This window comes from Ornithodoros turicata, chromosome 5, assembly GCF_037126465.1.
Source record: "Ornithodoros turicata isolate Travis chromosome 5, ASM3712646v1, whole genome shotgun sequence".
Classification (NCBI taxonomy): domain Eukaryota; kingdom Metazoa; phylum Arthropoda; class Arachnida; order Ixodida; family Argasidae; genus Ornithodoros; species Ornithodoros turicata.
Window position 1 is genome coordinate 21474665 of NC_088205.1, and position 144179 is coordinate 21618843.

The 144179-nt window shown below is 44.9% G+C and overlaps 4 protein-coding genes and 2 long non-coding RNA genes across 9 annotated transcripts; 4 read left to right on the forward strand and 2 right to left on the reverse strand.

Moving 5' to 3' along the window:
* Positions 1-15244: 15244 nt before the first annotated feature.
* Positions 15245-25995, forward strand: LOC135394199 (uncharacterized). Of its 2 annotated transcripts, none has more exons than XM_064624808.1 (4): positions 15245-15467; positions 19352-19729; positions 22796-22960; positions 25452-25995. In XM_064624808.1, the coding sequence occupies exons 1-4, from the start codon at positions 15375-15377 to the stop codon at positions 25845-25847; spliced, it is 1032 nt and encodes a 343-aa protein (XP_064480878.1). In that variant the 5' UTR covers positions 15245-15374; the 3' UTR covers positions 25848-25995. The 2 variants fall into 2 exon arrangements, with proteins under 2 accessions (XP_064480878.1, XP_064480879.1); XM_064624809.1 differs by lacking the exon at positions 15245-15467 and adding an exon at positions 15777-16003.
* Positions 25996-26105: 110 nt separating this feature from the next.
* On the forward strand, positions 26106-90759 carry LOC135394198 (protein ELYS-like). 3 transcript variants are annotated; one of them, XM_064624805.1, is made up of 37 exons: positions 26106-26469; positions 26540-27350; positions 42439-42556; positions 44281-44537; positions 44622-44853; positions 46734-46775; positions 47104-47212; positions 47270-47386; positions 49720-49804; positions 52892-53060; positions 53116-53245; positions 55015-55093; positions 55164-55254; positions 55432-55493; positions 55659-55781; positions 58791-58881; positions 58941-59024; positions 62887-63021; positions 63073-63220; positions 66806-67016; positions 67075-67176; positions 67243-67445; positions 67508-67602; positions 67662-67873; positions 71295-71403; positions 72651-72768; positions 74246-74353; positions 76776-76999; positions 77325-77382; positions 78267-78304; positions 80409-80446; positions 80580-80850; positions 82539-82594; positions 84402-86586; positions 86685-86732; positions 87740-87863; positions 90342-90759. In XM_064624805.1, exons 2-37 carry the CDS (start codon positions 27321-27323, stop codon positions 90559-90561), a joined length of 6522 nt encoding a protein of 2173 aa, XP_064480875.1. In that variant the 5' UTR covers positions 26106-26469; positions 26540-27320; the 3' UTR covers positions 90562-90759. The 3 variants fall into 3 exon arrangements, with proteins under 3 accessions (XP_064480875.1, XP_064480876.1, XP_064480877.1); XM_064624806.1 differs by lacking the exons at positions 26106-26469; positions 26540-27350 and adding an exon at positions 38477-38705; XM_064624807.1 differs by lacking the exons at positions 26106-26469; positions 26540-27350 and adding an exon at positions 38477-38608.
* Positions 60797-61681, reverse strand: LOC135395150 (uncharacterized). Its single transcript, XM_064626396.1, has one exon. The coding sequence runs from the start codon at positions 61679-61681 to the stop codon at positions 60797-60799; it is 885 nt and encodes a 294-aa protein (XP_064482466.1).
* An 11181-nt stretch (positions 90760-101940) lies between the features above and the next one.
* Positions 101941-103175, reverse strand: LOC135395376 (uncharacterized). The gene is made up of 3 exons (XR_010423047.1): positions 103086-103175; positions 102520-102610; positions 101941-102102 (listed from the first exon to the last, which is right to left on the reverse strand). It is a non-coding gene; the product is annotated as an uncharacterized LOC135395376 (long non-coding RNA).
* A 358-nt stretch (positions 103176-103533) lies between these two features.
* On the forward strand, positions 103534-104908 carry LOC135395377 (uncharacterized). Its single transcript, XR_010423048.1, has 3 exons — positions 103534-103620; positions 103915-104030; positions 104572-104908. It is a non-coding gene; the product is annotated as an uncharacterized LOC135395377 (long non-coding RNA).
* A 6195-nt stretch (positions 104909-111103) lies between these two features.
* Positions 111104-132972, forward strand: LOC135394200 (protein fuzzy homolog). The gene is made up of 9 exons (XM_064624810.1): positions 111104-111579; positions 126287-126408; positions 126487-126640; positions 126698-126814; positions 127085-127282; positions 127377-127606; positions 128859-129040; positions 132459-132579; positions 132630-132972. The coding sequence occupies exons 1-9, from the start codon at positions 111436-111438 to the stop codon at positions 132685-132687; spliced, it is 1326 nt and encodes a 441-aa protein (XP_064480880.1). The 5' UTR covers positions 111104-111435; the 3' UTR covers positions 132688-132972.
* Positions 132973-144179: the final 11207 nt, after the last annotated feature.

The following is a 144179-nucleotide window of genomic DNA, read 5'->3' on the forward strand; positions in this document are numbered from 1 at the left end:
CTTGTTTCGATTTCTGTTTCAGTTGGTAGTGATGGTTGCGGCATTGCTGCGTTGTTGGTAGCTTCTTTTCGGTAGCCTCTGAGTTTTCTTTCGCGTTTCTTTCTCTCAGGTCAATAAGATCCTTTTTGCGTTGGGGAAGCCGAATCCGAAGATGGGTTCAATTGGCATGGATGATGGGGTTGTGTAGAGTGCTGGGCAAATTAATAGTATATGACATGATGTCCTCGATTTCTCCAGATTCGCATAATAGAGAGTCTTAGTGCATCGTACGCTGTCGCCCTTGCGTACGTAAGGGATAGCGTTGGCGGTTCTGCGCACAGCGCGAAGCTCTCTTTCTGTTAAGGGCGTGCGCAGAACCATCAACGCTATATTTCTTACGCAAAAGCGATAGTGTACGATACACTAAAACTCACTATTATACAGGTGGCATCGTTTTGTCCAAACAGCTCGGCGAGGCGTTTGCTTGTCAGGAGTGAGCCTATGCGCGCTTGGAATAGGAGACCACTAACTACTCCCCCATCGTAGAATGGTTCGGGAGCTGGTGCCAGCTTGGTTTTGCTGTACATTAACATACTGGATTTTTTCATGGTTGAGGCATACCAGATGTCCTCTTCAATCATTATCAATTATTTTTTAATGCGTTAGCATTAGGAGTGTCAAACTGGAAAACGCTGTACGCAAGTATGCGTGTGTCCGTGTATGAGATGGTGAAGCCTCAGCGAGGCAGAGGTATGAGGGGACATGTAAAGGGGATATTAGAGGGTAAATCTGAATGGAGGCAAATGATTTGAAATTGAAGTAGTCGAAGGTAATTAAGAGTAAGAGGTAAGAGTAATTATTAGAGGTAATTAAAGGCAATTAAAGCAAGAAAGTTGAGTTTAAAGGTAATGAATGTAAGATATATGTAATTAAGAAAAATATTAAAGGAAATAAAGATTACCGAGGGTAACTACAGGTTGCTGGGGGTAGTTAAATGTAATTAAAGGTAATTAACATCTATTAGAGTGAAATTGAGAGTGCAAGTAAACGTAATTAAAGGAAATTAAATGAAATTCAAGGTTACCTGATGTAACCTGCGGTTCCCTTCGGTAATTACGGGTAATCACTGGGTTATGAAACTGGGTTATCACTTACATATAGTAATTGAAAGTGTCGAACCGGAAGTCAAGTATAGACTGTAGGTGGACAACCGGAAGTCAAGTACAGACGGGAAGTGGACAATCTGAAATCTAGTTTAGACCGGAAAGGGACAAAACGAAGTTGGGTTTAGACCGGAAGTGGATACCCGGAAGTGAAGTATGGACCGGAAAAGGCGCTTAATGCTAACACATTTCTCTCGCATTTACCGCTAAATCGCCACTGAATTTTGATGTAACTTGTGCCACAAGCAGTAACACTATTCAGTGCTTTTCTACGCACTGTTTTCTTTCTTTTTTGTGGTGAAATTCCGCTGATGTTCGTGTTTTTTTTTTTTTTTTTTTTTTGCGGTATGTTGTTTGGTCCCTTTGCTGCATGTTCGGTCTATTTGGTTGATATTTTGTATACAGTTTGTACGGATGCCTGAGTATCGGAGGTATCGGAAGACTTTGATCGGGCTTCTCGGAAGGCACATACGTCGACCAATCCATCTCTTCCTTGATGGCTGGGTTGGGGGTTGCAAATGAGCCTCGCAGAATCCATGTCCCCATTTCGCGCTGTTGGCGTTCAAGCTGTTTGACTGTTTCTGTGCTGAGGCATTGTGCTGCATTGTGCTGAGACATTGTGAGGCGCTGTGCTGAGATCACACTAAAATTTTATACACCTGTGTTAGTGTAAGAGGGATGTATTTTGCAATATACGCAGAGATCACACCCATATTAATCTCCTTCGAGGCTGATCCTCTCGTAGATGGGTGTGGATTAAGTGCACATCTACATTGGTCTATTAAGGGCGTAGTAAGGGTGTAATAAGGATGCAGTGGTCTAAGGGTGTTTTGCCTCATTGTAAAATGTTTAACATTGTCGTGGAATATGAATGGCGTGTACACTGAGTCTTAATTTTCCCTTATACCAAAACCAGTAAGAAACACAAACGTTATCTTGAGGGTGAGTTGATACATCAAGCAATTCCTCACTTCAGCGTTTTCTTTTGTGTATATAATCAAATGAAACTTGACACCTCAACCTTCGTTTTGACTGGAATGCGAGCAGGGTTATCGAATTTGCAGGCGCTCGCAAGACAGGCAATGTACATACTACCTGTTTTCTCAAAAAAAAAAAAAAAAAAAAGAAATGCCTTTCTAAGCGAGCTTTTGCTTCGTCATCTCATTTATGTAATGTTTCAAATATATCTCTTAATTTAAGCGCATAGATATCTTATCCGTATATCAGATCGTATATTGGTGCAATATGGCAAGTTCGGATTTGCTGGAGTGGGAGAGCACAATGCATTGCAGGTTCGTGTTTTTCGTTTACTTTGGCTGATACACCAAGGGGGGCTGGGGGTAATGGCAGGATCGACTCGCCGTGATTTACTCCAAAAATAGTCCCAGCGAGAGTATCGTCCAATTACCACTGTAGACCAACAAGCCGCACACCCGCTAAGTAGATATTACACACTTTCAGAGGTAATGTGGGTGTACCATAACTCACACCCTTTTAAGTGTAAAAGTTTGAAGGTGTTGTGAAATACACCCTGAGAGGTGGGCGTATTTCATTACACCCACCTTGTTGGGTGTAGCTGCTACACTCAAAAGGGTGTGCGATATGACGCACCCAACTGACATCAAAAAGGGGATAAAAAAATTTAGTGTGTAGGGATATTTAAGTTAGTTGCTGTGACTAGTGATTGTAGTAGCGTTGAACCCCCTGTAACGGTCCTATACTTGGCAATAACAATATTGGAAATAAATAAATAAATAAATAAACTCACTGGAAGCCTGTGGAAGGCATCTCTACAGCCCGCAGATTACCTATCTACAACAGATCCAAGTGTGACAACACGTATCCCTGTCAGCTAGCCTAGAAAGCAGGGCCGAAACCGTAACTGAACTGTAACCGAAAACAAAAAAAAAAAAAAAAAAAAAAAAAAGAAAGAAAGAAAGGAAGAAACGTTATTCTTCGCCGAACCGAACCCAAATCGATCCCTAAACATTTTTTGTCTCCCCTTGAACGAACCGGAACTGAACCGAAAAATATGATGCAGTCACCGGTTTGCCAGACGGTAAAAGCGCCTATACCTTCCCAGTCGACTGCCGCGCACCAGCTCCCTGCATCGCTCGGAACCTTGCCGAATTCGTAGAGGGAACAAACTGATGAACTAAGAAGTGGTGAGTCCATGCACCTCCTACAACCTCACCTCCCACGACATCCCTGTACATTTTTTTCTGATTCGAGGTGTAAAAAAAAAAAGATGTGCTACACGACAGCTACACTTTGCATTGCTGCCTCGGCTGCTTCTTTCATTCAGCGTCGCAGCGTGAAGACGACATAAATTTTAATAGTTCACTGTGATATCCACAAGCAACGAAGACCTCTAGCGACCACGGGAAAGAGGTTGGCGGTCCTGAGCATGGAGGAAGGAAACACAGGAGCGGCATCTCTCACCCTCTCTTCAACGGGGAGCAGCGTGCCATTGGATACTCCTATCTACCACGTGGCACGTGAACGTTTTCTTCTCTTTTTTCTTTAGAAATGAGCCATAGCCTTTTGCAATGGAGTTCAATGGAATGCTGCACGCCATTTTCCAGCACTTTTCGGTACAGTAAACGTTGATCTGCTGTGAACTGCATTGTTCTTCCTACCTATGAAGTGTTGAGGCGAGGGAGTAAGAGGAAGCAAGGAGGAGCAAGCCATCGCCGGAACCTGATATAACCACTCTTATGTGGTACACTGATTAGCGCAGTACACGTAACCGATTTGAACAGATTAATATCGGTTCAAACCGTTATTTTGGTTGCTCTGAACTCGAACCCGAACCGATAACCTTGAACCGGAACTTGAACCGAACCCCCCAAAATAACGGTTCTGAGCCCTGCTAGAAAGAACTATCCAAACAGCTATTCACAAGACCCGACTGGGACAACCATAAGACAAACACTTCAAAGAATGAAGCAAGCAAACTCCCCAATCTACAAACCACGCAACGTCCCTGAAGATACGCATTACGCCATACATATAGACAGCGTGCGACAGCGTTTTAATGACATTCCTTGTGGATATTGCAGCGCCTCTAACTGTGTCGCGTATGGTAGTCACTGCCATATTGGCGAACCTCACAAGAAATTGAGCTGTAGGCGCCCTTTTGGGCAGCCACCAAGTTCCAGCTCCCGGGAGGTACCCGTGTTCGAATCTCAGTGCCGGCTGTCTGTCTGGGATTTTTCCTGGGTTTTCCTGGACAATAGTACTGAAGCCCGATGCATGATGCGCCACTCTCGGGTGAAAAGACTACGAATTTTTAATTTCAAGTTTGCTTCATGTTGTGCGTGTTAAAAAAAGGCTGTCAGCATACGATCTTTGGTATTTGTATCACTCGTGGCACGGAAGCTGTTCGATATCATCATGGTTCGATCGCTTATGTATTGATTTGTTTGATGATGGTGCTTGACTTTTTGTTATTCTTACTGCCTCAGCTGGAAGCAAATAGATCTCACGCAGTCGCCGGCGCATTGGCACCGACGAACAGGTTGTGCTATTTCAGGGCGGTTTGCTTCCGGCTTGTTGCTCTGTTCTTCCCAGACAGCACAGCTTGCGCCAGGTTTCGAACCCGGGAGAGCCAAGACATTTGCGCAGCTCTCCAATAACTTTTGCCCTCTCCAATAACTTTTGCCATCACATATTTCCGTTGTTTCTATGCAAATATATATATAGATCTCACGCAGTCGCCAGCGCATTGGCACCGACGAACAGGTTGTGCTATTTCAGGGCGGTTTGCTTCCGGCTTGTTGCTCTGTTCTTCCCAGACAGCACAGCTTGCGCCAGGTTTCGAACCCGGGAGAGCCAAGACATTTGCGCAGCTCTCCAATAACTTTTGCCCTCTCCAATAACTTTTGCCATCACATATTTCCGTTGTTTCTATGCAAATATATATATAGATCTCACGCAGTCGCCAGCGCATTGGCACCGACGAACAGGTTGTGCTATTTCAGGGCGGTTTGCTTCCGGCTTGTTGCTCTGTTCTTCCCAGACAGCACAGCTTGCGCCAGGTTTCGAACCCGGGAGAGCCAAGACATTTGCGCAGCTCTCCAATAACTTTTGCCCTCTCCAATAACTTTTGCCATCACATATTTCCGTTGTTTCTATGCAAATATATATATAGATCTCACGCAGTCGCCAGCGCATTGGCACCGACGAACAGGTTGTGCTATTTCAGGGCGGTTTGCTTCCGGCTTGTTGCTCTGTTCTTCCCAGACAGCACAGCTTGCGCCAGGTTTCGAACCCGGGAGAGCCAAGACATTTGCGCAGCTCTCCAATAACTTTTGCCATCACATATTTCCGTTGTTTCTATGCAAACATATATATAGATCTCACGCAGTCGCCAGCGCATTGGCACCGACGAACAGGTTGTGCTATTTCAGGGCGGTTTGCTTCCGGCTTGTTGCTCTGTTCTTTCCAGACAGCACAGCTTGCGCCAGGTTTCGAACCCGGGAGAGCCAAGACATTTGCGCAGCTCTCCAATAAGTTTTGCCATCACATATTTCCGTTGTTTCTATGCAAACATATATATAGATCTCACGCAGTCGCCAGCGCATTGGCACCGACGAACAGGTTGTGCTATTTCAGGGCGGTTTGCTTCCGGCTTGTTGCTCTGTTCTTTCCAGACAGCACAGCTTGCGCCAGGTTTCGAACCCGGGAGAGCCAAGACATTTGCGCAGCTCTCCAATAACTTTTGCCATCACATATTTCCGTTGTTTCTATGCAAACATATATATAGATCTCACGCAGTCGCCAGCGCATTGGCACCGACGAACAGGTTGTGCTATTTCAGGGCGGTTTGCTTCCGGCTTGTTGCTCTGTTCTTCCCAGACAGCACATTGCGCCAGGTTTCGAACCCGGGAGAGCCAAGACATTTGCGCAGCTCTCCAATAACTTTTGCCATCACATATTTCCGTTGTTTCTATGCAAACATATATATAGATCTCACGCAGTCGCCAGCGCATTGGCACCGACGAACAGGTTGTGCTATTTCAGGGCGGTTTGCTTCCGGCTTGTTGCTCTGTTCTTTCCAGACAGCACAGCGTGCGCCAGGTTTCGAACCCGGGAGAGCCAAGACATTTGCGCAGCTCTCCAATAACTTTTGCCATCACATATTTCCGTTGTTTCTATGCAAACATATATATAGATCTCACGCAGTCGCCAGCGCATTGGCACCGACGAACAGGTTGTGCTATTTCAGGGCGGTTTGCTTCCGGCTTGTTGCTCTGTTCTTCCCAGACAGCACAGCTTGCGCCAGGTTTCGAACCCGGGAGAGCCAAGACATTTGCGCAGCTCTCCAATAACTTTTGCCATCACATATTTCCGTTGTTTCTATGCAAACATATATATAGATCTCACGCAGTCGCCAGCGCATTGGCACCGACGAACAGGTTGTGCTATTTCAGGGCGGTTTGCTTCCGGCTTGTTGCTCTGTTCTTCCCAGACAGCACAGCTTGCGCCAGGTTTCGAACCCGGGAGAGCCAAGACATTTGCGCAGCTCTCCAATAACTTTTGCCCTCTCCAATAACTTTTGCCATCACATATTTCCGTTGTTTCTATGCAAATATATATATAGATCTCACGCAGTCGCCAGCGCATTGGCACCGACGAACAGGTTGTGCTATTTCAGGGCGGTTTGCTTCCGGCTTGTTGCTCTGTTCTTCCCAGACAGCACAGCTTGCGCCAGGTTTCGAACCCGGGAGAGCCAAGACATTTGCGCAGCTCTCCAATAACTTTTGCCCTCTCCAATAACTTTTGCCATCACATACTTCCGTTGTTTCTATGCAAATATATATATAGATCTCACGCAGTCGCCAGCGCATTGGCACCGACGAACAGGTTGTGCTATTTCAGGGCGGTTTGCTTCCGGCTTGTTGCTCTGTTCTTCCCAGACAGCACAGCTTGCGCCAGGTTTCGAACCCGGGAGAGCCAAGACATTTGCGCAGCTCTCCAATAACTTTTGCCCTCTCCAATAACTTTTGCCATCACATATTTCCGTTGTTTCTATGCAAATATATATATAGATCTCACGCAGTCGCCAGCGCATTGGCACCGACGAACAGGTTGTGCTATTTCAGGGCGGTTTGCTTCCGGCTTGTTGCTCTGTTCTTCCCAGACAGCACAGCTTGCGCCAGGTTTCGAACCCGGGAGAGCCAAGACATTTGCGCAGCTCTCCAATAACTTTTGCCCTCTCCAATAACTTTTGCCATCACATATTTCCGTTGTTTCTATGCAAATATATATATAGATCTCACGCAGTCGCCAGCGCATTGGCACCGACGAACAGGTTGTGCTATTTCAGGGCGGTTTGCTTCCGGCTTGTTGCTCTGTTCTTCCCAGACAGCACAGCTTGCGCCAGGTTTCGAACCCGGGAGAGCCAAGACATTTGCGCAGCTCTCCAATAACTTTTGCCCTCTCCAATAACTTTTGCCATCACATATTTCCGTTGTTTCTATGCAAATATATATATAGATCTCACGCAGTCGCCAGCGCATTGGCACCGACGAACAGGTTGTGCTATTTCAGGGCGGTTTGCTTCCGGCTTGTTGCTCTGTTCTTCCCAGACAGCACAGCTTGCGCCAGGTTTCGAACCCGGGAGAGCCAAGACATTTGCGCAGCTCTCCAATAACTTTTGCCATCACATATTTCCGTTGTTTCTATGCAAACATATATATAGATCTCACGCAGTCGCCAGCGCATTGGCACCGACGAACAGGTTGTGCTATTTCAGGGCGGTTTGCTTCCGGCTTGTTGCTCTGTTCTTTCCAGACAGCACAGCTTGCGCCAGGTTTCGAACCCGGGAGAGCCAAGACATTTGCGCAGCTCTCCAATAACTTTTGCCATCACATATTTCCGTTGTTTCTATGCAAACATATATATAGATCTCACGCAGTCGCCAGCGCATTGGCACCGACGAACAGGTTGTGCTATTTCAGGGCGGTTTGCTTCCGGCTTGTTGCTCTGTTCTTCCCAGACAGCACAGCTTGCGCCAGGTTTCGAACCCGGGAGAGCCAAGACATTTGCGCAGCTCTCCAATAACTTTTGCCATCACATATTTCCGTTGTTTCTATGCAAACATATATATAGATCTCACGCAGTCGCCAGCGCATTGGCACCGACGAACAGGTTGTGCTATTTCAGGGCGGTTTGCTTCCGGCTTGTTGCTCTGTTCTTCCCAGACAGCACATTGCGCCAGGTTTCGAACCCGGGAGAGCCAAGACATTTGCGCAGCTCTCCAATAACTTTTGCCATCACATATTTCCGTTGTTTCTATGCAAACATATATATAGATCTCACGCAGTCGCCAGCGCATTGGCACCGACGAACAGGTTGTGCTATTTCAGGGCGGTTTGCTTCCGGCTTGTTGCTCTGTTCTTTCCAGACAGCACAGCTTGCGCCAGGTTTCGAACCCGGGAGAGCCAAGACATTTGCGCAGCTCTCCAATAACTTTTGCCATCACATATTTCCGTTGTTTCTATGCAAACATATATATAGATCTCACGCAGTCGCCAGCGCATTGGCACTGACGAACAGGTTGTGCTATTTCAGGGCGGTTTGCTTCCGGCTTGTTGCTCTGTTCTTCCCAGACAGCACATTGCGCCAGGTTTCGAACCCGGGAGAGCCAAGACATTTGCGCAGCTCTCCAATAACTTTTGCCATCACATATTTCCGTTGTTTCTATGCAAACATATATATAGATCTCACGCAGTCGCCAGCGCATTGGCACCGACGAACAGGTTGTGCTATTTCAGGGCGGTTTGCTTCCGGCTTGTTGCTCTGTTCTTTCCAGACAGCACAGCTTGCGCCAGGTTTCGAACCCGGGAGAGCCAAGACATTTGCGCAGCTCTCCAATAACTTTTGCCATCACATATTTCCGTTGTTTCTATGCAAACATATATATAGATCTCACGCAGTCGCCAGCGCATTGGCACCGACGAACAGGTTGTGCTATTTCAGGGCGGTTTGCTTCCGGCTTGTTGCTCTGTTCTTCCCAGACAGCACAGCTTGCGCCAGGTTTCGAACCCGGTAGAGCCAAGACATTTGCGCAGCTCTCCAATAACTTTTGCCATCACATATTTCCGTTGTTTCTATGCAAACATATATATAGATCTCACGCAGTCGCCAGCGCATTGGCACCGACGAACAGGTTGTGCTATTTCAGGGCGGTTTGCTTCCGGCTTGTTGCTCTGTTCTTCCCAGACAGCACATTGCGCCAGGTTTCGAACCCGGGAGAGCCAAGACATTTGCGCAGCTCTCCAATAACTTTTGCCATCACATATTTCCGTTGTTTCTATGCAAACATATATATAGATCTCACGCAGTCGCCAGCGCATTGGCACCGACGAACAGGTTGTGCTATTTCAGGGCGGTTTGCTTCCGGCTTGTTGCTCTGTTCTTTCCAGACAGCACAGCTTGCGCCAGGTTTCGAACCCGGGAGAGCCAAGACATTTGCGCAGCTCTCCAATAACTTTTGCCATCACATATTTCCGTTGTTTCTATGCAAACATATATATAGATCTCACGCAGTCGCCAGCGCATTGGCACTGACGAACAGGTTGTGCTATTTCAGGGCGGTTTGCTTCCGGCTTGTTGCTCTGTTCTTCCCAGACAGCACATTGCGCCAGGTTTCGAACCCGGGAGAGCCAAGACATTTGCGCAGCTCTCCAATAACTTTTGCCATCACATATTTCCGTTGTTTCTATGCAAACATATATATAGATCTCACGCAGTCGCCAGCGCATTGGCACCGACGAACAGGTTGTGCTATTTCAGGGCGGTTTGCTTCCGGCTTGTTGCTCTGTTCTTTCCAGACAGCACAGCTTGCGCCAGGTTTCGAACCCGGGAGAGCCAAGACATTTGCGCAGCTCTCCAATAACTTTTGCCATCACATATTTCCGTTGTTTCTATGCAAACATATATATAGATCTCACGCAGTCGCCAGCGCATTGGCACCGACGAACAGGTTGTGCTATTTCAGGGCGGTTTGCTTCCGGCTTGTTGCTCTGTTCTTCCCAGACAGCACAGCTTGCGCCAGGTTTCGAACCCGGTAGAGCCAAGACATTTGCGCAGCTCTCCAATAACTTTTGCCATCACATATTTCCGTTGTTTCTATGCAAACATATATATAGATCTCACGCAGTCGCCAGCGCATTGGCACCGACGAACAGGTTGTGCTATTTCAGGGCGGTTTGCTTCCGGCTTGTTGCTCTGTTCTTCCCAGACAGCACAGCTTGCGCCAGGTTTCGAACCCGGGAGAGCCAAGACATTTGCGCAGCTCTCCAATAACTTTTGCCATCACATATTTCCGTTGTTTCTATGCAAATATATATATAGATGTCACGCAGTCGCCAGCGCATTGGCACCGACGAACAGGTTGTGCTATTTCAGGGCGGTTTGCTTCCGGCTTGTTGCTCTGTTCTTCCCAGACAGCACAGCTTGCGCCAGGTTTCGAACCCGGGAGAGCCAAGACATTTGCGCAGCTCTCCAATAACTTTTGCCATCACATATTTCCGTTGTTTCTATGCAAATATATATATAGATGTCACGCAGTCGCCAGCGCATTGGCACCGACGAACAGGTTGTGCTATTTCAGGGCGGTTTGCTTCCGGCTTGTTGCTCTGTTCTTCCCAGACAGCACAGCTTGCGCCAGGTTTCGAACCCGGGAGAGCCAAGACATTTGCGCAGCTCTCCAATAACTTTTGCCATCACATATTTCCGTTGTTTCTATGCAAATATATATATAGATGTCACGCAGTCGCCAGCGCATTGGCACCGACGAACAGGTTGTGCTATTTCAGGGCGGTTTGCTTCCGGCTTGTTGCTCTGTTCTTCCCAGACAGCACAGCTTGCGCCAGGTTTCGAACCCGGGAGAGCCAAGACATTTGCGCAGCTCTCCAATAACTTTTGCCATCACATATTTCCGTTGTTTCTATGCAAACATATATATAGATCTCACGCAGTCGCCAGCGCATTGGCACCGACGAACAGGTTGTGCTATTTCAGGGCGGTTTGCTTCCGGCTTGTTGCTCTGTTCTTCCCAGACAGCACAGCTTGCGCCAGGTTTCGAACCCGGTAGAGCCAAGACATTTGCGCAGCTCTCCAATAACTTTTGCCATCACATATTTCCGTTGTTTCTATGCAAACATATATATAGATCTCACGCAGTCGCCAGCGCATTGGCACCGACGAACAGGTTGTGCTATTTCAGGGCGGTTTGCTTCCGGCTTGTTGCTCTGTTCTTCCCAGACAGCACAGCTTGCGCCAGGTTTCGAACCCGGGAGAGCCAAGACATTTGCGCAGCTCTCCAATAACTTTTGCCATCACATATTTCCGTTGTTTCTATGCAAACATATATATAGATCTCACGCAGTCGCCAGCGCATTGGCACCGACGAACAGGTTGTGCTATTTCAGGGCGGTTTGCTTCCGGCTTGTTGCTCTGTTCTTCCCAGACAGCACAGCTTGCGCCAGGTTTCGAACCCGGTAGAGCCAAGACATTTGCGCAGCTCTCCAATAACTTTTGCCATCACATATTTCCGTTGTTTCTATGCAAACATATATATAGATCTCACGCAGTCGCCAGCGCATTGGCACCGACGAACAGGTTGTGCTATTTCAGGGCGGTTTGCTTCCGGCTTGTTGCTCTGTTCTTCCCAGACAGCACAGCTTGCGCCAGGTTTCGAACCCGGGAGAGCCAAGACATTTGCGCAGCTCTCCAATAACTTTTGCCATCACATATTTCCGTTGTTTCTATGCAAATATATATATAGATGTCACGCAGTCGCCAGCGCATTGGCACCGACGAACAGGTTGTGCTATTTCAGGGCGGTTTGCATGCCGGCTTGTTGCTAGGTGCTTCCCAGACAGTACAGCCGGTGCCAGGATTTGAGTCCGGGAGAGCCAATCCTTTCTGCGTGGCAACAAGCGAAACATAAAATTTCGGACGAGGAAACGCACAAAATCCTGGCCTAAAAACGATGTTTGTTAAACAAATTATATGTTTTACTGGCATCTACAGATTTTTACGGAAATCTCCATACTTCTTAATAAGTGATCTCCATATACTTTTCCTCCGATGGGTGTGGCAACACTGAGCAAGTTTCCGTTGTCGTTGGTCGCGTCGATTGTTCAGCTCCGTTAGCTCCGTCAACGAAGTGTTTCGTCTGTTTTTTTTTTTTTTTCAAACCGTGTAAAAACGCAAACATAATTGTATCTGTGTGGTGAACTGCAGTGTTATGCGTAGTATCTTCTCTTCGCACCCGTGCATCAGCTGAGTTACGAGAAAGCACAATCGTCCGTGTAGGAAACTGAAACTTTATTGGAAATTTGCCAAACATTTCCTGAACTCTCAAATTCGAAGTAAGGTGGCTAGTAACTCGATTGATATGTACGATAATCTGAACCCCTTCCTTATGAAGTGTTATCGCCTTGCGCCGATAGCTCATCGCTTTTTAATAAAAACCTGTTGTGTTGTATTCGTTCAGAAATGACCACTGTAATTGTTCTGAACAATTCTAGTCAACAAGACCTCTGAACGTGCAATAAATAACAAGTTGTTACCTTCTGCGTACGTTCGTGTGTGATATTCTCTGTTGACGACACCGCAGCTGTAATCCTCAGACCCGACTCGGCAGGACTCCATCGGACCATTTGGTATAACCATTTGGGTTGTGTTAGTTAGCTAGTATGGGACCAATTGGTATGCCTGAGCTTGCCAGTTATTTGTAATGGGGGATCGAATGGTTCTAAACGGTTTCAGTCCAGTGGGTGACACACACAAAAAAAGCCCAATTGGACCTTTTTTTTGCACATTAAAATATGTAAAGAAGCCAAGGTCCAGTGTTGCTACCGAGACCTGTAGCTCAAATAAGCTGGGTGGACTGATCCAATGCACGTAAATAATTTACGCAAAATCGATCTAATGTATCCTGTTACACAAAGCTGTTACCTGCCTCGAGGGGATATCAAGCCGCAGTGCCCAGAACCCCCCTCCCCCTAAAAAAAGAAAAAAAATCCGGAGGAGACTTCCCTAAAATTTTGTGAGATTGCACAATATATCGTCAAAAGCACACGCTTGCAGAGCCCAAGACCCCCAGGACGAAATTCTGGGTAAACCACTGTCGAGCCGTCGTAGCGGCAGTGGCATGAGCTCGATGAACTTGCGTTGGGGCTATATCACCGTATTGCAGCTCGATGCGAGGCTTGTATACAGCGTGAGGCTACTGAGGTCGCTGTGGATTTGAAAGGCCAGGTTCATCATGCATGTCTATGTGTATATGCATTGGTAGTCGACCTGTATTGCGCATTCTCAGAAATTATACGTTTCACAGTCATTGAGCGCCACAGACAAGCAATACTTGCACCTGAAAACAAAATAAGCAACCGCAGAGAAGCACTGCAGAGAAGATATCGCGCGAGCGCTCGCGACTTTTGGCGCAGATGGGCTGTACGCACGCGACACGGTGCGAATCGAATCTAGTAGAAGCCGGAAGAGCACGTGGTCGGCTCGACACAAAGGAGCGTTTGTGGAGCCGCACAGAAATGTGCCTTTCCGCTTGGCGCACTGCGAGCGACAGCGCAAACGCACACACTCAAACAAAAGAGAAAGAGAGAGAGAGAAAATGAGAGAGAAAAAAAAACATGCATTAAGTGAGACATTTATAAATAAATTTGCAAAGTATTTTAACTCAACAAATTAGAGTGCAATGACTCATTCTGTTTACTACAAAATACGTAACAGTATGCTAACCCGGCCGTTATGCCGCCGTCGTGCAACCACAAGCTAGGCTCATCGGCTAGACCTTCTTGCATTATTCATTAAAATTAGCTGGTATAAAATTGAGGTTCCCTCACATGGAGAAACCTCATCCAAGAATAATAACTTTCACGATTAAATGAAGGAAATAATCGCGCAGAACAGAATAATAATAAAAAGGAAATGATAACACAGTGTAAATTTTGAGTAGACATGTTCTTGAAGGGGAAATCTAAGTTGTCTCATCCTTCAAAAGTTCGTTTCTTTCGAAACAAATATTCGTGAAGAAACACCTGGTTTTCTGTTCGGTCAAACAATACCCCGGGAGAAATTTGCTTATCATATATCTTGTGCACGTGATAAGTCTGGATTAGTCGCATGGGGTCCACGTGACAAGCCGCATGAGGTCCACGTGCCATCTGTTGTCAAGTGGACTAGGGACTTGTGGAGTGGCTGTAATATGTACTAGTGGCTGGCTCACAGGGGTGACGTACATAAGCCCGCCATCTTTGTAACTACCCTCAAGCGGGTGCTTTTCGCAAAACTGCCATCCTGTCGTGGTCACGCGCTTGCTTGCACCGGCCCTCCAGAAAGAGGGAAAAGAAGCACGCATATAGGCGGGGTGCGCCGGACCACCAGAAAGAGGGAAAAAGCATTGGTAAAGCTATGGTGTGACGGCATAAAGCCAATAGATGAACGTAGTTTGTCAGTGTAAACTACACAGTGCTTTTTCTACGACGTAGTAGCCCATTTCTCCGAAGTTTAAGTACAGGGTGTGAGCAGAAAAACGTGACCCGCATTTTTACATGTAACTCGTTGTCTACTTACCCGAGGAACTTCCGGTGGCGTACGATGGCGTATTTATGTATTTATGCGTGCAAAAGCTACAAAAAAATCCTGGAAGCCATACTCAGCGTAAAAAAAAATAAACAGAGCGCGAAAACATGAGTTTCCATACATTAGAATAGGGCGGTCATCACTGAGCATGGTAGTGCATTTCGTTCTGAGGAGAGTTATGTGCAGGCACCGCTAGGGGTTCTGCCGATGAGCATCCATGTGGTGCATAATGTAAAAACCCCGAGACTAGGGAACACGAAGGCACAGACACAACACGAAGACTTCGTGTTGTGTCTGTCCCTTCGTGTTCCCTAGTCTCGGGGTTTTTACATTATGCATCATCTTCACCAGCTCGCTTGCTTCCTAGCCATTTTTTCATCCATGTGGGACATCGTTTCGATTTATGCACCGATAGCTCCCCTAGCGGTACTTGAACACAACTCTCCTACGTCCACCATGTTGCCCTATTCCGATGCACGGAGGCCGACGTTTCCGTTGCTCCGTTTATTTTTTAAGCTGAGTATGGCTTCCACAATTTTTCTGAAGATTTCGCACGCATAAATGCGCCATCGTGCGCCACCGGAAGTTCGTTAGTTAGGTAGACAACAAGTTATGTGCCTAAAATGCGGGTCATGTTTTTCTGCACACACCCTGTACATCGCATCGACTCAGTCCGTCTTAACGCGGGGTCGTCATCACACCTTTGTAAGTGGTCAACAGTTCGGGTATTCATGTACAAAACTGCGAGTTTTACTGCGAGATTGTCGGATAAAAATAATTCAATAATTGCTTAAGGCGTCCAAAACGGCACACAGAAACAGCAATCGCGTTGTTTACAAGGGTTTGGTCGCTGACCATGGGCGCGGCCATCTTTAAGGTCACGTGGGTGCTGACTTTTGCTGTGACGTGTGACCACGTGCGTGTGACCAGGACCTATCCAGAATGCATTGCGTTCGCATTCTTTCGGCTCTGGCTGCTGTCGGCTCGGTTGGTGGCTAAGAGCTGAGACGCTGAGACTAGCCAGCTGTTGCCACTGTAGCTGTAGACAAACATATCATACCGCTCTGTCTGAGACCCATGACAGCTGGGTCTGGTACGCTCCTAGTTGTGCATTGTGTGCCTCTTGAAATTGAAGTTCTTCCGAAAAGTGGAGTATGGCACTAGTTTTCAGATGCATTCGTCACATAACGGTTGTCTTCTCAAGGCCACAAAATCAGAAAAATTTGGGATCGATCTGCAAGGTAAGACAGCTAGGCAACGGATATCATTGCAATCTGCGTGTAGAAATGTAATTTCTGAAGCCGCGGAAGGAAGTATGCATTCATAACGAAACACCCGACAAGCAAAACTAACCTTGTTCGTGCTTTTCGTTATGAATCCACAGCTCGCTCGCGTGCTTTTTAACTATTCTGTCAGGGCTTCGATATGGTGTTACCTGCAAGCAGGTGAACAATCGCGAGGCCGTAACTTTGCTCTTCCTAGTTCGCTCTGTGTTTCCGACGTAGTAGGACAGTCGTCTCTTTTTGTCAGACAAAACCATTCCTATAAGTGTCTTCTGCATGGTAATATTAGCAATAATGAATAATCTTAGTGCTCACAAAACTTATGCAGTGAGAATTGTTTTCTGTGGGAACCTTACGTGAGGAAGAGAAGATTTTACCCCCGTTGTCCTTTCGGGTATGATTGTGTAGGAAAGCGACATTTCTTGTGAAATTTACCGAGGAGCATTTGTTTCTTCAAGTTGAGACTGACAGATATGACATTATTAACACGAGTTATCATTTTAATTTTCAATTGAGGACCATAGGTTTTTGTCAGATGTGTCTGTGACGTCCAGTGATAAATATTACGTGAAGTACCAAGCACTCAAGTATCCCTTATCCTGAGTACTTGTACTTTACTTTAAGTACATTTTAAAGGGTGAACTTTGCACTGTACATCAAGTACTTTTGGTGCTTTCCCATGAAGTGCTCAAAATACCTATTAGTAAAGTAAAAAAACTGACAGATCGGTAAATAACTTTTGTGTTTCTGAAAAAAAAAAAAAAAGAAAAAAACACTTGAAGGGCTGTGAAAGCAGCAGCTGTCCCTGTCGATTCTAGAGGACGCCATAAAACTTTTGAAGAGACCGTCGAATATTGTACGAAGCGAGGAATGACTACGCAGGTGGAGCTATACTGAGAAAACGGTTGAAGGTTAGTAACGGTTAGGTTATTTTGACTCACTTGAAATGTTGCCAAGCCAGAGAGACTACTACTTTTACATCCTCCAAAAGTTCAAAGTCAGAAACACGAAAATACGCATGCATGTTAGGCACTCCAAGAGGCATTTACATTTGAATGTGTGCCATGTTCACTAGGCCTCATCTTATTGCTCTGTTCCATTGTTCCCTTCAGTTTTCACTACAATATCCGGCTATTTCACAATGTATGATTGAGAATTCCATGCCGTGGCAGATCCGGGGAGATCGCCCCCCAAAAAGCATATTTTTTTTACATTGGATTTCCATCTCTCCCCTCCCCGACTACGTGGCCTAACAAAAAAAACTGCCCCCCCACACACACACAAATCTCTGGATCTCCGCCTCTGGTTAAATGGTTTCTCTATGTTTTACCTCTTTATATGTCACCATCAACAATTTTGTTGCAAATAGCAAAACACAGGTAATATTGCGTTGTGCTTCCTACTCTTTTATGGCCCTCTTAGAGTCTTTTGCTGAAAAGCCTGTGAAATACGTGCAGGGAAATGACAGTCTGTTTTCTATGAAGGGTCCTGTCTTCTTGGTTCATATTATACCTAGGGATTAGCACACTGTGATGTACATAGGTAGCTCTATAAATAATACTTTGTGCATTTAAATACAAGTTATCCCACATGTTTTATTTCATAATCTTAAGTAAGCGATGAGTTTGCCATGACAAGCATTTCCTGAAAGCATTTCCTATGCCCATGAAAAACATTTCTCACTGTTTATCACCACACAACAGTGTATGTATTTGCAATATAGTACATTGTTCTGTACTTCAAGTGCCAATCATCTTTTAGGTACATTTCATTTCATTTATTTACTTTAAAGACCTTGGAAAGACTTGGAAATAAATGATATATTTTTTTCTGATGCTATGGGGACAGGAAAGTCATTCCAGTTGGACACCATCAGCTGGTGTCGAGAGTAGAGGAAAATTTTTGTCCATGTAGGTGGAGCAAGTACTTTATGCGGGCGATCAAGTCTTGGAAATAACTTGTGAGGGGGGTCAACAGTAAGTGGGGTGGGGCGGAAGAGGGTGACTGTAATACAACTTATGAAAAAATGCCAGGCCTGATACCTTTCGTCTGGTAATCAAAGGAGTAAGAGAAAGTTAGGCCTTAATGGCTGAGATGCTGGAAAAAGGATGATAATCATGAGTAATGAAACTGCGCTGCTCTGTTCTGTACAGATTCTACTTTGTTGATTAAGGGATGTTGGGATGGGTTCCAGATTGTAGAGGCTGTGGTCGGACTAAGGTTGTGTAGGCGAGAGACTTCGTTTCAGGTGAGACCAGGTGCAGGTGAAGCTTAAAGCCTAATGATTTATTTGCTTGAGTCACGTTAGAGTTGATGTGTGAGGTCCAGGTGAGGTCGCTTGTTATAGTGATACAGAGATATTTATACGCAGAGGTTCTTTGCAGTGAAGAGTGCGGAGTTGTGTATGTGTTCAAATATGGGGCTGTCAGAGAAGTGACTGTCATGCATTTAGATTTATCGTAATTGATTTGCATAAGCCATTTAGAACACCAGGAGTAAAGACTATCCAGGTCAGATTGAAGAATCTCTCAATCCCTTACAGTCGTCTGCATACAGCCTGATTAGTTGATTGAACAGAGTCAGGTAAATTGTTGATGTACATCAAAAACAGGATAGGGCCTTGAGGGACTCCGGATTTCACCAAGCTGTGTGGCGACCTTTTACCATCCATGATAACTGATTGATATCTATTTTGAAGGAAAGCGTGCAACCAATTTAGAACTTGAGGATGTAGCGTGTAGTTAGCAGTCTTGAAGAGGAGTCATTAATGCAGGACCTTATCGAAAGCCTTTTTAAAATCAATAAATAAGGCATCAGTTTGATCATTTGAATGCAGGCAATTGTGAAGATCGGTCACTAATTCAAATAGTGGTTAATCGCACGAGAAATGCTTTTGAAAGCCATTTTCAGGTACCTTGCCCGTCCAACTCAAACCAGGGTCCTCACAGAGCCTGGCGAGACGCATTAGATTTAGGGCCCGGAATTTTAGGCATTTGCCTAAAAATGCCTATAAACACCTAAATGTGACTTTTTTTTTACTTTATTCATTTCTTCCAAAAAAGGGAGGCACAGAAAAAAAGCTACACAATGCAGCTTGAGGGAGTCTGTAACCCCCTCAATACAAAGGTGACAGCAACAAGAAAAGAGAAAAATACACATCCTGATTGGTACACATAGAAACAAAAAAAAGACCATATTGCATACAAATCTGGGTTCTTGCTATCACACAAATGAGTATTTTGATCAGTGTGACTCTGTCTGACAAGCAGCGGACATAGAATAGAGCTGTTTGGTTATCTTCTCTAGGTCTTAGTGCCATGCCTTTCATTCCAAAACATCTCCACCTCTGTGGAGACCATAAACACCAACCTTCAACTGAGACGAACAGAAAAACCATCTCCGTTCTTTGGAGAGCATGAAGTGTCGACAGTGAGCAGCGTCAAGGCTGGCTGCAATCCGGCGGCAGGAATACCAGTGGGGAGTCCCATACTGAACCACGGAGGAAACCCCCAGAAGGACGTCGGCACGGGGCGTCAGCACCCACTGGCCGTCATCCTTGCCTGGATGTCTGCCAAGGAGGCACATCTCAACCACTACCATGACTTTTACCTCGACCTGGGCTTTGACGTGTTGACCGTTCGCACTCACCCCACTCAGTTGATGCTGCCAAAGTCAGGGGCCCAGGTATGCCTCTAGATTGTTCTCTAACACATGGTGTTACAAGGAATTTTCCCAAGGAAGGGGGGAGGGGGGGGCAAGTATGCAACACCCCACCCCGCCGCCTCTTCTTCTGGAGGCGGATGTTACGGACTGTGTGGGTGTTCAGAGGTTCCTATCATGACATCTGAGAATAATCATTATGACCTATGACTAAAGAGCGCACTATTTTCACCTTGGAGCTCTAGGTTGGGTGTACTGCCCCCCTTTGTACCCACTCTCGGTACGCCCATACTCTAAAAGAAACATAATTGAAAATGGAGTTACACTGTCCCAGTTTCCCCGCAAGTATTTGTGAATTGGACAAAGAATGTATCTTAGTGTAGCTGAAGGAGGTATTGGAAGGATGAAAACTTCGAGCATCTGAGTGAAGAGCTCTTGTGCACTTGATCAGGTGATAAAAGTTGAACATGTGTCAAGATAGTAGGTGCGTTTTTTTTTGTCATAAAAGGCACTGCTCCATTTTACTTTTTTCATCAAGGGTGCAATGGAAATGACGGAAAGGTTTCTGACCGCTGCAGCCACCCCTCGACCTGAAAAGAATGCAAGAGTGCAAGCTGGTGCCATCTTCTGTGTCATCTGCCATTGAGCGCAGTTGTTTGTATGTTGTTCGCAGTCGCTATGGTAGCAGGCATACTGCAGTTGGGGTGCTTCAGCTCCTTAAAGGGGCACTGAAATGCCACCACGAGTTCACTTCAAACAACGTTCCACGCTATGTTAATTTACGCATCTTCATTTAGAATCGTACCGGACTCTTCCTTGCCTTGGCGCTACGCAGTGAACAACCCTTTAGTCCGTGCGTTGGACACCTGGGTATAACTCGGGTGCTTTAGTGACACGCCATGCAGCAGTTCTGGTGAAAAGCATCGCGCGACTTACAAAGCACGCTGGTGTTGCCGTCCGAATGACATGAAGAGTGTTGTTGTCACCAGGACATTTTGGATTACGGTTATGTGATCCAATTCACTAAATTCGTATTGAAAAATGTAGGATTGCACATCATGCCGCGTACATACACAATGCCTACGACAGGACCCGTTTCAAATCCACACGCGCACGATAGGCATTCGCACGCTTTTCCTGCTGTCCGATTGAATGCCGCCAATCTTTGCTTCCTGAGGATCCCATTCGTTGCTGCTAAAGAGGGTTCTGTTTTCATTGTGCTTTTTTTTTAAAAAATGGTAACGCTGTCTGAACAAATTTTACATGCATTATATTAATTAAAACATGGACTTTCATTTGAGAAAAAGTTGTTTTTGAATTTTAGTGCCCCTTTAATATGTACATATTCAGAAGGGGCAGCCGCATTTGTATCGCCTAGCAAACGGATGCAGGTTCCGCTACCTACTACGAAAGCACCGCTCTGCACTACTCTAACCGAATGCAAACGCTTGTTTCTTTTGCCAACTTGCCTCTGTAAATCAACCTCAACAATGTTTGAATATCTAATGTTTTATCCAACGATGAAGCGAGTGGTGTGACACTAAAATTGCTGCAAAAAGCTGTATGCAAGAAAGAAACTAACAACATGCAGGGATCACACCGAAAAGATCAATGCCGCTCAAAAGATACATTTTCGGGGTTTTGTGATCCACGGTACATATACTCTTAACAGCTTTGGGTCATCGTCGGCAACGGCTCTCCCACATTCATCCAGACATTGAGCATATGTGCGTTTTCCAACACACTGTTGTGTGTGACGTCTGCTCGTCTTGCTCACTGCACCCTTGCACCTATTCTACCGAAGGTGCCGAGGTTTTAGGGTCTGGTACAGAAATAGTACCATCGTGAAACTAATGCGAAAGTGTGAGTTGCGCTCTCTAAAAAGGATGCAAAATTGCTGCCCCCTTGCACTAGCTGCAAGGAGTGTAGGTGAAAAGAATGCACCTAGTATCTATCAAAGAAGAGGGAGGGGAGCATAGTTCCTCTACACCTGTTAAAACTAACTTTGTAAAGATCTCAGTACAGGCCATTTTCATGTCAGATCAGGCAGGCAGGTCCCATCGACCTCCTGAATTTTCATTATTTTTTTTTAATGCTTAGAAGCTCATCGTATATGATGATAAGAGTGGCAAAATGAATGATTTCTCCCAAATAGTTTTTGTGCAACAAAATCAAGAAAATTCCGCAAGAAAATCAAGAGTGTTTCAGTTTTGCTCTTTTTGCGTGCACGTATCTCCCAAGCTTTAAAAGATATTGTTGTTAAATTTTTTTACGCTTTTGTATACACCCGGGCCAGTAGGCCAAGTGCAAATTTGAGCGCGCAGGCGCAATGCTGTGTGATGCAAAAACTGGAGAACAAGTTCCAGCGTGCAGTCTTGTTCGAACTTCATAGCGTTAGTTCTCTGGCTGTACATGTCTCTCGTTGTTATACTTGGCATCAATTTACTCCGAATTTAAACTCGAATGTGCTGACTGTAGCTTCGAAACGGAATCAACGTTTTGAATTATCGTAACATGTACGAAGTTAACGCAGCATGTAATGTAGCTTGAAGTGAACTTGCTTCTGCATTTCAGTGCCCCTTTAATGCACCCATTCAGTACATGCTATATCATGTTTTGTGAGAAATGTGGTGTGCAATAAATTGGCAATGTTCGGAATTGCAAGCGTGAAAGGTCTTATGGAAGCTATGGAAATGTAATTGATAAACGGCCTGTATCTTGATGCGGGCCTCCATCCTGGTGATCATTGTTTTGGAGTATATCTGACGAATGTCTAGAAACTTAAAAACCCTTGTTAGCTGGCATCCATTATTCCATGCTGAAAACGGTCTTGCTCATTTGTACATTACGGTTTTGTTTTCTTTGCTTCTTAATCACCTCGTCCTCTCCTTTTATTTTCTTTTTCCTGATCGAGTGCACAGAAGTTGGTCACTCATTACAAAATTGTCTGAAGGTATCTCATACCTTGTAGCATTTAGTTGTGCCAAGCATCTCAATTCTAATTTATTAGGTCACATTTTACTTCTTATGTTTGGCATCTATTGAGGAAATTTCTGACACAAGGATAAAGAAAGGAATTTGTTTGCTCAGGTAGTGGCACAGATGGTGCTCGACTTCCTGGTGGACAACCCAGACTACAAGAAACTAGCGTTGCACGCTTTCTCCGTGGGTGGTTATCAGATGGGAGAAATCTTGGTCCGTGTCCAACGTACTGGAAAGCGCTACGCGGACGTTCTACCACGAATACGCGCACAGGTACCTCATTTTACATCACATAACACTTCCTCCATCGCACTTCCTCCAACACTTCCTTCGTTGCCCATTCTTTGAATTGCGTTTTTGTGCACAGGACAAAAACGCGATTCAAGGAATGCGAGACACCATTAGTGCTGCCACCACGTGGTAGTCACAGGAACTGCGGCGCACGTGTGGACCACGACCTACTAGATTATAACAACCATGTCATAGGCACCCCTTCGTAGCGCCGCATTTGGAAGCTAGCGGTGGCGCTACTCATCAGCCCGGTTATTGCTTCCTCATCTTCTACAATACTTTGTGCTTCACCTTTCCTTAGTGTTTTTGTAAAAGCAGTGGATATACCATGGAAGATGTTTCATTCTAAAGTTGATTACCATCATCATTCTACGCGTTTTCATGGGAGCTGTTGTTGTCGTCTGCTACGATCGTCGTACGTCCGCTTCTGCGCGTTCAAAATTCAAATTTCTATTGTCCAATCATGATGTAGATCTCACGGACCGATGCGCCCCTAGCGGATCGTGCGGACGGGCTCCTCATAGGGGTTGCCGATTATGATATGGTCGTTATAATCTAGTAGGTCGTGGTGTGGACTGCCGTTTGCCGAGTTCCTTCATTTTCTCGTGTGTGTTTTCGTTTGTTTTCGTGTCTGTTAGTGCTCATTTCGTGCCCATGTATTTTCTCCCCTTTGGAAACCGGTGTAGAAAGGATGTCGTATCAGCCAGCACTCCTCACGTGAACAACTGTGCATATCGCACGCGGAAGAAAGCAGTCTTCTTTTCCGTTTATCTTTTCGAACGTTGATACGCTGCTCAGATGTTTACCGGATGACTAGTTATATGGAATGTTACGTTATTATCAGTCATACTCATTAGACGGCGGCCACAACTATCCATCCCAATGGGAAGAGCGATTTTGGCAGTCCACCCCTGTTGTGTCATCGCTGGGAACGAGGTTGAGGAGCTTACAGAGACCAGTGGTTTGAGAGTATTGTGACAAGGTCTATAAGGAAATAACCTAGCTTTTCTTTCTTTACTCCTAACCTAATTTTTCTTAAAAGGGCATTATACAAAATTAACTTTTTTGTTGTTGTTGTTGTTGCACTGTGCTGCGTTGGCTATGACTGTGAACGTTTCCCAAAAAGTACAAACAAAGTAGAAAGTGCCTCCAAACCAACACTCTTTCATTCGCATGCCTCGCCATGTGAAGCCAACAGTGACCCCTTTTCTTAACTTATTACAGTACCGGGAAGTGAGCTTGGAAACGTGTTTTCACTTAAAACCAAATTCCACAATATTCCATTTCATGTTCACTCTATGTTTTCCGCGATGTATCGTTCTGCGATGTCACTGTGATGCTCCTAAAGCTGGTCCACCTCGCACTCCATCATTGGCACTCAATATGCCACTGATCTGCGGTGCAGCTTTGCTACGCATCAGAGCGAGATTTTTTGGCTACTCATCGCGAGATGCTCTCCGAGGAGGAGGGATTATGCGCTTTGAATAACATTGCTTCTTGGTAAATCCGCTTGCTACAACTAAAGAAATGACATATTTGGATATTGTGAGCCACATTCTTCTATGGAGCATGATAATTGAGATCTGAGTTGAGATGGTAATTGATCTGTTTAGTGGCCATTTAAGGTAATGGAGATGGAAAAACAATAAATTACCACTTTGAAGCCTCTTTTCATAGTACAACTTATTGAATAATACCCCTACCAAAGTGCTTAGTGAGGTAAGTTGTGATGTCTTTCGTGTGGTGCCACATGGACAGTTTTAATGGCATTAGCTTTAATGCAATTTTCTGCCTACGGGTTAGCCACAACTCATTAGCTCCCATTCTTAGTGCAGCAGAGTAACAATTTAAATACATTTTTATAAAACCACTCTCTACTGTACAACACAATGTGATTTTGAAATTTTGAAGTTTGTGATTTTGAAATTTGAGCTTTTTCAAACATCTTTTCGCGAAAGCAAGTCCAGTTTGTTGGAAATTTTCATCGACAACAGCAAAAGGGCACCGCTATATTGCTTGTTTTGGATTCATTGGCTTGGCTCATTCATTCGTTCATGTGGATTGATTGGCAAATATGTCACCTGACCATATTATTCAAATATGTTACAACTGCCCCACATCAAGACCCACTTGATATTATTATGTCTCAGAATATTATGTGCACTTTCAACATGTTTAACTAGGTTAAATTTTTTTCAAGTAGCATAACTTATATTTTACTTAGTGAGCGAGCCGCATCAACATCATGGAGCATATCTCATCAACAGACGTCGCATCAACATCAACAGACATACAATTTTTAAGGTGGAGTAGTCGAGTCAAGTTTCAGCCATCATGTTAAGGCCAGTAAAAAAAATTGTTGCAAAGACAGATTTTTTTTTTTTTTTATTAAAAGGGTTTTGACACTTGCCAAATTATTGAGGTGTTGCATTTTTCGTGGGGCTAGTACATCATTAAACCTTAATCTTGACAGGTATATGATAGCCTCGTAGACTATGGTGGCATTCCAGCTGGCTTCCCTACGGCCCTCACCAAGAGCCGGTTCCTGCGTAAAGTGCTTGAAATCTTGCTGCATGTCCACGGAGTGGTCATGTACCCATGGGCCACCATACACTACAAGGCGTCCTCTAAGGCATTCCATAACAATTCAGTCATGTGCCCTGCACTGATGATTAACTCCAAGACGGACTCGGTAAGTTGTCTCCAGACTTGTCTCCAGGTGGCAGACAGGTGGAGGGAGAAGGGCATCGACGTCACCTTCTGTACCTTCGACGACTCAAAGCATGTCCAGCACATGGGCACGTACCCCGAAGAGTACGCCAACGAAGTATTGCGTCTACTCCAGAAGGCAAAGCTGCTGCCTGCCTAGGAAAGCCATTTTGAAGCTTTCAGGTCTACAAGGACGTGATTGGATTGAAACAGAGTTTGCATTCGCGTGTGTTGTGACATAAAAACTGTATCCAAGTGTTGACTTTTTTTTTTTTTTCTCAAGCCATAAAGTTTGTCATGAAAGCCAACTTTGTTGAACGCGCATCTGGGCATTTGAATCATGTCTCAGAATGTTGACAGGATTGACGGAGGCATGACTTTCTGAAGCATACTGCCACAGAACGTCAAGCTTCTGATAGTCTGCGTCTGTCACATAAAATTTCCACTGAATATAGTTTGTTCCAGAGGAAATGTCTCAAACCATGTTTATGATCTGCACACAAGGCTATGGCTGCAGTCACATTCCATATTCACTTTTTAGAGCACCATAACATGTGAACCCGGAGATTAAATAAGTTATTCCCACATGATGCTAGTTTTTCTCATTAAGCTGATTTGCTAACAGACAGGCCCCTACATCGGATTTTCCTCTCACACTATGCACTTGGACAAAGAAACCCTGTCTAGAAGAATATATTCTATTGAGCCACGAGTCCATCTGTCAGCTACGGGTAACCTACAAGACTTGCTGAAAGTTGGACTTGGAGCTAAGTAGTAATCAGGTAACACAATCCCTAAGCAAAATGTAATAATTTTGGATCAAGTTCATTTCTCACAATTTTGTGATTCCAGTTGGCTAACAACATGAAGTGAGGCTCTTCCCCCCAGTCTAATGAACAAAGTATCAGTTGGATGAGAGTCCTATATGTGAGGACATTTTTCTCTTGCTTTTTAAATTGACATTTCTGTTTGTTACATTTTAGAACTGAAGGATGCACGACGTACCCCATGAAAGTACCAGACAAGAAACTTTATTTGATACACCCTTCAAGCCTTTTATACAAAGAATATGTGGCCACTGTACACCTGGCAGTTATCACTTCAACGTACCAAACGTATCATGTTTACAATCTATGTACGGATAAAGAAAGCAGAACCCTTGCATGCAACATTTATTCCCCCCCACGACAAGCTTTTTCTTTTTATCAATGATCAAACAGAGTGCATCAACAACTTGTTAGTGAACTGCAACTAGGCAACAGGGTTTTTAACTTGGTAATCCTAACTTCCCGTACATGAGCATCAGCGGAGCCTCTCGCGTTGACTGCTTCGGCATAAACACCCTGGTTGTTCCTGGCAAGTATCATAGCCCTCTGATCCATTCTGGCTAATCTCGGGTAACTCAAAACCTTGCTCTTCTTCATCAGTGCTTTCGCTATCAGAGTCCGAACTGTCCAACCAGACGTTTGCCACTGGACGAGAGTCCGTTCTTCTCTGTACCTCTCCCGCCGTACTACGCTCGTGTGAGGAAAGCTCTGGTGCTCCCGTCTTTGAGCCATGTTGAAGCCTTACGTGGTCTGCATGAACAACACGAACTTGCCCTTGTACACGTACCAAGTATGTTAGAGGGCTAATGACACAAATGATCCTCCCTTCGGACCGAGTAAGTTTTTTCCGATAAAATGGTTAAAAAGCAAGCAAGCTGGTGGCTAAGATCCATGACGAAAACCCGAGACTGGCTAAAAGACGAAAACAGACGACACAACGTGTGTCGTCTGTTTTCGTCTGGTTGGTTAAAATGTTTGAAAAGCAAGGGAGCTGGTGGCTAAGATCCATGACGAAAACCCGAGACTGGGAAAAAGACGAAAACAGACGACACAACGTGTGTTGTCTGTTTTCGTCTTTTTCCCAGTCTCGGGTTTTCGTCACGGATAAGTTTTTTCGCCATGCACATTTTTCACCCACACCAAATCGCCTACTTTGAACGTTCTTCCGGCTCGCAGCTTATCTGACCTGGTCTTCATCTTCCGCATTCCTTCCCGTTGAGCAGGCTGTGGGTTGTGGTTGACCTTCTGTTGGGGTTGCAGCTGCCGTAACAGTGCTGTTCATGGCTTCCTTCCCAAGAATAATTTAGCAGGCTGTTCCCCTGTAAAACTGTGAGGCGTAGTTCTATAATGAAACAGAAGGTCTGATATCCGCTGTTGCAGGGACTTCCCAGTTCTTCGTCTTTGATTTTCTTGGGCACTTTTGAGGAGGGCTTGTTTATAGTTTGCACATTTCTTTTCGGCAAGCCCATTAGAGGCAGCGTGATACGGGGGTATGAATTTATTATTTAGAGAAACATCCGAAACCCTGTGCTCGTAAATTGTGGACAGCTATCTGAGACAACAGTCTCTCAAAGACCAAACTGCGCGAAGAGTATGCTCAACTGCTCAATCACGTTGATGGTGGTAGTGCTCTTCATGGCCTTTTCTTCTAGCCATTTTGTGTAACTGTCTACGAGAATCAGTACATTGACACCGTCCTTCATTGCAAAATCGAGATGTACCCGTTGAAATGGTCTGGAACACAGTGTCCAAGGCTGCAGCGGAACAGTTTCAACCGCATTTCGAATGGTTTGGCAGACACCACGAACATTCTCTGACAATATTCTCAATATCTGCGTCGATGTTGGGCCACCAGACATCTTGTGTGGCCAACATTTTCATTCTACAAATCCCTGGGTGCTCATCATGTAATACTAACTTCAATACTTTGAAAGATGGAAGTCACTGAAAAGGTTAGCCAGCTGTAGGACTCGAACCCACATCTTCTAGATTACCGTATGTATTTGTCCTTTCTATGTTGTTCCAGCCTCAATGTTGTTCAATACTTTGGTCTTCAAAGTTCTCTGAATCACAAGTCTTGTTCCCCAAACAGGGCAGTTGCAGTCTACGGTCAGTGCTTCTTTGCATGTCCACCACGGTTCCAATTCTTCAGGAACTTTCTGTGGCCAGCCATGGTTTGTCATGAATATAATTTTTTGTAGCTTTCCGTCTTTTTGCATTTTTTATCATCTTGATTGTTAAGCGGAGATTCTTCAACTGGTGAAAAGTAAAATAAATTACTTTCTTCACCGGTCGTACTTTCCAGAGGATGACGTGAGAGCGCGTCAGCGTCCTGGATGACAGCACCCTTGCGATAATCAATTTTAGAGTTGTATTCAGCTAGAATCAGTCTCCAACGCTGGATTTTTGCTGTTGCCACCCCAGTTGAAGAGTGTTTGGGGCAATAAAGGGTAGCGAAGTGTGAAAATTCTCTTCCGTACAAATACTTGTGAAATTTTTTTCACTCAGAAGATCAGTGCCAGCCCTTCTTTTTCAAACTGTGAATAATGTTGCTTCGCTATTGAGAGGCTTCGGGATGCATACGCAACCGGCCTGAATATCTTGGGCTCGACTTCTTGTGAAAGCACTGACGCCAGTCCATATCCTGATGCGTCGCATGTTAATCGCAGAGGCTTATGCACATTGTACAAAGTCAATACCTGAGCACTACAAAACAACTGTTTCGCCCTGTTTTAACGCTTCATCACATTGGTTTTTCCATTTCCAAACGACATTCTTTTTTAACGACTGATGTGAGGGATACAATACCCTAGACAGGTTAGGGAGGAACTTTCCATAAAAGTGTATCAAACCCAAGAAGCTCTTAAGCTCGGACACATTTCTTGGCTCTCGAACCTTTACAACCGCTTCAATCTGATCACTGCATGGTTGTAGTCCTATTTCTGAAATCACGTGACCCAAGTACTTGACAGAAGGCACAAAAAACTGGCATTTATCTTTCTTAATAGTCAAGTGGAACTTATCAGGTACTTCCAGTATGCTCTTGACCCTTTCAATGCACTCCTCACATCCTCCCCTATCAATACATCGTCCAGATAACATGAGACTCCTTCAAGCCCTTTAGGTACCTTTTCCATGACTGATTGGAAAATGGCAGGAGTGTTACACATGTGAATTGAAAAAGCCCGAGATGTGTGTTGATCGTCAGAATATGACGAGATTCTTTTTCCAATAATAACTGCAAATATATGCAGCTTTTAAGTCCAACACTGTAGACACCTTGCAACCTGCCATATTTGCAAACAGGCCATCTGGTACTGGCAAAGGGTAATGCTCTGTCATGAGATTTGGGTTTACAGTTACTCTTAATTATCCCCCGGATTTAGGCGCGATAGCCAGCGGGGTAGCCCACTCACTTGTGGCTACTGGTTTCAAAACGCCATCCATTCTTACTCAACCTTCCCTCTAAGTGCATAGAGAATTGCACAATGTCTGCAGAACACAGGTTCTACATTTTGCTTCGGAACCAGTTTAGCCTGGACTACGTTAAATGGTCTGCCGTTTTGACCTCTCCGAAAACATTCGGATACTCGTTCCGTAATTTCTCTACGGCTGTTCGTTGACACCTTATTTGTGCAATGATGCACCCAGCCGATTCTCAGGGCTAACAGCCAACCTCTGCTTAGCAGTGTTGATAGTTGAGACTGATCCCTTCCTTCCACCACCTGTAGTGGTAAAACTTTACTTTGTCCGTCGTGAACAACCTGCACGTAACTTAACCCTTTTACGTTTACTTTCTGACCTGTGTATGTCACTAACTTCACAGTGCTTTCTATGCACTTTTTTCCGGGAACAACTTCCGATAGTTGTTTTTTCCGATATCAGGCTTACCCCAGCACCCATATCTATCACCATAGTTGTCAGTTTGCCATCAATTTGTAGCTCAACCTTCCAGGGCTCCGACAGTTGTCCCGATACGTTTGATTTGATACCCCTATCCTTGATCCGTGATCCTTGTTTGATAGCCCTAATCTGTTTCGAGTAGACACACCAATGTGCGACTTACACATACGTTTGGTGTGTCCTATTTTCCCGCAGCGGTAACACTTTTCTGTTCGAAATCCACCACACCTTGAACAATGACGCTGTTCAAACCTTGGGACCGTTGTGGTGCCTCGTAGAGCGTTGTCCCTCTGTTGAGGCTTGTGTTGAGCACGATGCAATCGTGTTGTCAAAGGTGACACCCTAGGCCGAACCTGATGTAGGTCTGTCGGAGATGCTGTTTCCTTCTGTAGCACTTCGTCATCTGTAGCATCGTAGCATGTAGCACCTGTAGCACTTCTGTAGCATCGGACTTCGTCATAGCCAATTCCTTTGCCTCTGCGACCATGAGGCATGCTTCTATGTTTTTGTCGTCTAACTCAAGCAGAGCTCTTTTTTATTTCTTTGTCACCACCAGCCTATCCCGTAATGCCTGGTCCAAGAGGGCTTCGAGCTTGCAAGTTCTGACCAAGTCCTTCAAGACTACTGCAAAGGTGGCAGTCGATTCGCCTTCATGTTGGGAGCAGTCATAGAATTTTGCATTCTCAGCGATTAATAAGCGCTTTGGCAAATAATGTTCCTGAAGTTTAGTTTTGAGCTCTTCGAAAGTCTTAGTTGTTGGTAAATCTGGTAGGACGATATTCTTGATGACATGGTAGGCATTTCGTCTGACGTAGTTCAGTAACGAAATGGCTTTGCTCTCCGTCTTGATGTTGTTCGCAGTTAAGAAGATTTCGAACCTTTCGAGGTAGTCCTCAGTAGTTTCTTCCTCGGGAACGAACTCGGCGAGCTTCAGCATTGCGGTTGATATACCCTCATCGCCAATATGTTACAGTTTAGAACTGATGCACGATGTACCTCATGCAAGTATCAGACACGAAGGCTTTATTTGGTATGCCCTTCAAGCCTTTTATACAAAGAATGTTTCGCCACTGCGCACCTGACAGTTATCACATCAACGTACCAAATGTATCATATTTACAATCTACGTACAGTCAAACTCCTTTACAACGAAACTCAGGGGACAGCAAAAAAAATTTGCAGTAAAGGTATTTTCGTTAAAAAGGATGTCCATTATTGGACCTATAGGGCTCCAGCGGGACCGCAAAATATTTGCTGTAGTGGTATTTTCGTTAAAAAGGAGTTCGCTATAAAGGAGTTTGACTGTATACACTGATAAAGAAGGCAGAACCCTTGCATGCAACACTATTGAGCAATAAATATCGTTTTTGAATCTGGACATTTTGACACAAATGTGTCTGGTTGGGAGGAAGATGCAGTAGAAAGAGCCAACCAATTGGGCGTTCTCCTGACCATACCTGCCACTCTGAAGGAGGAGCCAAGCGGGCTCCGAAGCGTCTGGATACTGCGAATATTTTTCGTCCGATTGGTTGGCGCTTTCTACTGCTATTTGCACTATACATCTTCTTGTATCTTCTGTACATTAGCATATTTTCTCACTCTCTCAAAAATAAACTCCAGTGTGGAATGCATTGATGAAAGATTAATGAAACAGTTTCCACCTATGAGTTAGTAGGATGATACTGTATGTAGTATCCAAGACATGAGTTAAAACCTTCAGTTTTGTAAAGGTAGAGTTTCTCAGCCTTAGTACTCTTAGGGAGCGTGTTGTAAGCCCCACTGGTCCAGAACAACTCTTTCTGCAGCACAGCTGAGCTGTAGCGTTAGGATATGCACGGTGGAACAGTTGTTGCTTGCATTCCTACTTATACTGTAAGTGTATTTATATCCGCTACGCTATGTATTCTTCGCAGAGTTTTGCAATGAGGGTAAATCACGAAAAATTGCCAATAAAGTGACACTGATCGCTAGGAGGACACACATCTTTAAATCTCATGGGGCATGTTAAGTAACGGCTCTACGCAATGCACACTGTGTACTCCCTCTCTTGTACTCTGGGTCACCACTACTAAACGGTCTTTGAGAGCCTTGAGCACAACACGTGCCCCGGCCAAGTTTCCAAGGCTGATTTTTTGGCCTCCTGCTCTTCCGTACGTCAGGGGTCCAGATCTGCAAGCTGGAGCGTGGGTTCACCAAGAGTGCCACACTGCGAAACAGGAGTGTCATTTAGTAAAATAGAGTGCGCTCCCTGCGCTGTTAGCCGGTGCCAGCTGTGTTGCAGAACTCTTAGAGGGCAGCACAAGAACTTCTTCTGGAAAACATGTAATGTTCATCGTCATTGAAAATAAATGGAAGACGGTTGTTCGGGAAACTAACATGCTGTGACGACGTGGCCAGGGAAAGGCATCGCTGCAACAAGGCCAGGACATAAGAATTGGTACCAAAACCCGGAAAACGCTAGACGGACAGACAGTGCCCCTGCAGTGATCTATGCCCCCTGCAGTTTATCTGCGTGATCTAGTTGTGGTTGGATATACAGAACTGCTAGATGGACTGTGGAACAACGGACAAAAATTCCTGTCTTCAGAATCCTGCCACAGTTGAAATCTTCCTGTCTCACTTTACATTATTGCAAAATATTTTATCCCTATGTAGCTCGAAAGTCTGAGAAAATGTATTTTAATTTTTGAGAACTGCGACTGGTATGTTATGCTGCAACTGAACGCCTGGCTGCGCATATCTGTAACCTAGCCAGCAATACGCATGTAGCGCCTAGGCGTGCTCTGATTGGCTGGGCCACAGGCGACCCATCAAAACGTGTTGCCTGTTGCACGGCAAAGTAGCGGACAGGAAAAAATACTCTCTTCCCCAAAGGGCACTTCTGGTTCTGTTAAAATTCAATTGAGATAAATTGGTTTAAAAGTGTCATGTGGGAGAAAATACACTGATACAGTTAGATAGTTCAAAAAATGCACTCAGTTGTTTTACAGTTACTTTTTCCATTAAAGTAGCACAGAAGTCATTTTTAACACCCTGTTTTCTTCCTATAAGACTGTTAAGTAGGCCAGTAAGATGCATCATACGATGTAATTCACACCGCAGTCATAATTATCGCAGAAATTGAATTTAAAATACACCACAAAAAGCGACCGTGCGCAACGGTGGTATAGAGGAGTACCAGCCTGTGATTTGCCTGGAACCTCGCGCTGACTCTACAAGGAAAACGCTCGCTGATTGGCCTAGAGAAATGCTGTCTGCTACTCGGCTGTTCGGGGTTCTGAAAAAGCCTTTCTCCTGGCTCGGTAATGATTCGGCCGCTCCTTCTATTCCCAATTCTCCGGGAGAACTGGCAGAACTGGTTTACGGCGGCAAAGGGACAAGGCACTGACCGGCGAACCAGAACGAGTTCTCCTTATAACGTCATCGGTGACGTGGCATCATACCTCCTCATCTTCGTTATACCTGGAGTGGCGAGTTAAGGGTGAATGTGCGGAGCCATGTTTATGTGAGTTTTTTTCTGGGAAACAAATTGTACACATAAAAACCTTTCGCGCTATTCGGTATAATGACGTTTACACTTTCATCAGACGTCTTAATCTGAATTTTTCTTTGATGGTCCTCTGTACTCCTTTAAATTGTTCGGGTTGATCTAGCGAGCTGTTATTAGTTGCATAACTATTAATACTGTGTGTGTAAATAATTAACTATTAATACCTTGGGTCACATGATCTGTTCGTTCTTTTCTTTCGGATTCCCCCAGATATCATACCCCCAAATATGAGCCATTAAATATCTTTATTCCAAGAAAATCAACTGGACACTGACTCGATAGCACACATTAACAAACCAGCAACTTTCCTTCTTAATATTTCTCTTCATTTGCATATCTTCTGTTTGCACGAAGGAGCATAGTCAATACAAAATTGTTCTCTGTCATGCGGGATCAAAGATCCATACTGACAAGACTTCCAAGCTAAATGACTGCTCCACCGCTGTACAGCTTGGCAACACAGTGTTATATATTTGAGAAATATAGGCTTCAGTACTGGGAATTGGGGATGATTGCAAAACACTCAAATCAGGTTGCCTAGCCACATGTTGATCACTGTTGTTGCTGAAGGCTCTTTTTAATGATAAAAAAAATACACTCTGAAAAAGAGTAAAATTCACTGAAATAAATAACTGAGTTACAGATAAAGGTAGCTCTATGAAAATGTATCTGATATTTTACTCTGGATACACAAATAGTGTCTGAATACACGTAGCAACCCTGTTTATGTGTCATGCCCATATCTGTTTGTATTGTCCCTTGGGTGGCATTTTATTGACAAGATAACGCGATACTTTTCAATTTGTTCTACTGCAGGCCAAGCGTTGTATATTAGAGTATAAGTTACATTGGCTATTGCTACTTACACTGCTTTAGACAGAGTTACATTGACCTTACTTTTATTTGTCAATATACTATGATCAGGGTAGGTGCAGATAAAGTAGCCGTACACTCATGCATGTATGACGTGGTGGGACTACTTTATCTGCACCCACCCAGTACATAGGTTTAGGTTTGCCTATTCCCTTTCACGGCAGGTATCTCAGGATACCACAGGCTGGGTCAGGACCACGGTCCAGACAGGAGTCAGGGCTGCCTCTGTGGTGTTTCAGGAGTCCCCGGGGATTGGGATCCGTTAGGGTCTGCTTCTGCATCCGGTCTTCCAGCCGAGTGGGAAGCTTGCTGCCTTGGGTCGTCTGTATTTGGTCGATTCGATTGCTGCTTTCGCAGGGCATCCTTGTTTGCTTTTCCCAGTTTGCTAGGTGGCGCTTGCATCCTTCAGCGATGTCACGGTTTCGTCTGCATTTGGTGGGGCTTTTAGTCGCAAGTGCTGTTGGCGTATCTACGTAGGCTTAGGCAGGTTGGCCGTGTAGCTGGGCATCGTTGCATTACGTGTTCGAGGTTCTCACGCTCTTCCCCACATGGGATACACGTGTCTTCTTTGTGGTAAATAATTTCGATAGCCATGAACGGGTTAGGAGGGCGCCTATTCGAGCCTGAAACAGGAGGCCACTTTGATGATCACTTCTATACTGGCTATATGGGGTTGGCTCTTCCTTGTACTTGTTGTATATGCATACTTTTTCTTTCTCTGGGTTTGTCTTTCCCAGTGTTAATTTCTCGTTTTCCGCATTTCTTCATTTACTTGTCTATGCCATGTTATGATGGTATTGGATTTATGCTGATTGGTGCCCTGGCTATATTTTGAGTTGATACGGCACATTCTTTTAATCCATTCCCTTTTCGAGACTGGAGTGAGAAGGATTCGCGGATGTCACTCTTTCTTCCAACCTTCATCCATTGAGTCTTTGCTTGACTAAATTTAATTCCGGTGGGCCGTGCTTCTTTGGCACAGATGTCTAGAAGGTGTTGACATCCTACTTGCCCATGTAGGGTTGGGGCACAACGGGATAACACACACCATAACATTGTGCTGTACTAATTTAACACTATAATACATTTCATCGAACATTCTATAAAATTGTTTTGAAAATGCATCAACCGAGATTGCTGTGGCTATGTTATCGGTCAAGGCTTTCCATTCGGATATGGTGCGAGCAGTGGCGTCGGAACTGTTTCCCACTGGGGGGAGCAGAAAAAAAAAAAATGTTACCATAAAGATCATCATCATCACAATTTTTTTTTCCTTGAAGGCTCGTGCAGGCGCTCTACAGCGGTGGTACGCAAATTGTAAACATGCTGCAGGCCAGTTACCACATGTGCATATTTGTACAGTAGACCTAAACTAACATTGAAGAAGTAATGCATATGAAAATGTCAGTGAGAAAATCTTGTTACAAACACAATTTACATATACTTTATAAACAAGAAAAGATAAACGAACGCTATTAGCCGCGAGAACTTGGGCTTTTTCCCAGTCACGGGCCTGGTAAGCTTGTGGCCGATGCGGCAGCTCCATCTATGGAAGACTTAACAGAAGGCACATGAAATGCCTGTCTGCATGGGAGCTGCGGCACGGAACGAAGATTCCCCCCTACGATTACCAATTGTCTCGCAGCACAACTATAGCGCCAACTCCAACGAAAATCTGGAACTATATTCCCCGGGACTGGAAGCGAATATCATCTGATCTTCAATCCTTTTGCCTTCTGCGAATAACGCAGACTTTCGGGGCACAATCTGGGGCTCAGCAAGAGCCTACAGGTGCCCTTTGACTGTGAGTTTCGTGCTACCCCATTTGTAAGTGGTGGGGAGCGATGAGTAATTTGCGAGTAATGAGCGATTTGAGTAACAGGGGTAGCGATGGCTCCCCCTGTTCTGGTGCGAGGGAGAGACAATTACTCAAAATCATCTGTTCTGGGATTATACCACTTTGGTTGCTTCGAAGTGGTATAATATAGACGAAAATGGTGCCCTTTTCTTCACACCGCCAGACACCAATTTCTACCACTGTATACGGATCAAAGTGTGTTCTATTCCTAATATTCTGAGTGTTATAAGGATCCCACACTGCATATACATATTCAAGCACAGTGCACGTAGGATCCATAAGCTTGCAGTTTAGTAGCGGTGTTACATATGGTTGAGATTCTGCTTCAGAGAACACAACTTCTTCCATGGTGAAAGTGACAGCAAAAATGAGGTACTCCACGAGCAGGTAAGTACGTGGTAAGTACGAGACACTCACAAAGGATATACAGGGTGTCCGGTGAGAAAGTGTGATTAAATTTCTTAAAAAAGAAAAAAACTACACGTGGTAAAAATTTGAGACTTCTTGTGTGACACTCCTGAAGGTTTTTGCCACCCAAACAAGCAGTTTGCATGAGTGTACGTCATTAATTAGGCAAATTATCTTAATTGAACTCAAAATTTTGCAAAGGAAAGGCAATTTTCTTTGTTACTTATAAAGTCCGTGGCCACAACATGCTATCCCAATAGTAATTTAAAGTTGCTTCAACTATTCCCCAATAGACCTCTACCTGAGAAACGTCGTATGACATTGGTAGACCTACTGTAACCAAAACAAATCGGAATGGGAGGGCTGGGTTCCACGAATGGACACTTGTTCGCTACCTCCTATTGAAAGAAAAATAGCACCGAGGGTCGCGTCTCTTTCAGGGACCATCATAATCCCCTCAAAACCGTGGCTTTAGGGCGCGACCTTGTTCGCCCCTAGCTTCGAACGTAGTTGAGCTCTACAAAATTGGTGGCGCTGCATCATTTACTGATAATCGCCCACATCGGATGTTCTGTGCTGTTTTCTGTGATGTCCTTTCCTCCTCCCCATGCTTTAGGCGGGGCAACTTGAACCAGCGCGCCTTGATGAGTGACGATTTTTTGGTGGTGGTTATGTCAAATTTTTGTGGAAACTGAAGGGTCCTGTATTTGTGATTGAAATGGTGTGTTGTGGCCATGGGCTCTCTCATTAACGGGAAAAAAAAAGTAACCTTTCATTGGCAAATTCTTGAGTCCAATTAAGCTAATTAGACAATTACACGAACAGACGATTTTAAAGGGAGAGTTCGGAAACAAAGTTGATGGCAGGTATACTGTGTGCACAAACTATGATGTGCAGCAATTTTTTCACCAATCGTTCCGAAGTACCCACGGAGTAGGAGTACGGCCCGCCATAGTAGGAGATCGGACTCGACTGAAAACGTGTGGCTGTGGCGGCGCTGGCGCGCCCTGGTAGGCTGGATACCGAAACCCGAAACCACGAAAGATGCGCGCGCCACCAAGCGTGCGGCGCAAAGCAGCATGGGAACCTTGAGGGACACTGCTCTGTTGTCGTCTGCTACGGTTATGGTTTCCCCTGGTTGACGATGTTGCTGCGCACACCGGGAATATTGTTGTTGTTCTTCCTCTACCTCCGCCTCTACCCGTCTCGTAATGTCGCGTCGGCCGAATACGCGGAATACCTTTGCATGAGTCCTCGTTCATAGTTCGTAACTTCGTAATACAACAACACACAGTACCTCTGGCGGTTGAGTGGCGTCCTCTACCAAGGAAAAAGAAAAAAACTGCTTTTGGAGATGCTAGAAATCTAGAAATGCTAGCCTCGTCCTCGTCGCCTCGTTTCCGCTGGCTACTAGTGATTATGTGCTGTTGTGGGTTATCCTATGAAATGCAAACGTGATTTTTCTTACGCTATTTAACGTTCCGTGCATTGTGAGCAGAAAGGTGAGCATGAAGTTGAGCATGAGGCGAACAGCGTAAATGCGGCAGCTATTTATCTTCAAAGCAGAGAAGGACACTATTGATGTTGAAATTTGCCGCCGTGAGTACCCTTCGAATGAAATATCTCCGACGCACAATCATTTGGTTAATCACGTGTACTGGTGCAACGTTTGGGATATTACCATTCTCGTCACTATTAAACCATATTAAATTCTCGTTACTTATACTAACAGTTCCATTTCAAACGTGCCTTTAATACATGTACGGTTGTTCCGCTCCTGAGTATCTATTAAAAAACGAAAGAAAAAAAAAGCTACATCCCAAATGACATACGTTTGTCGGCCACAAAGTCTCGTCCATTAGTTTGTTTCTTCCCATAATCAAGGACATGTTGCATACAAACCCACATGGAATGCAGGCTCATCTCTCCGCGCAAGGAAGAGCAGCTAGAATTGCTGCATATGAAGAAATGCTTGGGAGCTGTATTTGGCAGCAGTTGACAGTGATTTATCCAGACCCCAACATCCCCAAATTTCTCGCAGCACACGCTAGCTTTTCTTCCTTACATAGGGGCATTGTCCAGCTTTAGGAACTTGTCACACACTTACTTGTCAGCAATGATATATACACCCGTTACAACTTATCTAATAAATTACCCCCATGTTTACGATTCTGGGCAAAACACTGTCTGTTGAACTTGCCGTCTGAAGAAATTAACACCTCTTGTTCGGATGACATTCTGCCTCTTGAAAATTTCAATGAATATAAGTTCCCTGGAAAGACTATCCTGGATTCAGCAGTCAGTTCTCAAAGCACATCCATCAGTAGATGTGACCTCAGGCAAGAGCCTCCACTGCTATGTAAAAACCTGGACATAAGATATTTGGGCTAGGTAATGCAGGAACAGTTGATAAGCAGCATTCTTGTTGGACAACTGTGCATTGGTTCATCTTGGGCATCCAAAGCATGTAACAATACCGGACTATGCTTTTGCAACTGGTTTGTGTTCTTTACTTTACTGTATGGGACTGCAAGGAAGGGGGTTTCTCTTGCAGGGTGTCTACCAACCTGGAAAACCTGGAAAACAGGGAATAGTCAGGGAATTTTGATGTGACTGGAAAAGTCAGGGAATTGTCAGGGAATTTGGCTAAAAAGCAGCTGAAGTCAGGGAAAATCACAGACAAGTGCCGTGATGATGCGCGGCAAATCGCGATTGCCGACCGGTGGTTGAGAGGCGATGCCGCAGCAACGTTACTGCGAGTAGCAGTTCACCAGTATGACAAGCTCTGATGCAGAAAAGTAGGGTAGCCTCACTAATACTTAATAAATGGTCTGTTTTAAATTGGATCTGGTATCAAAACGTATGAGCAGGCACGAAGTTCCCTTTTGTTTTTGTCAGGGAATTCGCTTGAAATAGTCAGGGAAAATCTGGAAAAGTCAGGGAATTTGAAGGCTGCAGTTTGGTAGACACCCTGTCTTGGCTTCACTACATTCAAATACAGGGTGGGTGCTATAAAAGGTCAGTCACATTTTTGCGCGTGACGCTACACCTACTTGACAGGCAGACTTCTGCTGGCACACAGTGAATAATTTATGCCAGAGAAACCTACAAAAAAATCGTGGTCACCAGCTACTGCGTAACAAACTAAATACGGCCACACAAACTTTCGTCTTCATGTGTTTCTTATGCGCTATACCGATGGATGGAGGCAAAAGTTTGTGTGGTCGTATTTATTGTATTACACTGTGCTCGGTAACCACAATTCTTGTGTAGGTTTCTCTGGCATAAATTCTTTACTCTGAGGCAGACGAAGTCTGTGCATCAAGGAGGTATCGCACAAGGAGGTATCACGTCTTGCACGAAAATGTGACTGACCTTTTAGAGCACCCACCCTGCTGCTCTAACGTGTCCAGAAATTATATTTAAAGCGAACGATAAAAGAAAAGCAACTGGTACTTGAGTAGGAAACAGGTACAGCTTCACTAGTAGCACCTGTTCCTTAGTCAAGTAGCTGAAAAGTAGCACTTGTTTCTCCTTTATCGCTCGCTCTAAATAAAACTTCTGGACACGTTAGAGCAAACACCCTGTATAATGAGCTCAACGAGGCTCAGAAGAGACTAAGAATATTGGGCCCAGATAAGGACAAGACATGATCCTAACACTCCATTGAGCTTCGTAATGTACAGTCCCCTCTTACTACTAACCGTGATGGTTGTGTAAACTTGCACGGGTCCACGCTGGGTTGAAACACACGAGGAACTGAGGTGCATTTGCAAAAGATACCTTTAATCTATCTATACAACTGTGGCCCCAACAGATATAACAAAAATGTCTAGTCACACATGTGGTGGCATCACGCCCTAGTTCCTCGGAGTCAAGGCGTCCAGTTGTCCCCGGGTAGGATCCTTTTGTTGACTGGCACGCTGGCTGATTCAATGGGAGGCTTTTGGGTCGGCAGGCTTTTCCATGTCAGCCGCCGGCTGACTCTCCCAGGCAGATATCCGGGTATTACGTTGTTGACTCGACGGGCAGCAGTTCACCCCGTACTCCCCAGTTCATTCTTGATGAAAAGACATTAGGAACAGATGTTACGAATCTGTGATAGAGCAAGATGACTTGGACGGGTTTGTCTCTTAATTTTTTTTTTTCAATACATACATTTCTGCATTGTTTTCTCCCTTGGCAATTAGTGATGGTTTGCTTTTAAATATTACATGAGACTAGAGTAAGAGAATGACATTTTTAGATGGTCACACGGATTACATTTCTGCCGATAACAACCCCACTTAAATTGCATTGCGCTTTTCGTATATTTGCATAGAAACTAATTTGGCATTGTAGTTGATGAGCACTTAAAAGTACCTTGCCTACTACTTGTACATTACTTAAAGCAGGGAAGGGTAACTGTAGTGGTAACTGAAACAGAAACAGTATATTACAGAAATTGGAGATGGTAACGATAACAGAAACGGAAACACATACCACGGTCCTTCATTACCGGAAACAGAAACGGAAACGAATTTACCCTCTGGTATTGAATTCGGGTAATGGCTATTCCTGTTGTACGATGACATTTGAGTGACTTTTCATTTTTTGTTTTTGTATTTTGATGACACCATTCCCTGTAATGCTCTAAATGCTACACGAGAGCATGGAAAGAAAGCGCAAATTGGATCTCGAGGATGCATCCCTCACTTACCTCGCCCCAGTCCTCATAACCCCATGACATCAACACATGACTATACTCCACCATAGCACGAGGATGCCAGCCTATGATTTTTAGTTACTTATTTTGTACTTTTTTTTCTTTTCACTGTGGCCATGGCAGTATTATTTACTATTGAGAGCGTCCGCTTATGAATGCGACATTGGATGAAAGTTACGCCCATCTTGAATTGCTGGAGTCCGAGTGACTGAAGACTGAAAACATGTTCCTGCATATATACTTTTTTTAAAATCTTGCAAGATGTGCGCATCCCAGTGACGTAAAATTACTTGTGTAGTATGTTCGCGTGGCACCGAAGCAGCACTTGGGCAAAGCAGAGTGCTGATAGAGCCGGACAGGCTGTCTTCCCGCAGCTCTGTAACAACCGTTCCATTACCGGAAACAGTAACGGAAACGAAACGGAAACGAAATTGAAAGGCCGGTATCAGAAACGGATAACGAAAACGAAAATATAGCAGTAATGAAAATGAAAACGGTAACCAAAATACGTCCGTTATCCTTCCCTGACTGAAAGTACATTTGCAGCACTGCACTTTGTACTATTTATGCCAGGAACTTGGTACTTTTGTGGTTCTTTTGAGAAAGATGTGGTTCTCTCTCTGATAGATGGGAGACTGTGTGGTGCCAGCAGGGGAAGTGTCCGACCTGCTTCCTTTTAAACCCCACCCACTGAGACTCTCCGAGGTGGATCAAGAAGAGGTCAATCATTGTCATGTCACACAAGGTGTGTTTCTACCTCCAAGAATTGGTTACATTCATATCTCTTGACAGTTTATTTTTTAACTAGATTGCAAATTTATGTCAGACATTTTTTTTTTTCTTGCATAGAAAATTTGATCTTGCAGTGGTCAGCCTTGCTCATGATTCTAGTAACCTTGCATAAATAAGAATGCTGAGTGAATTCTCTCGAACCATTGAAAGAGCAATGTGATTCACGTTCCTCTATGCTTGTGACATCAGCAGAACAGCAATCAAGTAAAGGTTGTGCTTACTGTGTTGCACATGCCAGGAAAGGCATAAATTTTGACCTTGCATGATTCCATAAAGGGGACGCCATTGGGAATACCGACAGATATAAAATTGCATATCTAAATTGCACATCCAAACTATGCAGTTGAGTTAAAAATCTTTTTGATGTTAGTATTCTGAGGAAAAAAACTTAGTTTCATATCAAGTGCATAAAACTACGTTATTTAAAGCCAAGAAAGGACCTAAAGAAGGACATGACTGGAAGTTTGAAGCATCTTCTGTCGGAAGCTCAGTTGGTCCTGTATCAGAGTTACGTTCCAGCAACTTGCTCAGACATGTCCTTTGTGAAAGACGTTAAATATGGTGTGATTTCAGCACACATTACAGAATCCTCAGGTGGGCAAAATTAATCTCCAGACTAGAGAATTGCATTCTTAGGCTCAGGCTTGACCCCAGCCTGGTCTTCCTTTTATTTACCCTCTCTGGCCTGAGAAATTTATGGGCCCAGCAGGCGGTAACAAACAGCGGGGTAATACAGGCCTATAATGTCAAACCCGAGCCCAGCCCAGGCCTGCTCATGATCATAGTTGTCTTGCAATGTAAAGCCACCAGTTATCGTAAGCTTCTCTCGGACGATATTGGGTACAAGATACACCACTACAGTAAAACCCGCGAATAACAATATCTCATACAACGATGGTGTATGATTTTACCGTCATTGTTTGTATTGGGAAACAACCAGTGTACAGCGATAGAGACCGCTGTTCCGAGTACTCGTGTAACGATGGTGGACGCTGTCCTGTGCGGGTAACCTCGCGGCGAAAATTGCCATGATAAGATGTAGTATCTCGATACGAATCTCACGGGGTAGAGGAAAAAATTCTTATTATCCGAAATTCGTATCAAAAGAATTAAACCCAAATAAAAAGTGAGGCAAGAAAATAGACAGCGACAGTTCATTTTTCAATACTGTCAGTGAAAGAGGTCGGTGGTAACGCTTTTGTGTCTCCCTATTGGGCCAATGCTGCTCAAATTCGCGACATGATTCAAAAGGCCCAGCACGTGCTTTCCACCCACGAGTTGCGCGACAGTGTTCTAAAGCGAGCTTCTTCTAAAGCATGCAGGCGTTAGGTGAAGCCGACTTGCAGAATGGTGACACGTAATGTTGCGAGAAGTTGTCCTGATTTGTTCCCTAGTTCCCTCCACGAGTTGTGGTCGCTGTTTTCCCAAGCCAGTGCAATGTTATACAGCTTCGAGGTGTTTTTTAGCACCTGTTTCTTTTTCTTTTGCTACACGCGGGGCGGCACACGACCTTTCGGGATGTCCTATTTAGGTCAACCCTCATTTAACAATGCACCCCGTATAACAATGGAATTTGCGATTACCGTCAATATTGTTACACGCGGGTTTCACTGTACTTGATATTTACAGTAATTGTTGAAAAGGAGGTTGTGACGTGCACATTTTCTTTTCTTTTAGAAGGTGCAGTTCTGCTGATGAGCTGTGGCCCACGACACCACTCGTACACAGTGAGGACGGGATGTCTCAACACGACATGGCGGTTTGGCCGCAAATCTCCCAGCGACCCTGTCGCGGGGCCCTGGGTTTACATGAAACATGGTGGCCGCTACTACACGGTAGTTGCCGTTGATGGCAACGATGCAGCTCCCCACCTTCTGTGCGTGTGCCACATGGAAAGTGGGAAGACCCTTAAGGCTATTCGGATTCCTGCCCCTGTGAGCTGCTTCTGTAGAAATCTAGAGATGTTCTCTCTTTGAAATTGTCTGCAGCTCTTGGTTATTGAATGGTTTTATTTCCAGGCAAGCCACATCTGCCTGGTGGACGATGGTGAAAATGAGGACACGCTGCCCGATTGTCCCGCAGGTTTCATGCGTGGCTGCATCGCGGTATCTACGAAAGATGGCCAGGTGTTCCTTGTTGATCTATGCCTGGGACAGGAGAAGTATTCCAGCGAAGAATACCCTGTGCCCCTGAAATTTTTTCATGGAGCTCCTTCGTCTGGCTCTGCTCACGGTGCCATCTTTGTCTTTGGTGAGTGTGGCCAATTTTTTGGACAAAACTGCCTGCACCTTTGACTCCATAGAGCCATTTCTCTTGCAGTATTTTGTTTATTAAAAGAATGTCTGAAATTTTCGTAAGGGCTTGAGCCTTCTTCATGCTATCTCTTGTAAGCACCGTAGAAACAAGCCCAATATTCTGCACCGTTTTTTCAATGGTTGATCTGACTCGTCTGCGGAGGTTATGCCCACCTGTTTTCGTACTCAACTACTGTGCTTGAAACATTTTCAACGGTTTATTCCAATAAAAGTAGTTAGAGGTTGTCCTGCATACATTAACATATCGGAAATTTAGGCCGTGTGGCACTAATGGTCATTTCCTAGAAGCTTTCTTTGCCAGATCCTGAGCATTCTCTCGTTCAAGACGTGGCAATTGTATGTGTTCTTGTGGCACACACGAGGAATTCTTCAGCTAACACTTTTTTCGCCCGGCCTTGAAACAGTGTGTTGCCCAACTACAGTAAACTATAGTCAAACCTGCGCATAACGATCCCTCGCGCAACGATATGCTCCGTAGAGCGATCATTTTTACTTTTACCGTCAAAATATACGTTGTCTCTGTGGAGAATGATCCCGTGCATAACGATAAAGTTCACCAGTCTAAGTACTTGTACTGCTATATCTGACGCCCTCACGCTCGCCGATCAACTTTGACAGAGAGCTGTCCACCGTTGCACCCTTCCGCGTGATATCCCTCGCATAATGATTAAAATAGCGATAACCGTCGATATCGCTATACGCGGGTTTCACTGTATACCTTTTGTCATCACATCCACATCGTGGGGATCCACACACCTAAGTTAACATGGGTTAGCAGACGACAGAATGATGTCCTGACCGTGTGACTGTGATGTACTTCGTGTGATCCAAGTGACTCAAAAAGTCAGCTTCTGGGCACCCATCTTCAGGTGTCAACTGTTACATGACCTGGCATGGGCTAGCAATTTCCAAGTGCTAGGGTTTGTTTGACCATATTTTTACTTATTTTGAGCACACAAATTCCAAGTTAGCTCTCAAAGCATGGATTCGTTGGTTTCATGGTACAGTTTATTGTCGGCATCTGACAACAATGACATCCATGCAAGTAGATTTTCCTGCAGGGAAGGTCGCGTGTGATGTCTGTCTGAGAACCGTGTGATATCAAGAGGACATTCTTGTTTCCCTGGTGTCAATGTACAGCTTCCTATCACCAGCCCTGAAACAACGTCACGAAACGTCATGCAAGACGATCGCCACCTCCCAGAATATGTTGCTCCCCTGGCACTTTGTGGAGCCACGGGGTGCCCACAGGACAATACTGAAAATCTGGAAAATACGTTGGGCGCTGGGCTTTCTCAGTCAGTTATTACCATCAAAATGACAAAAGGAAACAAAAAAAATCCGGAGGGCCTCAGAGCTTAGTCCATTGTTGTGAGCTCTGCCGTTTGGGTAGTGTGAAGACGGACTCCAACAGACTATGCAAGGAAATGGAGACAGACGCCGGTAGGCAGAATAGGGGAAAGCCGACACATTACATATTTACATCATTTGTACAGACTGGTGACGGACATACGTCCAAAGTACAGAAAGGCCATGAGCACCTCATGTCGGATGCTTTTAAAACCAACGAAGGCGAGAGTGTCCCGCTTTCTCTATTCTAGGAATACATCCCCTGCTTTGTTTGGCCTCTTAACTGCGTCCCAGCTTTAGTGTCGAAGGAGACCGCAGTTCTGTTTTCGGGATGGTTCCTTTTCTTCCCTGACTTAGCTGCTCCCAAAAGGATTCTCAACTAGGTCATCCCACGTTGACAAGTCTGGGAACTTGACCTTGAGTCATGACACCATGTTTTCACCTTGCACCATTTTCTTTCCTTAGGCAGAGGAAGTTTCCTGGAAAATGATTCCAAGGCATCCTTGGGTGAGTGTGACTCATTGTACTAGGTTCTGTGTTGAGTGTTCCTTTGAATGATGTTCTAAAGCACACTTGCCTCTTTGCACTCCTGCAATAACTCCTGTCTGTTGCTAAAATTTTATGAATTGTTAGTAAAGCTAAAATGGGCTTTATGTTGAAGACCTGATGCAAATGTGTGGATGTTTCCTTTTTGCGCCCTTCTCGGAGAAATGGGGTCACACCTTTGATGGCTAGTACTTGCTGCGAGTGTTTAGTGTTCATTGAGGGGTCCTAAGGATGGAATTCTTTAGGCCTACCAGCTGACAAATGACTAATGAAGAAGGTTTGTGTTTAGATGATGTGGACGTGACATGCTTGGAGTACCTCCCTCAGCTGTGCTGTCTGGCAATTGGCCTCTCCACTGGTGCCATTCACCTGTGGAGTTTACTCTCTGGATCTGCCATGTGAGATACCGCGTGTTGAGTGAGAGTTCCCGTTTGTTGACAGTTTATTCTTTGCAGTCTGGAACTCAAGAAGAGCCCCACACCTGTGGTGGCCTTAATGTTGCAGGAGCCAGAAAATGACCCTCGGCGATGGTGCTATCTCTGGGTCATCAATGGTGCTAAGGGATCTCAAAGGTGAAAAATTAAACACACCTGGTCTCTATTGGGCTGTAACAAAAGGTTCACAGACAATGTTGACGTATCCGATTTATTCAACCACACACGTGACATCTTGCTCCTCTACCGTAATTTCAAGTCATAAACAGTAGAATAAAATAGGGGTTAAGAGAAATTTTCAGTGTAGTGATCATTTAAAAAATTATACATTTCAGTGACTTGTGCAGTGGCGCTGCAATTGTGCAAAATGACCGTTTAAAAGCAAAAAGTAATCCAGTTGAAATCACTTGACGTTGAAAAATCTCATAATGGAGCCTTGAGGTTGGAAACTTGCTTTCCAGTGTCAGCGCTTGGTAATAATTCAGATGCTGGGCAAAATGGCATTCACTAATGAGGGGGAAAACAAAAGCAACATGTGAGACAACTGCTCTGCCTGGCCATCATTGCAATCGCTTTGGGTAACATAGCAATACTGGCTACTACTCTGCTCCACTGCACAACTGATAGAATGGTACAATATTGGCCACTTGGGCTTTCGCAGCTGTTTCAGATGGGTTTAACACTCGTCGGTGCACCTTCTTGAAATTTTCACTGGCGAGATGTCTGCATTTGGTCTTAAAAATCTCACGAGATAAGCAGTGACATATGCATGGCAAGTATTGGAGTTTATTTCCTGACGCAAGAAACCTTAGATATTTCTAGATATCTGTGTTCGAGTTGACAGCTGGGTACCTCATTCTGGATTGAATTGAATTGAGTATGTTGAATTGAGCAATTGAATTGATTACTGAATGGAATTGAGTACGTGATTCAACATAGCTGGAAGTGGTAGTACAAGATGCCCTTCCCACCACATTCTTGGCTTTTGGAGTGGCTAGCCATGGTTCGTTTCTTCTTCGTAGGGACAAAGGGTTAAGGGGGCACTGAACAGCTCGCCGGACGCTTTCCAATTACGACGCCCCCGTGAAAGAACAGGGTTGACAATATCCGAACATGTAATTTCTTTATTTGTAGCGAGCGTATTTACCAGCGTAATGCCATTTATTATTACCAGCGTAATGCCATTCAAGGAGCATGATCCCTGCGCATCTCTCCTTCCTTCTCCGAGAGCACCTACGCCACACGTCTGGCACGTGTAGCAAAGCTGCATTCCAGCCACTGGAGATAGGGGAGATTTCGGACTCATAGGCAGCGTTGGGGGCCTCGTTGAGACAACCTGCGGCTTCTCAGTGCGCAAAGAAAATTAGACTCAACTCTGACCATTTCACTCTGGGGTTTCCTGTCTTCAAAATTTTTTTTTCTTCGCAGCACGCTCAGCCTTGTAATTTGTAGCAGTACCAGTTGTGTCATGCATTGCAGTCGCAACTGATAGGGTTTAACCCGCGAAAATGTCGCAGATGGATTGCAATCTTTACATAATTCTGTAATAGTATATAAAATATTGTGCAAAGAACACACAACTCTGAGGGAAAACACCCGGTTCCGCGACATATGGCCAATTCCTGGACATTCTGTGGAAAGCTCTAGCCATAATCCTGTCCCTGCTTTTGGGCATTCTCTTGAGCAGTCTTAATAATCCCATCCTGGTTGCAATTATATAATGTTTTAACTGGTAAAGCAGCTGCCTGCGATGAATACTTAAGTGAATCGAAAGGGTTTCTCACCCATCTATCTGGGAGAGGGAAACCCACATTCTGGTCACCTTGGACAACAAAACATGACAGAGAATAATGTGATTCTGGAATAGGCTGTTAGGGCAATCATGTTTATTTATGCTGAATCTGTGCCAGCCTTGCTTGCAAATGCAATCGTATCTTCACGTTTCGAGACTTCTTCAATAGCCTCTACTAGCCACGAGGTGTGGAGGGGATTGATGGTGGACCTTGGTTCCGGAAGGCAAACAGTCGTTGCTTTTGCATGCATGGTGTACCTGTTTGTAAATTTGTCCTAAGCAACAATTTTCAACAAAGAATTGGCTTCTTTTTGACGTCTCAGTCTTGACAGAAAAAACTTGAAGGCACTTTGCAAGAGGAAGGACCTCATCAATCGCGAAATCAGCTGCTCGCGAATATGTCTAACGAGAGACAATTTCAAGATGAGCGGAAAATTGTCCATGTGGAAAAAAATATGTTTACAGTATTTCTCGGTGACGTTCACTTTGGCTTCCCCTTTGTTAAGCAAAAATCAGCATCTTTTGCTGGGGGAAAAGCTGGTGTTGGTGATCTCTCATTGAGCGTCATTGGCCTACTGGTAAACAATCGTTTGCTGCAACCCAATGGAACATGTGTGATAGGTGAAAAGGCGGGTATCAAACATTTGGCAGTGTAACATGGTACTTGCATTTTTTCTAGAGCCACCTCCTTGACTACGTGTGCCATGTTTTCGCTCGACTTTGCAAAGAAAGCCCCTTTGGACAGTTATAAGTTCTTGTATGAGGTATGTACTGCCCAAGCTTAAATGTCTTTTTATGGATTTCTCAGCTGTGGTGATGTCTTGGGCCTGAGGTTATCAAAATTTTACCAGCACTTGTCCCTGTACCACCACTCCATCACTTTGCCTTTAAGTCACAGGGCAGGTCAGTGGAATTGAGCAGTCCAAATTTTCAGTCTAAATTTGGTATTTAATGGGAAAAATTTCTTCTTACTGTAATGGAAGTATATGTGTCTGGCAGGAGACTCTGAACTGCTCTGCTGCGAGCCCTTTCATTGGAAATTTACTTATTTCCAGAGGATCTGCTTGTTGTCATAAGAGGAGAATCTCCTCGTGTGACGCTTCTGTGACATTCCTATCAGAATCATGATGTGTAGCGCATACACGCATTCTCTGACATTCACGCAGTTGAGACTAGATCAAAGGGAATGCCCCCGTGTCATGCCGGTGTTGGCACACTGTACATCCCGGGTACATCAAACAGCATTGATTTCAGTGATTTACGATGACGATAATAGGTTATACTGCCGAAGGACAAAAAAAAAGGGTTTATACTTGGAGAGAGAACTATCCCTCTGCTAAATAACCAAAGTGGCTTGAAAAGCTCTCAACGATGATGATATCTGTTGAAGAAACACCTAGAGCAAGTTTTGGAAAGTGCACAATAATTGCCATGTTGAATGGGACAGCTTCCTTGCTTCTTGCACAGCTCTACCTGCTATGTAATAATACAGTATGTAACAGTTTGCAATCTTATTTACCGTATTTTCACGCGTATTAGCCGCGGCTTATGCGCGATTTATTTTTTTCGCGGACGCTCTGCGGCTTATCCGTGGGTGCGGCTTATCTGTTGACTATTTTTCCCTGGTACTTTCCCCATACCCCGGGTTAAACGAAAGGTCCGACAGTGCCTCATGTTTTTCGGAACAGGACCACCCTGCCAGTGCACGAACAATACCGAACAGGGGCGGGTCCAGTCCACATTCGAGTGGACTAACCCGTCAATCCACGAAAAACACGCAACCGATCTTAGTAGAACACTAGAACAGACTTCCTTTGTTATACATCATGCCGACACCGGAATGTGGCAGACCCACAGTAAGGTTTCAATACACCTGTCATCGGGATAAAACGTGGTCAACTAAGCGTCAGTTCTCATTTGACGAGAGCAGCAGCATTCGTGGACACGGGCACGGCAGTTAGAGGTGAGGCATGGCTCTAACGCTGAGGCACAGCCACGACAGCGGCTTCAAACTAAAAGTCGTCGACTTCGCGGACAAGTACGGGAACAGGGCAGCTGGCAGGGAACAGGGCAGCTGGCAGAGAGTACGGCGCTGACGAGCGTTGAGCGTCTCTGTTGATTTTGTATGTGCATCACTGGTTTAGCGCACAAAGCAGTCGCGTCGTACTACCCGCGGCTTATCTGCGAGTGCGGCTTATCTGTAAAAAACATTTTCAAAATGTATCTAAAAACGAGTCCTGCGGCTTATCTGCGGTGCGGCTAATACGCGTGAAAATACGGTACACAACCAAAGCTGTAGCTATTACTACGTAAAAACCAACTTGTAAGCAGGGAAGGATAACGGACGTATTTTGGTTACCGTTTTCGTTACTGCTATATTTTTGTTTTCGTTATCCGTTTCTGATACCAGCCTTTTAATTTCGTTTCCGTTTAGTTTCCATTACTGTTTCCGGTAATGGAACGGTTGTTACAGAGCTGCGGGAGGACAGCCCGCCCAGCTCTGTCAGCACCCTGGTTTGCCCAAGTGCTGCTTCGGTGTCACGCGTACACACTACACAAGTAATTTTACGTCGTTGGGATGCACATATCTTGCAAGATATGTGTATATACTGTATAGTAGTATACAAGACTATATATGTATATATATGTAAAGAGGGGAAAAAAGACATTAAAAAAATAAGTAAATGACGCTAGACGTGTTTGAAATTCAAACTTAGATTAAGATGGCTTCTATGGCTGCACGTAGAGAAACACATACTCATGGAACGATGCGACAGCACCAGAGGACACGTGTTTCGCCGTGTTTGCGGCTCGTCAGCCCTGGGTAGCTGCGCATCGTTCGGGATTGGCAAACCAGGGGTCACTCAGCGAGCGATATACACCTGGGAGGGTGACTGAGCACTCCTCAATGCCACAGTGCAAGCCAGTGAATTATAATGAGAGAAAAAAAGCCATTCAAGAAACAAGTAAATGACACTAGATGTGCTTGAAATTCAAAATTACAGATTAAGATTGCTACTGTATCTGTATAGGCGAGGTAAGTGAGGGATGCACCCTCGAGATCCAATTTGCGTTTTCTTTCCATGCTCTCGTGCAGCATTTATAGCATTACAGGGAATGGAGTCATCAGAATACAAAAAAAAAAAAAAAATGAAAAGTCACTCAAATGTCATCGCACAACAGGAATAGCCATTACCCGAATTCAATACCGGACGATAAATTCGTTTCCGTTTCTGTTTCCGGTAATGGAGGACCGTGGTATGCGTTTCCGTTTCCGTTACCATCTTGAATTTCGGTAATATACCATTTCTGTTTCCGTTACCATTACCGTTACCCTTCCCTGCTTGTAAGTACCAACTTGCCCGAATCTCCGCCTTAACTCTAGCTATTGTTAACTGTCTGGCAAGTATCTGTTTGCATTATGTGTGCGCTGCAAAAAATGCGAGCTCCTCTTTAAAGAAGTGGATGTGAAAATACATTGGTTCTATTTCTGTGGAGAGTTTTGTGGAGAGTTTTGTTTCTGTGTGGAGTTCTGTGGAGAGTGTGGAGAGATACTAATGTTTTTTTTTTGTGTGTGTGAAAAGTGAAAAAAAGGTCTCAGTCTTTCTGACTTGTCTCGTCTCATGTTCTCGACGTCTCCTAATATTCTATACATTCCCAATCTTGATAACTGAAGTCACTTGACATGGTACTGACATGTTTGGAAATTTTGTGACATATCATATGACTCGTCGTACCCCCTCTTCCTGTATTTGAGTCAAGAATGGTTATGCGAAGGTCCACATTTCTTAAGCTACAAAAGCGGCCAGTTGGTGCATAGCTGGAGATGTGACGTCTACATTTCTTTTCAGGGTCTGACATCGTGTCACCAAGTGTTTGAATGCACGTTAGGCCCAAACATGACGGGTCCACCAGAATCCCCGAGTGCAACATCTCGGCTCATATCCTGCCGTATCATGTTGCAGGCGGAGACCTTTGGCACCGGCCGGTGCAACATGAGTGACTTTGTTCATACGACTGGTTGGCATTCTTCTTATTCCTTTTATTCTATTTTGCTAAATTTGATTTCCTTTAGATTGGCACCATGACTTGAATCTCATGTTGCTCTCCTGGGAACTGCTGCAGGGTTCCCAATCGTTGGGAACCTACTTGACCATCTTTGACATGAACCAGTGGTACCAAGCACAGATGCCTCCTGCATATCGGTATGGTGCTTAATGGTTTACCTCTCACTTAGGGGGCCTCTTGTAACAAATTACGACATCTGGAATACAATTAACACTTGCAGCTGATGAACGTGTGACCTCGGCTTTTTGTTTAGATGCAACTCAAGTGCCTCTCTTTGCAGTACATCCCTCACAAAAAAACACACGTGATTTTATGAGGGTTTTAGTTTTTCATGTCAGATTTTGTCATATTTTTTAAAAGTTTTTCTTTAGCAATATTGTTTTATTTAACTTATGAGATCCCTTAGCCTATTAGTACCTTTGTTTCTTAGGCGCCTTAGTTTCATCAGTGCTGTAGCGTATTTGTGCCTTTGTGATTAGCATAGTTAGTTATGAACACCCTTATTTTCCTGATAAATCATTCATAAATCAAAGGGTTCATAAAACGAGGGAGAAATACATGAAAAAAGAGATGAGGGTTGACTGTATGTGACTCCACTACATAGTAGTGGATAGTTAGGTATAGTTAGTTATAATAGTGGGTAGTTATATCTCCACTACATATTATTGTAGTCCCTAGTGTACTACAGCTCCCAATAAGCATATGCACAGCTTCTACAACTGTATTTAGTAACAGAGGGAAATATTCGTACCGGTATAGTTCGTAAGCTGATGTAGTTTTGAAACTAAACTAGAGGATAAACATTGCCAACTTAATTCATGCCAGCAACATAATGCGCATGTCAAAGCCTGAAATAGAGGAGCCTATTTTTTTTTTACTTTTTTGTTTATATTCTGACAGAAAAGGCCATGAGCAGCAGCTGTTTGCTGATGGACATACTGTGACAAGATCAGCTACTTTCGAAATATTCCAACTGCCATCAACAACTACCCGATTCAATTCGCAACTGAAAAAAGATATTAGAAATGCGTTCGCAGTGTTTCTGAAATATTTGTATTTGATTTGCATTGAAAATTTTGCTATTTGCCCAGCTCTAGTGCTAATAGTTGGTCTGCATACTCAAAATTCAGCTGGCCTCCAGTACATTAGTGGATGAATGTAGGTAGCATAAAATTGAGCTGATGTAACTTAGTTTTATGCCACTGCCATTGCTTAAAATAGCCGTGAAATAAATTGCTCCATATATTTTAATTTTTGGTTGCAGCAGACTGCACAAAAACTGTGAACGTAGCTGACCTTTTTGACCTGCACAACTTCTAGGAATGCCTCAATTCTCTCGAGAGTCCATCGAAATAATGTTGATGACACTCTGTGATGTACATAGAGTGTGATGCACTGGACACTGTCCGTGCTGTGGGGAGTGGGAAATGATCCCTCTCCTCCCCCCAAGGTCACACAATTGCTGTTTTTTTGTGAATTAGCACAGTTGTGCTAAAATATTTTATAGGCTGCTTGATGAATGAATAGGGCCTTGTGTGTTCTAGGGTTAAACCCGTTTTTACCAGACCCTGATTTGCATCATCGTCTCGGGGTATAAAACCACCGAAAACTATCTTGGTAGAGTGCTGTCACTGATACAGGCACTGGAGCGTGCTAGCATTCAGCACATCGGTTGTGTTCATGTAAAATGTGGGAAGTGTTCTTTTTTTTATTGTCCACCTGGCTTTACGGCTTCTGAAATAAAGCTCGATTCTCAAAAACATACAACCCGAAAACAGAAGGCCCTATCAATGAATGAAGCAGGGTTTCATTTCGTTTAAATTTGTTGCATTTGTTGCACATGCTACCCTCTCCTCTTGCAAGTGTGTACGTTTAAATGCCAGTGGAAATTACATTTGTTGCGTAGGTGCCGAAATGGCCATCTGTCTTCGTACTTGGGAACTTTTTCACTCAAAGAGGCTGTACATGGTTCATCTAAAGTACTGGTATGTAGAAGCATCCTTAAACACACGGTGTCACCATGCAACATTATGGGTAATTTTCTCGTTTTGCAAGGATGTGCACGTGGTTTCGAGATCAGTGACAAAGTTTCACTCGACCAGTGGAACTGCCGACCAGCACCACTTTCCATCTACCTTGGCATGCAGTGAGTACTCTCTGATAGCATTCTTGCTTTGAAATTTGTCACTGTTGAAAATACCTTCCATGTAATGCACGCACACACGGTACATTCTGAACAGAGGCACACATATCTGCATTTAGAACCATTACGACAAGGTACTTACCCAGAACGTGTACACAGCTGGAGCATTTCTTTTTGCAGAATGTGTGTGTGTGACTGAAAGAGGAATCGTCCATGTTACTTTCCTGGGCCTCCAGAGACAGGTAGGCATACTTGGATGCAAGCTCTTTTCTATGCTCCTACAAGGACTTCTCTCGGAGAGGCCAATGCAATAAGTTTCACAGCCGAGATCACTAAAACTGTGCTAAAAACAAGAAATGTGTGACCAACAGGCCCAAATTGGTATTTTATTCAGCTATTTTTTACAGCTGTTTCAGAATCTGAATCTGTGGGGACCAAACTGCCTTCTAAGTCCAAAAGAATTGTACCTCAGGTGCTGCCATCTGGGACTCTTGAGCCCAGATTTTCCGAGGGCATTGCTGGATCAGTCTGTAAGTTAATGCATGGAAGTGCAGTCATTATCAGTGTTGTGCTACCGCTCATAAATTGCTCATAATTCTAGTTTGACAGGTAGAAAATCCGGCAAAGCGGAATGACGCAAAAGTATTAATCTGTTGGTGATTTATGAGCTTTCCCTCTCCTCTTCAAGTAGCTCAATGGTGCAGCCTCTGATTGGTCTTCTACAAATTGCTTAGAGACCAATCAGAGCACGGTGTGCATAACGTAAATCACAAAATGATGCAACAGATGACTTCCATTCCTTTTGTGTTGGCGTCATGGTGTCGAGAGCATCTTTCATTCCGGGAGGGGAATTTTGAGGGAAGAGCCACAGGATGCTACCTGTGGTGGAACAAGTTCATATGAGAAAGGCCAGCAAAACTGGGAGTGCAACCTTGAAATGTTCACACCAGCAGAGAAAAGTAGAACATGGAACATCTCGAGGCATGTTTGTGTGTCGTGTCACATGTTGTGGATGCAGTCATTCTACACGAAATATGTGAATGTCCATCTTCTAGTGCTTATGTTGTGAAAAAAAAAAACAAAAAAAAAACTGGTTAGGTGGATTATGAAACACTCGTAAAACGCATGCAACGGTTTGTGTGTGGTACTGAGCAGATGGACCTCAGTGTGAAACTGTCATACCCAGGAATAGCACAAATGTTTGGTCTATCCTTTTTCCTTAGTGGGCTGTAGCATCCTTTTATGCATCTCTATACTGGGTGTTTCACCGGGAGCAGTGTATCAATGCCCTCAGCTATCGGGCTGCCAATTATACTTGGGTTTGGTCCCCGTGTGACCTCCTGTGTTCTACTTATCTTTGGGGTGGAATGAAGCAGACAGAGACAAACAAAAAACAAACAAAGAAAGAAGGAAAGAATGGACGGAACGAACGAAACGGAAAGAAACGAAACATCCTCACCTGCTTGGTTCACACACGGGGGTGACGGAAGAGAAGGAACAGATAGGAGAGACGCCCTGGTATACCTTCTCTTCCCGACTAGTACACAGCGCTCGTGGTGCATTCGTCATCATCACAATAAGGGCACGCCATCTCAGTTACCGAGCAACAGCACCGCGAGCGCTGTGTATCAGTCGGGTAGAGGAGAGGGAATACTGAAGCGTCTCTTGCGGCTGCTCCTTGTCTTCCGTCACCCCCATCCGTGAACCAAGTGGATGAACATGTAATTGGCAGCCTGATAGTTGAATGAAAGAGCACATTCGTATGCTGCTCCACGCAAGAAATATGTGAAACCTACGAGCCAATTAATTACTCAGAAAAATATCACTGTCGGTGCGAGTTTTTTCTGGAATATTTTTCGCTGAAGATCCTGATCGGTAGAACAGAGTTTCCGAGAGCCTCCGCAGTAAGATTGAAAAGTTAGGAGGTGTATTTAATTAATGAGTTATGCAAATGAGCTGCTCACCGCTCAGTTCTTGGTTGATGTCTCAGGGATGCTCACTGGAAAGAAAGACTTTCGATAGCCACCTGTTTATGAGTAGAGCCTGAAGTTTTCGGGAAATATTTTTTTCTAAATTCGGGGGGTAAAAATCGGGTAAATAAACATGTGTACTAAATTCATGTGAATTCGGGTGAAAAAACTTCCAGTATGCTAAATTCGGGGTGAAATCGGGCTCAGTTACTCAACTAACTGTAGTGGTTTGGTACAAATGGTGATGTAACTGAATTTTTCTGCCAAACAAGTAAATTAATGCGTTCCTACAGACATCCCAGTGAGGGCAATTTGCCAGGTAAAAATCGGGTTTCACCCTAAAGAGGCAACCTTCAATTCGGGGTGCAAATTCGGGGAAGAATCGGGTAAAACCCTAAAACTTCAGGCTCTATTTATGAGTTATTTGTGACAGTACACCTTAATTTAATTTTGGACTTACTGGGAACCTCCGTTCCCAGCAAGGCTGCACCTATGACTCAGTCGCAAGACAGTCTGCCCTGAATCAAAAGGGATTAGGTGCAACTAACTGACAGCCAGGGGACCTTTATGGAACACTTGGTATATGTACTACAGTTAGCCCTGTTTGTAACTATAATGATCTGAACACAAAATCAAATCCTCATTCAGGGTATCATTATATATGAACTTTGACGAAATCCCCGGTGAGGATCATGTCAATGAAGTACTATAACGGTACAAAATGAATGCCATAGAACATGCAAATTTTATCTAGCTTTAAACCAAAGCAGCTTTGTGTCACATTCCATTCAAGCTAATCCAGCGACAGTATATCTGCTGATGCCATGTGATGACCTCGTTCATTGCTCTCCATCACAGTGTGGTACTCACACAAGTCATCATCATTATCTTTATTGAGACCATGTTGATTAAAATGTGCTCCGACCACATTTAATTAATCGGCTCGTGTTTGAGTGTCGATGCACAGCTCTCTGCATACTCACAGTTTGGGAAAGCACCATATTTTGCGACGTCTGTATAAAATCACTTTGAGACCCTTCCTCATGAAAAAAGTTTCCCAGAACCACAGTTGGCATCATTGTGCATAGCAAATCAGAAAAATCTTGAGGGCAAGGGAACACGGTTAAGCCCCATTAAATGAGGCCACGCATTTTAAAAATGCCTCCTTCACCTATCAGTACCTCTTGTTTTGAATTAGAAGAAATGAAACCTTGCTTCTCGATTTTTGCGAGTTTTAGTTCAGAAACAGTTTTTTTTTGCTTGTTGGTATAACATAGCGAGGAACTGGACACCGAAGAAGCATGGGCACAAGGCACTCAGTACCAACTGAGGTTTATTAAAAAGTAATACAAGGGTCTTCATGCTTCTCATCCCTCCTCATCCATCCACCCTCATCCTTGTAAGATGCCAAGCATCCAACACATTGTGTTCTCTTTTCGATAGCGCTGTCGACTCTGTACTGACGCAAAGGTCCCCTGCACGTCTGATTAGGGTTTTGTCATCTGGTTTTGTCATCTCCGAACACTGTTTGAACCACTGTTGGGACTAACGTAACATGTCTTACTTCAGTCAATGCAAAAGGCACTCCTTGGGATGGCACTGGATAATCGTCTGAAGGGCTTCCTCCTCTCCTGTGTCAAGCAATGGGCATATTCGCAAGGTATACCCTGTTGGTGACCATATTGTGTACAACTGCAACTGTGATACTGTTTACTTCAGATGAAGATAATCCAGGGTTGTCCTTCTTCATGAACTGGTGCTGGGACAGGGTCAAAGAGGACAAGGCCGCTGTTGACCACATCTGTGAGCTGTTTTTTGGAATCTGTGCAATTGAAGGGGTTAATCCCGATATATGAAGGATACTCAAGTATGGAGTGCTTCCAGCTTTCCTTTGTAAGAAAAAAGAAAAAAAAAACACACACATTTGTTAGACCCCATTTCGTTGAGCTGTCAACATATTTAGTAAATATTATTTAATAAAGGTAGAGCCGCACAAGTATGTATGAAGCTTTAGAGTTCAGCCCGATTCTTCCCTGAATTTGCACCCTGAATTTAGGGATGCCTCTTTCGGGTGAAACCCAATTTTTACCCATCAAAGTGCCCTCACTGAGATGTCTGTAGGAATGCACCCTATGTTTTTGGCAGTGTTGGGAGCTCTAAATAACGACAACCTGTTCGGTTAGTGGCGAGAGCCCAACGGATGGTTTAATGATTGTGCTCGTGAGATGGTGCCTCGCACCAGTAGCGATGTGGACGACCAGACCAGCGATGTGGATGAAGGTGCTGCACTGCTACATGGCCCTCCCCTGGCTGAGCGCAATGCGGGATGAAGCGGCGATAAAAATTCGCTAATCCCAGGAATTTGCGGAGCTGGCTTAGAGATGTTGGCCGGGGAAACTCTGCGATTGCCTTGACTTTTGATGGGAGTGGTGTGAGGCCATCCGCAGAAATCCTATGACCCAGAAAGTCCAAGGAGGAGACGCCAAATTCGCTCTTGCTGGCGTTAATAATAATTCCGTACTCGGAGAGACGAGAGAAAAGCTTGTGCAGATGGATGATGTGCTCCTCTTCGGAGTGACTGGCCACGAGGATGTCATCGATGTATGCAAAAACAAATGGCAAACCTCTGGTGACGGAATCTATGAAGCGCTGGAATGATTGAGCGGCATTCCGTAACCCGAAGGGCATCCTTGGGAATTCAAACAAGCCAAACGGTGTTGTTATGGCTGTTTTTGGGATGTCGGCTTCCGCAACGGGTATCTGGTGGTAAGCGCGCACCAAATCAAGCTTCGAGAAAATCGTCGCGCCGTGAAGGAATGCCGTGAAATCATGGACATGAGGGATGGGATACAGATCGGGGATGGTAACCCGATTAAGCGCTCTATAGTCCCCACATGGCCGCCAGCCACCGGTTTGCTTTGGGACCATGTGGAGAGCAGAGGCCCAGCTGCTTGATGATGGACGAATAATGCCCATTTCCAACATGTGGTCAAATTCGTCCTTCGCAATTTTCAGCTTCTCCGGCGGTAGTCTACGGGGGCGGCAGAAGACGGGAGGACCTTTTGTCTCGATGTGGTGGACCACACTGTGCGGGACAGGCTTCGACCAATCTGGTGGGCGCGTGAGTTGAGGGAACTCCTTGAGGACGGCAAGGTAGGGATTACCGTCAGCTTGAAAGACTGACACGCCCAGAGACTGATGGGACGATCGTATGCCGGACACAGTGAGGCTGGTGGCAGAGTCAATGAGTCGGTGGTTGCGCATATCGACGAGCAGCTGATGGTTATTAAGAAAGTCTGCGCCGAGAATGGGGTGAGAGACAGCCGCAACCAGGAAGAGCCAACGGAACACACGGCGGAGACCCAGGTTCAACGTGAGGGAGCGTTGACCGTACACGGGGATCTTAGATCCGTTAACAGCGGTGAGGTGGAAGAGAGGTGGCTGTCGTCGTTCGTTTCCGCTCGCTGGCAATACGCTCACCTCCGCGCCAGTGTCCACAAGGAAGCGGCGGGCTGATGTTTTGTCCCGTATATAAAATAGGCGACTGGACTGGGAGGATGGACCATTGGTCGCCATCAATGGCCCGCGGGCGGGTTTCCCTGCTGCCAAGAACATAGTAGTAGGCAATGACGGGCCTCGGCGCCAAACTTGCGATGGTACCAGCAAATCGTCGTCGCCAGGCTTCCGTCGCGGTCTCTGCTATTCGAGCGGCTGGGAGAATAGTGCCGTGGACTCCGACTGAAACGGCGGCGACGGTAGGGTTGACGAGTTTGCTGCGGTGGAGCATGTGATGCTGCAATTCGAGAGGCAAGCGCGCGGAACTCGCGGCAGAGGTCTTCTAATTGCGGAGAGCCAGAAGGGCTTGCCGCTGCAGACGGTGTTGGAAGAACGGGGTGTTGTGGTGCAGCGGTGGCAGCGATGGACGGGGTGGCGACCTCAACAACCGCATCTGCGAGCGTAGCCAGCTGGTCGAGTGACATGTTCGCTGCTGTTGCCAGAACCATTTGAACGTTCTGTGGCAGACGTTGTAAAAATAGTTCACGGAGAAGAACATCGTCCATGGTAGCGGAATTGTCGCCAAGCAGCTGCCGCATTCGGCGAAGTAGCTGTGTGGGGCGGCGGTCTCCCAGCTCTTCAGCGGATAGCAGTTGTTGAAGGCGGGACCGGCTGGAGGAGGTGGTGCGTTGCAGGAGGGCTTGCTTGAGCTGGTCGTAAGGTGTGGTTGGCGAGGGGTTGGCGAGGACGTCGTACACCTCATCGGCCGCAGTTGGGGTGAGGGCGGAGGTGACGTGGTAAAATTTCGTCAGTTGTGATGTTACGCCAGCGAGATGAAATTGCGCCTCCGTTTGGATAAACCACACGGCCGGGTTGCGGTCAAAAAATTGTGGTAACTTGACAGCCACTGCCGATAAGGATGGGTTCGATGGAGGCGGCGGGTGGGCTTCATGGTCGACGGACATGGCGGTTAAGGACGATGTTCGATCCTTACGTTCGACGTTCGGGTCACCAATGTTGGGAGCTCTAAATAACGACAACCTGTTCGGTTAGTGGCGAGAGCCCAACTGATGGTTTAATGATTGTGCTCGTGAGATGGTGCCTAGCACCAGTACCGATGTGGATGACCACACCAGCGATGTGGATGAAGGTGCTGCACTGCTACAGCAGCAAACACAGTTACAGCAATTTCATGTGCCCAGTAATTTCAGGGCATAAGCGTGAATTATAAAGCGTGAAGCTGGCTTATGCATGAATTTTTTTTTTGCGTGCGTTCTGTGGCTTATCTGATGACCATTTGTCCGAGGTATTTTCCCCATACCCCGGTTTTAACGAAAGCTTTCATAGTGTCTCCGGAACAGCACTGCCCTGCCAATGCACAAACAGTGCGTAACACTGGCGCATTTGCATTCGAGTAGACTAACCTCCCTGGTTCCCCCACACAGCTTTAACGAAAGGGGTGACAGTGATTCATGTCTTCTGGAAGGCCACTGACTCGTCGATCCAGAAAAAAACATGCAACAAGGGTACAGTCTGCTTTTAGTACAACGCTAGAACAGACCTACTCTGTTGTTCACCATGCCGATCCCAGAATGTGGACCACAAAGTCTATGGCCTTCCCTACAGACTCCTTTGTCGGAAGACCCTCAGGAAGGGTCGAATAAGTGATATCCATTTTAATTGATTGATTTTATATCTTCACCACTGACTTGCTGCACAAAGCAGTCGGTTCGTATTGCCCACAACTTATCTGCGATTGCGGCTTATCTGCTGGAAAATTTTCAAAATGTTCCTCAAAACTTGCTCTGCGGCTTTTCTGCAGTGTGGCTTATACGCGTGAAATTGCGGTCCATCAGTATTTGTACCGAACCAGTTCAGTTAGTTGAGTGACTGAGCCCGATTCGTCCCCGAATTTAGCATGCTGGAAGTTTTTCCACTCGAACTTGCATGAATTTAGAGCACATGTTTATTTACCCGATTTTTACTCCCCTAAGTTAGAAAAAAAAATTCCCGAGAGCTTCAGGCTCTAATGTTATGCTTGAAAATAATTAAAGATGATGGTGCTATGAAATTAACCAACCTTGCATGTGCACTTAGCAAGATTTAATCTGATACGATGGGATACTACATCATGGGAGTCCCTTCCTTTTTCGGTGTCATCGGGTGGCAGGTGGGCCTCTGTTCGATTGCCTTGGTCAGGAGCTGAGCCAGGACAACCTGCAGCGGTTAGCTTTCATCAACAAGGACCTCAAGTCTCTGCGGTGGTTGTTCAAGCACTGTTCGAGCTTAGAAGAGGTCGACATAGGTAGGCCCAGGACAAAACATGTCCAGTGTGAAGCATTCATTTAATTTGCAGATATTCTGAACCTCCGTTGCGAAGTTGTGGAGCGTATAGAAGAGTATGTGGCCGTCTTGCTCTTCCTGATCAGCTGTGGCATTCTGCCAGACAGGGCTGAGGGCATCTACCCTGGCACGTTTCTCACTACCTGGTATCAAGGAGCCAGGTGAGAAAAGAAAAAAGCCTTTCTCAGCACCATTACCTTGTTTCAGAAGCAGGGTGGAAATCAAGTTTTATGTCAAGAGCTTTGTGTTCATCTCAAATTCCTTTCTCTATTTTCTTTTGTATTTTGTGCCAAAAAAATCTGTTTTCACACCTGTTCTCGCAGCTCCTGAAATAAAACTGGATTTTTAATCGTGATTAAACAAAACGACATAAAACTAGAAAACGTGAGGTTCTGTGTCATATGAGACAGTGAGAGGCAGCACCATTATGTAGAACACACGATTAGGAGGCAAGCAAGCTGGCGTAACAGACTTGTAGCAACATATTTCTTGAGTACGAGAAGCAACAGAAAAAACACACACACGACAGGATAAGACTCAAGCCAGCAATGAACGTTTATGTGCAACACACATGGCTCTGTGTGTTGTGGAGAAAAGGCATAAAACGAAGGAGCTAGAGTTACATATGCTTAGATGGGGACGAGCACGTCATTCAAAAAGGGAGATAAGGTTACCAACTGCTTGCTAGTACACTGTGGAGTGTGGTTTTTAACACTGCCTTTCTGACCATTTGATGGTGATCTAAAACGTAACAAACGTAATGTTAAAGCCCTTCTGAATCAGAATAATTTTTGGCCACCCACCATTACCCAGTTCACCAAGACTAATTAAGACACTTTTCCTTGAAATTTTTAGTAAACACCATAAACCCATGCATCTCCTAAAGATCATTATGAATCAAAACACTACCTGGCAGAAAATAAGGAAAGTGGGGAGAAAAAAAAAATTCTCGCTTTGACCGCATCCAAATGTGTCACCACTGTTATTATGTTTTTACACCATAAATACTGTCCTAGCGAACATATTACGCCCACGGCACACGTTTGAATCCCCCGCTCGCGCGAAACTCTCCGCTTTTCTGTGGAGGCCACGTGACAAGCCACAGAACGCGCATCACGTTGTAACGAAGCACCTGCATCCACTCAGAGGAGGGATCGCGGAGTGACGTCAGCCGGGATCGGTCATCGACGTGGCGGAGGTCGAAGCGTCGTCTGCTGCGTATGTTTCTCGCGGTTTCTTCAGACAGACGCTTCTACTCAGCAGCTCGGGTTGCGGTGCAGGTGCTTATTCTTTCTTTGTCTTCTTCTTCTTCGTGGGGGTTAAGTGAGGTCAACGAATGTCCATGGCTTGCTTTGCCGTTTGCATTGCTCGCTCGTGTCAGGTAAATTTAACGATGGAGTAAGGCATCGCTTCAGGTAGATTCAAAAGTCGGCGCCAACGAATTTCACGACGCTCGGTGGTGACTCGTAATCAGTCTCATTGAAATGTAGACTGCATATACTGAGTTCAGTGCCAGGTTGAACATCCTCACGTTGAATCAAGGCAAGCCATCACCTTCTCGCTGGCTCGTTTGCCGTTTGTCATCGGGGAATTTTCGGGTGAAATGAAGCAAGCCACTGCTATGACACTGGGACAAGAAATGAGAATCTTTATATTTCAGCTTTGAAGTGAGGCAGTGAATGACCGCGATATTCAGACACTTGTCCGAGCACCACAAAAGCTCGTCTTTTTTCTCCCGCCGGAGGGGATTATAAAAAGAGGACAAATGGGTTGTGACAAATTACTCTCTCTGCTGATATTATGATTCACTTTTTGGACGGTTTACCTAGGAGGACAAGTTGAAGGCCGCAAGGATTTCGGGGAGATACAGTAAACTTCCGTTAATTCGACTCTGATGGTAACGCGAAATTTGATCGAATTATCCGAAGGTCTGAAAGAATAGGTGGAAAAATTATAGAGGACAACGTCACCTTCGCGGGCAAGAGGCGGAAGCGAAACTGAAGACGTTTTCGCAGAGAGCTCGCAGTGTGCGTGCACACGCACGCACACACACACACACACACACACTGGATGCACTCGGCGAAATTTCATCCAGTTTCGCTTCCGCCATCTTGCCCGGGCAGGACACGTCCGACAACAATGTTGTTCATCTTCCACGAAGTCATCAAAACTCACCAAGCGCACATTGTGTATCGGACTCTTGTTGCACCAACAGTTTCCGAACGAAAGCCCAGTGAAACGTGAAACAAAAAACTGAGAGAAAAAATAAGAAAGGAGACCTTTCCTCCTTAGCCCGGCATTCGTGAGAACCGCAAACCACCACCAAATGGATCGAGTTTTAGTGCATCGTACGCTATCGGCTTTGCGTACGCACAGGATGCATGATGGTTCTGCACAATGCACGAAGCTCTATGTTTTGCGCAGAACCGCAAACACAATCGCGTACGTATGCAAATACAATAGCGTACGGTGCACCAGAACTCACGCTTATCCGAACGGGTGGGTACTGTTCAGTTACCATATGCCCCTTCAGCTTTAGGGCGAACTTTCTGTTGCTATGTGCGGTGCGGGCGACGCGGGTGCCTGGTTCGCGGACGCATCGATCGAATTATACAATGTGCACTACTTTCACGTTTGAAATAACGACCTTTTTTATCGATAGAAACATATGGGCATTTGACGAGACCTTCGAATTCGATCGAATTGAGCGGAAAACCGAATTATTGGAAGTCGTATTAACGGAAGTCTTCTGTATTGGGTTTCACCCGAATTCTTGAAAACTTGTTCGGCATACACTATCGTGAGAAATCGGGTTTAACCTGAAAAGAAAGAACCCTACTCATACTCAAGGAATTATACAAGACCATTATACAAGACCATTATATAGTGTGACTGATGGCAACCTGTTCGACAAAGCTCGTTAGCTCGTCCTCGTATGCAGGAATCTGTCTCAGCTTTCGTAAACCAAAGGTCATTGTTTCTACTTGTAGCAAACATGATCTCCAACTCAATACTGTAGAATTGGCTGACTACAAGCCATTCATGTACACAAGCGGTTCCCAACCGAAGTTCTGCTAACTTGGTTCTGATGAGGTCTCTCTGGGAGGGAAAGCTGGAGTGTGTTACAAGGCCTTCGTACCCGACCGTGTCCGATATCTCGTCCTACGCGTCAGGACTGGCATTGAGAGTCCCCAACATTGTGGCTGATGCTCATCATAAAGTGGAGAGCAAGCAGCTATCTTCATTGTACATCCGCTAAACGGACAATGCAGCCTGAAAGTATATGGAAAGAAAATGAATAATTTCCTACAAGTACAACATCTAGCTCTTCTGAGCCACTTGTACACAGTTGCATCTACCATAGTGTAGTGAAAGTTACCTCAAAGTGTCCCTCGAATAACACAGGTTGAGAGCCACGGACGTTGATTTTGTAAATTGCATTCTGTACAGTTGTAAATAATTCACAACTATTGTGGGTATAAACATGTCATTAGAACAACCAACCTGAAGCGTATGTAAGCAGTGGGAGTTTGCCTGGTTGGCAGACTGTGAGAAACCAAAGGTGTTTGGAAGGATGTTGACTATACATAAGAGCAGGAGAGTGTTGAAATTGCATGCATTGAACTCAACTCATTCTAATGAGAAAGTTTACTGTACCTGCATAATGTAAAAGCCTGAGTCCCCACCTTGTCAGTTTACTGTACCTGTCTCTTTTGTAAGAATCAAGTATACATTTGGTGTTACAGGAGAACTTCTCCTCTTCTGATGGACTCTATCATGGAAACAGTACTAGGAGGGGCTACACCACCTTGGGGATGTCCCTACCCAGCATCCACAGTGCAAGAAGCTTTGACTGGTTTCTTCCTCATGCACGATTTGCCCGACTGGGGACCCCGAGTGCTCATGTTGTACTTGATACTAGACCTAGCTTCAGCTTTGATGGAATCTCACCCGCACGTAAGGACTGACATTTTCTGTGCCACAAAAGTTGTTGACAAAATGTTTTCTTCTCAAGGTTGTTGAAGCATTGAAAGCATTCCCCATGGTGTTCAAAATGAGCAACAGCCTGCAGTGGTTTGTCCAGGGTTGCTGGCACCTAGACCATTCTCTGTATGAGGTACCAACGGGACGTTTTTGTGAGGGATTGAGCATTAGTGCGTCAAGCTTGCCATGTTTCCTCCAGAAAGGATTGGATCAGTTGCTGCAAGCCTGGGAGAGTCCCCTGGGCTTTTCGTCACTCTTTGAGGCCCTGAAGCGACCCATTCTGCGCCAGTTGAGCACACGTCCAAAGCTGGCTCTCCAGTTTCTATCTCGGGTTCCGTTCCCAGCTCCCCACACTGACCCTGAGCTTCTGTCCCTCCATCTGGATGTCCTGCTTGCTGACAGGTGCAGTTCTTTGAGGGCTTCACCACCAAGTTGTTCGAACCAATCTGAACCTCTTTATCCAGACGAGTGAGCGAAGCCCTGAGCATGGTCCGCCGCAGTGGACAGCCTTCCGACATGAAAGATTTTTTCCAGAGGGTCATCTCCATTTCAAAGCCAGGTACGGTAGGTTTGTTTTGCCCTGGCACTGAACCTGTTGATGTGTTCCTTTCTCTGCAGAGTTTGGAACAGGTACATTGTTGCGAATACTCCTTGAGTACCCTCTGAGTCCAGAGGAGGAGTCTATGCTGGAGTGCATGCTGCAGCGCTCGGGTGATTCGAGAGAATTGGCTGTTCTGGCCCTGCACCGACTGCGAGCCGGCCGGACTTACGACGCTACCCGTGTTGCTGTGGCGCTCCGCAACTCACTCAAGCGTACCACTACCCAGCAGGTGCATTTTTTATGTTTTGCAATCTCTCGGGTTTGATTATGAGAAAGACTGGGCTTGAGGTATCAGAGCGCTAAACTAAATCAACTTACCAACTAATCGCTGATATTACTGATAGCGAGTGCTGATCAGTGTTTGAGCAGTTATGCCGCAGCAATGTTGCCGCGAGTAGCAGTTCGCCAGTATGAAAAACTCTGGAATAGGAAAGTAGGGTAGTCTCAAAAACACTCAATAAATGATCCGTTTACTATGAGGTACCTGTATCAAAACGTGGCCGCAATCCCCAACTTCCCTTGGGAGGGTCTCGACCTTCCCGGTTGCAAAATTCCTGAATTCCCGGTTTCACAATCTCGAAAAAAAAAAAAAAGTTCTCTTGCTTTGTGAAATGATGTGCCGTGCTTAAAAATCTGGTATCACTAAAGCACCTGTCAGGCTCACGAGCTTTCGATATCTATCTAAGTGATTTTAGCGAATGAAACCACATTTGAGAGGCCGTCAGGCGGGCGGACACACCAGCACAGCATGTTGGTTAGTTCATTATCAGGTTAGTCCAAGTTGCATTCGATGTCCAGGTTAGTCCAATTTGGCATTTTCCCTGCTCGTGAAATTGGGGGTCCACAGTTTGTATTGGGGGTTTGGGTCACTTTATTTCGAGGTACACCCTTTTGTTTTGGTCAGGGAATTGGTAGTCAGTGAAAACCTGGAAATGCGAGGGAATTTGAAGGCTGCAATTTGGTAGACGCCCCGAAGACAACAAATATAAATGCCATCGGTGAACATTACATGCTTCCAAGAAAGAACCCTTGGAGCTTGATACAGCGCAGTCATGTCAATTTCAACTGGTGCTCCCATCAAAATCGTGTATGCATCAATGGGAGAAAACGCCTGGTATAATTCCAACGTATGAACGTGCAAGATAGTTTATTCGAACAAGATTTCCCCACCCGCCTACCCATCGTCCCGGTAGTATCCAGCCACGCGCTGCTGTCATATCACAGAAATGTTTACTTATTGAGTGTCAAGTCTGTTTACCACTTATAGCAGTGGTTCCCAAACTTTGCAGCCCCGCGGCCCATAAAAATGTGAACGACCTCATTGCGACCCCCCCCCCCCCTCTCCCGGTTTCCCTCGTCGCAATGCCGGACGTCTTCCAATCTTGTCATTGTTGGCCAATACGATACATTGACATGGCATTGGAGTTACATTCAGAGCAAGTTCTCTGTTCCAAAATGTCTTGCACAACTGCATGCTTGCACTACTGCATGCTTTGTTCACCAACAATGCACACAAAACTGTTTCCGTTGTGTATCCGTTCTAATTGGAGAAGATGCCACTGCGCGGTGCACCATGTCCGTGTATGCCATGATAGACTCAGAAGCTGTGGCGTTTAGTGGGAGTGAGTGGACCTCACGACATAGAATTTTTCCCTTGTGCACAAGAAAGGCGTGAAAGCGAGGGTGTGTGATGCATTGAGAGCATCTCGTATCCTGCGTGCGAGTGCTTTATTTATGAGAAACCTCCGGGTCTGCTGCCCGGAGTTTGGTAATGCAGAATAGAGGGCACGGCATGGCATTTTTTTAAAAATATATTTGCGGGTCGCTTCGTGTCACACCTGGGTGTTGCGACCCACAGTTTGGGAGCCACAGACTTACAGGGTGTATTTACATGATGTCCAACAAACGCATTTGCCCCCATGGTGGTGGTCACTCTTTCAGTGGATCTCTCGAGTTGATCTAGCGTTTGTTTGAAAACGAACACTTGAATGATGATTGCTCTTAAAACCCTTAACCTTAAAAATCTGCAAACCTTAAAACTTCTGTGCATTCCATACTACGTTTAAGCACATAGGCTGATAGACTCTGTGAGGGAGCCAGGTCTCGTTATTGTGAGGAAAGTTTTGGAATGCTTGGACGTCGATCTTCTTTTTTCCCCAAGACACTTGGTCATTGTCGTTTTCACATTTTCTTTTACAAAAACTATGGTTGCCGCATTGAAAAATCATGCATATTGGTCATCTTTCAATGCTGCCACCACGAAAGGTGACCAGCAGTGGAAGGAACTTCGTGCGTGTGGCGTAGGTGAATACACCGTATAGGACCATTACTATATAGGCGATGTTTGTGCCAGAGGAAAGAATCATTGTAACGGTTGTGGTAGGCAAAGCAAGAAGACTCACTGTTTTAAGACTGCTGTTTAAGAGCAATGTACTGAATTCAGGTGGACCCCAGATCCCAATTTCAGCACACCATTCCATCCCCCACCGCCACCCAATCCATGCCCAGGTCCCAAAAATTCTAGGCAGTCTGAAGTCTGAATGACGAAAAGTGTAAAACATCTTATAACTCGTGAACACTTTCGGGTCATGTCATCATGAATTGTACTGCATGAGTCGACAAAGCCTTGACTATGCTTGCAATTTGATCGATTCAGAAAAAGGGTTTATGGCATTTTATTCACATGTGGCACTGGAGATAACACTTTGGCGCCTCACCTCCGTATGAATTTGTGCCCCCTCACAAATTCAGCATGTCTACGGTAACCCCTGCGACCTCCCTTCCGTCGCCCCTGTGTGCCGCCAACGCATCGAGCACTCGTTCGGAGCGGCTGCCTTTAGTTGAAACTCGGCTTTATTAAAAAAAAAATTGATCCCTTTTGATTTGGAATTAACGGTATTGCACTGTAATTTGGGGTTCACCAAGATTGTGCTTGTTTATTTATTACTCTCGAGAGTAGAGAGAGAGAGTCTACTCTTGGTGGGCAGAAATCACATCGTCCCTGTGGCAGCGACTCCCGTTCAGTTCTAGAGACTCTCTTCTCGATGCAGTCCAGTAGGTGCCATCCCAGCCACCCCACATTGGTCTTTCCAAGGAGCCTTCTGAGGCCTTCAAGAGTAGGATTCTTCCTTTTTCAACAACTCTGTGTGCGGTGAAGGCTCTTTGGAAAGGTGATGAGGGGAGGAAGTTGACACGAGGAAATTTTGCCAAGCATACAGTTTGGACGTCAATAATGCCATCCATGTAGCATCTGTGGGTGCCATTGTAACTGCTGAGGATGTCAAGAAGGGTCTTGTGACGTCAGCGTGGAGGGGGATTGTCTCTCTCAGCTCAGCTCAGCTCAGCTCAGCTCTTTGTTCGCTCACTGGTGCTTAGCTTATTAGCTACATTAAGCGTGAGTTAATTTTGCCCAAGCATGCCTGTGACGTCGTACTTCTCAAGACTCAAAATTACTTTTATGAAAAAAGAAAAAAAACAAAAAAACGACAGTATTAGTGAAACTTGTAGCTGCATGCTGTAATCCTGTTCTTCCTGTGAGCTATTCAGCCCTGCGTCTGATGCTGTGAAAGCGAAAGTTGTACGTTAAAGCAATCACATTAATTGCTTGTGGTTATAAACAGATGAGGTTCTTAGGGATATTTACTTCGCAGGTGTCAGGAGGGATGTATGCAGCCGTCCTGGCATTGGTGCAGAACTTTGCGGATCTCGTCCCCTCCGTCTCTCGCTCGTCGAGCACCTTCCGTAGAGTGGCCATGCAAGGTTTGTATGCCCAACTGATTCTGCAAGATGTTCCCAGAGGCTGAATGCCTAAGCAGTGATCTGAAGGACAGCCAGGAATGGCACACGCTCACATTTTCTCATAGGTAGAAGGCTACACTAAATTGCGCTCGCTATGTCGCTGTGGCTTTGTGAGACTCGTTTGTAGAAAATTCCAGGGCCTGTACTTTGTTACCCATTCTGCGGGACTTTGGTTTTACAAAGAAAGAATTGCTGGTTTCCGTCGCCTCACCTACTCAAGTACATGTAAATAAGACTCATGGGACGGTGATCATGAAAGCGCATGTTTGTGTAGTGCAATCAAAATTCTTCTGGTGGCTGGTAAAAAGCGTGAAAATTGATGTGCAAGATCAATATTTTTATCAAAAACAAAGGATGGCGGCACTTTGAAGAGCCATAGTCTCAGGAATATTAAAATTATGGGCTTAACCGTTTGTAACTGATGGAGATTAATGTACACACGCTCACAAGAAGTAATGGAGGTTGCTCCCTCTCCACATGGTTCTCTTGGGGAGTTGCTGCGCGGTTCGATGGCGGGAAGGGCTTGTCTTGTAGTTCAGCGTGCTTTGAAGGATCTTGTACTGATGCAAAACCTCATTGCGAAGTATGGTGCTTTCCAAATTGTAAGTTGGCAGAAACTTGCTTCACAACATGTCAACAAATTGCCCCTAGACATGTTCTGATGTCGAGCACAGTTCCAACAGTGAGAATGATGATGACTAGAACTGTGGATGGCAAAGAATTAACTAGAACATTGATCTGACTCTCACACGGTCTTTAGAAAAGCCTTTACGTAACATGCTGCATGCATGTGCAGTGACATTCAACATTGTACTTGAGGCGATTTTGTGGAAGTTCCTACATAGCGATACCCTGATATAACAATCACATCTCGTGTTAGTATCGTTATAAACATGCTCAACTGTACCATTAGATTGAACAAGCACTAAAAGCACAGCAACATCTTACTGGCAGTCAGGTATTGCTTTGCTCTTGGCTGTGGTGACTTCTGCAGCAAATAAAATGCCATTTGATAGAGAGAAAGGCAGACCATTGCCAACTGGAGCAAGGTCTAGTTGTCACCATTTTATTTGTGTTTTATTTTTCCATGTATAAGGAACGTTCCTGATATGCCAGTCCTTGGAATTTGAGCTCCTCTGAGTTTGTTGTTTACACAATGCATGAGAGAAGAATTCATCTGATGCATGCACTTTGAACATGTACTTCAGAAGTGCACCTGTCAAGCCCGATGCAAGTTCTGCCGAAGGAGGTTTCCAGTGGGGTAGAGGGACTGCGCTTTGCTGTTGGATCTTCAACAGCTGCTCTTCAGACAAGACAAGACAACAGGTAATAGCGTTGTCTGCCTTTTGCTCTCATAAGTTGGACTGGGAATATTGGGAAGCCTTGCGACACAGCCTAAGTAACCCAAGAGTAACTTAATTACATTCAGTAATTATTACACTCAGTCCCATTTTCTGGCATGTTTACTTGTAATTGACCTGCTTTCGGGGTCATGTAACTGTAATTGTAACTTGTTTTGAGTAGCTTACACAGCTCTGGCGAGTTTCATTTCTGACGTGCAGTATATATACCCCACAAGTCACTAGGATGATGGAACACTTAGACTAGGTGGAATTCAGAGGTGAATGTGAACCGACTGAAAGAAACTTTCCTGCTAAGATGAATATCCGACTCTGTCCTAGGGAAATCCCTTTGAAATCCAACTGAAAGTCCTCTTTGATTTGATTTTTTTAATGTGAGTTGAAGGAACTTGAATTACCAATTGGGAAAGGAACCTTCAATCTAGAGTTGAATTGAAACTTGGGTTACCAATTGGGATTGCCAGTTGGGAGAGGAACATTCCATCTAGAGCCCATTTGGTTTCCGAAGTTCCCAATTGTGATGATCTTTTGGGCCTGTTGTGCCCAATTGAGTGCCCACATAGACTTTTCAGTTTATTTATAAATTACCAGCTGGAATTGGGAAGTCCAATCAGTTTTGATATTGGTTCAGTTGAGTCCCTTTGGTACCAACTGGATCCATTCCTTTTTTTGACTGTGACGACAGCCACGAGTCAGTTGCGGAAAGCGTTACTAGTACAAGAAGAGAGCACATGCTACCCTCGTTTTCCTCCTTGATAACCTGTAAGCTGAGATCTCACATTCTCAAGATATCATTGCTGTTTACTTACATTCTGTCTGTGTGTTTCACTAGCACTTGCAATACCACTGCAGGTGCCCTGTGTCCACAATATGAAATATGTGGAGGATTGCATAAGTGTAAATAGTTTTCACTTTGCTTCATGAGACGTTTACTGTTTTATAATAAAAATAATTTATCTGTACATGTGCAGATAAGCATGTAAGCCATGGTGAGCCAGTGCATCCTTTTTTCAAGTGAGTGCCCTGGGGCATTTTTCTAAGAAGCAGCACTACACCACTGTGACAACGCTAGTCTTCTGGCCTTAATTAATGCAAATTACTACTTTTTCCTATCATGTGACATCTGAAATTTTCAGTATTCACTTACCTCTTCCTATGAGTAAACAATGTGGAAAAAAGGTAAAAGAAACGTTTTCGCATTTTATACATCTGCGAACAGCATAGACAATGTTTTTATATTGCTGTACATGTGATACGTAGTTATATTTGGTTGTTTTATACTTGTTTATCGACATATTGCTAGCTGGCATACAATTGATACTAGTGTCGTGGCTCAGCTTTTATTCCTAGTCTAACCAGTGATATGACAGTCTCGACAAACAGGAGGAAGGACTTACTTGCATAGCAGTACTAGTACTGCACGTTAATGTGGTATCTTGCAGGAGACAGAAGGTACTGTTCCCAAGGCCGACGGCAACTAGCACACCATTATCACGTGACAGTCAGCTGCCCTGCAAGACACCCAAGGTGACTGAGGAAATACAGAGAAGGTCAGTCAAGTTGTCTCAAAAAGCAATCCTTGTCTGTTGTCTCTATCGCACACCTGGCAAAATTTTTGTACGAAACGTGGAACAAACTGAAACCCATTCCACAAGACAGGATTTTGTTTGGAGGAGCAGCAATTAAGCAAAATTGAATTCCCTAAAAAAGAAGAAAGGCTGTTTGGCATACAATCGCCAACTGATTTTCGGGACCGTGGTCGTGCAAAAGTCTGAAGCACTCCGAAGCAGCAGTTGTGCTGTCTGAATAATGAAGGAGACCGAAAATTCAAAAATTTTGATAAAAGGGCTACTTTATTCAGTGAAAGAAGTTGAGTAACTATATATGTATGATTCAGTTTTATACCTTGTAGTGTATGAATGTAGTAAGCAAAGTCCTGCATTTCTTTAAAGCTACCATTGATGATCGCTGTATTAGCAGACGACAGCCAAAAGGGGTGTCGTCTGCGTACTGAAAGACAGTGAAATAACATAACATGCAGACGTCTCCGCCAAAGCGACAGCTGACAGGTCGTCCTCTGGGGAGCAGCGTCTTTCCTGTGCTTCGCAACACCACCATCTTTGTTGTTTTGACTATCGCCATCACACTTTTTGCGTTAAAACTTTGTGCTGTGGTTCTCAGTCACTTTGAAATTCACAATGATTGAATGTCATTATGAGCTTTATCTGTAGACACACAATTTGCCACCTGCATTGAGTAATTGGCGAGCACGGCATGCCAGCACGGGTAGACTTTTATAGGGTGAGACCCTGTATATTAACTCTTATGGGACGAATGACATTCCTGTGATGCTGCCCAAATAGCTGATCATCTCAGAAACCAAACCCTTTGTGTGAAACGTGTTCAAACTATCGCACTCAGAGGTGACTTAAAGGAAAATCCAAATGGATTTTAACTCGGGGTAAATTCATGTGGTTCATTCGGTTGACCCCCTCCTATTGTTTTCTTGCCAACACGCATGGAAACCTAGTGTCCAAAAAGTGGTGGAAGCAGTTGAAAAATCGTCGATAGTTATTTTTTTAAAAGATAAGGCTCCAAAATGAAGATTTTGAGGTCTGCCCATCTTGGCAAGTATCGTAGGCAGTGCGGCACAATCGTTTTCCCTACACAGTGTCTCAAGTCCAGTGTTGTACCGTTGTCACGTGTGATTACATTACAACATCTGTGATGTTTTTTGTAACGGGTTGTTTATTGTAGCAGTCTCGTGGCGCTGCATCAGGCCCTGGCGGCTGTTACGTTATTTCTGTGGTATTGAAACAGAGGGGGCATGTTTCTGTTTATGCTTGTTTATTTGTTTTCTGGTGCAACGCAAAAGGGAACCAAATCCCTGTCTAGGCGAGAACACCAGGACAACATCACAAGGGTTACACGCAAAGTAACACAAACTAAAATGCAAAAAAATAAATAAATAAAAATAAACAGTTAAAGATGCACAACGGGGGAATAAAAAAAGAGTAAGGTGATCATTGCATCAACGTCCGCATTATGTTTTTCTTGAACACAGCAAGAGAAACATTAGAAAATTGGTTACAATATTCATTGTAATACTTAGCTACTAACACACTTATCTTATCATGAGAGTAGTTAGTACGGCCAGTGGGAACTCGTAATTTATATGAATGTCGAAGAAGATAAGGCACAGAGTGAGCACTCAAACTGAAGGATGAAGAAAAGGATTCTCGATTTTCAGACACTCCACAAAAGATCATCGCTAACAACTTGTAGGTAAAAAGCTGCGTCACAGTAAGAATATTATATTTTTTAAACAGTGGTCCAGAACTGACAAAGTGCCCAGCACTATCGACTGCACGAACGGCTTTTTTCTGCACTCTCAACAGGCTAGATAAATGAGTAAATGCCACCGTACCCCATACCAACAGGCAATAATACACTTTGGAATGAATTAAAGAAAAATATAGCATACGCTTGACTTTGCTAGGAAGGGTGTCGCGGACTCTGCATATCATACCAGCTGCTTTCGCAGTTTCTCTTCTTAAGTAACAAACATGTTCAATCCAGCTGAGGTGTTCATCAAATAGCACGCAGAAAAAAATTCTGTGTTTCAAGCTCTCCTCGTTCTGGAACGGAGGCAGTGGCCAGGTCGTTCTTTTAAGCCTACCAAACTGCGCACTCGGCAACCTTGTCTTCTAACAACATCGACACTGTATCGAGAAAACATTGGCCGTTTGACAGAGTGTGCACATAATATATATTGCAGGACTGTTAGAAGGTGCAGATGATGTCAGTTGAATCTGATCATGAAATAATAAGGCCTTGTCGTCATTGCTGTCTATCGTGATCAATATGTTGCGGTTACAATTAAAGCTGTGATGCTTTCTGTTTCTTCACTGATAGTTCCTGATGTGATTATAGCTTGTTGAATAGCAGCTCTGATGACATGCAACTTTGCAGGAAGAGCCATGTGACTTCAACAATATTAGAAGATGCACTGTCCGTACTCCACACTCCCCCAACGAAACGCTCCATCCACGAAGTTTGTAGTTTGACACCCCACCCTGCTCCTCCCTCCATTCTCAAGTCACGACTCCTCTGTGCAACCCAGGGAGGCAGCATGACGATTGGTACCAGTCCTCCGCCCACGCCCCCACTTCCAGAAATATCATGCTCTACGCCCGGTAGGTGTTAAGCCACTTACACTCTGTAATTTGCAGCTTATTTTTTGCTTGAAGGGTTTTCCAGTGTAACGTCCACTTCAGATTAACTTTATTTTTCGTGTTCCCAATAGGATTACTTTCAAGCTAATTGATACTCGTCTGCCAGGAGTGTCAACCCTCATTGGCACATTGAATTTTCCATTTTAGAGCTAGTAGCTTATCACCACAATGTTGCAAACTTGAAATTATTGAGACGCTTTTCAAATTGTTTCCAACATTTGCACTGTAATGAGTGATGATCTGTCAATTTTTTGAATTTTGTATATTTTTTTTTCTTTCCTGATAGATACAACAAGTAGGAAGCTACGATTTGCTGTCACTGACTCTTCGCCTTCTGAAATCAAGTATGTCAATCTTTCCCTGTGTCTGTTTTGAACAAGTAGTAGCCAAAGCGGCTCACACAAAATGTTGCGCCACTCCTGGGTTATTCTGTACAGAATTGTCCCTGCTCTCACAGACTCAACCCTGCTGTGAGAAAGTGCTTCATCCACTGTGGGAGGACAGTTGTTCCCCATGTTTGTCATGTCCTGTTCTTGAGCTTGCAGTGCTGTAGCTGTTGCATGTATTGATGCAGCGGAATTGCAGCCGGAATGAAGCGTAGTGAAATAAGCAGGGATGTACGACAAAGTGACCTAAAGCAAGCGAGCTGGTATAAGCTAATTGATTGAGACATTACCCCGAGTCTGGGGTAGAGACAAGATGGATGACGGAACAACAGGACACACAAGGCTCAAACCAGCAATGAGGGTTTATGTCCTCTGCGTGGGAGAGCACAATAAAAGGGTGGGAGCGAGGTTAAGATAGGTTAAGCAGGTCAGCGATGGCAGGTTCGATGGCAATTGAAGGCTTGCTGACACAGTTTGCTGTATGAATCATTGTGGGGATTCCAGCTGCTCATAGCTACAGTTGCTTTGCAGCGCTGACACGACATTTAAAAAACAAGAATAATCCAGGGAAAACATGAAGCAATTTGAAGCCAGATATTGTGTGGTTTTACCCGAAAATATCGGACCCCTATTATGGGAAGCCTTCTCACAAAAGGCCTTAGTAGCTAATGCCCCAGAAAAACCCAAATCAAATCAAACCTCCTCACAAAAGCAACAAACATGCAGCTACAACATTGTAAATATTGTGCTGGGTTTGAGGGAGTAGTGCCTCACACCTTCAACAATGAGAGTTGTGGAATTTTATTTCTCTGCACAAACTAACTGAATGCTGTTTTGAATAGTATTCCAGTGGCCGACTTGAACATGAGCAGTCAAAGGGGTAAGTTTGTTTCTATGATTCTTCGCTTGGATCTGGATCAAAGTAATACTTTGAACAGAATGTTGAGTGATATGTTGCACTAAAGCTAAAAAATGGCAGGGAGCTGGTGAACATTTGTACTGGAATAGTAACCTTGAGCTGGAGAGATGCGAAAAGGAAAACACCGGCCTTTGTTTTGTGCTCTCCTTTCCTCAAGGTTCCTATTCTAGTGGAAAGAAACTGTTCTTCTGTTCAGTCTCCGTACAAAATACTAGGGCTATGCGAACAGTGATTTTCAAGCTTGAATCGAATATTGAAAGCTACCGAATTGAATACAAATAATTTTGAATCGAATACAAATACAGATTGAATAATCCAATAGACCAAAACTGCAGACACTTTTTTAACAGAGAAAATGAAGCGCACTTAGTTTCCACGTGAACAGCCGTTACCTGCTTCCGTGCAGAAACAACATGCTCTGGTGATGGGCAACAATTTGTAAGGCCCTGGTTTTTTCGCGATTCCATAAAATTTCACGGAGTGTTTAGTTTGGCACAGAATTTCTCGGAAATCCGATTGGGTCGAAGGATGCGATTGGCGCGATGTGGACGGTTACTACTACGTGGAGTACCGTTGTATTGCCCACTACAACTTTCTCATTGACATTTTGGCTCGTAATCCTTATAATTAAAAAAACTGCCTTGAACTGAGATCGGTGTCCCTTTCGAGTGCCATCCGTGTTGTCGAAACCACCAGAGGTACCGGCACCTTGGTGAATTGAGACACAATGTCGAAAGAGCAGAGTCATTCGTCAGGGGTGACAGTAAGGGGTGACACAAGCTCCACAAAGTACTGGAGTTTCGCACAAATCCAGTTTTTTTTTCCAGTAATAATGACGGACCTTCAACGAAACTGCTATAAAAAGAAATTTGCTGAGAAAATCTCCCTCCGCCAAAATCGGAACTCTGAACAAACGCTCTCAAGTAAGGAACCCCGATCCCAGCCGAATCGTATCACCGTACCATATGTGGAAAATATTAGTGAAGCACTGGCACGTATTTTAGCGCAAGAAGCGATTTCCGTCAGTCACAAACCAGTAGCAACACTCGGACATTTCATACCATCACCTAAATAGAAAACTCAAGGCGTCATGTACAAGATTCCGTGTGCACAATGTGACGCCGCTTACATCGGAGAAACTACAAACTTTCCGCAAAGCGCAAAGTGCAACAACACAAAAACGACATGGAGTGAAGCGCCTTAGCTGAACACTGTCAGGTGAAAGACCACGTCATTGATTTCGGGAAGGCAGATAACGTTGCAAAGTGATGGCACATTCAATCAACATCCGGAAATATTAACCGGTCAATAGGAACATTGCCCTGTCTGTACATCAACGGCCTTTGCCATGTGATAGACAGAACAGAGAGCACTCGGCACTCGCGTATAAGAGCAGCCTTCCCTGGCTTCAAATGGTCACCCCTGAAGAAGGAGCCAGTAGGCTTCGAAATGTTGGGACCCTCTCTTGAGCGAACTTTGGTCGGTGTTTGTCTCTGTTTTTTTTCCTTGGCCTACAACTTGCATCAGCCAAAGAACAAAACATTTTCTGTGGCAGATACCATCGCTGTGAAGCATATGCAAGGATCACATCTCGTACAGTTCCTATCACTGCCCATTACTCATGGTCAAAGAATTGATTCACCTACATCTGCAGAATCAAACTTAAGAATAGTGAAACAAAACAGATGTATGATTATGGCTTTCATCTGCTATGCAGCTCCAGACATAGTTGTACGTTTAAAAGCTTGCAGTATAGCACAGCTATGATCCAATGTTTTTCGACATCAACTAAGATGCAGATTACTGAGCTTTTCCCACCAGTCTCTATGTTTGCACCCCTTTGTGCCTTGCAAAAACACGTTACATCGTGTCTATGTATGTTGTTAAAATGATCACATGGGCTTGTTGGGGCTGTTCCATGCTTGAACTGACATCCAAGAGCTAACAAAAGCAATGTGTCTATGTTTGTTAGCTCGTGAAACATTCTGTGTAAACCTCTTGGGTAAAATGAACGAGAGGAATCTTTTGCCATTTTGTGTCAGCTGCTTCCTTTCTCAATTTGCAGACATGCCGGAGGGAAGCTACACTGGCACACCTTGCTCAGTGAGTCCTTTTCATGTGTATCCTGGTAGCAGGACTGGGTCACATCGAACGTATACTGAGATTGTGTTTACATTCAGTGATTTTTGTGATAGTGGGATGCAATTTCTTTTGATTATATTTCTTAAAATACAAGGACCTTGAAGCAATGGTGGAGGACCAGAGCAGGCTGTCTTTTGTGACAGCTGATGATAACAGTGACAATGCCAACTCTGCAATGGAGCTGCATGGGGACGATGCTCCGGCATCCTGGATGGAGGAGTCAGCTGCCCAACATTCCTCGAGAGCGTCCTCTAGTCCAAGTATTTCGTTGCCGGTAGGAGGCCTCAGTGATGTCACAGAGCTGCCAGAAGATGTGGAAAGCTCCCCGGAACTAATCGTCGAGAAGGTTGCACACGCAGAAAGTGGTGCGTAGGATCATTCGTTATTAGTACTTTGCAAAGCCCCAGTATATAATTGTCATTACATGAGATTGTTGATTTTGAGTTTTAAGGTAAATGAATTCTTAACTGTGCACTACATGTGTGTACTTTATAGACTTCTAAGGGGATCTTGAACAAAAATGGCCCAAAGGTCACTCCTAGGTTTAACTTTATTTTTAATGGGCAATTATTTAGTTGTTCCGCAGTTGAGATGATTCTACACTTTCTCTGAGAGGCTGGCTTCGTGTTTCTACAATGTGCTCTTGATTTGCTCATTTGTATTTCCTGTTGGACAGAGGTCTTGGTACACCAATCTTTTGCCACACTATTAAGGTCAAATAAATGCACATTACGTTTTTAAGAAATATATATTTTTTAGATTCTCTGAGTACAGATCGCATCTGCATCTGCATTATTAAAATCGTGCAAATTAGGCAGTCACAAATATTAGGTGTAGCTGTTTGAAAGTTGTGTCTCTCCCTCCCTCCCTCCCTGTTCACATGAGGCAGATGACTGTAGAGTGTCCCCTTCAATAGATGATGTTAACTAAAGGAAATTAATTATGACAACTCCCTCTCAATATTGAGAAACATAAGTGCATGACAGCATCCAGTAAAAAAATATAAAAAATAAATAAAGAATAAGTGTGTAATCAGGCCCATTCGCACTATCCGTCTGGGCAGAGTGTACAAGTACAAATTTGGGTGTCATCATATGTCCTGATCTTGATGGCGTAATGCAAATTCAACTGTAAAGCTAACTGTCTATAACTCTCTGATTCGCCACGTAGTAGAATAGGCTATGAATGGAATACCACCGGAGCAACCATAGCAAATGCACTTGTCCTCCTTTCCCCAGACATGCACTGCATTTTTGTTTCTGTCACTGATTGTGTGGGATGCCCTTTCTACTTGGACTATAGCACATATACAATAGTACAGAGCCTATAGTACAAATATGTAAATTAGCTATAAAGGCCACAACCATGGAATATGTAGAATTCTATGCAGCTTTTCTTGAATGAGGTTGATCTGAAACTGCAGGTTCAAGAGCTTTCCTATCGGATCCTTTGAGCTGGTCCAGTAGTTCTGTTAGGCAGTCCCACAATACAAAGCTGCTTCTGAATAACACTAAGGAACTTGCTCCTATATCACCTCAGTTCTCCAACATAAGGCACTTTTTATGGCGACAAGGATGGCTTCCTCCCATCAAGTACTTGCAAACAAATGCCAAGGTCTACACCTGCCAACTTTGCCTCGCCTATGTGCAGTTAAAACAAACCATCAGCTCACTAGTTGCAGATTTCTAGAGGTACTGCTATACTGGATATGGATACAGGTTAGGGCTTGGAACTGGATTGGCTTGTCTGATGAAACCAATAAGTGGGCGATACACTTTCCACGGGCGATACTCCACAGATATGGAGGAGTTTCGCATAAGGTGCTTTTTTTTTTTCTTTACCACGATTAGTCGGATTTTTTTCGGCTGTTCGCAAATGTCTCTTTTCTCCTGGCATCACTTGTCTATTCTGGGGTAAATATGGGTAAAAATATGGTTAAACCCAGAAACATGTGGCCTTATCTGGAGCCTGACACAGTGTGACAAAAAAGCAAAAGTGGATTTTTTAATTTCTGGAATGTTTCCAAATTATTTGCGTGTTGGTTTTCCTACAGCCCCAGAAGCCGAGCCTGCAAGGGTCATCTCAAGTGAGAAGAGTACGATGGAAATAGTGAGTGCACATTCTAAGCATTAACATGGGTGGAAACTTTCCATAAAGTTTTCTCCCCTTTCTCCTAATTATTGAAGCCATTCTGCAAAACACGGTTGAGTCAAGTCATTGTATAGAAAATTATGTTGTTTTGACAGTAGTAATAGAATGTGGAACAACTTGAGTCGGTAAAAGAAGCAAGAGAATGTGTTACATACAGTTTTGAATCTGTAGAAGGTTGAAATTCTTTGTTTAATATGGGGGAAGGTGTTAAGGGCTCTTTAAATAAATGTCTGTTACCTGTTGTGCATGTAGTTAGTTGCCCTCTAATTTTATTGATAAAAAATAAGTTATATACTTCCTAATGCTGCATAAATAGATGAATCCCAGTAAGCCATTCTTATAGGTGTGTGTGATAGGCCTTTTTCCGTTATGTCTTTGTTTTTAGCTTGTTTATTGCTTTTTCATGTTATTTTACTTCCCAAGGAAGTGAGGGCCAGGTACAAAAGGGATTAGGATCCCTGATGAGGAACCTGGTTCTCTACAAGCAGTCAGTGATTTTAACTACGATAGTTCACAGAACAACATAAATTTTTCAACAGCTTTAACGGCAAGTGTGATTAATGCCTACAACATTTAACGTCAACAGAACAATAGCCCTTTTTCCAGTGAACTAACCTACAGAGGTCAACATACCTGCATTCAGTACTGCTTGTTCTTTTGCATACAGGAAATGTCAGAAAAGATGTAAACAAGTGGCTCATAGTTTTGCAAAATTTGCTGATAAATATAGTTAGTCACCTGCATGCCATAGTTTGTACGACTATAACGGTAGACAGATAAAAAGTAAGGTCACTGAAGACTAACAGGAGAGGAGTTCTCTCATGTTCTTTAGTGTTTTGCGCTCATTACCTTACTGATGTGCACCAATTGGCCCAACAACAAACTCTACTCAAGATAAATTATAAGCGACCACAAATGGGTGCTCAAGTTGGACGTGCGTTCTATACGCGAGTGCGTCTAATATGCGAGCATATACGGTATTTCTGATGCTTGCCAAACTTTATGCAGTATACTTGTTTCTGGCTGACTTCTCCCTTTCAGTGGTGATTTCTCAGTTTCTATGCGTTTTTCATCCAACCACGTTCACTATCACCGATCTCTCTTGACCTTTACCTTAATAATTCCAGTGTTTGGTACCATTACATTCGTGAGGGGCTGAAGCCATTCCTCTTGTTCAGAATATAAAATCTGATTTGTTGTGCTAGGCCAAGTTCTGTGTGCCTACTACTAAAATATTTTGTGTAAAAAAAATAAGTTAGCTTTACCTCCTGCAGGAACCTTACAACTAAACGAAAATCTTGTTTTCAGAATGTTCTGGGGGTGCTTGAAGAATTGAGTGGCAGCGAGACCTGTTTTTCAAATTTCAATGAATGATAGCTGTTAGCAGATGACGTGGAAACAGAGGCTAACGAGATTACAACCACTCAAATTATCATTAATTTGAGTAAATTTGGCACGCCCTTCACATTGGTGGGGTAAAAAAGCGACCTTTACTTGGCAAATTTCTGAGTTCAGTTTGCAAAAATTTGCATTATTAAACTTAGGTTACAAGACATGCACATCAGGAGGTGGCAAAGACCTAGTAAGAACAAATGCTGTTGACCGCATGATTCTATGTGGCGTAGTTTCTTAATTAAAATTCAATGACACGTGTTCTGGGACACCCTGTATGCCTCCTATACAGTTATATTTACATGAATTGAGTCTTGTGACCTAGCAAGGACATTTCTCATTCGGAGTTTCATTTCTTGCACTTCAACAACAGGATTTTGATTCTGGAAAGGATGAGCATTTCCCGGTCATTACTCCACGGAAAGGAGCAGAAGCTGCCGCAGATCAACATGATGACGACCATGGGACGGCATTGGCACCATGCGATACTGGAACACTGTTGGTTCAAGATTCCGAGGTTCCCATGTATATTCCAGGCATGCCTACCAGCCAAGATGTCTTTGACGTCCTTCACAGTGTGACGCCGCAGTATGACAAAGCTGCTTTTAGTTGCAGTTTGAGTGAGGACTACTTGCTAATGGCTAATGTAGATCCTCGCGGCTTGTCACCACCCACCACCCCTAAAAGGGACGATGACGATGACTCTGAAGGAACGCCTTTGAAGGATTCCAGTGAGAAACGGCTGTCACCTGAAGCTAACAGGGATGTGAAGAAAAGATTGTTTGAAGGAGACTGCGGTTTAGCTGTGGCTCAGCAGTTTCCTTTGGGGCAGACAGAAAGAGGGATGGAAGAACAGGAGCAACAGTCACATGAGAATGAAAGTGAAGAGTTGGACAACGAGTCTCTAGTGAGGCAGGAGGAGTGCAAAGTGTCTGGCAACCAAATAAGCAGTGAACAAAATTTGGGAGACACTAGTGCTGATAATGGAGACAATCAACTAACTGCCACTGATAGTGATATTACGTACTTAGACGACAGGAAAAGAATTGGGCTCAGATGCAGGAGCGAAGAACCGACCGTCCACAGGACGATCGTCACCCGAAGGAGGCGTTACAGTGAAGCGTCAGACGACAGAGATCAGAGCCAGGGATCCGCAGAAATGGGCTCCAGGTCAGAGACGTCATTGCTCAGCAGTGAGCTGGGAGAAGATGACAGGGTGATAACTAGGCGCAGAAGTATGAGGTTACTAGACATCTCTGCTAGACGGGCACAGAGTCCAAAACTGAGCGAGAAAAAGACGTCACAGTTGTCAGCCATTGACGGTTCCGATCACTCCAAGAAAGGTGGTGTTGAGTTGGAAGCACACAAGGCGAAAAAAACCTCTCAGTCACCATCCAGAAAGTCACACTCACAGCCACAGTTGCATCTCGATACGAGCATAAGTGACGAGTCGAGCGTGCATCAAAGAACGACACCTCAGAGAAGTGAGGAGCCATCTAATGTCACTGTTAGGAGTGCTAGAAGGAGGCGCAGTACAAGTACTTCCTTGGCAGACAGTGCAGAATTTGATGAGGATAGGTCAAAACCCATCTCAACACCACAGTCGTTGAGGAAGAAAAGACAACCGGTGGTTCTCGATACTGAAAAGGCTTCTCCCAGTACTTCCAACAGGGAGCAGCACTTTGTGCAAGAAGATGAGGGTAATGTTCTTAAATCCACAACACCCAGTAAGAAAAACAAAAAAATGTCTGGGCACCATCCTGCAGAACAGCAGCCGGAAGAACAGAAAGACGAAAGAAAAGAAAGTCAACTCACTGTGCACAGGTCGAGAACAGTGGCTGACCTGAGCAAAGACGATGGAATTTCAAGCAAGCAGGAGACTGCATCGACGACTCCCCTTAGCCCCATACGAAAGAGGAGGAGGAGTACACCGCGCAAGAGGGATTCTCCTGTGCCGGAGAGTAGCCCACAACGTGGAGCTTCAAGTAAAGGCCAGTTGAGAACGCTGGAGGCAATCCCAGAAGACTCAGAGACTGTTGCACAATCGACGGCACAGACACCGAAACGGACACAGACGGCACAGACACCGAAAAGGTCGGAAAGATCCTCTACCCGCAGGAGGAGCATACGCCTTTTAGAAACGATCCCCGAGGGGACATTAGGTGCATCTGATGACAACGAGACCTTACCTTGGCAAGGCTCTCCGGAGGGAAGAACGTTCCCCTCCGGAACAGGTAACACGGAACAGTGTGGCACGGAGCAACAAGAAACGAAAAACCAAGAAGATACAAAGGATTCAAGACGGACATCTAAGAAACGGGGACCTACGGGGAAACGTTCCCCTGAAATGCAACCTGGGAATGAGTCTCCTGGAAGAACCCCTCCAAAAGAGCACACTCCAACCAGATCGTCTCCAAGGGGGCAGAAAAGGACGCCTGAGGAAACCACATTGTCCTTGGACACTGCGGAATCCAGCAACAAATTGTCAGCAAGTAAAAGAAAGGGACGCAAATCAGTTAAAGAAGCCGGGACCAAAAAGATGCAGGCTAACGAATCTGGTAAGACAAGCGCAAAAACGTTCTGTCTGGCTCGATATTTCCCCGTTTAAGCCATATGTTTTTCCTGGGTGGCCTTTTGACTATGCAACATTTTTCAGGAGAAGACACCTTCAAGCTGTCTGCTCCAGCATATCTAAGTGACAAAAGTGAGTGATGCCCTTTTCTTTTTCTGTAGTGTTTCTTGTAGACACAGCAGAATGTATTTTGGTTGGAAGGTCTATGAAAGGACACTCATGTTGCTCGAGATGCAGCCACGCACCACTCACAACCAACTATGGGCTATAAGAGCAATGCCCAGCAATTACTCAATGCAGTCCTCATCAGTTTCAAAGTTATGCTACGAACTGTGTGAAAACAATGCAAAGTTGCAAATAGCAGTTGAGATTGCCCCAAGTGTCTGGTATTGTAGAGCCAACTCATTGGCGCTTTGTTAAGACCACAACCTACTGATTATATCGACCATGTCATATAACCCTTCCCAGCGCAGCATTTGGAAGCTAGCGGTGGCACTGCTCGTTAGCCCGGTTATTGCTTCCTCAATTTCTACAGTACTTTGTACTTAAGCTTACTTTAGTATTTTTGTACAAGCGGTGGATGTCCCGCGGAAGATGCTTCTTTCTAAAGTTGATCATCATAATCATTTTACACGTTATAGGAGCTGTTGCTGTCGTCTGCTGCAGTAGTTGTATGTCCGGTTCTGTGCGTTCAAAATTCAAATTTCCATTGTCCAATCATGATGTATATCTTGTGGTCCGATGTGTAGCGCTCCTAGCGGATCGTGTGGGTGGGTTCCTCAGGGGTTGCCGATTATGACATGGTCATTAAAATCTAGTAAGTCGTAGTTAAGATGGGACACACAGAACAAGACAGGACAGGCGCTCTGTCTGGTTTGATGTGTTCTGTCTTAACACAACACCGTCAGCAGTTTTTCTCGGATATGAACCAAGAAGCCCAACAACATATTGCTATTAAGCTGCTAGCTTTATTTTTCTACTTTTTAGAAACTCTGCTCATTCCCTTGCTAGGTACTTTTTTTTTTTTAACCAATATGCAAAGGGTGCTACATTTCATTCTAACACAAATGAGTATTTACGGCTTGGCACGGGAGAGTTTGACTCTGGGAGAGTTTGTTGAAAGCACGAAATGTCTCCAGATGCTGTGGTACCACCTGAGGCGGAATCAAAGATATTCATCTTTTCGCCTCCTTTGACGAGATACCGAAGCAGTCTCCTCCCAGAAGTCTTCAAGAAACCTCAATCAAAGGCAGAGGAAGCCAAGTGAGTGTGAATTTTTACTTTTCCTCAAGGTTTTCTCTGGTTCATGCACGTATGATGGCCACAGGTAAAGCGGAGGTGTTTTTCAATAATTTCCAATTGACACCTTCGGAAAAAGAGATTATATTCTCTAGCTACTTTGCTCCTTGTTCCCCGATGTTTCAGAAAGATGAAACTGTTTAAAGGGCCACACATAGGTGCTCACATCACTGTTGCCATATTTGTAAGAAGTATCCCATTTTGAGGCCCAAATGTGAAATCTATTTAAAGTAGCGAAAACATCCAATACGAATATTACAAATATACAAAAAAACCTTGGTGACTTAAAGCAACTCTGTTTTTTACAATGTGCACGTGCAGCACATACAACCACATTTTGATGTCACGGAAGTAACTATGAAAGGACGAGGGAAAGATTGCGCTACCATAAGACAATTCATGCTGTTACAGTGTCAGGGGTGCCCACTCATTGTAAAGTTCATCAAGGGTATATGCTGTATTTAAGGTAGAGGTATGCGAATACTGGAATTTTCTAATACGAATGAAATACAAATATCTCCTAAATTGTCCTTCGAATATCGAATATCACGTCGTAGGATAAAGGCTTCTAAGAGCAACAATTAAGCCACGAAAACAAGCACGAGCTTGGTCACTTGTATTCCGCTGATCATTAGAAAAATGCCTCAAGTGCTAATAAGGAATACGTATTAAGGTATTGGCTTTGCAGCGTTATTGTCGTCCCTGTTGTCACTTTTAACATAAGGTCGCACAGCGCCGGGGATGGAAAAACTATGCCAAAATATTGTCACGTCCCACTCCTCTATTATTGCCGTCATCGCACGCGACTATGATTCTATTATATATCGTTGACTACCATAAATCGAAACAGAAAACATGTGTTTGAGACGCGGGTTTTGGCTGTGCATGCAGTGGCACTGTGAAGAGCGGTGTTCAGCTCAACGTTAACAAAATTTCAATATTTAACCGGAATTTCACTGAACTATAGGCCTGACACGAACTGACACGAAATAGCCACAACTGTGCTGATGATGCATGACTTAGCGTACCGCGGTTTCGCGTTTGGCTGGGGCGGACTTCGAAATGGTAGCTATACACCACCGCAGTTTCGGTTTCGGTTACCGAACGTGTAGCGACTGCGACGCATTCACAATTGAGCCTACCTTGAAAGCTCCACACATCACTTTCCAGCTGTTCTAGTATACATGTTGATCACTGTTACTGCAATGTACAAGTTCTAGTGCGCAGCCGGCAACAGCTTTGTAATAAGCTGCAATGATGTTAGAAAAAAATCGAATATTCGAACTTTTACAAATAGTATTAGAACATGAAAGAACTGATCTTCTGAGGCTGGAACAACATAGAAGGGACAAATACATACAAAGCCTCAATTTGCCTAAGAAATTAACAATGAAAGATGAAAGTCATTGAATAGGTTAGCCAGCTGTAGGACTCTAACCCACATCTTCTGGATTGCTAAGTTCGAGTCCTAGAGTCCTGGAGCCTCGAGTCCTGGTTCGAGTCCTACAGCTGGCTAATCTTTTCAGTGACTTTCATCTTTCATCGTTAATTTCTTAGGCAAATTGAAGCTTTGTATGTATTTGTCCCTTCTATGTTGTTCTAGCCTTAGAAGATCAGTTCTTTCATGTTCATCAGTTGCCGCCTGCGTCGATCCCGTCGTATGACTGTGTATGTGAGTGAGCAAAAATGTAAGAGTGAAAGGAGGATGAGAGAGAGAGTGGCTGGTTTGTCCCTTCAGATGATGCACCCTGGAAGTCGCTGAGAAGGCGTGTTAGCTCAATTGGTAGAGCCCTGGACCGGCAATCCAGAAGATGTGGGTTCGAGTCCTACAGCTGGCTAACCTTTTCAGTGACTTTCATCTTTCATCGTAGTATTAGAAAACTTCTAATGTCAAATTTTCGAATACGAATTGTATATCGAAAATATTCGATTCGTATTGAATATTTTGAATATTCACACACCTCCAATAGAGGTAGATGCGGGTAAGTGAATTCTAATCCACACTTGCAGACATAGCACCCGCAGCCTGCTGCGTGTGACTTGGGAATTTCAACTCGCAAATAGCAAACAAATGCAGAACATATAAAGAAAGACAAAGATGTCATTCTGAATGACCGTTGGTTCTAAGCCTGTCATGTGATCAAGGCCCGAATGCTTCAAATTGTTGCATGACCACTGATGACGTTGCAGAATCACTCGCCGGAAACAGCATACTTAGACCACATTTGCATGCTTTTAAAGCAAACAGGTAAAATATTGGCATTGGCAAAACTTTCCTCATCTCCCTGGCTTCCGTTGTATGTGTGGCGATACACCTTGTGCCTGCAGCTCTTCAGTTGTCTCGGTTATGGTTTGGATCAAGCTCTTTTCATGTGGAACAATTTGCGCGCAAAAGTGAGCCGAGTGCCTGTGTTTGCATTGACACAGTAGTATCATTTTCAGGAGTGATGGAATCAAACTTGTTGCACCACTGCTGTCTCCACCACCACCCAGACAGGCGCCAAAACGAAGAAAAAGCAGTGCCACCATTGCGTCCACAAAGCTGGTGAACACGATCAAGCGGCGTTCCTTACGTTTGCCGACAACACCACGTAGGTTAACACAAACTTCTTCTGCGAGTCCCGGAAGTCCGTGGACGGTGATTAAACCCAAGGATTCATAAGCCTCATGCCGCATGGCGCAGCATTTATTCTATGTCCATAGCAGTTGTTGTACCTATTGGAGCACTTTGCACCATACCTCAAGTACCTCAGCTGTGGCAACGAGGTATTAAAATGCCAAGTAAAATGTGTGAATGCTGTATAGCCTTCTAGATGATGTATTTTGCACATTTTTTAAGAATAAAGTTTAATTAAATTGATTGCGGATGATCGGCACCATGCATGTTACGTACGTGCAATGCGTAGGCTAAAGTTATTGCACATGTGAGATTTTTAATTAACGGTAATGATGTTTCAGTTTACAGGTATGATTGTCAGGCTTGAGTGCACGAATAGTCACATATAATTGGCTTTTTACCATATAAAAAGATGTGCCTTGTAAGCCTGACCTAAAAATGTTATTACGCTAGATGTGCAAATACGTATTCCATGTGTCGAGAGGGTTGACATAGACTGTGCATCCGTCGTGGGTGAGGTGAGGTGAGGTGAATACGTATTCCGTGTGTCGAGAGGGTTGATGTAGACTGTGCATCCGTCGTGACTGCGGTTAGGTTAGGACAGGTGAATACGTATTCCCTTTGTCGAGAGTGTTGACGTGGACTGTGCATCTGTCGTGACTGCGGTTAGGTTAGGACAGGTGAATACGTATTCCCTTTGTCGAGAGTGTTGACGTAGACTGTGCATCCGTCGTGACTGTGGTTAGGTTAGGACAGGTGAATACGTATTCCCTTTGTCGAGAGTGTTGACGTAGACTGTGCATCCGTCGTGACTGAGGTTAGGTCAGGCCAAGTGATTCCATGTGTCAAGCAGTGTTGCGGATTTAACGAGTCAAATCGGACTTAAATCAAATCCATGTTTTTCGGAACACCGCAAATCAAATCCAAATCAAGTCCGGATTTAAACTTGAGGCAACAAATCAAATCATTTTAAATCCGGATTTGTTTTTGGTGTGCTAAATCAAATCCGTCAACGAATCTGGGGGCTAAAGTTCCGAAAATAACTGTAGCATGCATCTGACCATGTCTACAAGGTATACACTTATATGCGTGCATTCGCTGGATAAGACCCGTGACATGGTACAAACACCTATAAACGTCACCTGCAGCAGAGAGTATGAACAGCCAACATAGCGATTCGAAGGTTGAAGCTAATATTTTATTTCACGTGGATATTGGAGGAACATTTGTCAAATACGCCTGCTCGGCACATATGGTAAAGCCACCTGTCGGGAATTATGTTACGTTAAATGTGATGGCTGTGTGCTGCACACCGTAGTTGTTTTATAACAAACTCAATAGTACATCCGCACAACACGTGTAAGCAGCCTTATTCTCTCAGGTTCTTGTTTAGAAAGACCAGCTGCTCCAATGGAGCTGGATGCAGCCTGTTTCTTTTCGCGGTCTTAATCAGGCTGGCTGCAGAGAACACTCATTTAACTGCTCCAGAACTTGCATGTAGTGCAAATACATGTTTCGCTAACTTCCGAAGGCAGCAGGTAGCGGGCCGCTGCGGACATCCAATAGCCGAGAGGGGAAACATCATCATCTACTGTACACTCGCTTAAATAGAGGACTATTCCGTCGTTCGTTCTTGCGGTGCAGGTTCTGCGGTGGCATCAAGTTGACCATAAGCAAGCCACTATGGAAAAAGGCTGCCAACATTCACATTCCTCTTCCTGGACACAATGACCTCATACGACTGGTTCTCATGTGCACATTTCAGGACTTATTTTAGCAGTCTCTGGGACACCAGAACGCGACATCAGTCGCAGTTCAGAACCAACAAAACAGACAAAATGCGTGTATGGTAGTCCATTTCTCGAACGTACTTTGCCTGAGCTCAGCGACCCAGTGGTGTGCTTTCTCCAATTCGTTCCATTTCTAAGAAATCATAGAAAGCTGTGATTCCATTATGAATTAAACGTCGAACTGACCATGTGATTATGTGAGAGTATTGCATGACGAACCCTTAGTGCTCGGAAGGAAAGATGTCTATAGGCCTCAGAGGTGGTCTGTCTGACAGACAGACCACCTCTTAAGCTTGAAGCAGTCTACAGACAGTGTCCGTAGACTGTTTCATGCAATCAAAAAATCACGGGATTTCTGTGAGAACGAAACTGAACTTTCGGCGGGACATTGGGAACCGAGATGGCGGGATGCTAGGCAAGCCATCCCAAATCCAAACATTTTTTAAACCTTCTCCTCATTAAGAGTTGCATTGCGTCATGTGCAAACATACGTGAAATGCAATTCAGCCAAATGTTTTATAAAAACGTAATTATAGAGACTGCCTCAGATACGACTGACAAAGAATCTGCCTGCCCAGCAGTGTCAAATTTCGCAGCAGTCAAAATCCAGCCATTTCCCTAAGGAGCTTGGTCAAATACACATCCAATTCCGTCGGGAAAAACGTGATTCAGTCCAGATCCAAATCATCTGCCAAAATTGTGATTCAATCCAAATCCAAATCATCTGTCAAAAATGTGATTCAATCCAAATCCTCGCCATATTTTCACCGTAAATCAAATCCCAAATCAAATCCACGAGCCGTTTGATAGATTTAAATCAAATCCCCGGATTTAAATCCGCAACACTGATGTCGAGAGGGTTGGTGTAGACTGCATTCGTCATGACTGAGGTTAGGATAGGCCAGGTGAATACGTATTCCATGTGTCAAGAGGGTCGAGGTAGACTGCATTCGTCATGACTGAGGTTAGGATAGGCCAGGTGAATACGTATTCCATGTGTCAAGAGGGTTGACGTAGACTGCATTCGTCATGACTGAGGTCAGGATAGGCCAGGTGAATACGTATTCCATGTGTCAAGAGGGTTGACGTAGACTGCATTCGTCATGACTGAGGTTAGGATAGGCCAGGTGAATACGTATTCCATGTGTCAAGAGGGTTGACGTAGACTGCATTCGTCATGACTGAGGTCAGGATAGGCCAGGTGAATACGTATTCCATGTGTCAAGAGGGTTGACGTAGACTGCATTCGTCATGACTGAGGTTAGGATAGGCCAGGTGAATACGTATTCCATGTGTCAAGAGGGTTGATGTAGACTGCATTTGTCATGACTGAGGTTAGGATAGGCCAGGTGAATATGTATTCCATGTGTCGAGAAGGTTGACATTGACTGTGCACCTGTCGTGACTGAGGTTAGGTTAGGCCAGGTGAATATGTACTACATGTGTCGAAAGGGTTGACATTGACTGTGCACCTGTCGTGACTGAGGTTAGGTTAGGTGTCATATTGTGAACATTGCCAACATTGTTGACAAATTGAAGCACTCGCACACTCTCGGCCAATGGGCTTGCAATCTGGTGACTGGGCGCAGTGGTACATATTCTACTGCCACGACTGCGGATACCTGAGGAGGCCTGGTAAAAGCATACAAAGAACGAGAATGCGAAAACGAAGCAATAGTCATCCTCACAGTCGGGCCCACGGAGGAAAGAAGTAAAGGATCCTCCCCAACGACTTTTCGACAGAAGAGAGAAGCGTGGGGCAAGTGACGTAAGGATAGGAGGTGAGTTGTAGCTTCTTTGGACCCATGCGGGGATCACGTTACCTTAATAGCCCAATGAGGTCTGTTTGCACACGCCACTTTGGGGTCCCCACTTTGGCGCGCCACCCAAACACTTCTCCATGTAATTGACTGAAACCAGAAAGCAAGTGGTGATGTCACTGGAGTGGCCCCCCAATTTCGGCTTCACTTCTCTGCACAATAGGGCCCCTCCTCTTTCCTTCCTCCATGCTTGAACGTTTCATAACACATAATCCGCTGTTGACTGGCGGAAAGGCTTCCACTTCCGTGCAGTGCAACGTTGCACGGATTGCAAGAACAATAGCTTCAACCAGGAAGGCAGCTTCCCTGCAAGACCCCTAATTCCCTCAGTGAGAAATACTCCACTTGTACGCTTGGTCATTGGTGGTCTTGAACGAATTGGCCGTCTTATTTCACATTGAATCTCGTTGGAACTGCGGGAAGAATTCATTGAGATCATGCATTTTACTTCCAGCAGGGATCTGAAATTTAGTGAATGTCGAGAAAAGCCCAGCACACACAAAAAGCTTATGGGTCACACAGAAACTGAGCATGAAAATCGTTCAGGGAGAGGTTGGTTGGCTCTTAAATTGCAAATTATGAGTAAATAGGAGTTCGTTGTGTTCTGTATACTTTGATTGTGTTATAGAGCTGCCACATGCCGTCATAGTATTAGCTGTTCTCACTGCCGGATCAATGTTGCAATCTTGGGCATTCTTTTGGTAAGAGTCACCATAAAAAGATGGCTTCACCTAACACTTCCGTGTATTGCGGGCAAGTGATTTTTGCTGATTTCTTCGCCATCTGGTTTGTAGGGGCAAGGGAAGCTGTCATGGTCCCATCAAGCTAATCTGACTTATCACTAAAGTAAAGAAGTCGATGACGTCTCAGGTTAGGTTAGTGAAGTTTGGTTAGATTAATGGGGCCATGGCAGCCTGCCTTGCCTCACCAAAGCCGTTCTGATAATGAGGAGAAGCCGACTCGTAGAATGGCGACGCCCACCAAAAAAATACCGAAACCAGTCTTGTGGCACTGTGTGGGTTGAACGTTTCGTGAATTGAGGTTGAGCACGGCACTTTCTGCAGCAGCAGGACTGCACTTGTATCCCCCCCCCCCTTTTTTTTAGCAATGGGTTCAGGGTGTTGGTCTTCCCGCAACACAAATAAATGAATCGAAAACCCCTGCTAAACTTAACGGAAAACAAGCCCTATAACGTCCGGCAGAGGACACTCCCTAGAGCACGCCAGCATCTCTTCTGAAAACATGTTCCAGAAACCTTGTTTTTTGCCACATCTTCGCTTATTGCCACAATTTTCCGATTTCAGTGCTCTCCCACATATCCTCCCCAGTTCATCGCTTATCATCGTTCACCCAGTTCATCGTTCACCCATCACCCAGTTCATCGTTATCCCGGAAATGGGCAAGGGTGGTGTCACCTTTCACAGTTTGTTCTTTTGCCCCCATAAAAGATACTTTGAAGGACGTTTGAAGGACCAAATCTCATAGATACGCCAAGTAAAGCACGTTCGCACTTCAGAAACTTTTTTTTTATCAGTGTGCAACGCGCAGAAAAATAAACTAGGAAGGCAGCGCCTCTTACAGAAAGCGCCAGAAGCAGTCGTAACGGCGATAAACGTCCGTGCAGTGCAATCTGGAGCCCGTGTAGAACACGGGCGCCCAGACTGGGCGCCAGTCTGGGTGTCTAACGGCGTCGTTTAGGACGAGTGTCCGTTCGTAGCCACCATTTTCTTTAACACTGCAACTCTGTGCTGCCCACTAGGGAGTCATTCTCTATCCCACGAGTAACTCAAGTGGCTGGCTTGGGTAATGTAGATAATTCTGAATAGTTGTATGCAGGTCATCATTCAGAAATATAAGCTGAAAGGCTTGGTTTAAGTAAATCTCTCAACACTTTGTACTTGACGATGAACTGATGATGTTCAACTTTCCTCTTTTTTGTGTGTTTCAAACGGAAGTAAATACATGGGAATCAAGCGAATAAAATCATTCACGTAAAATGCATGGCTCCGAAGCAAGGAAGGATCTCAGTATATACACCTGGATGCCCCTGTTAGTTCGTTTCAATATCATTACTAAGCTGAAGCTACAGCGCACAAATGAACCAAATTACCGCTCAAAAACATGTAGAAAATAATATCCTGTTGTTGTGTCGTAATATGGGCTTGATGAAAGCTGTTCCCGTTTTCTTTCTCTCTCACTTTCTTCTTCTTTTTTTCCTGCTGGGGCTGGTCAGTTTTTGTCACCTCGTTGGGTGTCAAGCTTCCGCTCGTTGGACTAATGAGATTACTTGTGCCTTCTGTCGCGACTCGGCAGTCGGAACTATCGAGACAGACAAGTTCATTAGGATAGTACTTCCCTCTTCCTCCAAAACAAGGGCAAACATACAGGGTGTCCCAGCTAAGTGTATACAGATTTTTAAAAAATATATATAACACTTTTTCCAAGATGAAATCAATTGCAATATAGCATATGCTGAAGGGTACTCCCTAGGAGGGCATTAGCAAAGTCAAAACGCAATGTCTTAATTAACTTTCATTAATTAACTTGTTAATTATAAAAGCTACAAAGTTGTCCCAATGAGAACATCCGTTCCTTTCGGTCACCTGATATCGTAGCCGTTTCCAGAACAAAAATCCGTTCCATAGATCGCCCGCAAAAAATTAGTGAAGGAACGCCATTTTTTTCTTTATTTTGTTCATTGCGCATCTTCACAGACGCGTATTTCCTTCATCCCCAAAGTGAGAGGGGGAAGGAGCACAGTGCCGCCTCACGCGTCGAAGATGAGCTTTAACTTGCGGAAACAAAACAAAAACAAATGTATCGGGTGACTGTATCGGAACTGGCCTTATCTTGGGTTGCATGTTTTGTTTCCTTTTAATCTTTTTCCAGGACGCGAGAGGCGATAGCGTGCTCTTTCTCCCTCTCACATTGGGGATGAAGGAAAGACGCGTCTTCTAAGAAGCGCAATGAACAAAATAAAGAAAAAAGTGGCGTTCCTTCACGAATTTTTTGCGGGCGATCTATGGAACGGATTTTTGTTCTGGAAACGGCTACGATATCAGGTGACCGAAAGGAACGGATGTTCTCATTGGGACAACTTTGTAGCTTTTATAATTAACAAGTTAATTAATGAAAGTTAATTAAGACATTGCCTTTGGACTTTGCTAATGTCCTCCTAGGGAGTGCCCTTCAGCATATGCTATATTGCAATTGATTTCATCTTGGAAAAAGTGTTATGTATATTTTAAAAAAAATCTGTATACACTTAGCTGGGACACCCTGTATGTTCTTGTGGGAACGCTTTCAGAGAAACGGCACAGGCGAAGTGCCGAAACGTTTGTAGAAAGCAGACGTGAAGAACAGTAGGATGAGAGAAACCTTTCAAAGATTTGAGAAGTTGAGGTGAAAACTTTTGAGAAGAACTCAGAAAGCTAAGAAAAACATTTGAAAGAAAAGTTTAGATGAGGTGAGCTTTCAAAACGGGATGTGGTGAGGTGAGGAAAATGGAAGCCTACCAAGAGGCTGAAAATCAGAACGCCGAACTTTCAGAAGGCCGGAAGCCAAGAGTGCGAAAATCAGAACACTGAACAATCAGAAGGTCCAAAATAAGAAGGCCAAAGAGAAAAGACCTAGGGTAAGCACCCTATGACCACTGAAGGGGATTGTTCTTTTGATTTAAAAAAATATATTTATGACTCTTGTATCAGAAATCAAATTCTAGTTTGAATACATAGCATTTGGTGCTCGGAAATAGACTGGCTAGAGGAAAACAACAACACAAGCAATAATGAATAACATGTTTACTACAAAAAGAAAGTGCCTGGTGGGTAAATGCCAGTGAATGCCTTGTACCACCCACTGAATGAATTGTAGAGATGGTGTTACTCTACATTTGGTGACCCGAACGTGATTGCCATCGTGTACAATAAACAGATGCAATAACACAGGGGTTCATATGTCTACTTTTCCTTTTTGTTTTTCCCCCAAGGTGATCGAAAGTACGTTATTAACGCGAAGTTCGGCGAAATGATTTATTTGCTGTATTAATTCCCAACATCCTACTTAATTTGTGGAGCTCATTTTTTATCGCAGTTGGGATAACCGTTTTCGTATCTTGGGTTCCTTATTTTTCGGCCTTTCGATAATTCTGTTTTCTGACCTTTCGGCCTTCTGATAGTTTGGATTTCTGAATTTTCAGTGTTTTGATTTTTCAGCCTTTTGATAATTCAGCCTTATGAGTTTCGGTCTTATGATTGCCACCCAAGGAAAATTACATCAAAAGAAGTATAGGTGAGGTGAGGAATATACAACAGGTTGAGGTGAGGTGGAACGAGGAAAATATTTCCCGAAAAGGGTGAGGTGAGGAAAACTTTCCAGGAAAATCTTGAGGTAAGGAGTATTTGGGGCGAAAATTGAGGTGAGGTCAGAAATAACGAGGACATCTGACCGTGGTCTAGGACACTTCGGTACAGGACATTCTGGAACGGACATCTCGGTACAAGGACTGTCGCTTTGGGAAAGTTTTCGCACGCCAGTTCGTCGCTCTTAGAAGTTCCAGTCTGCGTGATAATAAATTAACAGACAATGCCCAGCTGGCAAGGAGGCATTGGAATTTTTGCGACAACGTAAATTCGAGACTGAGGCATGCGGGCCCAGAAAGAAGCGCCTCCTAATTATTTCCAAAGACTCTATATTCAATCGGGCATATAGTCATGTAACGAAATATAAGGGGCCGGTTAGTACATGTGTCAGGACATTGTGTTTGTCCTTTGTGTTTCACGTCACTATATAGCCTTGCCCCTCCTCAGTTTTCTTGTCTTAGTTGTCTAGTAGCCGCTGAGGTTCCGGCAAAGTCTGCAGTAAATTAATTAATGCTCTATGACCAGCGCTAGGAGTACGAAAGACAACGAGGTGATGTATACGTGATGAATCTTGGGTCCAATGAAGCTTCGGTCACGCCTATCTGTGGGCCCCGGACCTCGTTAACCCTAATGTGGTTCCGCATTGTTTCGACCTACCACAGAAAAGAAGGAAAAAGCAGAGACGCATAAATGTTAGCCGTGCTAGATCATTAATACGATTGATTGAAATTTAGTTATGTACATAACTGATTGTCCATTTTGTTCCCTTTGCTCCCTCGTATTCGTAGCATTTGGTGGGTCGTAAGCAAAAATGAGCTTGGATCTTTTCAGCCCCTCAAATAGCATTTGTGTTTGTTGCAAAAATTCGTCAGCTCATTCGTTTCGCACAGGTTTTAACCCTCGTGTAAAAATTCGACGCGCAATACATGCGCGCCGCACCTTACACGTGGCTTGTACTGAGATGCCCGTGTACCGAGATGTCCATGTACCGAGATGTTCGTTTACCGAAAGGTTGGTCTGGCCGGCGCTTGAGGGCCCCCGCAAATATTGTCACCATATTGTCATGCTCATTCGCGTAAATCATGCGTGAATCAATTTTCGGGATAAACCTCGTAGCGTTCATCTTGAGTGTCGGATGGGTAAACGTCTCGGAGGGGGCGTGGCCCCCCCTGGGGAAGTACGCAGTCGGCGCCAATGGGGGACCCCAAACACGGACATCAAAAACAGGCCAAGCAGTGATATCCTGTTTTGAAACACGGTCATTCTAAGACCTCGCAGGTATAAGCCTTGATATTGCAATTTGGGATTTTAGTATGCGGAACTAGAATGGTGCGAGCGAGCTGTACTGTAGAAACATTTCCTTGAGGTTGAGGAACACACAAAACGATGGGGACAACAGAAGCTGAGATTTTGAACGTTGTGATATCGTGGCATTTCAGCATGCATTTCGCCAGATCAAGTCATGCTTCTTATTTATATATTTTCCTCGTTTCAGTGGGCGTGCTGCAGATAAATACCATATTTTATGCTCCTCAGTCGCTATCAGAGGTGCGCAACGGGTGTTTTGATGAAGCTGTATTCGATATATTTATGAACTCTTACCGTGATGAGGCGCCCAGTTCTCGAGTTTTATTTCTGGGTCCGCTTGGAGGGACAACCGGAGAAGACTTTTCAATACTGTGGCTGGTTACAGGTTCAAAGAACATTTAAATTGCCTACCTAGGGTACTTTGACCTCTCGTAGTTTCCTTCGTCTTCCTCTTTATAACGAAACCACCCGCGTTAAAATCTGCGCGCTGGTTACAGAGAAGAAGGATAAAACATGTTCCATAGGAAATGCATTGCACTCTTCAAAATGAACTTCACCGCGTAGCACGCGCTTAGCCAACCATCATCTCAAATGTTATCGTTATCTGCCCTGATTTGTTGAAAACGGGAGGAGTACGCCTTTTTTGTGACACTTATGCTGTTCATAATTGTCACAGAAAAGGCGTACGCCTCCCGTTTTCAACAAATCAGGGCAGATAACGACATCATTCGAGATGATGATTGGCTAAGAGCGTGCTCTGCGGTGAAGTTCATTTTTAAGCCCTATCGCCATCACCACCACCACCACCACCACCTCATTTTTAAGAGTGTGGGATGGAGAGCCGGTATGCCCTCCTAATACGAGCGTTTTCCGGACTAGAATACATGCTGTCTCCTCAAAGAGGCTGACCTAATAGTTGACATTTGTGGCTTCTTTCTATTACATTATGTTCGCCCCAGAAACTATAAATAAAAAGTGAAAACGAAAAAGCATTGCCATTGATACGCCACAAGATTTTTAGATTGTACCTACAGTTTCATCGCGCATATTTTATACAACGAACCGGTCACTGTTTCCGCGAACCGTTTTGAACCGGTACAGACGTCGCCCTGGAGACAGAACCCAACGAATAAAATTTTTGGTTCGACACTATATAGTTAGGTCAGAACGGAGTCATACGTATTCAAGTTCATCAGCTCGCACCAGTCGTTAATTAAATTCGTCTGATTCATCGGCTTGTGTCCTGCGAGGGTCCTTTCAATTACCCACCCCCGCTGACCTTCTGCCGCGAGAGGTCCGTTATATATTTGGATATTCCAGGCGGTGTTGTAGAACAAAAAGGGTCACCCGCCCGCCTGGCAGATGTTTCACTGGCTGGCAGGAGGGTTTTTCAACGCACGTGTCTAGGCGTCTGTTCATTTGGATTGTCTAAAAATCCGTCATATAACAAATTTGAGAAGGAAAAATGTCAACGAGCTCCCATTTGCTTGCTGCAGATTAACGTTCTGTCTCGTTTTGCCTCGCAAAAAGTGTCTTGGGGGGATATGTTTACTATGAAAAAAGAAAGGAAAGGTCAGCCAGACGGAGGTCGGCTTGCTATTCAAAAGAAAAAAAAAAGAAAAAGGGGGAAGAAAAGTAAAGAAAAAGAAGAAAAGAAATAGAAGGAAAGGAAAGAAAAGGGAAGAAGAAGGAGAAAAGGGGGAAAGGAAAGGAAAAGAAGAAAAGAAGGAAGTGTCTTGGAAGGATTGTATCTCATTACGGCCGAAGTCTCATTACGGCCGATGTCTCAATACGGCCGAAAGTCTCAATACGGCCGATAATCCTTTAATCCCCAAGTGTCTCATTACGGCCAAAGTCTCAATACGGCCGAAGGCAGTCTCATTACGGCCGAAGATGTCTCATAACGGCCAAATGTGAAAATGTGTATTGTAACCTGCATTGATATGCAATGTCGCAGCCAGGTATGGATATATATTCAGCAGGGTATAAGCTATGCACTGTGCCCTTAGGTCCCTTATCATATTTATATATACATATTGCGCGACAAATGGTATGTTATCATACCACAGCACAATGCAACATATTGTGTAATGTGTACTCCCACAAGGTAGTGTTGATGTTGCTGTGAAGCAGGCTACTATGTGGAGTTAGCTACTTGTAGAGAGCTAGATGAATATTGGCTTTGTTGTGACGCTTTTGGAGCCATCCTACAGTCACTGGCCATGACAGAACACCTATCTCAGTCGATGTCAGTTTATTTCCATTCGCCTTACAATGATACAATTCTTGCTTCTGGAATGAGTAAACCTGCAAGAAGCGAAGAGCAACCATGAATAGGCTAGAATATTAAAAAAAACAAGCATTTGTCTCTACATGGCTGGTTTTAATATGCTGCAAGCTGCACACGTGTTGATACGTGTCTGTTATTTCATACAAGGTTAACATAAATCTTCATCTAGACAAAAGAATGACAAGCCTTAAAAATGTGACTTCCAGGTAAACACAGAGCATGACCATGATATGAATATAGGTTCAGTAGTTCATTCCCTCAATGGAAACATGTGAATATCAAATAGTAATACATTACAATTCATGAAATGATGCATGCATAACTTTCCATTTCTGGTTTCTTTGTTATAAAAGTAGTGCACGAATTAACATTCGTGCACTACTACAAAATTTCTCACTTCACAACAGAACCTTATGATGATCTTAACAGCTCACCTCTTCGCCAGGACTCCCTGGGCAGCAACATCCTATTAGCCATGTTGTTGTTTTTCTTTTTCGGAATCCTCCGTGCAGCCACATACCATGCCTGGAATGGAAAACCAGCTATAAATAACAGTGTATTTGAATGACTTCCTCTTGAAGTATCTATTCTAATCAGATATGCTTTTGTGCCTAGTATTGTGCGCGAAAGCACATAAGTACAACATTTGCAGACGTTCGACGTAAGCAGTTCAAGGAGATCAATTAGAGTACGCCGACTTGCGCTTTTATTTTTGAAGAAATACGACGACGAATTTTAACAAATTAAATATGGCTCACAATGATACGAGTAAATTCTGCCGTACGGTGATTCATTATCGGTATCTTATCGTCTTCGAATAAATTTGTTGTCCCTAAACACGCAACAAACTAGAAACGGCGCAAACCTACGAACGAATACCGAGTTACATCTATTACAGGCACTTCGGCTGTTTTGATTAATTCAAATTACTCGTATGAGAATCGAACTATGTGTGGACAGCACACTACTAAGACAGACAATCTACGAAAGCTTTACTCACCAGAATTCCTGCTTGACTTGGTCTTGGTCAATACTGCGCGATATACGTTGGGGCTGTGGCGATTCATTCAACTCGATTTTTACCGCAACAACAGGCGCTGCTCGAAAGACAACGACGGAAAATAGAGAGCTGCTATAAAGTCCGCTAATTTGCACATTACAGCGCTACAAATCGATATATGAACACGTCGTAAACAGCAACCACTTGCTCACACAAGAAACGAGGTACCCAAGGTTGCTAGACACCATCCGAACTCCGAAGTGAGAGTAGCAAAACAACAGGATATCAAAACACGAAAGGAAGAGTATTGATCCCCCTTCCTGCTATAGCATGCAAAACGTGATTTGCGCTGAGATGAACATATATGTTCACGACGCGAGTAATTTTCACTTTTCACTGATCCAAAGGAGGTCACGTGGGATCTTGCGAAATTAACAGCAATGAAAATGGCGAAACGAAACTTGTGAATCGTACATTTGCTCTTCATGGTAGCTGCCAGAAAATCGAATCAAACTTACGGGACACTGGATTACAGGTATGTTGGCATCTTTTTCATTCCTGCATATCATTTCACATTACACTATACGTGAATACGTGGTGTCATGACTCACGATGCTGGGGAAGTAGTTGCATGGGGAAGTGTGCATGGTTCTAGACTTTTAATTTTTGATCGCGTAATCGAAATATCGGCACCTCTCGCATTGTGGCTTGCATGTGACCAACCAAATGCTGTTCCCTTACTAGCGCTTCCTACAAACGACAAAACGAAACATGTGAGAATGTATATTTTTGATTACTCATATATAACAAGAAAATGTATCGTTTTCAGGTTGCTGCCACTACTCCATGTGCCCGCAATTGTCTTGCGTGTATGATTACACTTATGGCGTCGCCCACCACGGCGGAAGTGTTTTGCGTACACGCGTTTCAGCATGAAGCCTGCAGGTAACATCTGATGTTTACCCTTCGGATATTCTGAATTTACATATTGTAGCTTAGAGGAATTCCGAATGCACAGAGTGACACACACTTTTAACATTGTGACATCAGTGCCGTGGCATAAGCTCTAATGTAGTGCCCCAGGAAAATGAACAAGGGGCAGTGGTTTATCCAGAATCCCAAGCAGGAGAAGGGTGTTGGAAAAAATTGTTGGAATAGTTACGTCATTACAGCTTAACATATCATTAAAGACGTATCTGAAGCTGAAATCGCGAAATTGCAAAAAATTTAGGGGGGTCTGGATAAAGCACTGACGAGGGGGACTCCTCCACCCCATGTCAAGCCTCATAAAACACCTCCTGAAATAGTTTCCTGGCTATGCAGCTGCATTATTATGATGTAATTGTCATTGTTGTCCATAATTCTTGAATATGTTTTGAATATATGAAAAAAAAGTCTGCTTGACAGCATATGTCTTATAGTCATCATCAAACAAGAGCATATGTCATTTTGTTCAGTGGCTTATGTACTTTTTTGTAAATTTCAGGTGGACGTAAATTGTAGAAGGCAGCTAGTGGGGGAGAAGATCATGGTCATAGGTCATGTGACTCCTGGAGCTCCCAGTGGGCTCCCTTGTGGAGTACTTTTCAGAACACACACACACACACAGTTTGCTCACAGAACCAACGAGTAGGATGTTGCTTGAATACTGAGAGAAAATGGCGTAATACATACAAATATCGTGTGACACATATGACAATAAAAACATTTTTCACGAGGGATGCATGAAACACTGTCGCAATATTGTGTGCATGAACCATTGTGTGTGACACAAGCCGTGGGGGCACACCGCCTCGGACACATTTTGGGAAGCATAAAACACAGTATATACATAGCTACTATGGTGGATGCTTCTTTTTTCTTTTTGGCCGTTATGAGACATCTTCGGCCGTAATGAGACTACCTTCGGCCGTATTGAGACTTTGGCCGTAACGAGACACTTGGGGATTAAAGGATTTTCGGCCGTAATGAGACTTTCGGCCGTAATGAGACTTCGGCCGTAATGAGACTCGGGCCGTAATGAGATGTTACCGGCGCGATTAAGGTGGCGTGGCTCAATGAAGCTCGCCTTTGTTAGGACAGAAAACGCGTCAAATTGCTCCTACTTTTTTGTGCTTATCATTATTTCGCCGTACATTAATTTAACGACTACTTTCACTGTTTGAGAAAAACCGTCAAGTGACACGGATCCAACCGTATCATCCAACTGTTATGTTGGCACTTTATTTGTCATGTCTATGCTCTATAATGGCACATATAGCGGCGCAATTATTTCCTTAAATACATTCCCTTATTGGAAGTGAGCTTACCACAGCTCCCGTGGCATAGTGGTTAGGATGACCGCTTTCCACCCAGAGACTGGGAGGTGACGCGAGTTCGACTCCCCGTATCGGTTTTCCGGCAGACCTTCCTTCTGTCCATCTGTCCACGTCTGTAGGTCGCTCATAGCCACAGTTGCTTCGCGGCGCTACCACGGAATTGCATCTGATGAGGAGCTTTGCTTCTTCAAGCTCGTTTTGATGCGTTTCTGTACAGCTCTAAAACAACTGGAAATGCTTAGTGCAAATGACGGTTGTTGAAGGTAGCCCTTATTTTGGATTGATCTCCGTATAGCTAAGTAATCGCTGAAAGATGAAAATCACTGAAAAGGTTAGCCAGCTGTAGGACTCGAACCCACATCTTCTGGATTACCGGTCCAGGGTTCTACCTTTCATCTTTCATCGTTAATTTCTTAGGCAATTTGAGGCTCTATATGTATTTGTCCTTTCTATGTTGTTCCATGCCTCAGAACTTCAGTTCTCTCATGTTCATAAGTAATCGCGTTTTATTCATTACTTTGGCGTACGTCACTGAACGACGAGCGGGTATGCAACGGTTTTGTTGTAGGGGTATGCAACGGCAGCGTGAAATATTCGTACAAAGTAGTTTCTTTCGTTCACGAAAGCCGTTTAAGGTGAGCGGGCAGAATTCGCCGAAAGCTTTCGAGAAACAACAACGGGGATTTTCCCAGAAACGATTTTCTTCATGACCCGAAGGCGGTGCTTTATTGCTCTCTCTTCAGGAACGTTGTTGATGACTCGTTGTTTGGCGATAAATGTGCTATCGGAGGAACCGTCATCTTCCTTCCCGCCCTTTTTTTTGCGAATTATCTACCCATCCCCAACCCGAACTGCAAGCCTATACACACGTGAAGAAAGAAGATGGTTTTCCTTGGCGTCCTGTCTCATTGTACCATCAGATTACATGCCTCGCTCCGCAAAGTACGTGCTCGAGGAAGGTGGTCAATATGAAGGCGGCATCTAATATTTCTCGGCTTCAAAACTGCTCCTGACGTTTTAGATGTTTATGAAATTTCGATGGACTCGTTTGCCTGTTTGTTGGAGATATTTCCTCGACCAGGGACAACCAAAAATTTACGCACATGTAACGATGGTATATATGTAGCTCGATGTACGCGGAATGGGTGATGATGGATGAGTGGGTGTTGACAAGTTGACAAGACTACAGGTTTACTTACAGTACTGTCTACATCGGACGTTGACTGCAGGGGACAACCACAACGTCGCTCCCAGATTGTTCCTCGAAGGAGTCCTTTTCCCTATTTCTTGGAACCGACGGGGCCGCTCGCAGGCTCGCGCATTTCGTGTGACCAACGTCTCCTCTCGCGTTGGTGTGATGCAGCTGTGGGGTGGTTATTTTGGAGATGGATATGTTACACATATACTTAGGGGTTCCATCTCGCCCAACCTCCTCGAAATGAAGTGCTATTTCTTCGTGGTAGGCTCATGGGAATTCGCCGAAGAGCTCAGATCGGATATCATCACCAGCTTGGGACAACATAACGGTCGACGAGTCAGTGCCCATTGTGCACATTTGCATTGGTCGATCGCTTCTATCCTATTAATAATAGGAGGGGGTAGCGACGTAAATAAATAATAGGCTATTATTTATTTACGTCGCTACCCCCTCCGGAGAGCTGCACCAAAATTCGAACAAGGAGAAATCACTGAACAGCGAATTAGCAAGAACCGGAAGTAGCATGAAAAAGAAAAAAAAAATCAAAATATTTGTTTGACTTCAACTGAACACACTCGTGTTTTGAGGCTCCTTCGTCGAGGGCGTAATTTGCGGAGTAAAGTACGCGATTCCTACACTCTTAAAAATGAACTTAACCGCATAGCACGCTCCTAACCAACCATAATCTCGAATGACATGATTCTCTCCCCTGATTTGTTTTCAACAAATCAGGGCAGATAACGATATCATTCGAGATTATGGTTGACTAGGAGCGTGCTATGCGGTGAAGTTCATTTTTAAGCGTGTAGGAACCAAGGAATATAGCTGCTGTACACATTGTGCCAATACCATCGCATAGTATAAAGAATACAAAGAGCGGAACTGAAAAAAAAAAGAAAGAAAGGAAAAAAAGATCCCAGTCGGCACTCGATTCAAGATAAGCACGGCTGGCTCACCTCATGGACGAGTATGTTCATTTCAGTGCGAATTAGGTTATGCATGCGATGAAAAGGGTCTATTGGTCTTTAGTGTATTGATACCTTGTTATTATGCTACTCTCACTTCGAATAGCACGATAGAGCGTAATATAAGCTAATGTCTATAGCAACACTGGGTGTTTCGTACGCGAGCGCGCTCTTCACGCACCGCAAAACGCAAAAATGGGTATCACGCTCCGTCTCGTGATCTTTCCCCCCCTCTGCACGAAAACGAATAAAGAGAACGCAGGACAGCACGAAATTCGGAGCGTCCGAGAAGGGGTAAGAGACCCGTATTCTCGTTTGTCCTCAATGATGTAAAATCGGTCGTTCACGCTCAGTGGCGTAGCCACGGGGGGCGGGGGGGGGGGGGGGGGGCTAGGGGTACTATAATATATGGGGGGGGGGCAGTGTGACGATCGCGAAAGTTCTTGCAGTTCATGACGGCTATCAAGCAGCACACGTGAATGGTTTTCAAAGTATGAGCTTTTCAAAGTACTTACAATCTCGTGACACCACCTCATTGGACATGACAGCCTATATATGTAATCGTATTGTGAACGTCCAAATAAATTATTTTCGTTCTTTTTTTTTCAACCGCATTCTGCGGTGTGTACAAGTATATGTGTGTTGTCGCATCCAGGATCAGTTGGGGGGGGGGGGAGTTTTTGTATCGAGCCCCCCCCCCCCCCCCCCCCTACATTGGAGGTCTGGCTACGCCACTGTTCACGCTACCGTTTGTGGGCACCAGTTTCCTAGGGTCGGCTGATGAGGGTCGGAAACACAGACAAGTCTGAACAGTAACAACCTCCAGGCAACAACAAGTGACGGGCTATGGTACTCCTATATTATCTATATGATGTGGCCGTGGCAACAACAACAATAACAACATAGATTAGAGGATGATGATGATGATGTTGTGGGATGTGTCCCTACGTTGAGTGCAGGACCCTACCCCACTCCAAAAAAGTTCACATGAAAGGATGAAGAGGGAAGGAAAGAGGATTGCAGATTGCAATGTGACTCTGTCCTTTTAATTGCTATTATGGGCGAATTAGCGTTACTTTATCATACTCTTTGTTTTCCGTCGTTGTCCTTCGAGCAGCGCGTGTTGTTCCAGTACACATGTTCTCTGTCACAGTCTCAGCCTAAGTATATCGCGTAATGTTGACCAAGGCCAACAAATCTGCTGACTTTAGCTGGTTTAGCAGTGTGCTGTCCACACATACTTGCATTCTCATACGAGTAATTTGACCGAATGAAAACATAAGACTAAGTGCATATAAAGTAGACGCGCTTCGATATGTTTGTAGATTTTCACCGTTAGCAGTTTGTTACCACCGTTAGTCGGTAGCACGTTCGCCTTCTGATCCCAAGATCGCGGGTTCGAACCCGGCCGAGGACGCCAGCAACTTGGTGTCAGGGTACAAGTTGCTTAGACACGCCGTCTTCCGCGAGGGACGTTAAATACGGGGTGCCGTGTGATGAGCTTTCATCGCACGTTAAAGAACCCTCAGGGGGGCAAAAGCAATCCACAGACCGACCGCTGTGGCGTCGCTCATGATCTCAGTTGTCTCGTAAACCCCCAAGTATTATTATTAGTTTGTTGCGCGCTGAGGAACAACACGTTGATTCGAAGTTAAAACACCGATGATGTGCCATCGTACACCAGCATTTATCACTGTGAGCAATATTTCATTTGTTAAAATTTGTCGTCATATTTGTCTTAAAAAATGAAAAAAAAAATAAAAAATATATTGGCACATATGAACTCATCTTCTTAAGTTGCTTATGACGAATACCTCGTACAAAAGTTGTGCCTGTGTGCCTTCGCGCACCATGCTAGGCACAAAAGGTATCTGAACGAATAAACATTTCAGGAGAGTGTTATTTGTTAGTTCATTATTTTCCCATTCCAGTCGTGTGTTGTAACTTCACGAAGGATTCCGAAAAAAACGTGTTACTAACAGGACATTGCTGCCAAGAGAATCCTGCCCACCATCGGTTCTGTTGTGAGAAATTGTGATGTTACACCTTCCTTGGTGCACTGCTTCCTAAAAAAGAAACTAAAAAAAAAACACACACACACACACATGTATCATTTAATGAATTGTAATTTTTCATTGTCAGTGTTTCTGTATCACTATTTTTGTGTTTCCTCATGTTTTGATATGAATTAATGAACTAATGAAACCGAATTCATTCCATGGTCAAGCTATGTGTTTCTCTGGAAGTCACATTTTTAGGGCCTTCTATTATTTATTTATTTTTGTCCGGATGAAGATTTATGTTACCCTAGCATTATAAAACAAACACATATCAAATGCAGCTTGTGTACATTAAACCCAGCCATGTAGAGCCAAATGCCAGTTTTTAAATATCGTAGCCTATCCACAGTTGCTTTGTGCTTCTCGCAGGTATACTCATTCCAGAAACAAGAATTGTACTATTTGTACCATGTACTATTTTTTTAGTACAATAATAAAGCGCTTGCCAAAGATGCTGCCCAGACCGTCAGTCGTGACGTTGCCCACCTCTGTGAGGGCGACAACGGCGTGCTCTTTCATTAGCACCTCCCACCCTCACACACCTGCTGGTTTCGGAATCCAGCCTGGATTGGTGGGTGGATAACGGCCTTCCCATTGTATCGGGCGGCAGCATACGCCGCCAAGCCAGCAAGATATGAAATAGGAAGTTAGAATTCAAGTAACTAATGTGTCGAATAATATTCAGTATAGCATTATTAGTTATTATTTTTTCCTGAGCAACCAGTAGTTCAATCGTTATTTCCACCGCGTCTTCATCTACCTTTCCCACCCCACTTTCTCAACCGAGCAACGGATGGATGAATGGATACTCTGGCTTCTCCCATTTCGAAGGGGTGGTAGCTTCTGCCACCTAGCCTAGGACTGGCACATTACTGCGATCGAAATTACTTCAGATGCCGGTTATGGTTAGAATTAATTATGGTTAGCATTAATGGTTAGAATTATGATTAACTCCATCACTTTGTCGGTCTTTTGTATTTTATACTGTCTTCACTTGTTGTATTGTTCTCGAGTTCGGTCTCGTTTGGTCTCATTCTTTCTATGCGTGCTGCGCTCGAAGCTCGAAAGCTCGAAGCGAATGGACCGTTTTCACCTTCAATAGATGGCGCTGAATGGTACCAACGTGAATGGGAACCAGTGGGGATACCAGTGGGGGATACCGCACAAACTCGTGACCCACTGCACTCTGTGCTACCCACGTGGGTTTTGTACGCGCCGGATTGCGGTTCGCTGGTGAGCCGGTAGGATACCACGCGAACGCGAAAACGGCCCATGCTACTGAACTATAGCTGAACTGAACACTGAACCATGTGGGGAACCATGCGGAACCGACAGAAAAGCGTGGCGCACATCAGCGCTCTAATTTGATAGAGAACGTACCACGTGATTTCCTGCTACCAATGGGATCTCACCGGGGTGGGAGGCTTCGCGCGCATGAAGCAGACGACGCGCTCACTGGCATTTCTCATCTGCCGTTCGCCTGTGTTGTGCCTGTGGTGTCGTTCGTGCGCGTTCAAGTTGGCAGTTTTCTGAGCCAAGTTAAAATTCCACGTATGTAATTGGATTGTAATTGTAATTCCATGATACCGAAGAAAAGCAGGGTAGAACGTTGGTGATGACTCGCGCTATGCGGACACCACTATCACCGACACATCAAACCGGAACAGATCCCCGCTGACTGAGGACTTTACAAGCTCTTACAAGCCCTTAGGTTGAACGTCACTGCGTTTGTTCTGGTTCAGTGCAGCGAACGAGTTGTCGGAATAACGTCAGCGATCCGTAACAGTTTTTGCCGAACGACGCGCGGTCATGGGTAAACGGCCGCGCTCTGCGATCGCCTCAACGCTGCCCATCGCGCATGCGCGGGTGCCAAAGATGGCTGCCCACTTGGCAGCGGTGACCGCTGACGGTGGAATACCACTTTTTACACGGAAATTGGGCGATGTGAAACAGGTGAGTGTGTGATTTTGTAAGTCATTACGGTCGTTCAATGTCACATATGATATCGAGCTCGTTCGGCAAATGTTTGGTGACCACAGGCGTTTTTGGTTGCATCGGTCACCTGTGGCTTACGACTTCCGAACTTCCTTGAAAAGTTCGGCAGATTTTTCTGTGAGATATACATGTATTTCGTTGACACACTCAAAATTAGAACAGCAAGGAAACTCTTATTTGGTGGATGCGTGTGGTGCTCTCCTACGTTCAGTTCCGGAAAGAGAGAACTGCCGTTTCGTGCATAACAATCACAGTCGAATGTCCTGATAAGTACGCAACACTTTTGCCAACAATATAGCTGATTTTTTGTTTGTTGTTACTCTCCCGCAAATTTACAGATTGCGCTCGTATTCTCGCAATGCGATACGTACCACATACGACAGCTGCGTTTGAGTAATTGCTCAAAGATTTTTCATTGGTATTTCCGAAAATATCGACCGCCAATAATTGACCTGTGGATGAGACACTGGGGAAATTATCCACCGCGTGCCGAAAAAGAACGGGTAAAATGTTGGGATCGATTTGGTCTTCATGTGCTTTTCCTCCTGAAGCACTATCTAACTATGGATTGTGGGCCTCAACATCTGATGTTTAGACACAACGTTGAGCAAGCTTCCTGTAACTCCTCCCTTCAGAGCATGACCCATGTGAGTTTGTTTGTGTCAGTGTAATTACGTCACTATTCCATATTTTAAGGGCGTCCGTGAAAACGGCCGTTTCCGTGCGTGGCTGCGAGAATCAGCGGAAGAGAATTTCTATCGGAACCAAGTGGTCGGTTTCGCCGTCCACTGGAAATATACATTAAATCTGGGGTATGGCGCTTTGAAAAGGACGAGCGTACTTGGGCGAACATGTTCAATGCAAAACATGCTCCTTAATTTCCCCTTTATTTCCGCTCCGATTACGAAGCCAGCAACCTTGGCAGTTATATATACGCAAAAATACGAATGCACTTGACTGCACAAGGAACTATCGTCACTGTTATACGTTATTTAGCTTGGTGTTCTCAAATTTTCACAAATGACTCACGTTGTGAACTTGGCGCGATATTCCCCGATTATTTCTGGTATATGCTGCTGGATACTGCATGAGCTATTCTCCACATGTTACTCACCCGAAGCGTTCTCTAATGCTTGGCAACTTGAAGGCGTCACATATTTAATGTAATATAACTATAGCTAAGGGCGAACAAAACAAAGCTAATGTTTTCCTATAGGAGAATTGAATGTCACCACCAGACATACACAACAAGCGAAACACACACCACTTGGAGTGGTGGTATTTTGAACGCGCCATTTCGCCGACATAATTATTGCAGACTCATACTTATGTATTACATAAAAATCACTGTGGTGCCTAGACAGCACGGTAAGTTAAATTTCTTGGAATCTTCTACTTGGGATAGAAGCCAGCGTATTCCGTAGTTGACAAACAAACCGTCTTGTCACATTGATGGTGTGGGGAGAAACAAGTTTGTCGTTTTATTCAACATTATTCAATAACGTTACAATGAAAGCAAAAAAGGTGCCGGAGGGGGTACCGCACTTTCAGGGACAGAAGTTATGGTCATTCTATAGTAGGACCTTCACGATTGAATCCGTGCCGTACGTTTATGCAACGCTTTGTGCAGCACTCAAGGAACGAAAGACAACAAGATATTCAATAACAGCACACCACAAGTTTATTTACAAGCATTCGCCGTCACTACAGTCTAGTCTTGGTCCTGTCCTTCCTTCCGTGAGGTTGGACTAGCCCGGGTTACTACAATGGTGCTTCACTTTTGTGTACGTCCAAGCGCGTAGCCGTAGAAAGCGCGCTTCAATTGAGGCACGAAAAGTTTTCTCGTGAGATAGTGTTACGGGCCGTTGAGCAGCGTGTGAAAACGCGCTGGAGACGCTGAGAAGCATCCACTCGTGCAATCTACTGACACAGATGTGTATATTTATCCAGTTTCGAGGCGTGTTTGATGCCTTAACATACTCGTGCAATAAGATTCTCATTCTTTTCTAGCAGAATAATTTTCCGAGGAGGTGGCGAATATTTTACGTGCTTTCCTGCGCATTATTTCCAAAAGCCAGGATTCGTCATGATAAAAAATATAACAGCCCCCGCAATTCTCGACATAATTGAGCATCATTAAAACGCAACCGTGCTGTCTTCTCCACGACTTCCGCCGAACACTTCCCACGACCGTCAAGGTAGAATGCTTTAGGTAGGTTTAGCGAAACAAGAAGATGGTACCATTTTGTTGGACGCTCGGTGGCAGAGCGTGGTAGAGCATTGTTAGAAGACTCCATTATCATTTTCGTAAAGCTTAATGAGCTCGCCAAACTGGTTGTCGCTTCAAGTGTCCATCGCCAGGGGTCGCTTTTTCGTCTTGAGCTTCGTCCCCCCTGCACGGTGACGTTCATGGTGGTGTCTCTTAGCTATAAAGGTTCCAGTCAACGGTGTGTTTTCTACGGGAAATGACACATCCGTCCAGTTCGGGACAAGTACGGGGAGTTGAGTATCGCGTATCATATACAGGGTGTCCCAGAAAACGGGTAATTGAATTTTAACAAAACAACTACGAAACATATAATCATGCGGTCAATGGCATTTGTTCTTACTAGGTTTTTGCCACCTCCTCATGTGCATGTCATGGAACCTAAGTTTATTTATGTAAATATATGCGAACTGAACTCGGAAATTTGCCAAGTAAATGTCACTTTTTTACCCCACCAACGTGAAGAGCGTGCCGAATTTACTCAAATTAATGACAATTGACAGGAATACTGAACAGCTATCGTATCGGAGATAAATAGCCGAAACTCATGCTCTACGGAGCTCGTAGAGGATAGCGCGCGACGAATTTTTCAGCAAATCATTGGCAGTCCGACGAAAGGTGGTTGGAAACCCAGCCCACACCGACATGGGAGAAAGATAACGCACTGTCACTTTTTCTACTATCACTCTGTGGGCTGGGTTTCCAACCTCCTTTCGTCGGTCTGACAGCGATTGCACTCAAATGTCCCCGCTCGTTATACTCAAGTGTCCGAGAAGCATGATGTTCGGCTATTTTTCCCGATAGGATAGATCCTGAATATTACTGTCAATTATCATGAATTTGAGTAAATTCGGCACGCTCTTCATGGTAGTGGGGTAAAAAAGTGACGTTTACTTGGCAAATTTCCGAATTCGTTTCACAAAAATTTACATAATTAAACTTAGTTTACACGGTATGCACACCAGGAGGTGGCAAAAACCTAGTAAGAAGAAATGCCGTTGAGCGCATGATTCTAAGTGGCGTAGTTTTTTTATTAGAATTCAGTGACACGTTTTCGGGGACACCCTGTATACAGACGCAATAAAAAGCTTACATACCGGTAAACGAGGAGTTATTATTCTGCTTTTCACTCGTTGTTCACAATGAGCACAGGGGTGACATAGACCCGCCGTTTTTGTAACTACCCTCAAGCGGGTGCTTTCCGCAGAACTGACATCTTGTCGATGAAAGATGGGAGTCACTGAGTAGAGCATCAGTTCTCTCATGACATCTTGTCCTGGTCATACGTCGCTGGAAACGTCATTTTGAGGTCGTCACCGCATCTTTGGAAGCGGTCAACAGTACGAGACCTCATGTTCATGCGCCTTTAATGCGAGATTATCCCCCTGTCCCCCACTCCTTCCTGCTATCCTCTCTGTCCACATCTGTACGCCGCTCATAGCCAGAGTTGCTTCGCGGCGCTAACACGCAATAAAACAAAAGCAGAAAAAGCGAGATTATCGGATGAAAATGATTACCGAGGTCAAAAGACGCCGGAAACGGTGCATAGAAACAGTAAACGCTTTGTTTACATAAACGATTTTGCCACGTATCACGGGCACGGCCATCTTTAAGGTCACGTGTGCGTTGACGTTTGCTGTGACATGCGACCATGACCTGTCCAGAATGCATTGCGTTCGCCCAGCACGCTTTCGTCAATCAAGCAATGTGTGTATTGCTCCATAGACGAAAGCGTGCTGGTGACCTCCAATGTACGTTGGAGGTCACTCCTGTGACATTGAACCTGTAAGCGGCAGACAAAAAATATCCACGCTCAATTTGTAAGAATTGTCAGTGGAATTTACGAAAGCCAGATGGTCGTATAACAAAATAAGTTTGCCTAAAAAACAAACGGGTGATGGGGCGGTAATTTCGACACTGGTTGATGCCCACACCAAGGTACCGGTATCACTACCGTGCACCATCGTGGCAACAATGCTAATGAACTGTGCGCAAAGATAAGAAGCAACGATAAATCGTTGTCTCGCGCAGATTAGCGAAAAATATATTTAAGAGATCTCAAGTAGTTGTTGTTTGAAAATGCCATTCCTTTCAATTCCCTTTATTATGCATGCTTTGATCTGATTGGTATGGCCCCTACACAGTTGATCAAAGGGAGTTTTTAGCCTCCCCCATCTAATTGGATGGTGACTAAACAAATCGATGTGGAATACAGACCTGTTCAGTAACTCCAATGTCGCGGTGGCGAGGATGGAGGTCAGGAAGAGATATCTTCCTCGTTGCGATGCAGACGAACCTGTCTGCTGAGCTCTCGGTTACCCCTGCGAAAATCGCAATTTTTCGGACATGACCATAGTTTGTCATTTCCTCGAACGCCGTTTTCTCAAATGCTGCTTCACTCGATACGTCACCATGTGGTTTGTACGAGACATGCAGATACCTTTCAGGGTCGGTAGTAAGCAGAAAACGTTTGTGTTTCCGCACGGTAACCTTGATATCTGACCGATTCAATAGGTCAGCGGTAATTTCGGCGCGGAAATGACGTCCGTGTCCTCGCTTCCGTGTCGAGCGCATCACAGGTTCCGATAGGCAAGGTGCTTTGTGATCGCTGCGTGTTGAAAATTGGTTCCCCAGTCGCTTCAGAAGCAGTACTGTACGGGTGGTTGTTACGTTGTTGTGAAGGGCTGACTATTCCCTTCAGGACTACAATGCCAGGTATTGGCATAGCGACGGTAATGTTGCGTACTTCTCCTACATATGAATGTCTGGAAGAATATGAAACCCACAACGTCAAAAACGATTTTTTTTTTTTTACATTTTGATTTTAACACATTTTCACCTGCAGCTGAAAATCGTTGCTGACACATGTGACGCACGCTTGAAGTTTGCTCGTTGCAGCCGTTATGCTCAACGTTTCATTACGAGTGTGCTTACCGTCGGTAAATTTGTTTATGTACACACAGAAAAACACAGTCTATTATTCAGGTTCTGACAGCCGCGCTTTACCGCTTTCCAAAGATGTTTCTAGAACCATGAACATCCACCTCCAGCACCCGTAGCGTGTGTCGTCTGCTATAGGCTATAGCGTAGACACGGGATCCGATCCTTTTCCCATGATTCATAGAAAATACCGGTCACCTATTGAAGAGCGTCGCAACGGTGTTCCTGACCATTGCTACAATCTAATGTAAGGTTCCCTACGTTAGATTTCTGTGCGACTCTTTCGATATGAATGACTATTTTACTCGTCAGTCAAATCGATTTTTGACCAAACAAAAAATGAGTGCCTATAGGATGGTAGGTGATAATTAGTTATAATCAAACTATCTATTGCCAGACTACAAAAAATATGCGGGTATTTTCGAAATAGACTAAAGTGTACGGTGTAAGCTAATCAGGAACGTTGATTATTATAAATACTTGGGTGTGTCATTTTTAGAAATGATCTAAAATTTGATAGCCGTATTATTGGATAGCCAGCTTCTCCATTGTCCACACTGCCAACCTTCCCGAACCAACCTGGCAATAGCCTCGCTGACATTTCCTTTTTTCTTTTCTTCCTCTTTTTCTTTCACTCTATTAAACATATCTCCCCCTTCCCGAACCGTACTCGCCCCCCTTTCTCACAAAATTGCTTGGTCCCTGGCCACACCCAGCCTACCAACGCTCTGCCCTGAAAGCCCTCTTGACCTTTCTGGATACCATGGGACTTCGATCCTTATTGTGAAGGGGCTCATTATTTCATTCCCCGTATCACCACCAGCGCAGTAATTTCATTCCCCGTATCACCACCAACGCAGTAGGGTAGAATATCGCCCCTGGCGATGGAGCTCCCCATTCATCATCGGAAAATAAAGTTGTTGTTGTTGCAGTTCTACGAAAATAAACCGTTGCAAAAAAAAAAAAAAAAAGAGAAACAGTCAGGTCCAACATAGGAACAACACGAGATATTTTTTTAGTGAAAGGACGACCGCAAACTTCCCCTTTCCGACCCCTTTCATGAATGTTATGACACGCGTATGGCCTTATATTACATACATCTATTGGTGCGTAGTATACAAAGCCATATATATGTAATTATACATTTCAGGCGTTTTATTGCAATAAAAATATTATTGCAGTAAGTCTACGCATAAGAAAATTAGCCATATTCAGTGGTGGCCAAAAAATCTGTGCTTCTCATGCTGGGGCTGTTGCTAGTTGAGTGATCTATTATTATTCGGCTTCACCGCTTCGACGGGGAGCAGTTGAAGAAAACACACGTTTATAAAGGCGATAAAGGACTCACGGCGAACACAACAGACAAAAATATAAAAGCCGTTGACGTTTCGGTGTCTATATGCGGACTCCTGCATCGAATTGAAGCAGGAGGTCCTATTTATCTATTACGGGGGCGTAACAATCGGGAAGCGGTCCTGGATGTTTGTTCGTAACGTTATCAGTCTTTTTTATAAATCAATGGCGACTATACGGGTGTTATTTTCGGGACAACTTTTTTTTGCCAGATCCTGAGCAGTCATGTTCGCTTGGCCAAAGCGAAGCAATCTCGCATGTCCGCGTGGCGCTTTCCGAACGCTCGGAATTTGCCAGATATAGCACTTCTTCGCCCGATCTTAAAACGACGAGCAGCGTGTTGCCCAACTATATCCGGTGTCGTCACATCTGCATTGCACGAGCAGCGTGTTGCCCAACTATATCCGGTGTCGTTACATCTGCATTGCACGAGCAGCGGGTTGCACAACTATGTCCGGTGTCGTCACATCTGCATTGCACGAGCAGCGGGTTGCACAACTATATCCGGTGTCGTCATCTCTGCACTGCAACGATGGCGAGTATGGCGAGTGCCATCATTGGCCCGCACGTCGAAGTTCACATGGTTTAGCAGAAGACGGAGCTCGAAGACGGGCTACAGCGATGCCCCTAGCGTGATCCAAGTAACTAAAACCGCTAGATTCCTGGCACCGCGTGCTGGCACTCATGTCCGGGTGGCAACGCCACGTGATCCAGCTCGGCCTCCAACCTAGCAATTCCCGAGCGCTAGGCCGTGTTGCCAGGAAATGACCACCCGAATTCGCCGCAAGATTAAAGCTGTTTGCGAACCCCAATGATTTTCTCGTGCTAAAACAACAGGTTTATCCAAATCCACATGGTGCGCTGTCTTGTGGGCGTGCTCGCATAGTTCCGTGTGTTCATCAGTGTTCTTGTAGATATCTCTGTAAGCAGAAAGCAGTTGTGCGCAGCAATTATTATCTGCACCCCTCCAAAAACATTTCAGTTGAATCATGTCCACCCTCTTTGCATATCTTTCTTTTATTTCGTTGCACATTCTCCCTATCGGGCTCATAGCATTTGCCATTGCCTTTCCATTACTCTCAGCGGATTCTTTGCAAACAGGGGAAACTTGCTTCCAGTCGGTTTTTAAGAAGTAACTGGAATGCATCTGCAAATAAGATGTTTCGGACTAAATATGAAACGATTCGATGAAATGTCCCGGAAATGTCGTGGTCTCGACATAGCGGCTGTCCCGCTTCCCTGTGCCGCTGTTCGCTTGCCTGTTCGGCGCCTTTGCCAGTCGGGCTTGGTTTCCGTTCAGGAAATGCCTTTGCGCGGTCATTTTCTCGTCGGGAAAATAAAGTTCGTGGGAGGTGCTTGGAGGCGGAACTTGCCTTGGGAGGTAATCGCTGCGCTTTTCGGGGTGGTGCACCACCTTGGCATCTCGTGAGTTTCGTGACGTTTCATGTGTGAGTCCCATACGGGGTAGGATTAATTCTCATGGACAGCACGGGTGGCTTTACTGTCAAGTGAGAACCAGGTTGAGGTGCTTTTGTGGACGCACAATCGAACCCATTTCATTGCTCCGGACTTGACCATGCCACTTCCTGCCGTCCTGCTCCGATAGCGAGCTACCCTCTTCCCGTGACACTGTAAATACCTTATTGAATACAAGATGGCCGCGAACATAAAACGCTTGGACGATACTACAAAGAACACTTCATATCGTGCGTCTCCCCGGACTCAAGGATATGCCAGTGCCATCTTTTATGTGTTCTAATGTACCTTATTGCTGTTGAAATGTATTTCTATTCGTGAAGCACGTCACGACCGGGACCTGCTGATAAAGAGAGACTCCTCGGTCTTTCTTCTTATCGTGCAGTATCACCTAAAAGGTTGGTTTTCCTGTGACATGTTGTGGTGAGTCCCTGGATATTTCATTCTGGACAGTTAATTGCGCGTCTCGTGGCAGCGCAGCAACGATTTCCTTTTTCTCTCCCAAACAAACGATGGGACCTTTGCTACCCGGGCCCATCATCCTCTGAAGGTTTTGTTCCTATTGTCGTGTTCAACATAACTAGGAAAGGGAATCTAGTCCGTTAGCTCTCAAAATATTACTGCACCGCATATAGAATGGCTGGGCAGTGGGCACAGAGACGTCACTCTCCCTCCTCCGACAGATAATGTAATCCATCACACTTACTTTGCTTCCGTATTGGCCGTGCTGGCCGCATGACACTTCGCGAGCCTTCCCCCACAGTAGCGCGCTATTATGTTTCCTTATCTCCAAAGGCGTATGTCGATGATGGACTAGATTTCTGCACGAGTATAAATGTATAATGGATCATATGGCAAGCTCTTGATGGCGCCCGTCTCCAAATGCGGGGAGGAAGGTGACGTTTCCCTTGGCAATCCAGCTTGTTTTTTCTTCCATTCCGCAAACGGCGGCGTTTGGGGTCACCCTTTGTTTTGGGGTCACCCCTCAGTGTTTGTTAGTTTACATTGCAGCACCGAACAGTGCGAAATGAAACCCAGTGAACTGGCAAAAGTGGAAGCGTAATTCCAGTCGTGGAGGTCTACAATACAAGGATTTATTACATTTTACACAGTTATATACAGTTAATGATTCAGGTGGTGGGCTATAGCACGCAGGAAATCGTTCATGTCCATTGCACTTGGATTTCTGTGGAGGGCTTGTAATGGAAGATTGGTTACACTTTTACAGTATCCTGATAGAGCGCTTCTGCAGGTGTGGTTGCTGGTTGCGCAACATGGCTTCAATCTTGTGGTCTGTACTCTCCTGATCCTGCTCTTGTGCGATAACCGTGAATAATTTCCAAAATCTTCGGTGGAGAGTGCCAACAACTTTACTGAAGCGGCTTTGCCAGCCCTCCACGCCATTGTTGCTCCTATGGGTGCTCAGCATCTATCAGCGCGTGCACAGAGCACGTGCTCCGGCAAAAAGCGTGCGAGTGTCCGCACGGTCATTCCATTCTCCAGCACACGAGCCCTGCCCGAGATGTAATTCCGCTCAGACCACTGGAGAAGGTTTGTGGCTTGCGGCTGGAAGAGCGAAATGATTGATTCGAAGCCCTGTGTAGAAAACTTAGGGAGGTTAGGGGTCCCGGAATGGTCCCTGCTGGTTGCATGGACGGAAATAATGCTCCCGCGGGGTTCCGTGGGAAAAAAATACAGGAGCGTCGTTGTGGACACCTGATGAAACGCATCGTAGCCGATCACGTGCTATCATTTGCTGTCTTGATTTGTTGAAATTCGTATACATGCTTTTTAAATTAATATTTACGTTAATGATCAATAAAAGTCATTCAACGAGGAACATAAAAGCGGTTACATTCGCTGCACCCAGAGATTAGAGGGGGAATCATATTGGTAATACTTTAGGACAATCGATAATTTTGAGAACATCCTACCCGGCGTATACGACTCGGTGCCAAGAAGAAGAGAGCGCTTGGCTGGCGAACAGCACTAGCGAAACTCGTGTACAGCGTCTGTAACCCTTCCTTCTGCACTCTCTTATATTAATTTTGCGATAAATGAAAGAGCACCCGTCGATGTGCTACTATTGCTGCGGTTTCAGAATCTGTGATAATAAATGCTGGCTGGAATAATAATTGTGCCCTGACGTTACACGTAATTGTCTGCCTATAGTGTGCCCAGGACTGCGAATAATTTCGAGCACCTGTGTTTTTTTTTTTTCGAGCACTCCGGAAATCTCTGCTGGAAGCAATGTTTACCTCCCCCACATTACTACCGTCCTCGGCCGGGATCGAGCTCGCGATCTTGAGCTCAGCAAGCCAACACGTTACCGACTGAGCTACCGAGGCTGGAGCTGCAGATGCCCATGCTGCTCACATGATTTCAGCAAGACCTGAAAGATAACTATATGGCGATTGGGAATCTTTGCAGTAGTACATGCATGTTTCAAAGCAGCATACGAAACACACAACTCCTCCTGGTTTCTCTATATACTGTGTTCGTCTAGGATAACGCTTTGAACCGCATTGTGTAGGCTAGTTGCGTTTCTAATTACTTGAGTGCTTGAGAAATTGGTTTGATATCTTACTATGATGTAATGTCGCACCAATTGTAAATTGCGGTTTGCACTATAGTAACTTATATTGCACGTACTCTGGCGCCTGTATTGCTGCAATGAAACACTGTGAGGCATACATGCCTATATGCACATGTCCAGTCAAGTTATTTCTACAATGAAACACTGTGCTGTTCTCATGAGGCAAGCTGAAAACTGTAACAAAAACTTGCACATAAAAAAAAAACTTTAATGGACAGTGAACACCCGTGTTGGCATTGTTGTAAGTGCTGGGAAACAGACAGAATGAAAGTAAATGGCAATGACATGTTCAGAATGTGGGATGGTTTAGTGATGAGTACATCTCCGAAGGAAAACGAAGGTAGCAAGTGTTCTCTTCTTGCACTGACAATGCCTTCCGCATTTGTCGTGTAGGCAAGAAACTGCACGGTTTCGCTGTGCTCTCACGTCACGCGTGAGACCATCGTTCCTGACGGTAATGCATAGCTTGGAACAGCCCCATTCATTAGCGCAGTAAAATCGCGATCCTCAACGATGTTGTATATGGCTGTGCTCATCACGCGTGGTTGTTTCCGCGGCGTTCGCGTTCAGCGCTCCTTTCATTTCACGGCGAAAATCTGGGCGCGCGCCTCAAAACTTTGTCGCGCCGACGCCGATCGACGCGCGCGTCTTGCTATCATCTGCAGTTTCAAATGACTTTGCAACATTATTGTCGTCCTAGTTGGCACTTTTAACATGCGGACGCAGAGCGCCGGAGTCGGAGAAGGTATGTCGGAATATCGTCACGTCCCACTCCTCGATTGTTGCTGTCATCGCACGCTACCATGGTTATTATACAGGGTGTTTCACCTAAAGTGATAAAAAATTCTAACTGGCGACGTACTCGCCGGGGGATTGTGGGACTTTCGGCAATTACCTTCTGGAAACTTTTGCCGCCATTTAGGAAGGCTTTGGTCAATTTTCAATTGAGGGAAATTTATTTTTGTCAATTGAACTTTGAAAATTGCCAAGCGAACCTCACTTTCTTTAATATATTTTACAGATATATGAAGTTCTCCACGGACAACCACAGACACAACAAAAGCTATACACATATCGCAACAGAAATAGTTGAAAAAAAAAAAAAATTGCATCAAGCGTACTAGTTTCAGTTTCGGTCACCGAACGTTTAGCGACGCATTCGCAGATGAGCGTACCTCGAAAGCTTCGCGCGTCGCTTTGCAACTGTTCTACGATTCGTGTTCGTCGCTGTTACCGCAACGTACAAGTTCCAGAGCGCAGCCCGCAACAGTTTTGTAGTAAGCTGCTAAGATATTTGAAAAAATTAGAATATTCGAACTTTACGAATATCCGAAAGCTTCGAATATCAAATTTTCGAATACGAATCGAATATTGCAAGTATTCGATTCGTATTTGAAATTTCGAAATATTCATACACCGCTAATTAAAACACTAGGTCAGTCTGGTGCGCACATCAAGAGAACCCGAAAGCACTAGAATGGCCCTGGTGTCGCACCAGACAATTTTGATGGGCACATTACAAACACCACAAGAGTTACACATGTGCACATTACAACACCAGGAACACGACAAAGCACCAGAATTATTCCGGTGCCTTTTTTTTTTCGCTGGGGTTGCGACCGTGGGAAATGATGAGGTTGTGATGACGCGGGTCTGAGGTCATACAGGTGCGCAACCGGTGGCGCTATGCTCACTCATTTATAATCCTGTCTTTCCCGATGGGTTTTCCACATGCATACAGGGTGTTTATTTTTGTTAGTTAGTTAGTTGATAGATAGATGTTGATTTATTTATTTGTGCCCATGAACAATGTTTTCGATTTTTATCCACTACAGAATTTTTATAAAAAAAGCTACGAATGCAGCACGGTCGTTTGAGCAATTGAGTTAGTGCACGGCCAGGGGGTCATCCTCTCGAAGAGAGTATACAACTACAAGATGATTGATTACCTAGAATTCCTAAATGAACTCTTTAATGTAGAGGATTTCGGGCAAAAGCGAGATAGCAGAATGAGAGACTTTTCTCGTTGAAACTCATATTCCACGTCTAACAAATCCTGAAACACGCACGTGGGTTAAAATATCAATCCCCGAATTTTTGATACGCAAGTGAGCCGAAACCGAAACCGCGGCGACCGGAAACACAGGGAGCACAGCGCTCGTTTCACGTCAGAGGGGCACATGTTTTGCAGCGATGGAGGTAATTGGATTTTGCCACTTTGCTGGCCAGATAAAGCGCTTTCCGGCCCAAATTAGTGTCACTAAATAGGGAGCAGAGTAGCGACACTGAGCCACGCCGGCGAGCGAGACCGCCATCTTGGGTCCGGCGCGACTGTGTCGCCTAGCACAGAGCCGAGCAATGGGACGGCTAGAGTCACTAAATAGGGGTACAGAGTATCGCATTCCTTTTCCGCGCCGGAGCCGTCGTTCGGTGTCCTTGATTGGGCCGACTGTGTCACGTGGTTTCTCCTTCCACGAACGCGCCGTTCATGTTGAGTCCCTTCCATCCAAAACCGGTTTCCTCGGTTGCGAGCTGGCTCGGGCGAAGAAGGTGGGGTTGGCGTCCCATTGCTAGGCGACGCAGCCGCGCAGGACCCAAGATGGCGGCCTCGCTCGCCGGTGTGACTCAGTGTCGCTACTCTGCCCCGTATTTAGTGACTAGGGACGGCAACAGCCCCCTTCTCCCCCGGCGGACAGCGCGCAGACGAGGAACAGAGGAAACCGGTTTTGGATGTAGGGGACTCAACATGATGACGCGTTCTTGGAAGGAGAAACCACGTGACACGATCGGCCCAATCGCGGACACCGAACAGCCGCTCCGGCGCAGAAAAGGAATGCGATACTCTGTACCCCGATTTAGTGACTCCAGCCCAAATAAGCCTACGGCCGTCGGCTTTCGTAGGCTTCCTCCCTTTCTTTTTTTCAATAAACCTATCCCCCCCCCCCCCCCTTCCGTCGGCGTAGATGATGCGCTCTTGAGGAGCGCTTTCTCGGTTTCGGCTCACGTGCAAACCGAAATTCAACGGTATATTTTACGGCACGCGCTCTTTCCTGGATTTTTAAAAGGTAGAATGTCTTTCAACCAAGGTTGTCACTTGTTCGCTATATCGCTTTTGCCCAAAATTTCCTAATTAAATAGCTAATTAATTTCAAGTAATTAGTCATCTTGTAGTGCAGGTAATTAGTTTCTTAGAGAGGATGTCCGCCTGACGGCATAACTCAATTGCAAAACGCATCTATACTGCTCTCAGCATAACGACATCTATGCTGCTCTCATAGCGTTTTTATAAAAATTCTGTAAAGGATATAAAAATAAATACACTGTACAGGGTTCGCCAAGATAAACTTCGGGGTTTGTAACGAAGATAAAACAAATAAAAACAACGTCGGGAAGCTAAAGTAGATTTTAGAGGATGTATTATGTCATAAAATATTATGTCGATATTGCCACTTGGTCCGCTTCTCTGCGGATAAATCGTGAAATTTAAAAACCGCCGCTGCCTTAACATTTCCAATCGGCTATACCTGTGTTTCAGCTCCTTCCACCAGATGGCGAAGCGGTGGAACGCGGCGTTGCAAACGACACAGAAACCAACAAGTGGAACCGAATGCATATTCGCACTCTGCAACGCCGCGTTTGACCGTGCCGCCATCTGACGGAAAGGAGCAAAAGGGAGAGGACAAGCCTACTACCTACTACCTACTACCCACGATGCACGATGATACCTTATATCGTGCTACTACCTAGACACAGGTATAGCCTACTGGAAATGTTAGGCAGCGGCGGTTTTCTAGTTTTCACGATGTATCCACAAAGAAGCGGACCAAGTGGCAATATCGACATAAAATTTTGGGGCATAATACGTCCCCTAACATCTACCTTAGCTTCCCGACATTGTTCTTATGTGTTTTATCTTCGTTACAAACTCCGAAGTTTATCTTGGCGAACCCTGTATTGAAAAGGTGCATTTTACAAATGCTAGTTTTGTGTTTTATTGTTTAATGTTTTTTTGTTTGTCAATTGTTTCTACGCAGCTCCCATTTGCAGCAGTTGGGACACTAAATGGCGTTCACCTGTTTTCCCGTCTCAGAGGAGCCACACTGCAGAGCACCATCACGAACGGGGCCAAGGCCTTATGGCGAACCTACCATGACAGGTGTGGAAAACATTTCTCCTCGTGTACCAAAAATAGAGGATAATAACCCGTGATACATACGTTTATGTGTATATGCAGTGTGGTGTTACTGGTGCTGACATGCTACGACGGTGCCAGCGACGACCACCTTGAACGGCTGCTGAACAATGTCTTCGGTGCCATGGTCATGGTTGTCGGCTTGGATGCCTTGAAAAGTATTTGCAATCCTGACAGGCTCAAACGAGATCTAAGGGTTAGTGCGTCAGTGCAAGATGGAGCGGAATAGCAGCAGATGATTGTGTCCGTGCAGGGGTGCTATTGCATCGTAGACCGCATTCTTACTCAGCTGGATCAGGATGCCTGCACAGTGGGTGACCTCACTGGGACTGTGGATACCTTCTTGTGTACAGAGAGCCAAATATTACAGGTTGGTATTGGCACCAAGATGGACATCAAACGGGACACCTGTTTTCTTATTTATGGGCCCTACGAGGTACACAAAACGACATCCAGTTTGTAGCCATCTTGCATGATCTAGGCCGATGATCTGACCGTGCTGTCCAGCACAAACCGTCAAATATTGCTGTTTTGAAACTGCAAAATTTGCCCTCAGATTATTGGGGGAACATTGTATGGAACATGACTTACGCGCCATCAAAGCTGTTTTGTAAATGCATGTTTCTTGTATATTTAATAGGGCCGTTTAGATGCGTTCACTTCGGAAATGGACACCTTGTATGGGTGTCTATTGGTACGAGGCAAAGTGGCTGTTGCCACGAAGCAGTGGTGCCATCTGACGTGGCAAGAGATATCTCTTATATCAACTCTGGTCAACTCGAGCACGAAGTGCACCTCACGGGACGTTGCCATTTATCTTCCTTCAAGTTGTCCCACAGTGAGTTTCTGCTAGCATTTTTGAACAAACATGTCATACTTGTTTTACGTGACACTTTGATATTGCGTTAGATGACATGTGTTTCGTTCTAAAGGTGTGCAACAGGCTAGTAACACTGCAGCTGACTCAGGCCGTGGAGCTGTGCCTGCTGTGCGGACCAGCTCCATCTTTAACCGTGCTTGAAGAGGAGGTGTATAACTATTGGGCTGACTTACAAGATGCGCTAAAGTCGGCATCAAATCTTCATCCACGAAATTTCCCTTTGGGCAAGACGTTTAATAAGAAGATGGTTGCATTTCCACAATTGGACTCAAATGTTCTTGGGTGAGTCATGATATTTGGCATTTCCACAACAAAACTTTGAAGCATAATGCTGAAAATTTTTCCATTTTTTCACAACCTTGAAACTCAGCTTTTGGGGGTTTCAATAACAGAGAGAGAGCTGAATAAAAAAGCGACGCCCAGATGACAGACGGGTAGCTCTCTTGACTGGAGTCCATCTGAAAGGAGGGCATTTTGATGCCATTTTCGCCCAGATTTATTTGAAAAACGTTTTTCTCTGAATCCCCATCCTCCTCAAAGTGGAACACAGATGACATAAAACGTATCGTCTTGAAACAGCAGCTATAGTTGTTGCAGTGCAGGCAGTAAGATGGGACGAAATCTGTCTTTTGACAATGTCAAGGAATATCTGCATTTCCAGAAAATTACGTTTCCAGGCAGTCGTGATACATATCTTTTAGGTAACAGTTCGTTGAGTATGAGGGGAAGACAAGAGACATGTCAGATCTACTGAGGAATATCCTCAATGTTCGAGGAAGGGGAAGACGATAATTTCTGTGTCTCGTGGCATGAAGAAATTAATTATTTACGGCAGACACCTCGTCATTCTCTTGTCTTCTCATATGTTGGGATACAGGGCTAAATTCCTTTTGTCATAATTCACAGATGAATTTCATTTAATTTGTTTCATATAACAAAGCTACAGGATACTGGGAAAAAGCTACGTTATATATTGCTTGGCATGTCCTGCTCTTTCAAGGACATTGTCTGAAAAAAGTACACTGCTGGACTGGTTGGAATTTATCCACTACATCAGTATTGCGAGGCCCAGAGCCATGGCGATGGGGGTGGGAGAGGGGCAGCCGCCCAGGGCGCCTTCGCCAGAAAGGGCGCTGAACAGCAAGCCCTGGCATGTTGGTTGGATAGTATAAAGTAGGAATCAAGAGAATTTGAATTTACGGTCTCGGCAGTGTAAATGGGCGTTTTCTTTTCTTTGTTTACAGGGCTTCTGATGGCAGTGAGGGAGGGGGCTTGAGATTTGCCCTGCCTCTGGGGCAAACTTTTTCTCGCGACGGCTCTGGCGAGGCCAGTTTAAGCTTAGCGACATAATCTTGTTTACTGATGAAAAAAATCATTGCTTTGGTTTATGTACACTATGAAGCATTTACTTGGTTCACACATACATAATCCTGATAGAGATGGAACAGGGACTACTCCAAACAAGCCCATTCACATGTTTTTGTGGACCATTTTTGACCAACTTGAGCTGAAAACAAGCAAATGTTGTACGCAGGTTTACACTGATCAACGCAAAGCAGCGCAGGAGCCTGACCAGCGTTCATCCCTTAGAGGAAGAGTCAACGAGGAGGACAAAAGATGGCAAGTGTGTAAGCCTTAGAAGAAGACAGGAAATCATAAGGTCGCTGTACAGAATTGTTGTGGGAACGTTTTTCCCCTCATCGGACGAGCTCAAAGGTAATTATTCTCGAAAGCTCTTTTCCTCTCTATATACATACCAAGTTGAACACGACTAAATATTTTCGCTCTGATAAGGGAACTTTTATTCACATCCGAACGGGAATGAGAGCTTGTATTGTTCTTGGCCTGTCTCTGCCTCAATGGGGGCGAATATTATCCCTCGTCCGATGGTAGTCCAGGAGTGGCTTCTTCTAATATCTATGTTCTTTCCTTGCTGACAGCCTCATTTCTTTTAAGCTTCAGCCCTTCAGCTATGACGTCGGTCACTTCTGGGGTCCCTCAGGGTTCAGTTTTGGGTCCATTACTATTCATAACTTTTATTAACGACATTGCTGAAGGCATTAGTGCTAACATCAAGTTGTTCGCGGACGACTGTGTGTTATACCGTGAAATATCTTCAGGAGACGACCATGAAGCTCTGCAGTTATCATTAAATAAAATTTTGAGCTGGTGTGACCTATGGCAAATGAGCATTAATAGGAGCAAAAGTGTAGTTATGAGCGTGACTACAAAACGGTCTCGGTTGATACATGACTATACTATAAACGGTGCAGTAATGAATCGAGTATCAAATTATAAATATCTAGGTATAACATTTACCGACAGCTTGAACTGGAATAGTCATATAACAGAGACTGTTCGGAAGGCCGGTACCCGCCTCAATTATTTGCGTAGGACCTTAAACGACGCAGATTCTCACACGCGGCTAATTGCGTACAAAGCACTAGTACGATCAGTTATGGACTACGCTTCGGTGGTATGGTTCCCTGAGCAGCAGAACAAAATACATATGCTTGAAATGATCCAAAGAAGAGCTGTTAGATTTATTTATGGCAGATATTCGCGTTACGACTCCCCTTCGCAATTACTCCACCTCGCGGGACTGACACCATTGTATCAAAGGACTCGAATTCAGCGACTTAAGCTACTATGGCTCATAATAAATAACCATACCTGTATTAGGCCTTCTGATTATATTACATTTAACACAACTGGTAGCCACCGAACGAAACATAGCAAATCCATTAAACAATTATTTTCTAGGACTAACTCCCTTATGTACTCTTTCTTTCCGCTGTCCATTCAGGCATGGAACGAACTGACGGAGGAAATGGTACGGTGTGACACCTTGTCGAGTTTTATGCTGGCGATCGCAAATTTATAAATTTATAGGTAGAGTGTGCTGCTACGTTTGTTGTAATCTTATGTGAAGGTTGTATGCGTGTGTGGATGGTTTTTGATATATGGTATATACATGTGTTCGAGGTTCATCTAAATTTTCTGTATATCCGCGGCTGCTACGGAGCAAGATGTTTCTCCGTGTGTATGTAATCCCACTCCTTTTTTGGCGTCTAAGACGCTAGAAGTATAAATAAATAAATAAATAAAAATAAAATAAGCTTGTGCATAGTTGCGAAGAGGTGACATTCCCACATGAGTGCCATGGTTTCCTTCAGCCTGTACGGTGCTACACACAAAAACGTGTGTAGCGCAGCAAGCAGTATTAAAAAACGGACGCCACTCGCGTGAGAACAAACGAATGTCATTGAGATCAACTTCTCGTCCCTGTGGTGCCATCTCTCTTCATGCTACAGAACTAATATGATAACTTTTTGATGGTATTTCACTCTGTTTGTTTCTCGTATGTTCGAAACACCTGAGGAAGCCACTTAATAAAGCCACTTGATAGTTGCCCTTGCATGTTTTCCCCTCAAAAACAGCAAACCCAGATAGCCTATATCTTGTACAAAGCTTGCCAGATAAATGAACAAATAAAGTGGAAACATGTTTGCGTATTAGGCACACGCACCGCCGTTGCATGCATGAAACATAAAAAATAACTGCAGAAATTGATGCCTTTTTAGTTAATCTTCACCATCCGTCATTGGGGTCCAAAACTGGAATGCAGCGTTGCTACACGTGGGTACATGCAGTATGCACCCACCTCCCAGGTAACATAGTGGGTGACGTAGCTTCGTTCCCAGGAGGAGTCACATTGTTACTTGGTAATATGCGCACTAAAATTAGAGGGACTATCACATCCGTCACAGTCGATTCCGAAACTACAGTGCCATTTTACTCCTCATTCATCACCGACAGACAATAACGTAAAAAATCAGATGTGAATAGACCTCACCGAAGAAACGTCACCGTGACGTAATGATGACGTTGGTAGATATATAAAAACTGAAACAGCGCGGGTGGAGAACACCGCCTTTTCACAAAGCCATATTCCTTCACGAAAGTCACGGGTGGCTTCTTTGTATTAGTGGTACACACAAATGAGATCACGTTTTTAGTCGCTTTCGTGTCTTCATTCGAGTCCCCAGTTCACCGCGGGAAGAAAAGAAGGCTTCATCCCAAGAGCTGCATCGTCTGAAAGTCAATGTCGTAATCCTGTGTGGAATGTGGTTTGTTATTACGACTTAGTTCGCGCTTGCTTTGCATGGAGACACCACCTGCAGTCTGAGAAAAACTCGTGCCCTTCAGGCTCCAGAAGATGGAAGAGCCCGGTAGCCATCTTCAGAAGGGGCTACCGGTAGAATGGAGCAGAACAAGGCTAATAATATACAAGGAATTCCAAAAAATTTTACAGTATGAGAAGCCACATTTAAACGTGGCTATCTGTTACTTATTCAATTTGGTACAGTAGTCCAAGTCTACCAAGTTGGTTGCGCTGCTGTACCATCTGACGTCATTTGTTTGTAAACAGGTAGAGGTTTATTAGTGGAGTTGTTTCTGTGCAATTTGATGTAATGCATGACAAGAGCAGACGACGGTTGTTGAGAGCATTCCGGAATTCCACCAGTGAGCGCCCTTTGGTGCGGGCAAGGCCAATCAGGGAGCGGCATAGAGACCTTCGTGTCTGACCGCCGGGCAGGGCTGATGGCCTCTGTCGGTTGCGGAGATGCCTAAGATCGTCTCGTGTAATGTTGTTTCTGGTTAGCGTCGTACGTGTTTGTACAGCCAGGAGCATAACACCGTGTTCCATGACACATTGTCACATCAGCAGTCACACTGGAAAGCGAAAGTAGGCGTATTTACCATCTTTTCACTTAGTATGTTGCGGTGTGAAGGCGAAGCAGACGACCTCGGAGACAATCACCTGCGCTGCGCTCGTCCCATTCGTGTGCCCGGCTTACCTCATTCCGGCTTAGCTGCAGACGGAGTGTGCATCTTTAAAACTCGTTTATTTATTAAGTAAGCTGTTTTTCGGAAGAGGAACTTGGTCAAGTAGGCTGTGAAACCATTACCGTATTGGTCTCACACACAGATTTCCGGATGCGATAGTCCCGGTAGAAAGGAGGAGCCATTTCCTTTTGCCCCTTTAAGTTTTTTTTTTAGGCATTCTGGTGCAAAACATTCTTGGAACGTTTGTCCATACTTTGTGTTATGAGAAAGTTTTATGACACAGGTGCACATAGGGCAACGGAGGTTTATCTCTGCACGGAAGTACACAAGAGCTATGTGATACGCACAAAAGAGCACCAGCTATTCCTACTCTTCTCTACTAGCATACCTACATTTGCCATGAGGTAAGCTTTTCTGTTTTGTCGGCACCTCTTTAAGGACGCTTTCTTTGCAGGTTTGTTGCCTACAAGACCCTGAAAAGTCTGACGCAGAACAAAGTCTGCACGTTATAACCAGTACAGAGTCACCCTTCTAGTCTGTGATACCACTACCTCCTCATGTTCAGCGCCATCATGGAATATCATCATGTTCATTGTGTTCAAATCAGGGTACACGTGCGTTTCTACTGCTACACTTGCGCCTCAGAGACAATCATCCGAAAAATATTATCTCCGGGATATTGCCGGGTACAAAGCCTCGATCATTGTGACAGCAGAGGACAGGAAACACAACCATTGACGCACGTGATAAGCAGTATATGTACAATTTTATGCCCAAATTATATGATGAAAAACTTCTTTGCCAGCAGTTGGATATTGGAAGACCTAACTGAGTCAACGATTCTTCTAGGAGGTTTCTCAGGTGTAGTGCCGTTCATATTGAGTGGTCTGGCTGCCTGCCATAACGGAGGCAGGTTGTTTAAAGAGAGACTTCGGAACGGTCTTTGAAAAAAAAAAAAAAAAAGTTGTTGCACGACGCTTTTGGTACTTATTGGCCCCAAATACCGGCTATGGGCATGGTCTCCCTCTTACGCGATGTATTCTGCGGAAATATCAGCTAATCTAAATTGAAATCACAGTCGAGGGAGGAGGCGGTCAAAACTTCCCTTTCCCAGAGCGCCCACACGAAGCCGACGCATGACGTCACAGGGCATGTAGAAGCAGCAGATGTACCCGTGTGTCAATGCCAGTCATAGCGGTTTCGGAGCAGTGTTCCGTCATGGGATCAGGCCAATACGACCCTGTATCCTATTCGTTTGAGTCGGACGATTGCGACGAAGCTTCGGAGCCACCGTTGGACGCGGACATCAACATCCGTGTTGCACGGGTGTTTGCCGCAAGTGTAGCGTGCCGCATGACAAGTCTTCTTTCAGCACCTCCTCTACAACCTATATAGTTCTATCAGACTTGTGTCGATTATCAAAGGAGGTAATATCAGCAGCACCTTGTATATTCGTATCTCTTTAAGTCATTTTTTCGCGTAAGCGCCCTGTTGAGTTAACATAGAGGAGCACGCGGGAAGAGCGTAGGAACAGCGCAGCTCTGCAACACTTTTCGTTCTTGGAAGACAAATAGCTCATCAGACGTGCTCTGATGTCGAACATCGCAGATTCGAAATGGTCGGAACATATTCTACTCTGTATAAATAAGCAGCACCCGACGTAGAAGTCGACTTGTTGCCGGAAGTTTTGATGCAGACCCTCGCACCACCCCTCTTATCACTCATTGTTGCACAAAAAACGAGAAAACTACAAGGCGTTGGATGCACACTAGCACAGATCAAGCGGACGCATACCCAGTGATGCAGGACGGGCGCCCAGTGTTGCTTGCAACGCGCTCTTCCACCGGTGACTCAGAGCCGCCGCGCCTCAAATTTCAAAAACAATTTTTATGACGTCTGCGCCGTTTTCAGCCGAGATATTCAGTAACTGCATTCGAAATATGTCCATAATCGTAAAAGTAATAGAAGCCTGCAACCAAATTTCTTCCGAAGTCTCCCTTTAAACAAAGCGCGGGCCCAGTCACGCGCGGCAGCAAACGCTAGCCAGCAATGCTGGCAGCAAAGTCTACGAGCACTGCGGAAGTGGCATTAGTCAGGAAAAGTCGAGAAATGTTGGGACAGAAGAGCACAATTGTATAAAGAGATCGCACATTGTCCTGTGGCACCTTGTGGAAGGTGTGCTATCAGTTACAAGGAGGAAGACAGTTTTGCTATAGGTTGGTTAGAGGCGTGAGTGCAGCCCTGTGTGTCGTAGAAAGGCGAGGAGCCTTGCTGGACGACCTTTCACGTGGTCACGGCTGCCCATGAGGTAGATCACGTCCACCAAGGAGGGCTCCGCGATGCCCACAGGTCGGTGCTCTTCCGAGTAACCATCACAGCTCATAATGATATGTGTTAGCGTCTCAGGTCTGTTGCAGTTGAAGCTACTGGGATCGTTTTTGCTGCCCCATTTATACCCGAGCGCTCGAGTCCTTGCGCTGGCAGTAGCAGTGAAGTGTCGTGCTGAGGCTCCAAGTGAGGTGGTGCTGTGCCCTCTGCTGTAGGTGTGTCGGGATGGAATGACCAGACATGTCGACAGGCTGGGGGGGGGGGGGAACCTGAAGACGCATGGGCGGCCTCTTTTGCAAGTCGTTCAGCTTGTTCGTTTCCCGTCACACTTTGTGTAAAGGTAGCCCCTGGAGCGCAATGGTACCGCATTGACTGGCTAGCTGTTGCATTTGCGTGCGGGTCCTGTCAGCGACAAGACAGCGTTCATAGCCATGCGAAATGCGATAAATGGCTATTTTCGAGGTCCTGAAAATCACCGCATTCGTAAGTGGTCTCTTGGAGATGGCGATCAGAGCCTGGGAAATGGCCAAAAGCTCTGTCTCCGTCGAGGAGAGGACACATGCCTGCTCTCATTCCCATAGCCCTATTGACTGAGGCATCTGTGTACACATGCAAGTAGCTGCCGTACCTCTCAGAGATCCAATCAGCGACAAGTACCCGGACGACGCCGTCAGGGACGATGGACGTTTTTGGCATGCCATCAACTTGGCCCTGATAGTTTATGTCCATGATGCTCAATTCCTATGTGGAGCAAGAGGATGTCAGACTGATAGATTATCAAAGGTTCGCACCGTGGCTGCAAACTGATACTACATACGGTACTTTCTTCTCCGAAGCAGTGCTCTACCGCCGCCCGTCTTATAGAGCCCTCCTATGCGTGGTAGGCGTTGCTGAGCTGCAAGAAGTTGCAGCGGAAGAGATGGGGCTTCAGCATAGACGACGACGTTGCGAGATGAGGGCATGACGCCGAAGGCACTCGTGACTTCACGAAGGTGTAACTAGTCCAAAGTCTCCGTTGCAGATGGGCCGGGACCTGCGATGGGGAGTCCGGGCAATATTTCCGCTACTGTTGTTGCCTGATAATTCAAAGAACGGCACGGTTTGGGCAGCCGGAGTCGCGGCATCCAAGGCGACGAACAGGGTTCAGGGAAGTCTGACATCTTATCTTGATGTCCTTTACTTAGAGAGCCCAAAACTGTCGACGGTCAATAACTAAACATAGGAACCTCTGTGTTCTGACCTTGCCCAGGGGCGTCCCATGTAGTCTGACCGGCTTCAGACGAGACAAGGAGGTGTCCGGACCAGGAAGCATCAGGCGTCGTCTTCGTTGGTGATAGGGGTGGGCAGGGGTAGAGGACATAAAGAGCTTCGGCCTCGTCTTGGATGACATTTCTGAGTGCGCTGGGCTTCTTCCCATTTGCCCAGATATTAACGCGTTACATTAGGAGTGTCAAACTGGCAAAAGCTGTATGCAAGTGTGTGTGTGTGTGTGTGTGTGAGATGGTGGAGCCTCAGCGAGGCAGAGGTATAAGTGGACTTGTACGGGGTATAAGAGGGTAAATCTAAATGGAGGTAAATTATTTGAAATTTAAGTAGTCGAAGGTAATTAGGAGTAAGAGGTAAGAGTAATTCAGGGTAAATAGAGGACATTGAATGTAAGATATATGCAATGCAGAGAAAGGTTAAATGAAATGAAATATTACCGAAGGTAACTACAGGTTGCCGGAGTAATTAAATGTAATTAACGTCAATTAGAGGGATCGAATTGAAAGTAGTTAAAGGAAGTAAATGTAATTGAAGGCAATTAAATGATTCAAAAATATATCAAGTAACCTGCGCTTACCTTCGGTAATTAAATGGTAATTACAGGGTAACTGAAAGTAATTGAGGCTAATTGAAGGTTCACTAAATGGACTTACACATGCTAATCGAAAGTGTCGAACCGGAAGTCGAGTATAAACCGGAGGTGGACAACAGGAAGTCAAATTAGACCAGAAGTGCACTACCGGAAGTCGTGTTTAGACCGCCACTGAACATCAAAAGTCAAGTATAGACTGGAAGTGGACAACAGGAAGTTGAGTTGGCCCGGAAGTGGATACTGAAAGTCAATTATAGATGGGAAGTGGACAACCAGAAGTCAGGTTAGACCACAAGAGGGCAATCGGAAGTGGAGTTGGACCTGAAGTTAAGTATAGACGGGAAGTGGACAACCGGAAGTGGTGTTGGACCTGAAGTTAATTATAGACGGGAAGTGGACAACAGGAAGTTGAGTTGAACCGGAAGTGGACAGAGAAAGTTAATCATAGATGGGAAGTGGACAGCCAGAAGTCAGGTTAGACCGGAAGAGGACAACCGAAAGTGGATTTGGACCAGAAGTGGATACCGGAAGTTAAGTATAGACGAGAAGTGGACAACCGGAAGTCAAGTTAGACCAGGAGTGGGCAACCAGAAGTCGGGTTTTGACGGACAATCAGAAGTAAGGTTAGACCGAAAGTTGACAACAGGAAGTAGAGTTGGACCGGAAGTGGATACCAGAAGTCTAGTATAGACGGGAAGTGGACAATCGGAAGTCAGGCTAGACCTGAAGTGGAGAACCGAAAGTTGAGCTGGACCGGAAGTATAGACTGGGAGTGGACAACCAGAGGTTGGGTTTAGACCGCCAGTGAACACTCGGAAGTCGGGCTTAAGCCGGAAAAGGCGCTTAATGCTAACGCATTGATCTCGCATTTACCGTAAATCGCCATTAATTGTTATGTCAGCGCCGTATACCGAACACTTCAGCTGGGGAGACACTGTCGGGAGAGTACCAGGTAGGGCTAAGAAGGGGCTAAGTACGCTCCCTTGGGGAAGTCCCAAGCTCTAACGAATAGGTGAACCCAAGGTGTTACCGAGGCGTACGCTCAAGGTTCGGTTGGATAGGAGGCCGTGTATGAAGGTAGCAGTCTTATCTCTTATGCCGCGCACTTCAAGACCATGCATGACCGATGATACCGTCACACTGTCGAATGCGCTCTTGATGTCAAAAGACAGCTGCTGTTTTGTATTTGTTCTTACAGGCGTCCTCAATGAAGCCCAACAAAGCCTAAGTCGGAAACGAAATCTAGTAAGGTGTCGAGTCTATGAAGCTTCCCTTCGGTGAGCTTGGAGGTGCATGATCTGAGGCAGATAGGGCAATAAAATATTACTCCAAGTAGTATGGGCACAACGATGTTTTCACGCGAGGCAGAGGAACAGATACGCTGTCCCAAACCTCATTTATGTTGGAAATTGATGTCCTGAGGCTGAAACACAGAAGAAAGGACAAACACACAAAGCCTCAAGCGCCTAAGAACAATGAATGAAGAGAGAAGAAAGTAATTGAAAGGTTGACTGGCCTGCAGCTGGCTATAACCTTTTCTGTGACTTCCTTCTTTATTCTTTCCTCATATATGTGCTCGAGAAGTCGCAAGGCGTCGTCCTCCTTAAGGTTAGGTGAGGCTTGAATGGACACCCCGTCGGATCCATGTGCGGACTTGGAATTGAGTTTGCACAGTGCAAAGTTAGGTTCTGAGACTGTGAAAGGGTGGTCAAGAACACGCGGAGCTGTCGACAGTTGTCATCCGGCATCGGGGACGTCTCTGCCTTTGCCAACAATGTCAGCAAAGGCTTCAGCTAGTGAGACAACGGTTGTATCATTTACCACTGCAAGAGATTGGAAGGGACTGGGCAAGTTGCTGAGTCCCACCATCGAGTGCCAGATTTTCCTTGCCGGGGAGCAATAGTGTAGCGACGCTGAATACGATTTCCATTGCTAGTGCTGGAGGGTGTCTGTGCCACTGTCTGTGCCGCGTTGTCTGGCTGCACGTAGACGGAGGTATTTAAGGTCGTGCCTCGGTCCACCGCACGGGGAGCTGAAGCCCGGGTGGCCGCTGTTAGAGCATGTGCATTGTTTTCACAGATATTAGAACTACCAGCGGCTAGGTGTGACCGGAATGCGTTCCGGTTTACAACAGCGCACTTTCGTTTCAGCACACTTTGTGTGTAGGATAGGGTGATTTCGAAGGGAAATGATCACTTCCCAGGAGTCAAAACCAACCACCCAGTGCGCAGCGTGGGATCAATGACGCTTTCGTGTGGCGGCTTGTAATATGTATGTGCTTCTGTGTTTGCAATGAGGAGATCACTGGCACCCAGAAAGTCGACAGTGAGTTGACCGCGCTAGTCGATCTTGTCCGATCCCCACAGGGAGCGCTTCTTTTGCCTTATTCAGAAAATTTGGGTGCCAAACTATATCTGATCTGTGAGGCCTGGCCAGAGGATTATAAGAGCGTGCTTGCCCACATGCACTTTCACAGCTACAAACTCCGCAGCCGTAGAGCACAGGTGAGATATAGATAGTTGGTATTGAGGTAAGTGTTTTTCCACGAGCAAAGCAACGGAACTATGCTTGAAGTGAGGAATGGAAGGACAGGTGTACTTCACGTAACCAGGAAGCACATTGACATCTGGGAGGTTATCTTCTTGAAGGGCTACGACACTGTACCGTGTTTTCCGAAGGCGTTGCCTAAGTTCGTGGAACTTCATGGCAAAATCGAGGACCTGGGGGGACACCCTAAATCAGGCGCTTCATGAAGTGGGGCTCTTATGCACCAAAGAAGCTCATCACGACAGATTGGAAGGGTAGAAGCAATTTCAGAAAGGAACGAAGGCCATCTGGAACTCATGAGCAGTCGAGGAGCGCGTTCAAAGCAGCAAAGACGAAGCTAGCAATTTGGAGTGAAGTAGTGGCCAGACTGTGCTGAAGGCTTATCCTCGGACGGTTTAGCGGGCGGAGTGTTGCAGATTTCTCTGGCCTACTCGTATTGTGATGTGATCTGATGGGTGGGCTTGCAAACTACAGATTCTCGTAGGCCGTTGGTCCAGTTGGCTTAGGTTGGGATGGGTCATCTGTTCATTCTGAGCAGTAGGACTGATGATGCTGTCCGGGCCTTTCTTTTGGGCGGATGGACTACGCCGCAGCTGTATGACCTCCTCCTCCCTTCATCGGTAACATTTTCTCAAGGTATTATTGATGCGCCGCTGTTTCTCTTTGACAGGTAGAGCAAGTTTTGTCGAGAGCTGAGTGTTCTTCTCCAGATTAGTTCCTGTTGCGTACAGGCCTTGGTTTCATGGTCACCGCGCACAGTGCCGTGTATGTCGAAGGGAGTCTGGCCATTAGGAGGAGCCTAAAAAAGATGCTCGACCTGTCAATCAAATTGAGCGTTTTTCATTGGCTGCTGTTTTCTATGCGGGCCGCCATGACACCATAATTTTTCTGAAAATGGCGGCGTAGCTTGGAACGGCGAAGAGAGGATTTCATGATAATTTTTCCCCCACAAATTACGTCAATTTTATTCCGTAAGTGTACATTCTGTTGCAATTATCTTGCAAATTACGATCCAGTGTCGATGTTTACCTGAAAATTATATGTTTCGTCGTCCCTGTTAGGCCTATAGTAACGACAGCGATGACAGGCAAATAGCAAGAAAAACGTTCCGGATCGCCAAAAATTTGCATTCTATGACATACTTTTATCCATACACACACCTTTGCCCGTTCTTAATTCAATTTTGTTATGTTTCGTAGTTAAAATACATATAATAGCGGCAGTCTGTTCCAAGTAGCGGTTCTGCCGGCCAATCAGTTCTGCTAGCAAGCACTTCTGCCTCTGCTACTTCTGCCCTTTTGCGTCTTCCCGACATGCCCCTTTCCATCGAGATGGCGCCGTTAAAAGTGGACGCAAAATCCATTATGTTGCTTGGACGTCAGGGAATATCCTATTCAGTCTAATCCAATCCAGTTTCCCGAAAATGTCGGCACCCAGTGAATACAGGTAATATATAGCTTGGATAGCCTGGGATTAATAGCGAACTGTATTTCGGCTCGTGATCGGCCAGAGAACTCAAAAAGTGGGTGGAGCTCCAGGTATAGGCAGGTCCCATTAATGGCGAGACTCCCTTTGACATACACAGCACTGACCGCGCACAGATTGGGGCGCCCTTAATCTGTGAACCCAACCTGACCTAACCTAAATGAGGTACGCTAACCTAACCTAATGTATATGATCCAACGCTTCTCTACCTTTCACAAGATGGCAACCTCCAAATCCGTTAGGCTTATGAAGGCCGTGTTTCCCCTGCTGTAGAAGTGCTTCAGATGGTGTTATTCAAATGCACATAAACGTTCTAGACCACGAATTTTTTTATAATTCTTATACTTTTATATTCGGTATATGGGCTTTCACTTCCACAGATTATTTCACTTTTAAACACACTCACCAACTTTTAAAAACCATAAACCTGTCTACGGATATACACCACGAAAGGTTAACCCTGAATTTCGGTTCACCTTAGGAGCCTCGGAGTCGAAAACTCCTCCACCTTTGTCAGGCGAAGGATGCTGACATTATCCCGAGAGATGGCAGGACAAACAGCACATTTCGTCTGGCCGACCCAAAATGGTATGAGGCAGCGTTTCTAACGGTGTGAGCGATAGAAACGCTAAGACGACGGCGTTTCAGCTGTTCCACGCGCTTCTTCTGCAGTGGGGCAAACCAGAAGCCGTCGTCTTCTGCGGACTCATGAAAAGTGTCGAGGTCGGACTCGCCTATGGCACTGTTACCCTCAAAGTGAGGTGGACCTCTAATGGAGCCCTGAGAGTGAGACTTGGTTCTGTTTTCAAGTGGCGTCGTAGATGCCACAAAACCTGACCCACTGCTGTCTGAAGGTGGGAAGAGATCGTTAATGTCCTCCTGATCTTCCGCAACTTGTCTTGCAAAACTGAGCAGAGTGTCTGCTACAGGACGGTATCTTGAAAGTTCTCAGTTACCATCAGACGAAAGGATGCAAAACGAAATAAAGCAGTCATGGCTGCACCTGGAGTGGTTTTATTTATTTATTTATGCTCTTACGCTACAACGTTCCTATACGGCATTACTGTAGCGGGGGTACATACAAATACAGATAATAAGTACAACACACAAATAATTAATAAGCACATGTATAAAACAACACGTAGTCAGGTTCCGACATGATCCCACTTCCCTATGGTATACGAGGATAGAATGAATGTTTGAAAACAACAGTTCTACATCTGTAGGGCTGAATTTTCCTGTGATGATCAAACCTCGGTGAGCTGAACGATGGAGGTTCCAAGTATCGGTCCTTTATTATACCAGTTTTATCGCTAATAATCTTATCTAAAAATTGCAGACGCAACTGCTTCCTCCTTGTCGATTAACTCCCCCTCATCATTCCCCCTGATCACTACGGAGAGCTTGCCGCTATACCCTGGGGTCAATGAGGCTCTCCGGGATATTTTCTTTCAGTTTGTTCTGTGAACACGCATTCACCCTCATCACTACGTAGAGCTTGCCGCTATACCCTGGGGTCAATGAGGCTCTCCGGGATATTTTCTTTCAGTTTGTTCTGTGAACACGCATTCACCCTCATCACTACGTAGAGCTTGCCGCTATATCTTGGGGTCGATGAGACTCTTCGGGATATTTCCTTTCAGTGTGTTCTGTGAGCGCGCATTTCCCCTCATCACTACGGAGAGCTTGCAGCTATATCTTGGGGTCGACGAGACTCTTCGGGATATTTCCTTTCAGTGCGTTCTGTGAGCTCGCATTTCCCCTCATCACTACGGAGAGCTTGCCGCTATATCTAGAGTTTGATGAGACTCTTCGGGATATTTTCTTTCAGTGTGTTCTTTCAGCGCGCATTCCCCCTCATCACTACGGAGAGTTTGCCGCTATATCTAGTGGTCGACGAGACTCTTCCGGATATTTCCTTTCAGTGTGTTCTTTCAGCGCACATTCCCCCTCATCACTACGGAGAGTTTGTCGCTATATCTTGGGGTCGATGAGGCTCTTCGGGATATTTCTTTTCAGTGTGTTCTGTGAGCGCGCATTCCCCCTCATCACTACGGAGAGCTTACCGCTATATCTTGGGATCGGTGAGACTCTTCGGGATATTTCACTTTAGGGCGTTCTGTGAGCGCGCATTCCCCCTCATCACTACAGAGAGTTTGCCGGTATATCTTGGGGTCGATGAGACTCTTCGGGATATTTCATTTTAGTGTGTTCTTTCAGCGTGCATTCCCCCTCATCACTACGGACAGCTTGCCGCTATATCTAGTGGTCGACGAGACACTTCGGGATATTTCCTTTCAGTGTGTTCTTTCTGCGCACATTCCCTCTCATGACTACGGAGAGTTTGTCGCTATATCTTGGGGTCGATGAGACTCTTCCGGATATTTCCTTTCAGGGTGTTCTTTCTGCGCACATTCCCCCTCATCACTACGGAGAGTTTGTCGCTATATCTTGGGTTCGATGAGACTCTTCCGGGTATTTCCATTTAGCGTGTTGTGTGAGCGCTCATTCCCCCTCGTCACTACGGAGAGCTTGCCGCTGTATATTGGGGTCGATGAGACTCTTCGGGATATTTCATTTTAGTGTGTTCTGTGAGCGCGCAGTCCTCCTCATCACTACGGAGAGATTGCCGCTATATATTGGGATCGACGAGACTCTCCGGGATATTTAATTGTAGTGCGTTCTGTGAGCACGCATTTCCCCTCATCACTATGCATTGCTTGCTGCTGTATCTTGGGGTCGATGAGGCTCTTCAGGATATTTCTTTTCAGTGTGTTCTGTGAGCTCGCATTCCCCCTCGTCACTACGGAGAGCTTTTCGCTATATCTTGGGGTCGATGGGACTCTTCGGGATATTTCATTTTAGTGGATTCTGCGAGTGCGCATTCCCCCTTATCACTACGGAGAACTTGTCGATGTATTTTGGGGTCGATCAGACTATTCTGGATATTTCCTTTCAGTGTGTTCTGTGAACGTGCATTCCCTGTCATCACTACGGAGAGGTTGCCGCTATATCTTGGGGTAGATGACACTCTCGCTATATTTCATTTTAGTGTGTTCTGTGAGTGCGTATTTCCCCTCATCACTACGAATAGCTTGCCGCTATATTTTGGGGCCGATGAGCCTCTTCGGGATATTTCATTTTAGTGTGTTCTGTGAGCGCGCATTCTCCCTCGTCACTACTGAGAGCTTGCAGCTATATCTTGGGGTCGACGAGACTCTTCGGGATATTTCCTTTCAGTGTGTTCTGTGGGCGCGCATTTCCGCTCATCACTACGGAGAGCTTGCAGCTATATCTAGTGATCGACGAGACTCTTCGGGATATTTCCTTTCAGTGTGTTCTGTGAGCGCGCATTCCCCCTCGTCACTACGGAGAGCTTGCAGCTATATCTTGGGGTCGACGAGTATCTTCGGGATATTTCCTTTCAGTGTGCTCTGTGAGCGCGCATTTCTCCTCATCACTACGGAGAGCTTGCAGCCATATCTTGGGGTCGACGAGACTCTTTGGGATATTTCCTTTCAGTGTGTTCTGTGAGCGCGCATTTCCCCTCATCACTACGGAGAGCTTGCAGCTATATCTTGGGGTCGGTAAGACTCGGGATATTTCATTTTAGTGTGTTCTGTGAGCGCGCATTTCTCCTCATCACTACGGAGAGCTTGCCGCTATATCGTGGGGTCGAGGAGACTCCTCGAGACATTTCCTTTCAGTGTGTTCTGTGAACGCGCATTCCCCGTCATCACTACGGAGAGCTTGCCGCTATATCTTGGCGTCGATGAGACTCTTCGG

Excerpts from the sequence above, each read along its gene's own strand:
- LOC135394198 (XM_064624805.1), top strand. The coding sequence starts at position 27,321 with ATGACACAAATGATCCTCCCTTCGGACCGA. Across the intron at positions 44,538-44,621 it reads CTATTCGGATTCCTGCCCCT|GCAAGCCACATCTGCCTGGT; the intron begins GTGAGCTGCTTC and ends TTTTATTTCCAG. Across the intron at positions 77,000-77,324 it reads AATATCATGCTCTACGCCCG|ATACAACAAGTAGGAAGCTA; the intron begins GTAGGTGTTAAG and ends CTTTCCTGATAG.
- LOC135394199 (XM_064624808.1), top strand. The coding sequence starts at position 15,375 with ATGTGCCTAAAATGCGGGTCATGTTTTTCTGCACACACCCTGTACATC. Across the intron at positions 19,730-22,795 it reads TGCCAAAGTCAGGGGCCCAG|GTAGTGGCACAGATGGTGCT; the intron begins GTATGCCTCTAG and ends TTGTTTGCTCAG. Across the intron at positions 22,961-25,451 it reads TACCACGAATACGCGCACAG|GTATATGATAGCCTCGTAGA; the intron begins GTACCTCATTTT and ends TAATCTTGACAG.
- LOC135394200 (XM_064624810.1), top strand. The coding sequence starts at position 111,436 with ATGGGTAAACGGCCGCGCTCTGCGATCGCCTCAACGCTGCCCATCGCG. Across the intron at positions 127,283-127,376 it reads TTCCTTCAAGTTGTCCCACA|GTGTGCAACAGGCTAGTAAC; the intron begins GTGAGTTTCTGC and ends TTCGTTCTAAAG. Across the intron at positions 127,607-128,858 it reads TTGGACTCAAATGTTCTTGG|GTTTACACTGATCAACGCAA; the intron begins GTGAGTCATGAT and ends TGTTGTACGCAG.
- LOC135395150 (XM_064626396.1), bottom strand. The coding sequence starts at position 61,681 with ATGTCCGTCGACCATGAAGCCCACCCGCCGCCTCCATCGAACCCATCC.